Genomic DNA, 144,179 nt, shown 5'->3' with positions numbered 1-144,179 from the left:
GCTCAGACACTGCTCATGCAGGTTATCCTCTGCTAGCAGCAGTTTTGTCCCCTGCCATCCCCCCAGTCCAGTTCTATGGACAAATTCCTCCTGGAACAGGAAAGGATAGGTTTCATGGAGAGGCTTCATGCAGAATGATGGGTCACCAGATTTGCTATCTGGTAGCCAAGGTCACAAAATGTATTTCTGAGGTGGGCTTGCAATATTACTTTGTGCATCATCTTGCTAGCTCTGATCCTTGTCAGTCTTCTGTGGCCCTTTGCTATTTGCTTTACCAGAGTAAACATTCAGCTAAATACTTAGAAGCCAGTGGACACTGGTGGAGGAATAACTACCATAAGAACATAAGCAGTGCCTTGCTGGATTGGACCCCTGGCCCAAGTAGTCCAGCAGTCTTTTCACAGTGGCCAACAACTGCACAAGGAAGCCCACTAGTCTCCCAGCAGATGGCCTTTAGAAGCAGTCACACTGTGTAATAGTAAGTGGGAACAACCTTGGGAGATAGGGCAAAGAGACGCAGCCAACGGAACAGTCAGATAAAAGATACCTTAGCCTGCAGCAGGAATGTAGGCAGGGCAAGTGGCTCAGAAGAGACCCTCCCAAGTTTCATGGGCTGCGAAAGGGATGGGGGTAGAAATGTACTTTCAGACTTACAAGAGTCTGTTAATGTAATTTTACAATAAAGTAGAATTAGCTTATCTGGCCATGTTTCTTGTCTGGTCTACCTCACAAGGCTGACAGCAATCTTGCAAGTCTGAGATGAACTAATTCTACTTTAAGTTACATTAACAGATTCTTGTAAGTCTGAAAGTTACTAAACTCTAAGACTAGCATTTGCATTCAGATTATTAAACTGAATTAAGTGGAACTGGCAACAAAATGTTTCTACATAGTATACTCCTGTTCAGCATATTCCTTTCTCAGTTTTTAGTCATTTGCACTTCTCCAGTGTTCCACTGTCCGCCTGAGCATGCTGAATATAATTTTATCTGGGTCTTCTTATCCTCAGTCCCTTTCATGCTTTTTCTTTTTCTTTTACACTCCCTCCCTTTCCTACTTTCTTTGATCCTTGGGGTTCCCTGAACCTGCATAGAATGGATGGTTTAAAAACACTGGCTCCAAGAACAGTATGGGTTATTCATATATACATCTGGGATTTGCAATAAAATATTGCAGCACAAGTGTTTTTATTCACTGTCCCAAACATTTAGGCATGCCCTCATTCACAACAGTCTATTCCGATCCCCTTTAACTTGATTTTTAACTATGTCCAATTGTAGTCAGCATTTTAGGGCTCCTGAACACTCCATCTTCATTGGATAGTTTTGTTTTTATCTCCTCCTCTCCCCCACTTTCCGAATGATTGTTTTATGCTGTTCTTAACTATGGGCTGCACGGATTTGGATATGCCTCCCCTTGTGTGCTTGTTTTTCAAGCCTTTCCAAACACCTGACTTTAAAATTCAAAGGACTCAACTGATTTTTCAGGGCAAGAATAGGGCTCTTGCCCATCCCCAATTAAAATTCCTTAATCCTACTAATCTTTTGAAAATGTATGCATTTGTCTTTTGAATCTTGGATTTACTTTTGGTCTATAATGCCTCTGCATGTAAATAATGCTTTAATATGCTCAGCAGACAATGTGATGATAACCTCCACCAAGGTGAAGCCCTGGCTAGAAGCTATAATCTGCAAAACTGATTATTTGCACAACAGGAGACAAATAATTTTTTTTTTTCCACTTTGAATTTGAAATTTCAACTTTCCAGTTAGAGCTGTAATTTCAAGGAAGAAAAGAACCCCATAAAGCTTTTTAAAATTCACAGTCATAATATATTTAGGAGGAGATAAGGTTGTAATATCCCACTCCTCAAAAAACTAATCCTCACATAACTGGACTACTATTTCAAACACTCCTAGCAGGCTATACAGTCTTGTAAGATGTCCTTAGCTCTTTGGATCTAGGAAATTGATTTCTATTGATAAAACAAGTTCAAATGCTGTATGGAAATATGTCAGGAATATGTTTGTACATAATGCTCATTATACTGCCAGACAATTGTTTCCATATCCATCATCTTGTACCATGCTAGAATGAAGATATGAAATGCGGCTATGGGAGAAAGGGGGTATAGTCTTATTAGCTTAAGAAGTTCTGCAAGTTGATAGGTGAACCAACAGCATTCTTTACTAGTGTGGATATATTAAGTTGAGTCCTGGGAGGTTCCTTCAGCTGTCTCCCTTACATGTTTCTGTAGCTGACTGATCTATGTTACTTCTCACCTAGAAAAAAAGAAAGAAAGAAACTGATGTTTTTTTTCCAATCTGACAAGCTGTTCCAATCTGGTGTGATGATCCTATTAAGCACAAAGGTAGCTAGTTCCCCCTTGACATCTCTGGTTGAACCGTGAAAGCTTGCATAATTTATCCTTTCTACTCAAACTGGACCTACCAGCTTTGACCAAATAATGCTATTGCAGTCAGCGACATCAGCCAAATTCATGACTGAGTTCACACATATTAATAAACCAAGATTTTAAAATCAGGATTCATTAGTAGCCATAATGACTTGGACTATGCCATAATGGGTACCCCAAACAAATTATGGTTTGGCTTGATGTTTAAGCTTTCTTCCAAGTATACTAACAGCAAGAACTTATTAAGTGATTGTATGCCATCAAATCAATATTGACTCTTAGAAACCACATGGAGAGATTTTTCTTCAGGAGCAGCAAGAATTAGGTGTGGGAAAAAGATTATTTCTGATGCATATTGTGAAAAATCCCAAAATATTTCTACTTAATATTCAGGTGATGGAATAATCCTATGATGCACATTCTAGAGGTCGGAGATCAATAGGGCTCAGATAAACTGCATTGTAGAGCAGAAGCCACATGCTTTTTAAGGCTGCCCAATGCTATTTGTTCCATCCCTTCATTCAGCTGCAAACTATAAGATAATGGAGTGCTAATAAGGGGCACACATGTACAAGGTCTTTAGGAAATATAATGACAATTACAGGTATAAAAAAGTGATTCCCTTTGACAAACATGAATATTACTGGAAACAGCCTAATCCAGCTTTTCCCAACCTGACACTCTCCTGATAGTTTGGGACTGCAACAAATTGGATCTTCTGGAATCAAATTACCTGATTTTTTAGCAGTCAATCCTTTTTTGAGGAACAATAGTTGCCAGAACAGGTATACATACTTCTGCTATTATCAAGTTCCCATGAATTGCAGGCATAATTTCAAAAAGTATTGAAAGTCAACAAAGGAGGACAATACATAGAAAATCATCCCTTTTAATATATGGGGAATGTAACTCTCTTCCTATAATATGTGCCAGCTGAGATTTTCTCAGGTCTTTTAACCTTGTAGATGGCAGATGAACCAATATGTTGGCCTGCAGGACTATGAGTTTACTGGTAACTCAAGCTCTTAGCAGGTAGCTTATTCCAACTTGCTAGGATTAGCTAAATCATCCTACTTACTCTAGGCTACCTCCTGCCCCTGAACTGCCTCTCTCTCCATTGAAGTCCTGATTTCCATTCTCCAGCTTCTCTATCTCTTCTTCTCTCCTGCTTCTTCTTTTGGAGATATGGACAGCTAAAAGCTATTTCTGAGTCATGTTTGCAATTGACTGAGAGAATCACATGAGAGATCTTTAGTTTTAGATGAAACCTGATGAAATGGTTTTAGATTTGGTGTAATAACAAATTAAATTGGTACAATTACTATGTAGGTGCCCCAAGCTGAACCAGGAAGAAACAGAAAAGTTCATATACCCACTAAATATAATTGGAATATTTGTGTACATACAGTGCTGTCTTATTCTAGGGAATCTCCTAATTTACAATATTCTACGAGAAAATGTGGAACTCTGTTCAGTTTAGTCAATATTAATGTCAGCAGAAACCAATGTCCTCTTGTTATTTAAGTCAAAGACATATTATTTATGGCAAGAAAACATCTGGGAGAAAAGCTGTATTAAGCTTTGTGTTAAAAATACCATATAAAAGTAAGTAGGAAAATATATATCTCAAATATGGGACTTTTCTCCTGTATTTCAGACCTTTTAATACTTCTAATTGCTTCTACATTTACCAGTTAGCATCATATTGGATCTCTTTGAATACAGTTCTGTGATTATAGACTTTGATATAAATCCTATTGGGTTCAGTGGGGAGTACATCCAAGTAAGCAGTATTACACTATTAGAAGACAATCTTTTATACATTTACTTCAGAGTAGTACCCATCAAACTCATTTGTGTCACTTTAGATCACCATAATTTGCTTAAACATGGCTTATTGAATAAACCATTATGGTGGAGCTTACAACTTGCTGAGCCCAAACCAATCATATAATTTAGCAGGATGTCTGAACCATGTCAACAGGTTCTATTTCTGAGTAAACATATGTAGGATTGTAATGTTAGGAATGTTTATGAATTACAGGTGGTCCTTGCTTAACAACCACTCATTCAGTGACCATTCAAACTCGACAGTGCTGAATGAATGGTATTTACGACTGGTCCTGTAACTTATCATAGTTGCAATGTTCCTGTGGTCATTTGCAATCTTCACTGCTAGCTTCTGACAAACTATGCAGAAGCCAGCAGGAGGTCACAAATGGTGACCACATGATGTCAGGCTTAACAATGGCACAGGATTTGTTTAACAATGGCAACTGGAAGTGCTGGAACTGCCGTTGCTAAGCGGCAGAGTCATGTGACATCGTGCTTTACAACTGCATCACTTAGCAGCAGAAATTCTGGTCCTAATTACCATTGTTAAGTAAGGACTACTTGTATAGACCTTATTGACCAATAAGCCAATTAGTTGTCAGGAGGTGCACACTGAAGCAGATCTAGATATAGCCAATTATTATTTTTATTGATATGAACTGAAACCAATTGTAAATTATTTTTATTTGAAACACACAAAGGTATAAAATGCTCAGTACATAGAAATTTGTGGCTAATTTGAGCACTGAAAATTTGAATTCATAGAATTCACATATGTAATCTAGTGTGGAAAGGATAAACGTACACGGAAAGCCTAGTCCCAATCATATCAAGTTTTGTAGATCGCAACCAATACACTGAGCTGTACCCAGAAAGAGACTAACACAGTGGAGTTGTTTGGATAAAATAAGGAGATTGTTTGTTCCTTATAATCAAACAAATCCAGTAGCATGGTTGCACTATTCTGGACTAGCTGAAGTTTTCAAACACTTTTCAGAGGCTGCCTTAGTTATAGACTACAACAATAATCCAAACAAAATATAATTAATGTGTTATGTGGCCAGATTTAATATCTCCTCAAATGGATGCAGTGAGCACAACAGTTTTAATTTACTAGGTATAGAAGTTCACAGATGGATACACAAAAAATGTGAACATGAGTGTAACCTTACTCAGTGCAAATTGAGCCTCTGTTCTTCTCCATTCCCTTTTCAGAGGCTGTCAATACAATACCCCCAGGTCAAATCCATTTTTTTTCCCAAACAGGTAGGTTGTCTCAGGAGGGTTTGTTGCTTATCATATTTTTGTGGGGAGATGAATCCTTGGAAAGGGATCCATTAGCCATCTTTTTCCAACCTGGAATTAATCCAAAGGCTTTCCAGTTTTACTATTATATACTCCTGAATAGTAGTCATAAAAGAGGAATGAGGTGTTTGTAGTCACAATTCCTTTTGTTTGTTTGATTGGTTTTGCTGATGTTTGTTGATTTGTTGCAACCCCTGGAACTTTTCTTTTTTTAGTTAAGATGGAAGGTGGGATGAGGGACTAATACCAGTAGTAAAACTGCTACCTTGGTTATCAGGCCAATAACTGCCAAAAGTCTATTAACAAGATAAGATAGACAGAATATTTATAATAGCTTGTAAACTTAATGGCTCAAGAGCTGATCCAACCCATGTACTAAGTTCAAGTGGGGAGCCTCACTCGCGGTCTCATGCCCCAAGTGAATCTGACCTATAGTACATAGCCATGGCAGGGACTTTTAGGTGGTGGTCCTCAATCATCATCAAACTATCTCCTGGAAAAGTAGAGATGCTTTTCTTTAAATATCATCAGAAGATATGCGTCTTCACTTGAATATTTGCAGGTTAGCAACTGCCCAGGATCACGCTACCTTTCAGACTGCTTTTTAAATGAATTCTGCTTAAATACTTGTCCTTCCCATATTCTATTGTGTTGTTATCTTGGAGTTTACTGTTGATTGCTTTTATAGAAAGTGTTTTTTGTAGTATATTTAAATCACTCAGGCCTATTTCAGGATGAAAAACAATATCCACTCATAACATTCATCATGCATACCTGTGCCCATCCATCCATCATCTGTCAGCCCCACTAGGTAGACCAGACCAGGAAATTTACTCCATAGAAAGACTAGAACTACTTTTATTGAGATTGGCTATAATAACAAAAGCTTGCAAGTCTGATTGTGCTGGACCTCCTCACCCTTCTTATACTCCAGTGAATCAGGGCACACCTGCCTGAGTTGCTTCTGAATGTTATCTTGTTTCTCAGGACTTAAAAAAAGTTTCAGCCTTCTTTGTCTAGGTAACGGTTCTTACATATTTCTATCAAGGTAATCTTCCATACTCTCTATGTCACTGTTTCCCAAACTTGGTAACTTTAAGACGTGTGGACTTGTTGCAGCTATCATCTTGACTTTTTGACTCCCGTGACTGATAGCTATGCAGCTGTATTCATTTTTTGGAGGTGGAAAGACTTGGAAGAATAACCAAATATGGTAGAGTTTTCTGTAGCGTGATAGCTTTTAAGTTTATCTCAAGGGGATTATTTAGAGTTTTGGGCAAAATTATTTCTACTTTTAGGCGCAGATCACTGAAAAATGAAGCAGTAGCGTGTGCAGATATTATCACCTTATAAATAAATACACGAAGAGAGATTGAAGAAGGGTTTATGTGGTTTAACCAAGAGAGAGAGAGAGAAGAAGAGACACCATTTGATGTTTCCTCTTTTATAGCTGAATTAGAAAAAGCCCCTACATGTTCCGATTCCTACACTGTTATGTTTCAAACTACTTTAAAAAATACTTCGCAGAACTTTAAAAAAAGAGGAAAAACAGTCTTACTGGGTGGCAGGACACTCCCATAATAAAATATAACCATTGGGGAAAAGCAAACAAATGAAAGTCACTTTGTGGTAACTTTTCCTGCCAGCACTGAAATAGAATTGTGCCCAGTGTGCAAACAGGCTTTTATTTTCTCCCCTATGGTTCCTCAAATTTCTGCAAAGAGCCAAAGATAAGCCTACAGATATTTATGTGATATTTCTTTCACATGTGGGTTTTCTTTCCCAGGGATAGAGCTCAGGATGGCATTCAACAGAAGGATGCAAACTCAAACCCCCAAACTCAGTGACATCCAATGAAGTCAATACTTTGCTTCTCTCTTTGCCTCCAAGAATTTGGAGTCATTCCAGCAATCAGCAGCAAGCTCTAAAACTTCTTTGCAGCCACCTGCATTTGGGTGGGGCAAGAGGCTCAGAAGAGACCCTCCCTAATTTCTCCGGCTGTAAAGGAGATGGCAGGAGAATTGTACTTTCAGACTTGCAAGATTCTGTTAAGGTAGCCTTACAATAAAGTGGAATTAGCTCATCTGGTTGTGTTTCCTGTCTGGTCTACCTGGGAAGGCTGACAATAAGGGACATGGACAGTGATATGATAAAACAAGGATGTGGGGTCAAAACTTTCAGCTGTTTTGTAGGAGGTAGTATTTCAGGGGTTGAGGGCTAACAGGGCAACTTCGGTGCCTGAACTCTTCCATATGCAGGGCGTGCACAGAGGAGGGGTTCAAAAAAGTCAAGATGTTGGCTTCAATCATATGCCATTTTCACTTTTTGTTTTAACCTCTCCCTCCTTCCACTCTGACAGGAACCCCTGCACATACATTTAAGACACTCATTATATTAATTATTTTTGCAAAAGAAATTAAAAGCAGAAAAACATCATACCACTGAAATAAATTTGAGCAGTGTAACCTAGGGTAGACTCTGGACAAGTGATCTGTGGGTTGTCTCCTTCCACCCATCTTTTAATGTAGTGATCAAATAGCTCCATTCATAAGCATAACTGGGGGTACCTGCCATGTATCAAATTCTGGTTTTGCTCACATCAGCTTATGCAGAAGTCCGTTATGAAGTACTTGCCATCCTCAGCCTGGGGTTCCTACTTAATGCTTAAGCTGATGGCTTTCTTCCCTTCACTCGCTAGGGCAATGTTTCTCAACCTGAGCAACTTTAAGATGTGTGGACTTCAACTCCCAGAATTCCCCAGCCGCACTGGCTGGGCAATTCTGGGGGTTGAAGTCCACACATCTTAAACTTGCTGAGATTGAGAAACACTGGTCTAGGGACAGTTCTAGATGAGTCAGATATGATTACACCTTTAATTTCTTGAAAACACCACTGGAAACATTAAGAATCCTAATACAGCCCTGAACTTACTTGGTTCAGCATTTTATTTCCTACTGAGTCTGCATGCTTTTAATTATTATCATTTTCCCTTGAAATTATATAGGCAAAGTACTCTGTGATATTTGAAATATGAATTATTGGCCCACAACTCCATGCTACTAATTTCCTTTATTCCTGCCAGGACTGCAAATCAATTTTTTTTAACTGCATTTCATTTTTTTTTTTTTAATGTGGAAAATAGCTGTTGGCACATGGCATTTTTCCACCATGGTTAAGGGTTATTGAATTTTGCAGCAACGTGCTGCTGTGCAAATCCCATCCAGTTGAAAATACCAGCCTTAAAAGGGTCAGAACGCTCTCTGATTTCATCATTTTTCCAGAGGAACAAACAAAGCAACTCGCTCGCAGCTCACAGGATTATTGTTTTTAATTAATTTTTTGCCCTTATTTTCCTTCTCCTTTTACAATCCTCCCTGCATTTTTACATAAGTTCTTGCTACTGCTTCCTCTGACTGTGGCAGCTTTACAAGACATCTGATTTGTTCACTCAGCTCCTGCTCATTCCTTCCTTTCAAAGATCACCTTCCACACGAAAGCTTCCAAAATAATAAAAAGGGTATATGGAAGTGCTGTACTTGAAGATGCCAGTCTAGAGATTTTGTTTATGCCTCGGTCTGCCCCTCTTCATTGGCCAATTTTTATCTTAAGTAAGAATATGTGCATATTATGAGGAAAAGCCTTCTGTTGAACAGTTAAGATGACACAGAGACATATTTTATACTGAAAGTGTGGGGATGCCTCACAATTGAGAGGCCAAAGTAAAATCTTGAAGGCCCTGATCTCATGAAAATTCTCACCATTGGGAAATCCTTTGCAAGTGTTTACAAGGACTACAATAAGGGAAGTTGCTTCTTGTATTAATCCAGTGATTCTTTTATTTGTTTCATGTAAGCTGTTCTTCTATTTCAACTATATAAATCCTTTGAGTTTACAGTAGATTAAATTATAAGGCTGCCCTATCAGTGCACTTTACCATGTCTTTTTAGAGATTCTTATTCAATAAGTTATTAGTCATTACTGACATTATGATTGCTGTTGTTGCTGCTGTTTGCTGTTATATGCCACTCTTCTGGAATGGCAGCCATAATAATTTTAATAACAATAATATACGTTCCTTGGTGTGTGTGTATGTGTATAAACACACGTGTGTGGGTGTGTATTCCTTGCACTATCAGATTGAGCAGTCAGCACTGGGTATTCAGTCACTGCCTTCCACACAGGTTTTGACTACAACAGTTCTCTTTAAAGAGAACTAGCCCTGTAACATTGTCTAAGCTTCTCTAGATGTGAAAAGTATCAGAACTAGACACAAGAGACAAATTTATTGTAGTTTATTATGTAATAGACTTCTGTTTCAGCTTGTGGGATAAATTGGACAGGGTAATGCTCATGAGAGAGAATCTTGCTGAAACCCCTAATCCTGAGTATTGCTTTGACTTGGTCCATTGATCTCAATACAGGTGAAGCTACCTGCATGAAATATAGCTCCAGTCGTCGAGTTAGTCCAGAAACTCAATATTTATACCCCTTTTATTTAGGTCTTTCCCATTTCTCTTACCTAAAGAACTGAATTGGAGATGCCAGGGATTTCATATACAGATTACACAGTCACTAAGCTATGACTGTCCCCATGACAGACTGTGGGCTTCAGGTATGAAAACTATGCAACTCATCTGTTTATATTCACTCAGTGAGTAAAGTCTGATATGCATTTGTTAGTGAGATAGAAGGGATATGCAGAAATTTTATAAGTGAAGCCAAGCTTACCACATTGTTACATATTGCCTGGTGCTTGGGCACAATAAACCCTTATTTGTAATTAAATCCATGAAGTCTGAAATCTTCTCTTTAAGATATTAAAAAAATGTGATTAAACAGGAATGGCTTAATGTACCAAGCAAAGGGTTCAATTAAATGACCTATGATTCTGTAAATAAAAACAAAAACAATATACTATAAGGAGATAGGAAAATCTTTATTATTGGTTGTGCATTGTAAGTACTGCATTTCTTTTATCTTCCATGGGTTTCTTATTAGGTGGCATAAGTATGCATAAATATATAAAACCCCCAAAATAGAGATGACCCTATAATTCTTGCAGAGACTCTAGGCCAAAGTATATATGACCATCACAAGACTCTGACCCCATGCTTTTAACAGATATTTCTCCAATCTGGCATCCAGCAGCTCTGATGTCCACAATTTCCATAATTTTCCATGGCTGGGAATTGTGGAAAATGTAGCACAGAGGCTATCAGCTTAGCAAAGGCTCAGTTAAGCATTATGTCAGCAATTCCAAGATCTTTTTTCTTCTAAATAAAACATTAATGGCTTTAGCTGATCTTGAAGACCACCCTCAAAGACCACTTGAAAATTACAACTGGTTCAGAATGTGGGGATGTGTGGGTTTGGGCACCCTTCAGTTTTTCCATATTATACCACTGCTGTGTGGATTGCACTGGCTTTCGGGTTTTTTTCTGGATGAAATTCAAAGTGCTGGTTATCACCTTTAAAGGCAGGTGTGGCACAGGACAAGGTTATTTGTGAGATTGCTTCTCTCTGAGGGTGTCTGCCCATCCCACCAGGTCAGATACAGTAGACATGCTCCAGATCCCTTCCCTTAAATGGTGTCACCTAGTGGGACCTAGGAAGTGTGCCTTTTCATAGCAGCTCTTGCTCTGTGGAATGCCCTCCCCCCTGAGATCCGGCAGGCCCCTACTCTTCTAGTAAGACCCTCCAGAAGGCCTTAAAAACCTGGTTCTTTCCTCAAGTGCTTGGATGAGGTGAAGCTGGAGCCCAGTAATTATGCTTGTAACTGTTGATTGTTTAGGAAGTGTTGGTTAGAGCATGGGGATTTGTTTTTGGCTGGTTTGGGTGTTGGTTTTATTGTTTCCTGGCTGTGATGCATGAGATAGGCAGCCATACAAGTCAAGCAAACCAACCAACCAACCAACCAACCAACCAACCAACCAACCCAGTAACTCAACTGGTTATGGCAATTATATATCCAACAGTGATGAGACTGACTTCCTATTTCGAAGTGATCTTATGCCTAGCAGAAAATACTGTTTTGAACTAATTTAAATGAACAGGGAAAGGAAGGAGCCTTCAGCTCCTTAATTTATGCCTTATATGTATTATAATTGTTGAATTAACAACCAATATAAGCAACTGTAAATGTATTAAAAAAAACAGGTAGATTATGATTCAACTTTCATATGGCAACAAGTAGGATTTACCAGGTCATTCAATAGCCAAAGGTATCAGAATAGTTCAAGGTATTTTAGAGCCAATAGTCATGGAAAAGACCTGTGTTATGTAATAAACTTCTGAAATATATCCATTTGGTATCATCTGGGTGCACTCAAACATTTTGCTACCTGAGGCAAAGCATAAGATGGAATCACCTACTCATTACACTTACAGAAGGCAGAAAGCATCTTCTGCTTTACTTGAGGAAAGTAAGCTAACTTAAGGGCATAGGACAAACTGCCTGGTAAACACACACCCGTCTTCCAGCTGAAGGAAATTCCGAAATAAATTTTCCAGCATTGTCCTCTCCAGCATTTGATTCCCAAGGTGATCATTTTATTTCCCTAATAGTTTTCCTTTGTACTTCATCACTCAGATCTTCTTTAAAATATGGGAACCTGTGCCATTGAAGGTATGAGAAAGAATTCCTAGCAGTAGATGTTTTAATTACTAGTGTTAAAATTGATTGTTTATAAGTGGAATGTTGAATCCTTGGATATCTAGCAGTCTGTATCTTCTATCACTATACAGAGGAGATTAAGAGTGGTTTTCAGTTTCCTAAATGCTGCAGCTGAACTGCAATTTCATAAATCAGGATAAAACACCAAACATTCTTTGTGCCAGTACAATATATGTATATATTTTGGAGGAGAAGAATCTTCATTCTTTCTCAGATACCAGCAAGTTACATTCATATTGCTCAAAATAAATTTGTCACCTAATGCATTAGCTTTGCTTCCTTTTTTCCTTACTGCCACTGCTCTCCATAGATTCAGAACAAGTGTCCTAACATATCTCCAATTAACCTGCTATAACCCAAGTGCCTAATCTTAGAATATAGAAAAATGAAAAGAGATATTTATTGAGTTTGGCTCCTCTCTGATTTTGGAAAGGCACCTGGATTGCCTACTAACTGATTTTCTGACTGCCCGGTTTTCCTTTGCTCTTTATCCAAGTGGAATATCCACTTGGAAGTGTCTTTCTAAAGAGAAATCTTAAAGGGAAAGAGGTCCCCCCCCCAGGACTTTTGGAAAATGGTTAGATTAAAACGAAAATAATATTTCAAATGCAAAAAGGTTTATAATCACTCAAGTTCTGAAAGGTGGAGGTGGTTAAATACTTCTGTGCTTGAAGCTTGGGCAGGATGAGAGGTGTCTGATTTTTCCCAGGCTGAGGACTGTGCTTGATCTTTAAGTGGCATGCTGTGCCCCACTGCCAAAAATTGTGGGTGATGCCAGAGAAAAATTAAAATTGATTTTGTTATTGTACATTTAAATTTAATTAACATTAAATAGAATTGATTTGTTTACTTTTCAGTCATGCATGTAATAATATTTCTTTGCTTTTACATTAAAAAGTTACAGTTCAGTAACAACTTTGGGAAACCATGGTATTCCCTGTGACATTCTGTGGAAGCAAAAGTTGGACTTTAAAGAAGCAGGATAGGAAGCCTTTGAACTTTGAACGATGCCTGTGAACTTTGGTGTTGGAGAAGGCTCCTGAGTATACCGTGGGCAACCAAGAAAACCAATGGATCATTGAACAAATCAACTCAGAGTTCTCACTCGAGGCACAAATGACCGGGCTCAAATTATCCTACTTTGGACACATTATGTGAAGAACTAACTCTCTGGAAAAGGCTCGAAGGCTGGGAAAGGTAGAAGGAAAGAGAAGGGGACAGCCAGCAGCAAGGTGGATGGACTCAGTTACAGTTGTGATGAGTGCATCATTGGGAGACTTGAAAGATCAGCTTAGGGATAAATCATCATGGAGAAAATCTGTCTATGTGGTCACTAGGACTCAAAAACGACTTGATGGCGCATAATCAATCAATCAAAAAAACAAACAAACACTTTGGGAGATCTCTGAGGATTATATCCACAATTTTTCGTTCTTCCTCAGCTTAATCCAGGCAAGAAAGTCCATTATTCCCCCTTTTGGGCTGCAAAGGCAGTGGAGGTACTTGTGAGGGTACTAGAGCAATGGAGAGATAGATGAATCCCATTGTGCACTCTTTGCTCCTTCAGTAACCCCATTGCCCCTATGCCTCATAAGGCAGCATTTGCTTATCTTGCCTCTACTCTCACTCTGGAAAAAAAGTATTGAAATTAAAATGGGATATACCTGCACTCCCAGACCCAGCCAGTGCTGAGCTTTGCCTTGTAATGTATTATCTACTTTATCAGCCAACTTTTGAGAAAGAAAGGAAAAATGAGATCAATATTGATGCAGACCAGAAAATACATCTCTGAAAGTGAGATGGTGGCAAGTGAGGTGGTACTTACAAGCTCCATTATCTCCTAAGATCCAGGATTGTTGTTGGTTGGTTTGTCAGTGACTTTACACTGTTGTAAAAAACCAAGGCTTATCAATGCCCTCACATATAAAACGATTTTTTTAGGCTCATTAAGGACAAATGGATTGTGTTTACTCATGTTCTGTCTCATTTAGTCTATTCCTTTCTGTTAATACACATAAACATTTATGCTAGGCAAAGGGCCTAGAGGTGAACTTAGCTGTTTTGTTTTTTGTTTTTCAGAATACTATCACTACCATAATTTCATCCTCCTACCAAAAGGCAGTTTTCTGCTATTGAGAAAAAAGCGTATTTTAAAATAGTCATCTGTCACCCTATACCTTTCAAATGATATTCCAACTTTAAATCACCAGCCTCAGAAAACCCAAATATAAAATGAGACCGTTAATTTTCATAAGCTTCCCAGCATGTTTGATTCACATGTTTTATAGTGTAAAACATTACATCATTCTTGTAATGGAATGTATACTCAGAACCCCAGATGCAGATTTTCTCTGGACTTTTAGCAGAAGTATTTTTTTTCTAGACAGTAAAGATCTGAACATTGTTAGGTTATTGCATCATGCATTCTATATACAACAAAAGTCTGTATTTTATTAGAAGACAGGGCACAGGGCTGAAACAAGTTTCTAACAATCTAAGCATGGGAATCTGCTTGGTTCATTGTTGTACCTACTTTTTCCTAGCATGCATTCCTTCTGTACAGCAAATTCTGCATATTAAAATGAATTTTGTGAATACTGCTTTGTAGTCTGCACATTAATATGTTTTCCCTAATATAGATATTACTGTGTATATTTTTCTGTGAACTCTGTCACAAAATTCTGAAAAAATCTGATTTTAGTTTACACATTTGTTCTCAGTTCTTACTTGGAAGTTGTGCAATTGATTTGCATAGAAATTCTGATGGACTGAACTTCTCATTCATCCCTTCTCAGATGGTATGAACATACACAATTTTTTATTGAACATACAGAGGTCTGAATTTGGTATTAGTAAGGACAATCCGCCCCCCCCCCTCCTCTTGGCCTATCCATGCATATTGTCTATGTGAGTATTTTGTACATATATGTATAATGAATATGTTCTTCTGCAAGATAAAAATTTTAATTGGTCTGGTAAATATATAAATGACCCAAAGTCCTTTAATGCTTGTTAACATTCTTTCTTCCTGATGCTTTAGATCATAAGTCCCACCTTCCTTAATCATTGGCCATACTAGCTGAAGCTGGTAGGAGCTGTAGGCCAAAATGTCTTGATGTCACTACACTGGATAAAATTAGTGTGTGAGGGTTCTTTGCTTTCCAAGGACTGGACACACCACAGCATAGCAAATCTGTACAAAATGCTTTATTGCAGCACACACCTTCCCCAGCAACAGACTATTGTTCTCCACCCATCTAGCACTTGCAAGGTGATATTACTATGTAAGTCTGTAAAGTAGCATTTTTTCCAACTGTTCTTAATCTAGTTGAGATGAGATGCTTCAGTGTAGTTCTTCCTCTTCTAATTGCTACTGAACTCCCAGCAAAGCTCCAAGCAGGACTCCCACCAGGATATGCTGCTCACCATAGCTTGTGGTCCTGGCAGTTGAACGATAGTCCTCTTGCCTGCTTGTAATAGCTGCCAATCTTCAGATGTTGCCTCCGCTTCCCCATCTGTATGCCGTTTGGTTATCACCTTTCCTCCTACACACACACCTTCACTCTGTCTTGGCATTTGCTTTTCTAAGCTAAGAGCCTGGGTGGGGTGAGACTGCCTCTGGACGGCAGCACGTCCTTGAAAACACCAGGGTGTGGCTCAATTATCATAGGCAGCAGGAATTCCAGCTTGGATGCTTGTGAGTAAAGTTTGAGTTAGGAAAATTAATGAATGTATGAGGGAAATGGGTTGAGAAGCATTTCTGCCTGACTGCAGCTACTTTTCCCAAGCACAGACAACAATCCCAACTTCACTCCCTCACATAGTATACTGTGTTACTACTGCTACTAATCTTATGGAGAAAACTCATAGATGTGGAGTCCTTGGGGTTCTCTGAGCTTGGCTGTTTTCTTGCAAATGTTTCATTACCCAGCTAGGTAACATCTTCAGTGCACTGAAACATTTGCAAGAAAACAGCCAAGCTCAGAGAACCCCATGGACTCCACAGTTCAACCCTGAGCTACACATATTCGCTTCTATTGATATTTATAAATGAGCTTGGCTAGTTCACATTGTGAAGTTCCTAGCATTACCTTGTCTTCTTATGAAATTCTCTAGGGATTAAGAACAGCCCATTTATTTTTATGTCCATTTCAGCTACAGATGTGCCAGGTGCTTGGCAAGGTGAGTGACACCATTAGAATGTATACCAAAATTGCCCAATAAACTCATAACTGTGGTTGTTTACCTTATTCCAAACAAGCAAACATTTTCGAGAGTAATCCTTTAAAGTCACATCTTTATTTTTTCATTTTAAATCATGTTGCCATAACATGCCAGTGCTAGGGTATTTGGAGACAACAGGCTTAGAGCAACTAAGGTTCATCTGAGGTAAAGCTATGAGTTAAAGACCACATGTTGCTTTTACTGCAGTTTCTAGTCTGTGGAGTCCTTGGGGTTCGCTGAGCTTGGCTGTTTTCTTGCAAACGTTTCATTACCCGGCTAGGTAACATCTTCAGTGCTAGAATGGGATGGGGCTTGCTCTCTGTTTATATACTCTGGCATGCCCTGCCAGTGTTGGTGGAGGTGGGGGCTTTGTTTTGTTTTGTTTTTTTGTCTGGTAGTTCCTTGATTAGGGTATTGTTTACTGCTGATTGTATGTCTGGTGATAATCTTGGTGTTAATCTCTGCTTATGTGGATGATGATTGCTGGTGAGGAGATGTTCTGGTCTTTTGTTTTCCTTCTTATTGTCTCTTTTGAATAGTGTGTAGATGTTGTTTATCTCTATGTGCCTGTTGATGGCTGCCTTGTCTGAATACCAAGCTTCCAGGAATTCCCTTGCATTTTTGGATTTAGCTTGGTCTAAGATGCTGACAGTTTCCCAGTTGAAACTATGGTTAAGTCTGTCCTTGTGTTGTGAGTTTCTGGTCTCTTGCCTGCCATTCTGAGCCAAACATTCCCTTGGAATCCTCTATGCCTACATACACACAACAGCCAGGCCAGCTTTCTTGATAAATATTTGTTATGGACTATATGCACAAAGTTAGCACACCCTGGCTTCATTTCACTGAGAGTCATGCAATGATGTCCACAGCCAAGCAGTGCCCAAACTTTGGGAAACTGCACTTCCTTCTAAGGTCAATAGTTATTCTGAAAATACTGCTTCACTTAGAGGTTCATCATTGGGTATATCCAACTGGTTCCTCACTATTGCTCAAACTTCTGCATGAACATCCACTTTGAGATGACAAAAATCTAACCCCAGATATATCTAAGAAGTTATTAGAATATTGATAATATATTACAGGTTTCAGCTAGGCAGGCAAGAACGGGTAGTGAATGAGATTGATCTCAATCTCAAATTTCATCCAGTAGAGCTTGATGTTTCTAGAGCCACCCTGTTCTGATGTTGATTCTTCTGTAATTGAAAAGGGCTTTAATTTTTGAAGATTTCATTAGCATTGTATGGAATACAAGTAGGGTTCTAGCTATTATTCTACCAAAAAAAGAACAAAAAAAACCAGTTACTTAGTTAGATGAAGATGAGAAAATATATTGTTAGAAGATAAGAGTCAGAACACTACTTTGTGCTCTCTTGATTCCTGAAATATCTTAAAGCTAAGCTACTATTGGAGTGAAACCAAGCAATATGGATACTTTTGTGTATTTATTATTCATTCCTGTTGGTGTTCAATGCTGTATGAGGATGCACTATCGCACGTAGAACAAATTTCTCTCCTCAGTTAATTGACTCTTGGGTGAAAATTTTGGTAGAACTGTGTCAGAGGGGAAGAAATCCTGTCACATTGAACCTGGTCTCAATCCAAATCATTCCTCCTTTATTTGGAGCAGCGATGTCCATGGGTATTTCCCTCTGCTTCAAGAATGTCAAGATGGCAACCACAGTCATGCATTCAAAGCCCCTTCCATTTTCATGTGCTGCAACCACCATAAAAAAGGGGGCAGGGCTTTGATTGCATGGTTGTGGCTGTCACCTTGACATCCCCTTATGGACACCCCTGATTCGGAGGCTGCTGCTGTTTATACAAGGAAAACTGGCATATGAAGTGTAATCATGCATTAGGCTTGTCAAGTACATATTTAGTTCTGCAAGTCAAAGGTCCCATTCATTAGTAAGCAAAGTGCTAAAATGAAACACTACCCCAGAATGAATGCTGAAGCTCTTTATGCTGTACAGAAACAGACTGAAAAGCATCCCTGAATTTCACATGATTTTATCAGATCAAAGTACCAAACTTAAGAAAGGGTGTTGCCTGTCAATTGTGCAAACTGATGCTGTGACATGAATTTTAATTTTGTTCACTGTTTGAAGCACTCCCTCTCATCAAAAGGAGCCTTTCTGTCACTAGTTGATGTAGGAGAGATGATAGTGTTGCCATTTCAAAATGTGCAGCAGATATGAGAACAGGTGGTCTGGACGTCAACATCCCTCCTTTAATTCTCCTCCCTTCCTGAACCAAGGGCCATGGAAGAAGTTCCATTCAGATCTATTGGAAGAAAAGTTAAAAACCATCCAAGTTTTCATTGATCCAAAGAGGTTTATCATAACTCTAGATGTATCTCTTGCTATGCATGGGTTCCAGAAATCAAGTATTGGCTATGTGTTCTTTTTAATAGTGCTGGGATTTGATTTCAAAAGAGTTCTTTAAACACACAAAAAACAGGAAGCTCCAAAAATCAGTTACACTCCAGTATAATCATGATATGCCAACAATACAAGTTGTATTTTTTCCTACTCTGTTTCCCGTACTATGTATGTGATATGATCTCCATGCTGTGTGTGTGTGTGTGTGTATAAATCATAAAATGGGAAAGGCCTTTAGACCTCTGAGTTTAACTGCTTACTCTGTTCAGAAATCTAGATTAAAACATTCACAACAAATATTTTCCAGCCTCTGCTTATATGCACTCAGAAAGGGGGAGTCACCATCTTAGAAATACGTTCTGCTGTTGAACTATTGTTACTATTAAAGTGTTTTTCCTGACATTCAACCTGAATCTGCTTTCTTATAGCTTATTACCATTTTCCCACAGTCTGCACAGTAGAACTATAAATAAGATCATGAACGTTACAGTGCACACAGAGATCACAGCTTGCACATGTCTATATACAGACATAATGTCTTTGAGACATAGAATGAATATTTAGAAATCACCTTTAGCCCTGTTCAGGTGTTCATTGTGAGTACAGGACAGAAGGCATGTGCATGAATTCTGTCACAACATTCTTGAGTGTGTCAGTTCTATTACCAAACCTGTGTGTGAAATCTGAAGGGAGTATAAGATCTGAAATGAGATTCTATCAGTATTTGGCTGAGTGCTTTTAGAAGGCTGTCCATGATGGAAACATGATAGCACAGATTCAGCTTAATATGGTTAGAAAATCCCTTTAGGGCCTTCCGCTGAACACAAAAACATCAAAAGCAGAGAGGAACGGTGATGTGCATAAGGGTATTGGGGATAATAATTGGTGCCTGAGTAGAAAGCCCTAGCCCGCTTCAACAGTTCATACCGTTAGATAATGTAGGGATGTAGTTTTATATCATATGGGGGGGAAAAAAAGCCCTGGATGTTGATCAATTATTTTACATGGAACGTGAAGAACTAAAGTACAGTCAGCTTGTGCAACTCTAAACTCATCAATGCCAAATAACATTCAGAGGAAGTAAATAGGGAAGGTATAATTTCCTTCTAGTGAGTATCTGGATAACTTCATGATATTAAACACTTGGTTATTTATATCAGGGGTGTTACCTAAATTTAGCAAAAACTGATTATGATGATAATTTGTCATGATTGTTATAGGACAATGAGATTGCTTCCGCTGCCATTTCATATATTTCTTTTCTGTTTCCTCTGTGTTCAATTTTAGTGTTAAGTCATTGCACTGGAGATCGGTTATCACTGTATTTTTCTTCCTCCCTTACGTCTAACTACATCAATCAGTTGCATTTGCATTATACCCTAAACTTGGCTACCTTGGTTAGTTTTTTTTTTTTTCCTGACTTAATATGATGTTCAAACTAAATATCATTAGCTTATGATTCAATATATTGTACAAAACCCATAAAATGGGCTAATTTGGTAGTCAGGTTAAGGCTGTTGTCTGAACATAATGTCACTCTTCTGTATTGATATCTATCAACCATTTAAGACATGCACTTTTGATTGTAGAGATAATAAAAAGCTATCAAGACAATAGTCACCAATAAGGCTATTCTCCATGTATTTGATCTTTTTTTATAATTCTGTCCAAATAAGTAGCCATCCCTGCATCTGGTGAATTCCATTAATAAATGGCATATAGAATAAAGCATGACTTCTTTTTATTCATTCAGAATCCCTCCCCCACCTCTTTGTGCACAAGTACTGTGAATTACAGTTGGTCTTCCTGCAAAGTCTATTGCCCTTCAGCTTCATTTATTATGTACCATCCATGTTCCTATTTATAAAATGTGGCAAGGAATGGACTGCCTCTCTGAGAACTGTGGCCTGTGTTTTAGAACTGCATTGAATCTTTTCCCCTTCTTCTGTTCTGTTTTTGTGAGATTCATAGTACCTGCATTTTTTCCATAACCCTTAATCAAAACTCTCATTTCCCCATTCACTCTTTGTATAAATCATGTTGCCTTCCACCCCTTCTCAGGAGTTTGAATGAAAGTTCTTACTTAAATATTATTCTGCCTTATTACAGATCCTATACTTAGAACATGTTAAGTCCTTTTTTAAAGCCTTTAGGATAAGGCAGGTCAGCACATCTAAACAGAAATTAAAAGAAAACCGTGCATTTTTCTCCCTACAATCTTTCTCTCTCACCACCCAGCAATTTTCTTCCACTTGATTTGTACAGGGATGTCAGTCTTTCAGCTTTTGATTTACTATTCAAAATCTCTTTGAGGAGAGAATAAATTAGACAGCTGCCATCCAAACTAAAAGACTGAAAAGTCATCTGAATTTCCTGAGCAGGACACTCCCTTGTCTTCAAGCTTTCTGCAACTTATGAGCCATTGTCTTAGTTAACTGCAACTGCAGCAAGCAAATGCATCAGCCAGGCCTTGTCAATCTGGGTGTTACACAGCTTTGGGCCAAGGCGAGGTTTCTGCCATGTTTGTGCCAATATACACAATTGCCGTAGAGATTCAGGAGGAGTGCTAGTATCCCCCCACCCCCCAAGTTGCACCTTGGATACATCTACTCAACAGTGGATTACCCTGGAGGAGGGGACTTGAGAATGGGGTATCTAACATCTTAACACTAAAAAAGGGATTGGTCAGAAAACCATAAATAAATAAGAAATCACAAATTCTGGCCCTCTTCCTCTTTGCCTCTTCTCTCCCCACATTTGGCTCTTAGTCAAGATGACTGAACCTCCTGCAGATGCTCTGCTTTGACTTGATCTGGATAAGTTTTCATGTAAACTGAAAAGAGAAGCAAATGAATAAGCCACTGCTCATCATGGGCTCAGGTTTAGAAGGGTTTAAAGGCTCATGTGGATGAGGCAGCATAGGGGTTAAAGAGAATCTTGGGATCTGTACAATTGACACAAAGGAGATATTCTCAGTGTAATGACAAGCAGTCCATGCTGAAAAGTGGTGAAAAATAATTAGGCTGAAGGCAACAAGCAGCTATAGTCAACGTTGGAAGAATATCCCCAAAGTGACATGCTGCATGCTTGACCCATATCTTGAATAAGTAGAGAGGAGAAGTGAAGAAATTTGCTGAGCTCATTTAATACATTGATATCCTGCCTTTCCTCAAGATAGCATCCTTAGGGGTGGATAACTGTTTCTTCTCATTTTTATTGTACAATATCAACCCTATGAGGTAGATTGGACTTAAAGTTTGTACTTGAACCTGAATCTCCCTGGTCCCACTTTAATGACTACGTGATATTGCCTTATATGATTTGGGTAGTTTTAATTATCTGATTTAATGTTTGCATTTAAGATAATTTTGTATTCTTTATTAATATTCTTTTATTAGTATTACTATCTGTAAACTGCCTAGAGCCCATTTAAGGACTGAAGCAGGGATAAATCAACTTTTTTTTTAATGCAAATTAGCAAACACCCAATTTGCACATATAAACTAAGGTGTATTTAATTGCTCAAATCTGAACTTTTCAGAAATTTGTGATCTAGTTTGAAACTTTAAAAAAAAGTGTGTGTGTGTGCGGGGGGGGGGATAAGAGTAGAAAATGCCTTATATTAAAGAAATGTTTGCATGAAAATACATATTTTCAGAAAAAGTGTGCATGATATTAGCAGAAATAACCTGTAAAAATGGGTATGCAGGTCTCAAAAATGCATGTTAGGAAAAATACCAGTGAAAATGAGCATAACATTTCTACAGAGATTAAAAGAGCAAATTTGAAAGCTAAGGCAGGTAAGGCAAACTTCAGCCTGGAAAAACAACAGGGGCCATGCCTTGATATTTGCCCTGTTTTGCTGGTTTGTCACATCCAGGGTTGTGTTAAATTAACTGTCACCAAATAACAAAACTAGGAAGTGGTATGCCATTTAAATTTCCTGCAATGCCCTGGACTATGCTAGGCGTGTTGAGGCATTATAGGTAATTTTGCAAAGGGATAGCAAAGAAGCCAGGAGCTGAAAATCAGGGTTCTTCAAGTTTCAGATCTAGCTGGTTAAATCAGACAGACAAGAATAGTTTAGAGCATTTAGTATGGAACCCAATTTCAGTTGGTGATGATGATAACAATCATGAGTTTCACCACTCATGTTTGGGAGGACAGCTATCCAGATATCCAGATTCTTTATCACTTTAAAGAAAAGTATTTTGAAATATGCCCAGATGTGCACACAAGAACAAGTGCAGTTGTTTGAGTACTAATGAGTATTTTCCAGAGCTTTGTTCCAAGTAGCAACACAGTGGCTGTATTTACAATGAATTATAATTTCCAAATAGTTTTCAAAGATAGCCTTGCAAAGAGTATATTACCTTAAGCTAATCCAGAGGCCATCAGGTCCAGACTGTCCAAAGATCATACATCAGGGTAAACCACAATGTGGTTTGATTAGTTTTGGTTTAGAATGATGTACTGTATGAATCCAGCCAATTGTGGCTGATTCAACAAACTGTAATTTACAAACTATGGCTTAGCATGATGTATAGTCTCTATTTAAAAAAAATTTACAGCTGATCAGTCTCGAATAGTGGAGCATATTCCAGTCCCACAGCCTGGAAATGGAGTGCTAAATCTGGATCTCAGAGAAGCATCCCTAAACTGCTCCTTTAGGGAAGCATACTCTGTTCAAAACAGATTGAAACCATTTCCCCAGGCAGAAGATCTGTCATTTTCAGCTGTAGAAGCTCCATCAGGCTTAAAAAATGTTCTGCTTAAAGTCACTACCAGCAGCAAGTGTGAATTTTTGCTTATTCTTAAAAAGGTTCTACATTTTCTTGAAATACCTCCAAGGTTACCCATAAATTTTACTTCAGCCAAAATTGAAAAACACCTTGTTCCACTCTGGATAAATTTATATCTGGTAAATTTGAGTTTTTATTACAGGCATTTTTCCTGACTTCTGGTCATTCCATAATTAGATAATTCAATAATAATCCCAGTTTATTTATTTTGCCCTATTTATCAGTCTCAGTTGTATATTATAATCTGAGAGATGCCATTTTGAGGATTGTGTGATCAAAAGCCACAACAAAGATCTTCTAGGTACTCTCTCTGTGTGTAATGCAACAAATGGAAAATGCAGTAGCAAAGTTGTTACTGCAGTTCATTTAGTCACTGCTATATTCCACCACTGTTAAATGAGTTGCATTGTGATTTGCTACCTGGTCAGGTTTAAGATTGCAATCATAAACTATGAACCTTACCCACAGGGATTTCTGAGAAAATAACTCCTCCCGTTTAGGTTGGCTCAACTTTGCTGATCTTCATCCAAGGTGCCCTGGCTGTGTCATTTCTTGTTTATAGTTGTTTGGCACAAACAAGAAAAGGCCCTTTTTGATTGCAGCATTCTCTCTACAGAACAACTTCCCATGAAGAAGTGTTTTGCCAACTGGATTACAATCTAGGGACAGGATGAAAACATTTTTATTCACCTTGACATTTTGTGTTAATATTTCAATTTTATATATCATTGCATTTTTATATTGGATTTGTTGCATTTTTAACACTTTTTACAAGCTGGATATGTTTTGCATGACAAGCAGTATATAACTATTACAAAGAAACATAGTCCTTTATACTTATAATGCTTTTTTGTCTTGGATCCATCTGAACATTTCATCCTCACAGTCTTCTCTCTTCCCATCATAAATGAAAATACAAATGAATCATGCACAAATGTACCCTTGTGGGACTTTACTGGTTATTTGTTTTGTAAAATGCTTTTGTCTTCTTTCCATAAAATAGTATCTTGCCCATTTTATTCTAAATGCATTGACAGCCATCTAGAAATCAAAAAGCTTCAGATAGCATTGTTTTCAATGATTTACTGCCCCAATTTCAAGGAACAGCTCTGGAATCAAACCAGGAGGAAGTTTAACAGACTAGCTTAAATAATGCACTTCCTCAAGGCCACCCACTGAACTTAATGAGGTAACCCCCTTGAAGTATTTCTAAGTAGCTGTACAGGATGCAATGACCCATCTTGCCTAAGATTTGTGAATATTTCCAAGGATATGTGCTTAGCCCTGTTCTCTCTGATGTCACTGGCAAACGTCCAGTGTTTTAACTGGTCAGGTTCCAACAGTTTAGCAATGCATCAAGCCTATATCTATATTACTAAATTATCAGTGCAATCCATAGCAACCAGCCCAAGGAAAAAAGAGCATGAAGTTCCTAAACTGAGAGGGAAAAAGCATTCTCTGTCACCGGCACACCTTTAAACAAGTGTACCATCACCACCCCCTTCTTCCATATGTGGAAAGAAGTACTCTGTGCACATTAATGAATGCACATAATGCTCTACGATACAAGAGGATATCCTAGCTCATTAGAATCCCTTCTTGTAAGTCAGGGAAGTTGGTCCCTCAGTCATTCATACTAAATGCCCAGCCACTATAGAGCATCAGATACAATTCCTTCACATGCTCTTCTAATTGAAGACCCTTAAAGCTAATTTTATGCTTTAAAATTTCAAAATTCCAATGTAGAAGTTCTGGAAAGGGTTATCTATCCCTTCCCTATCTCTGTTTGAGACAGGAGGTTGATAGAAAAAAGAAGAAAAAGCACATTGAAGAAGAAATGGGTGTCTGCCAATTGTTGGCTCTGGCTTCTCCCATGGTTTGCTTTAACCCCACCCCAGGTCTAGCTCTCAAGAGAGTATCCCTGAGGGAATGTAGCCCTTGACAGGAAAAAGGTTGCCTATCCATTTTAATATAATTTTGATATATGTAAGGATTCAAAGATACTAAATGAGGACTAGTCAGCTAAACTATCTATCATCTATCTATCTATCTATCTATCTATCTATCTATCTATCTATCTATCTATTTATCTATCTATCATCATCATCATCATCATCTATCATCTATTAAACCAATTTATATAGCTGCCCATCTCACCACAGGCAACTCTGAGCAGTGTACATCAAAGCTAAAAACAGTCAATAAATACATTAAAAATATAAAAAGCAAAATAAAGCAGAGAATAAAAGGATGTTTAAAATAAGGAAGCCACCTCACTAATTCTTCCATCCCCTGGGGTCCCCAGGCCTTCTGGCATAACCAAGTCTTAAGGGACCTCTGGAAGCTCAACGACAAGGCCAATCTCACCTCAGGGAGGAGAAGATTCCACAGTGCAGGTGCCATAGCAGAAAAGGCCCACCAAATTTTTCCAAGTTTTATTAGCCCCACACTGCTTCTTCAATGCCTGCTTTTTTAAAAAAAAGCAAAACAAAACTTGGTGTGCCACCAAAGTGCATCTTAAGGAGCCAAATAGTTCTGTTTCAGTAAAATTGCTACTTCTACCAGGTTTCTTATTTCCAGTATAGAACCTTTATAATTTCTCACTGGCAGTGTGAATTAAGAGCAATACTTCCTATTCATTCATTCAGTCAGTCAGTCATGTAGATATGGACTGCCTACATTCTGAACAGCTTCTTGGATTCCTGTTTGTCTAACAAAACCTCATAACTTGTTTTATAGTTTTTTGGAAAAAGGAATCCAAAGCCGCCTTTGTCAGCCAGAGTCCTGGCACAGCTTGGGAAAAATGAAAAGTAACCTCTGTCTATCATTGTGGTTTATTTCTGTAGTGTGGGCCTCAGTCACAGGTCATGTTTAGGACTAGGATGTGCAACTATTGTTGGATATCTATCCCCTCCTTGTCATCTATTTGTCAGAAGTGGGGGAGTACAGGATCATGGTGTCAACTCACCATGATCCTGTAGTATCTAAGTTTAATTCAAAAACGGAATCAAAATAATGACACTGATGTTATATAACTTCAACTTACCACATTTATGTGTGTGTGTGTGTGGTGTGTGTGTGTGTGTAAGACAGAGAGAGAGAGATGATAGATTCTTTTGTACACTGGGTATGTTTCAGTACAGGGTGTTCAGCTGGCTATTTAGTTTATATACTATTATAAAATAAATTGCATTTTTCAAGAAATTCTAATCTCAATGTTTTAAATAAAAACATTTAAATAAAATAAATGATTAAATTAGTGTTATAAGAACAGAATTCAAGACAAAATTAAGGGGAGGTGGCAATGGGCCTTCTCTTTATATCACATCTTCTTTCTTTCTCCCACTGTGTCTCTTTCTGCTCTGCTTTGTTTCCCTGCTCAGTTTCCTAGTAACCCTCTTATCCCTTGTCCTTCCCTTTCACTTTTTAAATTTCTCTCTTCTTCCCCTTTTCAATCACTCTATCCACCTTTTTCTTTTCTACTTTATCTTACTACCACACAAATCTTTGTCTTTTTCCTGTCACCTCTCTTTCCTTTAATCTTTCTTTTCTTCTCACTTACTTTTTTAAAACTGCCTGCACCTAAAATTCACTAACATAACAATTAGTCTCCTCTCCCATAATAAAATCCAAGGAATAAGACTTTTTTCCAGCTATAATTTCTGCATGAGAGGAATTTTGGGGAACTGGCAGTGAAAAGGGTGGGGAGAGTTCTACCTCACATATATACAGTATACCTTTTGGAATGGGGAGGAAGGCATGCCGTAAGCCAGATCCAAAGGCTGGTCAATTTTGCAGGCAGCTCTGGCCTTCACTTTAAAAACAGCAAATGCCAGTTTTTCTTTCTTTTTCAATTGTCCCTGCCACAAATCATCCCCCCTTCCCCAAATATTGCACTATTGTTCAGCTAATTTTCAGCAGCACTATCTCAGGAGTTTGTGGGGGCCTCAAAACAAGGGCTTTTGGAATAGTCCACTTCATTCCTTTAAGGCATAGCTAATTTAACCAAATAAATCTTTATTACCCAAATATGATATCATTTCACATTAGAAGTCAAACTTCAGCTTAAGAGAAGATCTAAAACTGATTTTGACTGAGTTACCCCTTCAAGTTGAAACATTACATTGATTGCATGCATCAAACCAGTAAGGTGCCTTCCAATCAGTTAGGGAATTTGATAGACTTTGAGTGCATGGATCTAGTTTTTATCAAATTGACTCAGTTATTTGAATTGTATGTTGAGTGATTCTCATGTTGCTACTTTACAGGTCTATGTGGAGACCTGTAAGTATTAAGATAATCTAGTGTATATGGGGGGAAGGGGGGAGAAAGTGTAGGATCCCATGACTTAATAGCAAAACACATGTTATGTATACAGAGCAGCCTAGGTGAAGTTCCTACTTCTGAAGTTAAAAGGGTCTTTGGTATGAATGTTTGAAAGCAGCCTTGTTTTAGTTGCAAGCAATGGAAACTATTGAAAATTGTTTATTTATTTGTTTGTTTATTTATTGTATTTATATAGCTGCCCATCTCACATAAAAGTGACTCTAATTCAGTGAATGACAATTACATGCACTCATAAGCTGAATGGTAATTGTTACTTTAAGCCCAGGATGAGCAATCTTTGGTGACCGAGGGCTCCAGTTAATATTTTTTTTAAGACTAAGGGATAATAAGAAAGTAGAACCACATCACAAATTTAGATCAGTTTTTTTGGGGGAAAGGGTTTTATTTTGTAGGCATAATTTGCCTATAATGGGGTTTATGCTACAGCATTCGTCTCTTTTGGACTTTAAGATGGCAGGAACTGTGCCTTCAATTTTCAGCTGTGATGATCAGAAAGTGGTGTAAGTTCCATAAGAAGGATCTTCAAAGGACAAGATATTCATCTTACTAGCTATGATTGTTCCCTATTTGCTGTTCGTCACCGAAGACAAATTCCTTGTGTATATTTTATACTTGGTCATTAAAGTATTTGTATTTGTATTTATAAGAATAATAGTAATACAGTGAAGTAAAAACTATAACCTTCATTATTCCCATGTTCCAGATTGGGTATTAAAGATGAGAAATACTGACTTACATTCCAAGAATGACTAGCTCAAATCCACAGTACTTACCTTGAAGTTGATTCCTGCAAATTGTTAGCAAAGAAATTATCTCAACATTTTGCTGCTTAGTAGGCAATTCTGCTACCAGCTGCAAAAAGAAATTTAAAAGAATGAGATTCTCTCTGATTAATACAAGATACCTTATATCTTATCTTATACAAACTGAAGGTATCATAGAAATCAAACAGAGTTCATTCAGGAGGAGGCTGAATCTTGCTCCCCCCCCCCCACTTTAAAATGTGGTTTTATATTTGTTTAAAAGTAAACAAATTGTTGTTGACTTTAAATTAGTAATTTAGAGGTGGGCAAATCTCTCAGTTTTGGTTTTCTTTAGTTTCTTGTTTTCTGGCCCTAGGTTTGTTTAGCAATATTCCTGAAATTATTTGTGAATTCATCCAAAGAGAGTCTGCTCAGAACTTTGTATGTATTACTCCCAATACACACTTCCTGATAATAACCTGTCTTACTATGTAGACTTTTCGTATTTTCCCCTTAATATCATATAGTTTTATAAATATATTTGTTTCTCACTGGTCACTGACATCATACAGTTTGTTCTGTTCTGTTTTGTTCTGGGTTTGTCTCTAACATACAAACCCGCACATCTTTCTGCACAGACTTTAAGTGGCAAACCTTTCTGAAAAGCATGGATTGCATCAGGCAAGTGCACTCCACTTTGCTTAAAGGTTTGAAATGTGCAAATGGGCAAATGCTTGCAGAAATTCACATGGAATCATTTTTCTTCCCTTTCTGTTATTGTTTTCTAGCTTGCTGTTATCTGCATGTGTTTTTTTTTTCCTTTTTGAGATTACTGCAGAAGGATAATTCAAGAATGATTCTTCATATTCTCTACTAATTTCTTTTAACATGAGTTCTATGCCACCAAAGACAACACTAGATAGTTGTCTCAGTTATTGTCTGTTTTCTCAAAAATGGTCTTGCACTTTGAGATTTCCCAAGTATTGGAGAACCACCAGGCTTGGGATCATAATTCTGTTTAGATGGGCAATTAATTATTTTTATGTTTAAGTGATCTTTAAATATTTCCAGAATTTGGACAACATATTCCTTTCTGCTGGTCTTTTTTTTTTTTTTTTTACTGTTTTTATTTAATTAAAATAATGCCCAGCAACTTAGAGGAATAATGCAGATGAGGTTATAATTTGCATGTGCTCCCCTTCCTTTTTAAAAAATCAGTTATAATACTTACAGAATCTGCCATCAGACACAAACATGTTTAAATGATTTGCAGAGAGTTTAGCAAAGTTCTATAATTGCAAATTATAGTATCTGTCACAACCAACGGATTAACATTTGGTTGATGTGAAAAAAAGCAGTGGACCCTGCACACGCGGGAAAAACTCTAGGAAGGAAAAAAAAAGTACAATTTGTAGCTTGGTGGTAATATATACACTTTGTATGTGAAGAGCTCCAGATGCCAGTCAATCTTCATGTTAAGAAATAGAAGAACTGGTATATATCTGAGAAGCAGATGTCAGAGAAGACAACACCTTTTTGAAGTTGATTTGTGAAGCAAATGTGGGCCCTTTGCTTCTGGTAGCACTCATATTGAATCTTTTTGGTCTGCTACAGAGTTCCTTCTCCTGAATGTGCAGGTTTGTATATCAGAGACAAACCCAGAACAAAACAGAACAGAACAAACAAGGGAAGGAGACTTATTTAGTGAATTCTTTGAGTGTAGAATTACCGAGATTACCGAGGCTCCACAGCTGTGGCAATTGTGCCTGTCAGAACTGTCCACCCCAAGCCCTCATAGTCTACCTTCTCCTCAGCACTGTCCTAAAGTGATTCAAGGATCCTCAAATCATTTTGCTGGAGTGAATCAGATAGCCTCTTCACTTTGCAAAGCAAATCCATGGCCCAAATTGCTTTATCAAAGAGAGTATATCCATTGCTTTATCTGGAAAAGTATGAAAACATACAAATAAATGTATGTCTGAATGTAAAAGGCTCTAAAAGCATTATCCATCCATCTATCCATCCATTACCTTTTTAAAACTGTCTATGGTATTTTTGTCTGTCTGACTCTGCCTTTATCTATGCCACCTCAGAGGCTCACATGGTTCAGGCTTTGAAATGATTAGCTGGATCAATATTTTTCATCCAAATCAGGAATGTGAATTGGTTAAAAATATAACCGAAAGAGTTATAGTATCTAAGGTTTATCTACATACTTTCATTTACTGGGTTGCTGACTTCATTGGATGAAAAACAATAGAGAAAAAATAGTATTAGTGTAAGATGTAGCAAAAAGAAATGTCTGTGTGGGAGGAAGGAAGCTTAAGTGAATTTTCTAACTCTATCTAGTCTCTCTGTGTGTATCTCATCAAGTATGTAATACTGCCTTCCACATCTGTCTTTGTCTCTGTGTGTGTGTGTACATACACACATGATGCTCTTTTTGTTATAGAACTCTTAGGCCACAGTGACAGATTGAGCTATCTGCTATCAGTGGAAAAAGCCAGCCTTATTAAATATCAAATCAGCTTTAAACACACACATATAGAAGGCTGGATTCATTGCTGATATAAGCAAATGCTACTCTGTTAGTAAACAGGTTGCACATGCTAATTTTAGCATCTTATGGATCCATGGCATCATCCATGTTTGAACATGAAAGATGACCTTCCATTTGAAATGGTTTGTAAGGATAATTCTTTGGTTTTCCTGTGAAAATTAGCACTGCCGTTATAGAGGAGTTTTTGTGTATAATTCTGAATGAACTTTCAGCGTTGGAACCACAGAACTAGCTACAACTTTATTTTTTTAAAAGTGTCAGACTAATTAGAATAAAAAGTTACAAACATAAGCAGAATTAACAAAATAATACGAAGAAAAGAAAGAACAGAAAACAAAAGAAAAATGTCCACATTTTGACCAAATCATTTGAAACTCTTCCTTGCCTTTTTGTCTCAGGTAAAAAAAACCCAAATAATTGTTGACAAATTTCTCGGCATATTTCTACTGGTTGCATGACTTTGGTACATGGATTATATTTTGAATCCAGATGGTTCAGAAGACTAACAGAACTCTACAGGGTGCAGATCTTTTATGTAGCAGAAACTAAAAGTGCCCAGTTTGTTTGTTTATTTATTATATGGATTTATATGGCTGCATGAATGACATGTGACTCTGGGAGGCTAATTGATAAAATAACCTCAGTAATGTTTAAAAAGACACAATGAAAAATAGCACAATGAAAAATAGCAAACTGAATGGGATTACCCAGTCCCTGGGCTGCATGCTCAAGGGAAGAGCCAGATTTTTAGCCCGTTATGAAAGGCTGACAAAGTTGGGACCATCCAAATCTCAGGGGGTGTGCTGTTCCATGAGGCAGGGCACACCACAGAGGAGCCATGCTGCCTGGTCCCATTAGATGGGATCATTTTATAGAAGGGATCTGGTTGAGAGATGAGGCTATCTGGGCATATTCACATTGTGAGGGCTCATTATTTTCAAATAGGACTTTTCAACAGCAGCTAATAGTACCTGAATTTGAAGTGTTTCTCCCTAGCAAATTAAGATCTGATACTGTGTCCCCCCATCAGAAAAGTGGAATCTGTATCTCTGAGGTAGATTCAGACTCATTACAAAATATTTAAGCATGGGAAGATTAAGCAGGGATCTCCAGGGCAAGTTAAGGAATGCTGTCATTTGGGGAAAGATGAGGCAATAAATCATGGCTATTGGTTCATTAATGAAGAGGTGATTGAGCTAACAGTTATTCCAAGTGATGGGGCACCATGTGTTTTCCTTGGAAGAAGTAGTCAGTGAAGTTATTTGAGTAGGGATATAAAGGCCTTAGCAGCTGTTAGGGTCTCTCTCAAGCTGAATTCAACATGTCCATGTATGTATGTATATGATTTATATTGCCACCATTGTGGCAGTAACTTTGGGTGGTATACAAGATTTGTTTTGGTGTCTTCAAGTCAGTTTTTGATTCCTGGTGACTGCCTGGACAAGACCCCGCAGTTTTCTTGGCAACATTTTTTCAGAAGTGGTTTGCCATTGCCTCCTTCCTAGGGCTCAGAGAGAGTGACTGGCCCATCTGGTGGGATTAGAACTCATGGTCTCCCAGTTTCTAGCCTGATGCCTCAATCACTACACCAAACTGGCTCTATACAAGATTAAAAGCAACAGTTTAACAATGCAGTGGATATGGTCCATTGTTTTCCCTGGCAACAGTATAGAAGTGGTTAGCCACTGTCTTCTTCCAAGAAGTTTTTCAACTTCTCACTCTAGTTTATAACACTGAGTTTCCTGGTGGTCTCTCATCCATGTAATAACCAGCTTAACTAACATAAGATCAGCCAAAGGTGGCTAACTGCTGCCACCTATTGATATTTATTGTGCATGATTTTTACATACGTTCATTCATATACATGTGACTTCCTACGTCCAAACTAATCTTTCCCATGATTGTGTTTTGATGCATGCATTAATTTGGAAAATGAATCATATCATTTTGCATCAGAACTTGCAGAGAATTCATTCTCAAGCATCTCTATCTTGTAATAGAAGACTGAGTCCTTGGCACTAATTTCAAGTTTGAAACCTTCTTGAATAGAAACCCTATGCAAAAGATACAGTATAATTAAAGCTATGAAGGTCCATATAAGATATGGCACAAATGAAGTCAAGGTTTTCTGTGCCTACAGGTCTTGGTTTGGAAGAATCCAACTGTTTTCATTCAGAAAGATTTGTGAATAAAGGAGCTGAGCTGACTTGACCCAGAAATATTGTAGTTGGAGGCTTCTGATTTCTTAATTTAGGCCTCTGTAGCATATAGCACACACAGGCAGCTATAGGTTCTCAGAAGAACATGATGAACAATGCCTCAAGTGCAAAAGGAACATTGCATTTATTCTTTTGAGAAAAAAAATACCTGCAATTCCTAGACCAAGGTTTCAGCCAGATTCTAAATTTAGAATAGGTTTTGTTCAATAAATTTGGCTTCAGGCTGCTATTGGTTAAGGCCAGATCTATATGCAGTAAGATTACACCCATTCAGAGAAATCTACACTTGTCTGAGATTTGCTCACTTGAGTAACTCCTGGGTACTGTACTGCCATAGCTCTGAATAAACATGGTAATCATCTACCCTGCTCCATAGGTGGCCAAGTAATTACCTATTAACATTGATCAGTTTGACAGTAATCAGCTGCCTGCTCCATAGGAGACTGAATGTGACCACCTATGTATGAATTTGGGCCAGAGGGCCAAGCTGGGACTACTGCTGCTGTATCAAACACCCTACTCCTTAACAGCAGCCAGATTTCATAGCTTGGCTGGTGTTAGAGCCTCCCAGGCTACTAGTATTGGAGGATTTCAATCTCCATCCCCTGGGTATGGGATCAGGTGGGCTCAGACTTTGTGGCAACCATGGGATTTCCCAAATGATCTTGGGCCTGACTCATATAAATGGCTACTCATTAGATCTAATGAGCAGTTGATGAGTGACCTGAAGATAGAAGGATACCATTAGGATTTCTTTCCCATGGTCAGATCACTTACTGATCAATATGCATATTGTTAATTCACATGACTTTTGCAGAAGTGGTCGACTCATTAGGATGGTCTGTCCCAGGTGCCTGATGATCTGTTTGGATTTTCTGAGGATGCTTGCAAAGTGTGTGTGTTGGTGGCTAGATTTGGAAGGTGATTGATGCCTCTCTGGTGAAAGGGCTGGTACCATCCACCCTTAAGGAGTGTGAGTGGGGGAGGGGAGGGGAAAGATTTAGACTGTTGCCAAACTCCCCAATTTCAGTGGAGAAATAGAAATGAACCTTCTGAGACATGACTAAAATGATGCTCTGGAACATATTATCAGTAAGTATCGAACATTATAAGCTTTCAGAAAAGCTACTAAGATCTTTTAAATAGGACTTTAGGGAAGCCATAATTATCGGAGCTGGAATCTAGTGTACCCGGTAGTTTTAATATTTAAGGAGTTTATTGCATCTGTTTTTAATTTGATGTTTTAAAATAATAACATGATTGTGGCTTATATCAAATACTGTTATATGAGCTCTTACACATCATCAAAAATTCAAATCAGAACTTTTCTGTCATTCTCCATAGGTTTATATCTCCAGCATGAGAACATGCTTTGTACCTTCCTGTGGGAGAAGATGCATAATTACTTCTTTGTTATGAAGGAAAAAAAAGCAGAGAGTGTAAACATTTGAGTTTCCCTTTCTTAACTCCCAAATCACTCCAGAACCTGTGGCCCTCCAAATGTTATTGAACTATAGCTCCCAAAACTACCATGGCTAGTAGAGGAATGCTGGGAATTGTAGTTCAGCTGCACCTGGAGGGCCCTCAGCTGTAAACTTCTGTAAAGCTGCAGACCACCAGATTTCTCTGCCATAAGTGGTTGAATGAAATTCAGTTGAGTGGCTTAGAATACTTTACCAATACTCTTCTTGTCTGATAGTTAAATAAAGACCCATTCTGAAAGCCCCATTATTTGAAAAAGAAAGAGTTTCTGAAATCTATCAGCAGAACAATCATACGTGGTGTGACACCTTTGACAATAAGATCATCTCTCCTTGGTCACAACTGACTGACTATGCAACTTTGAAAATACAGTGGAGGAATTAACACCTCCTCTCAATATACAGCAACTTCAGACTTTTGTTAACCATGTAAATGACTTGGGTGCATCTGTTGTAATCTTTTGAACATGTAAGGCATGGGGTGACCTTAGCAGGTGAGCTGGGATAAGTCAGCAGGTTCTAGCTAGCAGAGGCCATATTAATTTAAGACAAATACAGCACTCCTGGAGGTGTCAAAGTGGGGGGTGTCATTAAAGAGTCCTTTGATATGATGATATAAATTCCCTCACAAGCATCAGGGAGTCCTCTTTTCCCAATATTATTCTTTCTGAGCTTTATTTTAATCAAGCCAAAAGTAGAACGGGTGGAGGAGGACTCCAGCTCTTTCTTTGCTTTCCCTTGCTTTCCTGCTGCTGAGATAAAAATGATAGGGAATGAGAACGATATTGAGGGGGGTGGGGGGTGGGGGAGAAGAGGTTGTTAGATCAGTTTCATGCATGGGACAAAGCAGACAAGAAATATTTTTCTTGTTAGTCTTTTTGTACAAAGACAGACAACCCTTTCAGCCCAAATAGAATATTGTAATTGCTCATATTCAGCTGACAGAGGTTCCCAAATGAGCTGCGCCGAGGCGTCATTTGCTAATCTGTCATGTTCTATAGCACCCAGCACTGCACTCTGTAAAAGTGTCTTCTTTTCTTTAAGTTATTTATATAGTTGGCTGAAAGCGCATTGCTTGTACAAACTAGAAACTATTAGATTAGACCAGCAGAGACAGCTGGAGGCAATCTTTTTTAAAAAAATGAGTGGGATTCAAAGTGGGGTTGGAAAGCAAATATTATTTCACTGGAAGTCTATTAGAAGTAGAGTTCCCTGGATAACAAGTAAGTGCTTTATTAGCTTTGCTGGGAGAAATGGACTGGCCAGATTGGCACCAGCTGGGTTCCGTGATAAACTACTTCATGGAAAATGATCATTTTTCTGATTGGTGAGATGGTTTGGAATCAGTGTGGCTGCTCCTCTCCTCCATTCCTCACTTAGGTTTACTTATCTAGAGTGCATGTCAGAACTTAGCAGCTGAGGATGAGTCAGTTTGTTTTAGAGTTCCCCATCATTAACACACACGCTCTAAAAACATGAGGTAGATCCAGCCAATTGGAAAGTAAATATTATCTTCACTGGGGGAAGCTAAAAGGTTGTCCATACAAGAATGTCTCAGTACGTGACAAGAAAAAAAGAAATATTAAAAGGAAGAATGATGATTTCTGTTCCAGGACTCAACAGGAGAAACAGACTATGGAAAGTTATCCTCTGCGGTGACCAATCTGGAGAGATGGGAAAGGAAATAATCCTAAAAGAAGAGGCTGACTTGATGGGGGTTTCCTGAAATAATTAGTCCTTGGATTATCTTTCTGTCATTATGAGATTATTAATATTTTCCTTTCATTCTCCACTTCATCAGTATCTAACATTGCCCTTGAAAATGATTGGAAAGATTCTATACAGCAATCCAGACTTCTAGAAAGATTTAACTTGCCATCCATATTCAAGCTTCCATGAAAATGTAGCCAACTTTACAAATGTATAGAAATGCTCACATGGCCAAGAGGTCTTTCATTTTCTTCTCTGGTAGATTCCCTATTTCACATCAATTAGTGAAGAACACAAAACTTGATCATCATCGTCATCATCGTTGTCATCATCATCGTCATCATCCCACTCATGCAAAAGTTAACAAGTAACTGAGGACTCTCTTATCTTTTTCTGTCTTTGGCAGAAATATGAATATTAGTTTTCTATAGGTCTGTATCCATTGATATCTGTGTGAATCTAATATTGGGCATCTTGTTTGATTTCACTACATTCACATAAAGCACAATTATATTACTTTTATTTGGTACCAATCTGGAAATTTATCTGTGAATTCAGTGACACAATCAGTGACTGTCCACACATAATGTTAAGCCAGGATGTATAAATCATTGTTCATTGAATAAAAAATTATAGTATTAACCCATATTGGATGGATTCACAAATCACATTAGGGCAAAAGAAAAAGAGAAATCACATTATGATTTGAAAAAACATTGAATCTACACACTAACTTAGCCTTTGCCATGCTAGTCATCTACAAGGCAAATTGTTAACATGGACCCTGCTTTTCACATATCCTCTTGAATGCCTAGAGGCTTCAAATATTTCTCCAAATGGTGATAGAATTGTCAGAATCAGATTCTTGGAAGCCATAGGTCCAGTCTATCTAGATGTAGTCCTTCTATGAAGCCTCCTGACCATTAGGCATTTTTAAGGAGCAGAATCATTTTTTCATCCTCTGTTACCCCAAATAGTGTTAACTTGATATCTGAAAATAATGTTAATGTGGCTTTTCTCCAAAGTGGCTGAAAATCTTTCCATTTTCATGGAGATATAAATGTAGGGGGATACAGCACCACTTTTGGGATGACCATGGTTCTATCTTGCTCCTGAGCAACTATGTTGCGAGTCCCAGAACACATCTCCAATGGATGTAAAACTCAAATTGATTTCCTTTCATCTGGCAGGCAATGAATGTTTAATTCAGATACATTCTAGAAAGGAAGGCAGTTTTGAAGCAATGGCTGAAAATTAAGCTCTTTTTGCATTTATTCCACACTTCTTTGTAGTTGCATGCTAACAGGACCAGATATAAAACAGGAAAAATACAAACAGGTGTTTGTGATCCTAGAATTGTTATTAGTGTCTGCTTTTATTGAACCTCATGATGTGGCTTCATTCAATAATCCTAGTCAGACAGGTGTATAATTCCACTGTAGAAATGTTACAGCTCTGGCACCCATGAAGAATTTGGAGAACTCATTGTAGAATACCGTGGGGTATATTCTTTGCCAGTGAAATATATTGTGAATGGAAATGAGTGTAATTAGTAATATCCAATATTAATAAGTTGTTGTCTACTGGCTAGTCATTTGGTCCTTGGGATCCCCTATTAGGCAAGCCTGCTGGAACCGAGTGAAGAGCACTTAGTAGGGGATGCAGGTCAATTAGTTTCCTACTTACCTTTAAATAAAACTAAGGCTCATTGAGCAACCTAGGACAGAATTTTCTCTAACTGTCATTGATGCAAGCATGGAAAGAAGCTTCTCTGAGAAGTGAGCCTGTAGTCCTATCCTTCCAGTTTCATCCATGCCTATTTAGGCATCTCTGTGTATCTATCTGTGCCCCATGTCTTCTTTATGGAAAGTGCATTACTACTCTTCTATATTCATTAATATAGTATTACTTGGTAACAGTAGTAACATAAAATAATATTAATGTATACTAAACAAAAAACAGCTCTGAGCATATATGATATGCTGGCTTATACCTGAGGCATCAAGTCATTGCAGCCAATGGTTGCACACATAAAATTAAGAACCAGAGTTCTTCCTGGAGCTGATGCACGGCTTCCATTCAGGCATCATAAGAACATCAAAGGTCAAGTTGATAATCAATCTAATCCTATTTCCTGATTTCCAATGAAATATTTCTACTGTAGGAAACTTATGATGGCAACAGCTTTCTGATGCTGTAGCTTTCAAGAAACAAATCCTGTATTCTGTAATAGTTTCCTTTTGCTAAATATAGAGCAGAGTGACCACCATCTCAGTATGCTAGTGAAGTTACCTGAGTGAGTGAGCAAGCACAGCATTTTTTGGCTCTCAGCTTTTAACAATTGGGGGTAGGGTGAGAGTTTAAAAGTATCTATTGTCCCACATCTATTAGTGTTCCTATTTTATTATTTTGTTGAAAAGTTAAAAAAAAAAGGTTCTGTTGTATTCTGACAATTTGTTCCTAATTTCAGTAGTGCTATCTTTGGGATTCTGGAGGCTGCAGAAGAGGTTTGGAACCACACACAGTCTGCTGTCTGCAGTTTGTCCATCCTGACACAGAGTTTTTAAATAACCACTGATAGATCCTTTATCCATTTATTTGTTTAGTACACAGGTAGCTAAACAATTTAATTTTTCATTAAATTAAAACACAGTATAAAACCATGGTTAAAAGGATGACTGAAGACAAGCGTTTTCACATGGCACTGGAGGACCATAAAGATGGCACCTAGCAAAGTTTTAAAGCATACTATTGCTTGTTTAAATAGCAATGTTTTGATCTTCCACGTGGCAACATGTAATCAGAGGAAGGAGCAACTATTCTTCCTAGGGCAAAACATTGCACAACCAGAGGAAGCCCTCTCTTTACTCTTTCAGGCTGTGGCAAGAAGGTGTTATTTTCTCTTCTTACGTAATAGAACAAAATCCAAATCCTCCTTTTAGTTAAAAGCTGGCACTCATCCTGCTGCAAGACTAGGATGGCCATGACTAGAGTATGTACTCTAACACAATTTTCTCAAAACCAGCACCCTGTAAATTCATTAGGACCACAACTCCCAGAATTTTTGGCCTTTAGCCATGTTAGCTCAGAGTTATTTATGGGGGGAGGGGTCATGGAGGGGAGTTGCAGACGTAACTCAGCTGCCTGGCAACCTTTTCCAAAAGAAAGATTACGAGATATAAAGCAATGCCAGATTGATCAAAGAATCCACTCCGGGATTTCGCACTGACTGTGAGAGGCAAAAGGTAAAATGATCAAACACACAAGTGTTTCCAAGATGATTATGAAACTGAAGAAGTCCCAGGGATGCACCTGGTGTCTAGCTTGCCCCAGGAGGAAAAGGAGCCACAGTCCCTCCCAACCTGACTCTCCCTTGTTGCAGCTCCACAGCTCCAGTCTGTGGGAGATCCCAACGTTTGGGCTGCCCTACACTTCCCACTCACAGTTCATATCAAACGGCACTTCTAACAGCAGTAATGATGGGTTTCCTGGGCTGGAGAGAAGCAGCAATCCTGCCGTTTCCTTTGATCTTCCCTTTTCTTTCCTTTTTTCTGCAGGGCCGTATTTCCCCAAGGGAAAAAGTATGAGGGAGGAAGCATGTCACCGGCTCTCCTTGCAAAGAGCTCGGCGCCTCTTTTTATCTGCAAGGGAGGTTTCACTCCCTTTAGGAGGATTAAGCCTTCTGACTGGAAACTTCTGCCTATGATTTAAAATTCATAATACTATACAATAATCCAACTCTGTAGGAGCTCAGCACTCCTGGCTGAACACGTGCTAACAAGCTTCCTTGAAATGAACAAGAGTGCTTAAGAACCTGAGTGGCAAGTGGAATCAGCCTGTCTCTTTCATGAGATGCCAGCAGCCAATCCTTAAAAAGGTTGCCAAGTGCAGAATGTTTTCCCGGCAACCTGTGTCCTTATTTGTCATTGATGATGGAGAGGGGACCACGCCAACGGCCTAAGGAAATAGACTGCAGACAGCAGGACAAGACCATTCAGAAAACAGGCCAATGTGATCCATATGCACAGGCCATTTTGGCTGGGAGGCCTCCCTGGCCTCTAAATGTCCTTAAAGGGGGCATTGGAAGTGCTTCCACCATGGGTGAAATTGCAGGCAGAAATGGGAACCCACCACCTTATATGAGTAAAGTACTGAAAGAGTGGAGTGTATGACTGAAAGACATACAGCACCACTGAAGATCATGCACGTTGCTACCTCAAATAGTGTCATTATTCAATTTCCACTGATAGCTTCTTAAATGCATGTTATCAAATGCCACTTTCCTAACTATCATTTCACAAATTTTGTTTATAATTACATCAATACATCTACCTTCCTATGCCACTTTCCACAATGTACACTTTATTTAAACATAACTAGTGAAAATACACTCAGTGGCAGTCTTAGCTGAAAAGCTAAGGCGGATTGGACCTCATAAGTACTTAAATGGGAAACCATGATGAAATTCCCAGGGCCATAAGTTAGCCTGAAAGGTTGGGGGGGGGGGGAAATCCTGGAAGAAGACAGTAGCAAATCACTTCTATAATATTGCCAAGAAAACTACGTTTCCATGTCTATGAATTCATGGTCAACTCAAATAATTTATGTATTTATTTATTCAGTTATTTGTGTGTCACTGCATCTAATAATTTAGCTGGTTTACATCACATGAAATCTAATCACAGAACTAAAACCATAAAGCAGTACTTACATTAATATGTAAAATCATATCACCCCAGACATCGATCCCAATCGAGACAATTGCCTCTGATCATTCTTTATTCCTAAAATGCTGTGGAAAAGCACAGTCTTAACAGGTTTTCTAAATGTTCATAAGGAAGGGCTCATTCAAAGCTTAGGCAGCAAGCTCTTCAGAATAAGGGGGGCAAGATCAAAAGGGCCTACTTCCTCATTCCCTCTCTTTACAGCTCAAAGGGAGCTATCTACAACAATCCAGCACATTTTTGATGGGCACTTTTTATCTGGAGTAGAAATGGTCCTGAAGGTAGCATGTACAGCCATAAAGAGCTTGCTTTTATTTAGTTAAAATACACTTCTTGGTATGCAATTTTCCTAAATGTATACACTGATTTAGTAAGCAGTAAACCACAAATAAATGCTGGTTTGTATGCAATTTTGCATGAACAATTACTGCAGTAATAACAGTGTTGTTGTTATTACTTCATTGCATTTATAACCCACTGTTTCACCAGGAATAGCACAAGATAGTTCTCCCTTCTCAAAAGGAGGCAAGATGGGTAGAGAGACAGAGTGATTGACCAAATTGATCCTGTCAGCTTCCATGACAAAAACAGAGTTTGACACAGAGTCTCCATAGTGCTAGTCCTCTACCATAACCATTACACGTCTGTCTTGTAATAAGGTGGCCAATGCTGCAACATCTCTTGGCCATGGAATCTGCAACTCCAATTCCTTTCATCAAAATGACAAAAGCGATGTTATGCTGTTGTGCAGGAAGCCATTTTGGACCTCTGTGTGGTGTCACAATGCACAAACAGAAGCAGTGATGTTGGGAGATCAGGGTATTTTGTGGTTAAAAAAAGGACAGAACACTCATTCAGATCTTCTGCTGAGCCTGAGAAGATAGGAGAGGTAAAAGCAGCAGGCACAACACTGCAAGGGTGTTGAGTATTTTCGTGGGGACATGGAGAGAAGGTTGAGTGTCTTGCTTTGTAAACAGGAAGAAAGAGAGGGAGGATGGCATAAGCAAGAGAGAAATGGACAGAAGAAGCTACAGTATAGTGAATTTAAATGCAAAATGGGACTCTTAAGGTTGCAGGTGATCAAGAAGCTTTTATTAAACCAAACAAACATTGCATCATGTAAACCACTGATTCCTCCTTGCAGGGAGCTTTTTAAAACATTCAAATATTTTATTTCCTGTCTCCATCTGAAAATGTGTACAGTTCAGAAAAGACTTTAACCTGTGATTATTTTCCTGTCTGTCTTCTCTTGTCTTTGTTTTTGTATTATTCTACCAGATATCCACCTTTAAGTCTTCATTTGTCACTAACCTTAAATATTCCAAGACTCTTCCATATTAGTTTTGTACATCCCTCTTGCTCAAAATGGTAAAGCAGGCCTATAGATGGAAAAGAGGTTTTGTGATGTCAGACGATCAGTTGTCCATAGTGTTGTGTTTCTCCTTGAGGTGCATATTTTCTGTCAACCATATGAAGACTACTATAAATTGTTTGCCATGGCATCCATTTCTATAAAGATTCACTGTGCCATAATCTCTACAAAAGAGGCTCCTGTTTTTCTAAATGACTTTCAGAGTGCTTTAGAATGTCTTTTAAAAAATACTTTGAGCTTGTCTTATTTTCTTGAGGTGTTGGGTTCACAAGTCTTTTCATCATACTGCCCTCTCCCTGGATACTATAGGATATTAAAGGATTTTGCCATGAATACCTGTGGAAAGAACATGAGATGGGGATTCTCCAGGAGAATCTGTGGTATAAGGAACTCTATCCACATGAAGTCTATCTAGAACCCATTCTGAACAGTACCATGAAGATTATGCTTATTTTTAAATTGTACATAAGAGTTTTAAAATGTAACCTTGTACATCTGCTACCTTGAACATTTTATTTCTGGTTGGGCAAAGTTGGCATTTGTAATATTCTTTAGAAAACCATGTTGGTCCCCAGACTTCCCTACTGGTAGAAGAGAACAGATTTTTGAAGTTTGGGACAGCTTTATTGGCTAAAAAAGACCTCAAGAAGATGCCATCTCTTGGGATTTAATTAGAGCCCAGGATATTAGGGAGGCTACCAACTGCTGGAGAGATTACTCTGTGGCTGAAGGAAAAGGATACTTGGGTATGCTGTTTGGCACCTCATAGCTAAGGTAAGTGCTAAAATCCTTTACCTATTAGAATTCCACTGAAATGTTATTCTGCTTTGGGTAAAGAAAAGGAAGCAGCCTTTCCCCATCAGACTGAATGAGAATGATGGGGAGGGGAAAGGGGGGTGATGCAGGAAAAATGTTTGGCATGGGCCTCTTTCACAATGTCCTTAATATGACCTCTATACAGTTCAGAGTGGGCCTTGTCATTGAATGAATATACTTTTAGTTCATTCTTTTACAGATATTTAGATAGTAGTAGTTCAGATTAGGCAGGTGCTTTAGATGAATTCAGCTGGAGATTAGCTTTTTATTATAAGATCCACCACCACCACCCCTTCTTTGACAGCTCATCCGTTAGCTTTTTCCATCCAAATCTGTCCCCAACAAATTCAGACTGGCTACATTGTACTAAATGCATCTCTGAACTCTACAGGCCAAGAGTCAAGCTGAAGATATATTGCAAGCTTTCTTACCCTGTTATCCCACTCTCTCAAGTGCTCCTCCAGATCAGTGATGAAATTCTGCTACTTTGCTTCTTCAAGCTACTTGCTCCCCAGCTGCTGGTGAGTAGAACTATCTCTAACAGGGCTTACTGATGCTCTTCCTGCAAAGCGCAGGTCACATAAATTGGGCAAGCAGACAGTTAGCAAATGGGACCAGAACAAAAGCACACAATCAATGTGCTGGAGGAGACTAAAAGAGTTTCTACTTTAACCACTGCCCAAAAGGAAAAGCAATATACAGTAATACCTGCCTTTGGGCAGACAGAATTATCATACATACATAGCACTCAGAGTGGTAATTCAGTAGTTAAAGCATTGAACAACATTGGAGGAGGGGACAGTTCAAATTCTGCCTTCTAGCATGAATTTTAGTGTTTGATTTCTCAATCTAACTTCTCTCACAATGTTATTTTGAGGAGGGGGAGGGGGAGGGGGAGGGGGAGGGGGAGGAGGAGAATCATCTCCTACACTGCTCTTCCAGCTACTGGAAGGAAGGAAGGAATCAATCAATGCACGTTGGAGAGATACCCACAGTTCTCACAAAAAATGCCTGCTGTACTGAATGCTGTAGTGCTGAGCAAATTTCACTAGATATGGAGCTGAGGAAACAATGCTCAGCTATGGAGTTCTTTAAGTTACCTTGAATTCAACAGGAAAGCATTGGCTATTGTCTTATTGAAATCAATCCAATTTTATGTTGGTTCTGTCATAGTTAAATATTGGAGTAAAGTTGAGGAGACCCAGGTTCAAGTCTACCATCATCTGTGGAAGCCTGGAGTTAATATTTTTCAGACAAATGTATCTCACCAGGCAGCTTTAAAAATTATATTAAAAAAAAAAAACCTGAAGGAGGAGGGAGCTCTGTACATACGGTATGAGCTAATGGACACAATTTTTTAATGAGCACAAACATTATTTGGACCAATTTACATATCTGATGAGAAAGCCAGTTCACACAGCTATTTTAGCTTTGTGGACAACATTTCTCCATCTGCATTTTTTTAATCTCCTTTTCATAGTGTGCATGTTTTGCAAAACAAAAGAAAAATTCACAGCCTGACAAAAAAAATCTGGAAAAAGGCTGCTTTAATGGAGAGCAGGAAATGTCCAAAACAGTTCTAAAGCCTTTTTGAAGCATGTGTAGCTCTACCTGACAGATCTAGTTTGCAATGCTATACTTTGTGGATCTTGAGATTTTAGTAGAGAGCAAAATATAAAACTCCTAACTCTATTCTTAATTCAGACCCTGAAGTCTGTCTATCTTCATGCTAGAGCATTTAAGTCTGTTGCAATGTGGAACACTCTTGTTCTGATTTACAGCCAACTATCCTGTTCTAGGCTATTTACAGGAATGCTATTTCCAAGCCCTTCCTTCAGACTCACTAGCATTCTGTGTCCAATGACCATCTCATTGGATAAATTCAGAGATTCCCTTCTCATCAAACGTCCTGTCTCCTACAAGCTTTTTTTGATCCCTATTAAGATTTATCTATTGTGCGTGCTTGGATAAGAATCCTTGCTTGCCAAATTACTTTGGTTTTAGATTTTAAAGTGTTTCTATTTGTGTCTGTGCAGGGTAGTTCTGTATATAGTCCTATGTACAGCAACCTTATGAGTATTTTATGCAATATACTTTTGACCCTCTTTGATGAACTCTTCCTCAATATCGTTTTCATTTATCCAGGCAGTATTTCTGAAACATTGGGCCTAAATCTCTCTCTCTCAGAAAAGGTGTAGTTAGAAGAGGTTCACATCTTAAGTTTTGAAAGCAATTGCCCAAGGGTCTGAGTTGCCAGCTGGATAATCTTGGGAGTTCAATTTTTTTTTTTTAATTAAGAAAATAATGAAAAAGAGCAATTTAGGAGAAAAAAAAAAGCTCTCTCATTTGGATTCATTACATTTTTCCCTGAAACATGGAATAAAAATAGAAGCAAACATGGCATTTAATAATCCCAGTGTGTGTCTGTGTGTGCACACACATGTGTGTATGTACACATACACACACAGTATATATACAATATGTGTATGCATGTATATATGTATGTATGTATGTATATATGTATATGTGTGTATGTGTGTGTGTGTGTATTGAGTCAATTTTTGACTCCTGGCAATTGCCTGGACAAGCCCCTACAGTTTTCTTAGCAAGGTTTTAGAAGTGATTTGCAGTTGCCTCCTTCCTAGGGCTGAGAGAGTGTGTCTGGCCCAAGATCCCCCACTGGCTAGACAAAGTAGTTGAAGATTTTTCAGTTTTTTTTTAATGTATAGACAGAAGGGGGGCATTTGAAACTCTGAATTGTAGTACAATATTGCCTTGAAAGTTGTGTAAATACTATAAGGATGGAATATGAATTTTCCCACAAATAAATGAATATTTGATATTATTTTAAAGTTAGTCATTCTGATAGCCTTGAATGTTAATAGTTAAAAATAAGAAAAAAAAATGAATCACAGAGAGATTCCAATTTGAATAAGCAACTGGTTTCTCATATGGATTCTCAAGGGATCAAACTGGAGCACATATTATTTATAGATACTGTAGAAAACCTTTTGTACTTGTAGACTTATTCCCGATTCCTGCCCTGCAAAATTTAGCTGAAGAAATTGTAAAGCTTGAGGTCTTGAGCTAAAATAGCTAACAAAAATGGAGATAGGATAGAAAGGTAAGTAGAATATCCTGACAACGTCCTGAGATTCCATCAAGGAGGTATAAACGTTGGTAAGCATTCACATATCATCCTAAGTCATAGATTCTTATATCCATGTTTCATGAACAACCAAGAAACCTGACAGTGATAAACACAATAAGCATGGCTTCTTCAAACTTTGAATTTTGATTTCTTTCCCTTTAAGTACCGTTACCTTGCACAGATGTGGACTGATTAGAGGTTAAGGAGATTTGCAACAGTATATCATCTTTGGTTACATATTAAACTAAGACATACTTGTACAATAATCCAAATTTCAAGTTGCAGTTTACTGCTTTAAGCAAAATATAGTTTATTCATTGCTTTTGTTAGTACAGAACGTAAGGAAGTTTGTACTAGATGTCCTGTTAGTACAGTTTGCATTGCAGCTAAACTCAACACTTCTACAAAGTGAAACACTTCAGTGAATTGGATGATGGCCAATTCACACATGTCTACAAAGCATATTTATGTTGTGCAGATTTCTGCCATGAATCTAAAGTGTATGTGAGTTTTTACTTATGCAGAATTTAGATTTTCAATGCAGCGAGCCCTACACCATCCATGTTGATCTATTAAAAACAAAAGTATTTTTTTCTTAATTTTCTGTTATTTTTATGATGGTGGCTGCTAAAAGAATGTGAAAATTGTGATCTGAATATAAACTGAATCTGGATCCTAATGCAAACTGAACCTACTGTAATCTACAGGCAGCCTATTGGAATTGGCTGCAGAGGTGTAAACTGCTTTTTTCATCTCAGTTGGGCTCCAACATAGACTTTGATCTTATGAACAAGCAAGGTGGAATTTTTTTCTGCTAAAACATAAGATATCTTGGTAAGTTAGCTGTATCCACAATGGCTATGGGTAGGTATCATGGGAATATCTGTTGGAAAGAAAGGGGAATCTTGCGTATAAGAAATTCATGAGAGTTTCCAGGTAGAAAAAAGCAAGGTAGAAAAAGGCAATACTAATTGTTTAATAATACTTTAATATCCCTTGTGTATATGGATTAAATTACCAGATTTTCCCATGCAGACAAGACCAGAGGGCAAACAGAAATACAGACATTCAGTCCCACCCCTTGCATATGATCACAATTTTTATGCAACAATTATTACTTGATATTCAGCACACTATATTTTGCAAGTCCTGCTTCTGAGATTGAGAAACAGAGATCACTCCCTGTCACCCTGAGGTTTAATTAAATGTTAAACATGCTCTCTATAAAGTTAACCTGTCTTCTAAATATTAGCCGGGTGATGTAACTGTGCAACTTATTTCATTCCTTGTGTATTATACTTTAGCATAGTCAGATCTGCAAAAGTAAGATACACTTTTCCACTGCCATCCAATTTCTAATTAGGTGGACCTACAATGATCTCACCCTTTTCAGGGAAAAATAATGCTGAATTTGTCTTGACTAGCCCTTTTCTCTTTTCATTTAACTTGGGCAATCAATTACTACAGGTAAATTCATACATCTGAAGTTAGGCTTAGACTTTTGAGAGGCCATCACTATCATACTATGTCTAGGTTCATGAAACATACTAAGCCACACTTTTTTTTAATCATGATTTGTTGAACAATCATAGCAGCCTCTTTCACATGTAATAGTGATCCATAAGTTATGGTTTATAACCCAAATGGTCTCACTCAGAGATGGAACATAATGTTCTTGTACTTAATGAGGCAACATGCTTCTTATCAAGGTGAAGTAGCAATTTTAATGGCCTCACTGATACATTTCACATGAAGCTGAAGAGCTCCTCAAATGGCAATTCCAATATGTGCTTTCAGTAGGTAATGGGAAGTGTTGTATTAGAATAGTGCCCTTGCATAGAAGCTTCTTTAAACTTTTGCAACCACCTAAGAATGAGGCCAAAATAGTTTGATTTCTCTTTGCTATCAGCAATTTTGAAGGAATGTCATGGTTGAAACATTAGGGGTTCTGTCAGGATCTTATGAGTAGCTAGAGGTTCCCAGGGAAAGAATGCAGAGAAGGTCAACTACTACTGACGGGCAAGTGTAAGAAAAGAAAGAACAGCCTATCATTGTACAGAGGGATATGAAGGAAGTGAAATTTGAACTCAAACAGAACAAGTTCTATACAGAGTCCTTGCTTAGTTGTGGTATGTTTCTGGATAAACTTCAGTCAAGCTTTGGGGGAGTCCACTTTGAGGTTTTCAATGCCCTACTGTCTTTCATCATGCTATCCTTTCTGTAGCAGTTTTCAGCTTCCCTGGCTGCCCATACTTTAGTTAAACCCCAAGAGAACACATTAAGAAAGAATTCCCATTGGGCTTTTTTAGTGGCAGTGCTACTGTCACTTGTAATGTGGCAGTCCTATGTTGGTAGTGACAAAGGGAAATGGTTTCTCTGTTTCTCTACCCACAAAGTTGGTAAAGAATTTTGAAAGGCCAATTGTATCCATTTCTGCCTTTTCAGAAGTTCTTTGTAAATGCAGTTGATTGGAGATGACATTTGATGATGGTTTGAGAAAGTTAAGGATCCAGTACGCATACCTGCTGCCATACACAGTATCTTTACCTGTTACAATCATGTTGCATCATTACCCTTTCACTACCGTGTTGGAGTTTTGCAACCATCAGCTTAAAACCTCATGAACATCCAAATGTACAGATTTAATTATTTTTTATATGAATCACAATTTCTTCTTTCTAACTGGCCAAGGGATGCTGAACCTTGGATGTCTTGGCTTATAGTACATGACCCAAGAAAGTATTTTTTTTCCAATGAGTTTTAGATTCTTCAGTTAAAAAATCCTTTAAAAGTTGGTTCTCAGAAGATGTGGAGTTTTTTAGCCTTTTTTTTTTTTTTTTTGTTTATCTACAAGAGAGCCACCTGTTCCCTTTATTCAGCTGTGTCAGTCTAACTCCAATGTCCACTGAACTGAACACCTAACAATATGGCAAATTTCTTGTGATATGTTGTACAGTAATCAATGCTATTGCAAGCTAGGGAAAGTCAATTCAGATGCCATAACCCAAGAAATAACAATTATTTCCCCATGAACACTCAAACAAATCCAAGCTAATTGAAAATATAAAATCTTCTGAAGATCATTTGTCCACATCTATTTATAGACTGGTTTTTTAAAAAAAAAGTTGGGAAGAGATGTGGTTGCTAAGGATATTATTCATAATCACCTCACCCCCTGAGCTCATAGAGTCAATTATTTTTGATGAAGCAACAGCCATGAAAACATTAGAGATGTACAACACCATAACATATTGTGATTCATTCGGTTTTTCATTGATGAATGTGGCCAGAATTAAAGACTTGAATGAAATTGGTCAAAATATTTGAGATCACATTAGTTAGGTGCATGAATCAATTACAAACTATCAATATTAGTGTCTTCTGCTTCTATGGCTTTCTCCTATTATGCATCATAGAATTCAGCTTCCTTGGCTTGATGGGATCCATCTTGGCACTAATCTGCAGAAAGGGAGAGAGCTTCAGAACCAATAACAAGTTGTGACTTTTTGTTCCTGGTTGTGAAGCAACTATTTTGCTAAAACACAAAGCCCATTGACAAAGTAAACAAAGAACAGAACGGACTTTACTTGAATAGAGAAGCTTGTTATTAAAAGGCATCAGAATATAAGAACTTTGTTTTGGGAAGGTTTTTCTCCTAAACTGTAACTGGCAAGATTTTCTTATTTGGGCAAATCTAGCAGTTTGCTGCTTAAAGTTACTATATTTCCAAGGACCATAACAACAGTTTTGTTTTTCAAGAGGGATTGTGAAGCACCAAGTTTTCAGCACCTATTTATACTAATAGCAAGGAAGTATTAGCCACAGATAGATAGATAATTGCCCAATTTATTATCTCTTTAATTTTAGCTGCTAAAATAATAATTGCCCAACTCTGGAAAACTCTAGATAATGTAACAACTGAGATGTGGGTTAACAAGGCCTCTTCAATTGCCATATTAGAAAAAAAAAATCACAGCAGAGTTAAAATCATGAGACATCAGAGGCAGGAACCATATTTCTATCAAATTTGTACGGATTTTATGGTGTACCTCAATAGCAATAGACCATAATACGGTAATACTTTATATATATGGTAGATTTGTACATGTACAGTACCTGTCTCTTTACTTACTTTTTAGTAGTCTTTTTTATTTTCTATATCTTTTTTTCTCTATGCATCTTGGATTTATGTTAATTTAGTTACTTGATAATGTTTGCAAATCATAGTTCAATAAAATAAAAAATAAATAGATAGTAGATAGAATATGTATCAAATACAGATTTTTTTTGTTTTTTGTAGTTGTTGAATGTATAAAAGGAAGGGTGCTCAGAATAATACGCATAGGTCTTCCATATTTTTTAGAAATAACAAAATTTATTTATTCACTCAGTCAAAATACCTTTCCCTATGGATTTGCCAAATGTTTCATGTCTAACTATCTATATGCATGTATGTATTTATGTATCTATGTAGCTTATTTGGGGTGATCCCAAATCAAAACACATCTTTGGGGGCAGGGAAGGTTTTGTACAGAATCAGACAGAATTGTTTTAATCCATATATGAAACAAAGTGGGGCTGTTTCATTCTGGAAAAAAGTACTGTAGTTTGAGTGGGGAAGAGAAAAAGACCAGGATGTTGGTGGCTGACTAGAGGTAATGAAGGTAGCCAAGGAGCTAGAAATCTTGGAAGGTGGCAGGGGATAGATAATGCTGCACCGGAATTTCAATCCAGTGAATTGGCAAGGTATGTCACATGGATTTTGGCAGTGGCAGCAGAGGATATAGAAGCAAGGAAGGCACTGGCAAGGTTGGGATGGGTAGGCTGGTGGAATCTGCCATGCTGTGACATCAGCAGCAGCTGAGAGAGGGAGGGAAGGCGCTAGATGGGATAAGCTAGGCTAATGGGATGCATCATGCAGGAAGCTGCAGAGAAGAAGAACAGAGAGAGGGAGTTAGATGCACCAAGCTTTCCCTCCTCACTGTATCTGGATCTTGTTTTTTCTGAAACCCAGAGCACCCAAAGCCTTCTGGATTTCAGTTCTCCTGAACTGTAGCTGACCTGAAACAATTCTGAAGGTTTTGTTCAAAACAAAATTATTTCCCAACTTGGTGCATAACCATATGTACCCCTTCTTTTTAGCTTTCAGGTTTTCCATTTGCAAGTTTCTGGGCAATTGGTAGAATATAGAAGATTGCTGTCTCTCCCAAGCAAATTAATAAGTGAGAAAGAAATGGCATATTTTCATTTAATTGTATGGTTTCAGGAGTTGAGACTCAAAGAGAGAATAAAGATCAGAGAAGAGTATGAACCAATCAAACCATTTTTTCAAGTTTCATTTAAAGGGTTGCTTGAGAATGAGAAATCAACTCCCGAGAAGGGTTGGCAGATTTGATATAAAGAGGGTGTCTCCTGATCTTTTAATATCAGCAGGTGCCATTTCTCCAGATAAAGTACTCTGTAGCTTGTTGGAATTCTCCCTCTTACTTTATTAAGGAAAGGAGTCTCCAATATGGCCTACCCATCCCTGGGGCAAAATATCTGTAGCCAGTTTGTAACTGGAGAGTGTAGAGACAAGAATAAGGATCTCTCTTTGTCACACAGAATATTATAGTGCGCTGATTATATGAGCTGTTTCTTCCCAAAGCGGGGAGATTCCTGTTTTTATGTAAAGCTCAAAGGCAAGGAAATGTTCCTCAGGTGTGGCTTTTCCCATCTTTGGTGGCTCAACTGTACAACAATATAATCTTTTTTTCTTTTCTTTGCTGTGCTGTGGTTTGCTTTGCTGTTTTTCACTTGCAATGCACTAAAGCTATGGAAAAGCTGCACCGTACTGGAATGTGTGGGCCTATGTCTGCAGGTAGACAGATGGCTAAACCAGGGGGTGGGGACATTTACACCTGTGGAGTATGTCCCTGTCCTTGTTTAGCTCTTCAGAGAACAAGAGCTTTCTTTATCTCAACAACAAACCAACAAACCGACAAAGGACCTAATCAGAGCTGTGTTAAAAACAAACAAACCTGCATTTATTTTTTCAACCATTCTCCTTTGAGTTGATAGAAAAGAAATTGGTTCTTTAAAAAAAAACAAACCAGAGAAAACAGGCCAAAAGAGAGAGAGAGAGGGAGGGAGGGAGGGAGAGAGAGAATATTTTCATGAGTGGCATGTCATGCACAGAAGGTATATCTCATTTATGATTGCAGAAGGATCTGGGAACCTATAACTGTTGTAGTGCCTGCCCTCTGGAATACCGTATCCCTCCCCTTCCACAAACACCCCCCCCGGCAAAGATCTGGCTGGCCCAACTCTGCTGATATTCTGTGAAGCCTTAAGAACATGGTTGTCCTCCCTGGCATGGGGGCCAGGAGGTTAGGTAGGCCTGTATTACTTGCTGTTGTCTTTGGTGGCCATTCTGGGTATACTTACTTAATGTTTTACTCACTAAACATTATACTTGGTATACTTACTAAACATTATACTTAATTTTTTTTTTTTGGCTATTGTTAGTGGTTTGCCTCTATTGATTTTTTAAAAATTCTGTTAGCCACCCAGGCACATACATACACACCCAGTTTTTTTTCCTAGGCATTTCTTCTAATGAATATTTTCTAGAATGCTTTTGTTTTTTTAACTGGAGAACTACATCACAGACTTTGGAGAAGTGCAAAAGTTAAAGAATCATGGTGTCCCAATTCTTCTGAGATGTGCAAATTAGATCGATGCATATTAAAATCAGAACCAAACGTTTATCCCAGTGCAACAGTTTCCTTTCCCTTATAATTAAAAAAAAAGGACAAATAAACTATATATTAAAAGGTACCATCAGAACTAGCTTTGAGAGGTCTGTCCTCACAGTAGGTAATAGACCTGACCCAGTGCTGTTCCTGCTGGTTTTTTGCTGCAGTATTTGTTGTAACATGCCAGATGCATCATGTGACATATATTCACATATATGTTGTCTGCTGGTGTGCATGACCCTATCAATAGAGGTCTCTCTCCATATGACCAGGCCTCTTTTTCCCCCTCACATTAAAAGAAGTGCCTTTTGCATATATATACAAATTGTATACGAAAGGGCACTTTTAGTTGTGATATAAATGCTTGGAAATCAACTGAATGCAGTTGACACATGTTTCACAGAAACAAAGAAGTAGGCAATGTGGCCGATGCCAGAAATTTTGGCTATCCTTTCACTATGAAATGGAACGTAGCAACTGTCCTTTTCATTGCACAGCACACAATATTTTGACATTACAGCCATTGTTTTTCTAGTCATGCTTGAATCCAGACTTGCCTGGGTTAAGTTTGCCACTTTATTTAGCATTCTTCCAGCAGCATTGTGGAACCTCGCCCGAATGATAATACACTGATAATAAGGTTTATTGTGCAACTCAGTGCATCTCTCAGTTCACGTTCTGTGGTTTGGGTGCTTGTTTCATCTTCCAAAGGAACACCGAGAGCTGAACAATGAAGTTTTTGTGAGCAGAGAGAGAAAGAGAAAGAGGCTTTATTTTTTTTTAATGCTTTAATAAACTAATGGCATAGAGGAACTCCAGGCACATTCCAGTGTCAGATTTGATGTGTATACTGTTAGAATTTGTATGCAGAAAAAAATGACTCTCTCTCCTGTGTGTGTATAAAATAAGAGAATGGGAACCCATTCTAAATGAATGTTGATACAATCTGAATACCACACTTGTGTATCTATTCCCTACAGGCCACAGAAATTACTGTAAGGCAATTTTAGAATTGTTTTAGAAAACTCACTCCCCCACCCCACCCCTGTATCTATTCAGTACAATGATTCTTGAGTACAATGATTCTGTCTTCATAAGTGGCTTGTTTTACAACATAACGTGTTAGGAGAAATAAAGAAAGCATGCTTTACATGTCTGATATATGATATGATGCAATGGCAGAGGTATTTTAGTGAGCTTCTAAAATGTAATACTTTAATTTCCCCATTAAATCCTGACCTAGTGGAATGCTCAAAGATTTCAAAGAATTACCTTGAAGTTATGTAGACTCTAGTGTATTCACTTTGTATCTGGGATGGAGTACATATGCTTGTGTTGATCATGTTAAAACCATTGGAGCTTTCCCAATTAATTTGAACCCATGCAGAAGTAAAACATTTGGCAATCAGACTATCAGCAAGAGGTGAGTGGGTGGGGAGAACTATGATTTTTTGTTTCTCTATAGCTATCTCATATAGAAGCCTAGCCACCAAGAAGTGGAGAATGACTCTTCTAATAAGATCACCAGCTGCCTGGAATGACCAGCTTTGCAGATACCATGTTTTGCATTAATAAAGAAATTAGCTGGAAGTAAGAGCCAGTGTGGTGTAGTGGTTAAAGCACTAGGCTAGAAACCAGGAGACTTTGAGTTCTAGTCCCACCTTAGACACAAAGCCAGCTGGGTGACCTTGGGCCAGTCACTCTCTCTCAGCTGAGGAAGGAGGCAATGGCAAACCTCTTCTGAAAAAAACTTGCAAAGAAAACTGCAGGGACTTGTCCAGGCAGTCACCAAGAGTCAACACTGACTTGAAGGCACCAAAAAAAAAAAAAAAAAAAATGCTGGAAGTAAGTCCAGAACTGAACAGAGCCAATGAAGTGCCATAGGAATTGGGAGTAGGAAGACAAGATCAGAATAGCAGGCACAAAAAGTCACGACCAAAACTGCATGTTGACTATATGTCTTAAATCAAGATTTAAAAAGGAGACTTGTCAGCATCTCAGTCGTTTGGGGTTTTGGCAGGCTTCAAATAAATGATTACATAAATGGTGTGTTTCCTATTAAAATATACATTTTGTTTTCATATCTTACCCTAAACGGTGTGTTTCTGTATGCATGAGTGACATTTCAAAATTCAGAGGGGTGCGCAGTCCAGAAGAAATTAAGTTCTGGTCCACTTATAAATCCAGGAAGTGCAAATCAGGTAATTTTTCTAAAAGGCATAAACTGGTCAAAATTCCCCAGCATTTTGAAAATTAGCAACTGCTTATATGCAAGCCCCTAATGGTAATTTGTCAGAGACTTGAAGACTGAAAAGCAAGAGGGTCATAGTTTGTAACCAAATCTTAATCCAGCAAATCTCTCTCCAAAACTAGGAAACTGCCTCATATCAAATGAACATTTATGTCAGGACTAGACCTGCTTTTTCAAACTTGATGACCCTGAGACTGGTTGTATTACAGTTCTCAGACAGCAGGGCTATTATTTTATTAATTTTTTTTTAAGCAAACTTGATTTTTCACTATTAAAAATAATCTCAAACTAAGCTGTCCACACAGCTGGGAGATGCAAGATTGGGAAGGTTGATTTAGGCTGTTTTGATTGTGCAGTATTTTCTAGGCTGATTGCCAGTGGCAGATTCCCCTCCCCCACCTCCCAAAGATGGCAGGCATTCAACCTGAAAATATCTGCATGTAAAACATGATCTACCGCTCTGCTGCTGTTCATCATGAAAGGAATGAGTCTAGACAATTCTCAGATTCATGGGCTTATCCTTCTCTGCTTTGGGTGTGGCTATGAGAACTTAATTGAAAATGTGCCTGGTGGTTTGATTCTAATGGCACCATTGAATGCATCAAACCTTAAAATATGGTTAATCTGAATTACTGTTTGTTGAAACTAGCCAGTTTCAGAACTCATGCTCTGAAATGTTCCCAGGCAAACCATAGATATGATCATCATAATGTGAAATATAACCAAAGGGTACCTTTCTCTAATGCCTCTGGCAAAGAAGCTTCGGAAATGGGCATGTGGCTGAATGTGACCCTCACCATCAACCTATTTGTGCCAATCATATTTCATGATTGGTGAATTATAATGGTATAATGACATTGGGGCAGTGCAGGTTTTCTGTCTTTTTTTTTTTAAATAAGGTAGGAATCAAAGTGGGAAGGCTTTGAATATCAAATCATTCCTATGCTTAAACAATGCCCCCCTCTCCCCCCCAAAACATCCCTCAAACAGTCTACGGTTCTGTTGTCAAAATCTGATAATTTTATATCCAAAGTTGGATGGCATGATTTGGGTGGGGTGGGGGCTTAAGGTGGTTTAGGTATAAAAAGCAGAGTATATTACCTCACAAAGGTCTCCCACCCTTAAGCAACATAAAACAGCACCACCCCTCCGCCAATGTGTCCTTCCAGATGGAGGAACAAGTTGAGGTTCCAGACCTAGTTGGAATTGACCAGCCCAGCTTCATTTCATTGAGGAAGTCTTGAGCCATTATCTCATGAAGTAGATTCTAATCTGAACTACCCCAAGAAAACACAATCTGAGTTGTACCCCTTAATCCCTTTGCAATTTCACTGGCAGTGGTAAAATAGGAAAACAAGCATAAATAAAATGTGGAAGAGCAAATCCCATCATTTTTATTTCAGATGAAAAATTTTCTCCTTGTAGAGTTTGCTCTTCATTAATCTCTGGATATGACAGTTGGTGTTATTACTACTGGGTGCTACTAATTTGAGATACAAATTAGAAATAATCTGCCTGTACCTTTAAAAATACCATAAGCGGCATTTTTTGGCACTAGAATATTTGTAGCTAAGGGAGGGATATGCACAGTTCAATTCAGATGGTTAGCAGGGTGCTGACAGCAACATGTTGGTACAAGAATTCTCTCTTCGGTTTTGTTTTTAATTAAAGCAGCATTGAGGTTTGCAGATAGGTCATGAAGTTAATGTTCTCTAACAATTCAGCAATACATAGAAAACCATTTTTTTGCATTGCATTTATGAAACTCTGTTAAAAGAGGAAATTTCAGCCCACCATTGGGCAGATAAATAAACATATTTGAAATGGTATTTTAAAACTATATCGGGTAGAAAATCAGACTACTTGTGCAAAGCATCTAAAATTGAACCAAGATAATAGGATAGTTGATTACTGCAATTTTATTTTTATTTCTTTTTAAACATGCAGTGATCAAGAAAACATCAAAACCCAACCCATTTGGCAACATAAAGCCAAATCAATAATGGATGGTAAACAAAAATGGCAAAGCGAAACAAACACATAGTTTGAATGGACAGATAAGGAGGTTTGCAGTGTTAAGGACAAATGCAAAATTTTATATTTGGTTCTATTCACAAAAAAAATGTCAATAGATACCCTCTAGGTATTTTGAATTACTTTGTTGATAATCGCTAAAAAAAAAAAAATAGAGACCAGATGTAAGGAAACCTATATTTAATAAAAGGAATCTTTCTTCTTTACAGAAGAGCCTTGCTTAAACAGCCAGTGTGGTGTAGCGGTTAAGGAATCAGCCTGGAACCTGGGAGACCAGGAGTTCTAGTCCCGCCTTCGGCACAAAGCCAATTGGATGGCCCTGGCAGGTCATTCTCTCTCAGCCCTGGGAAGGAGGCAATGGCAAACCACTTTGGAAAATCTTGCCACAAAAATTGCAGGGACTTGTCCAAGTGGTTTCCAGGAATCAACACTGACTCGAAGGCATAAAAACAATCAAGATTCTTTTGCTGCTGCACTAGTTTTACAGCCAGTTTTATTTCTTATACTTTTAAATGCCATTCACCCAAAGAAAGATTTATTTAATTTTCCAGTATTTGCTATAGCAAGTTTCACAGTTAATGATAAAAATAGAATTAATTTCTTGTGTTGCTTCATTTTACGTGTCCTGATGGAAAGCAGACCATAAAGCTATGCTTGCGTTAATTAAATAATATTGTGCATTTTTCCCATTTCCTAACAAAACTTCAACTAAATAAGTAACTAAATCAAGACTTTTGCCATTTGTACTAATAGATATTAATTTGATTATAACCCCTCCAATTAATCTAGAAAGATATTCTTTAATATAATGCAATTTTGAAAGGCAGTAATACCATTTACAAATCATTTTTTATAATCACAATTTGTCTTCTTATGACTTTTGATCTTGGAATGGTAGTTGACCATAAAGTGAATATAAGTCAGCAGTGTGACATGGTTATTAAAAGTGTAACTGTGATTTCAATAGGATTATACTTTCTAATTCATGTGAAGTAATAGCTCTACAAATTCTGCATTGATAAGATCTGTTCTCAAGTACTGTGTTGATTGTGGACATCACATTTTAAGAAAGATTCAGAGAACAGGAACAGGTGCAAAGAAGGCAACATGGATGATCCAAGGACTGGAAACTAAGGTGCAAGGAGTGACTGAGGGAACTAAGAAAAGACAAGTGAGGAGGGATACGACTGTACTTTCAAATACATAAAGAATTATTAACATAGAAAAAGATCTCACAGGGCAGCACACAGAATAATGTTCTTAAATTTCCAAAGGGCAGATGCTAGTTGATAGATAGAGAAAAAAGTTAAATAGTGTTAGCAATTTGACTGTGGAATCAATTACCAGTGGATGTGGTGAGCTCCAGGGTTATCCATGTGGAGGGAAGATGTGTGTATCAAAAAAGTCAAGATGGCAGTTAAAGCCCTGCCCCCTTTTTTATATGTGTTACACATGAGACACATATAAAAAGGGGTGAGGCTTCGATCATACAGCCACCATCCTGATGTTTTTGACCCTCCCCACAACGGATGCTCTTGGTGAGTTCCCCTTCCATGGATGAATTCAAACAGAGGCTATACAACAATCAAGGGATCCTTTAATTTGGCTTCCAGCTCTAATCAGGATTTTGGACTCAATGGTTTAAAGAGAGTTTTAACAGTGATTAGTGACTATATTCTCCTATAGAAGGATCTGTCCAAGCTTTCAGATCTTTGGGGAACTAACATAAACAGTTTAGTGAACCTCTGTTCTTTGCAGGAAGAGGTCTTTCCTAACAGCTTGATACACATCTGCCTCAATCTATTGGGTGCCCTTTTTGTTCTGATATAGCTGTTAGCCAACTTGATGGAGGAAAAGGTAGGATAAAACTATTTTAAATAATTTAACAAAATGAGAGATATTTATGCTTTCCTTGCTCACTCTGGTTATCTGGGAAAGCCAGTAGTGGTTCACTGAAATTCTTTTGGCCAGCTGTCTTATTTATTCAGGCTTTTCCTGTAAACATTGCTGTGGGAGTTGAGCTACAGACAGGGGAAGCTGATTTATCTGTTCCTTACATCTCTTAAAATGTGCAATGTTCTTTAAACATCTGCAGCTCCCCTGGGTGCATAGGAGAAAATGGAGAAGAAATATGATAATATCAAGCCAATATTATTAAGGTCATTCAGACACAGTAGTTCCCCTTGGTACTCATATCATTCCATTCTGTGAATGTGTGATTTGTCTATGATCTGGGAAAGAAAATGTCCACAAATTCTATACAGGACAATTGTGTTTACACCCATTATTATCATCTTTTAAACTTCTAATTCTTTAAAACCTCTTTAGCTTCCTACCTAAGTGTGCAGGAGAGAAAATATTTTTTTTCAAAAAGTTCTGATGATATGCCAAAATCCTCCCCCAAAACTATTTATTTGGCATTTTATAAGCATCTTAGTTAGTCTGCCTACCAACCTAACCAGTCTAGTTAATGCTATGCACAATATTTCTGCAAGACAGTACTTTATTTGAATGCAATGACCTGACTGAAAACATTTATAAGTGGCTATTATTTCTCAAATTATGGATTAAAGTGGGTGTAGAATTGATCTATTGTTGTTAATGTATTCTTATGATGCTATGATTCATGGAATACAGTTGCTCACATCATTACATCCGGTTGATTGTTTACATTACTGTAAACTGCAAAGCCAACATTTTATGAACTGATGGATCACTAATTTGCTAGTTACTATTCAATTAAAAAAAGAACAAGGTCAAATGGTATTGGCTGGATGGGATTTTGTGATACTCAGTGGTTCTGCAAAGGGAAAACATGCCTTCTCTTGAGGTCCAAAACAAGAAGCTAACTCAAAACAACATGACATTTCTTAAAAATGCAGTTTCAGAATTCAAATTCAGGAATTTGAATAAGTTTAAAATTGCTTGTATATGATGTAAACTGAAAGTGTCTTTAGATGTAAGCTATAAGTATCTTTAGAAACATCTTATGGTATCTATTAATTTAATTTGATACCTGCATAATCAGTTGATTTCTGGCAGCTTAAAAAAGATATAGAATATATTGAAATGTCCATAGTATAATATTAATATAAAAATAAAACTTGAAAAATTCACATACAAGAAAATATATTTTGAACAATTGCAAAATAATAATAACAATTAAAAATGAGTGCATAATACACTGATGGCAGCAATAAAGACTCCAGTGCTCCATTTGCAGCAATTTACAGTATACTAATAAAGTGGGGGCTGATTGTATCTCAGAGGAAGGGTATCCCACAAGACAGGCACTGCAACAGAGAACCAGCATTTGCAAGCTTACATGCCTTTTACCTCATGAAAGTAGGGGACCACTACTGGTATATCCACATTATCTTCTCTACAATCACTGCACAAAAATCTGTTCTTCTTATACAAACTATTAAGAAGAACCATGGTTCTGTGGGATATATGCTATGCATAGCCCAGATCTAATCTTTGGTGTCTTCCAAGAAAAAGAAGAGCAGATTCCTGTCTGAATCCCTGAAGAATGTATCACATGGAATCTTAAAGACTAACAAAATGTTTATTCTCAAAAGGGATTACAATCCACTTCATCTGATGCATGATGAAGGGACCTTAAGACTCTTTGTTGATTTAGTAATAAAAGACAAAAATAGCTTTCCCACTGAGATAAACAATATTGCATTCAATGGACTAATAGACCAATGGACCCTGACTTCACACAACGCTTTATCCCTCTTACTTGTTTTCATACCTAGGAATGAATTATGTCAATAAATCCCCTTCCCTTGGCTTCATTCTAAATACCAAGCTAAATAGCCATCTGAGTAGTAACAAAAATATTTTGACAGAGCATTAAAGCATCCTCAGACGGAGATAATTTATTCCACTTTAAAAGCCGTGGTGGATGATGATTTTCATTATGCTTTCAGGGTTTCAACAAAAAAAGGTCTCTTCTAATAAAACTGGGCAACAAGAATCAGCATGCCTGGCTTGACAATGATGTTAACCACAGCTGGAGAGACTTTAACTGCAGCTATGAGAGTTGCCTTCCAGATGCCTGAAAGTTCAGAAGCTGGGTATTTGCTTTTTGCAGACATCTGACAAGCATGATTCCATGCCTTCTCTTTCTCTCTTCCCTCCCCCCTTATTTTTTAAACCTCCCTCAGATAAACCTCTGATTCAGCATCTGAAGGAAAATCTGAGAGAACCCTGCCTGTTAGACTGGGAGTCTTGTTGTCTCTTTCTTCTGATTGTCACAAGACTCAACATGCAAAACTTAGATGGCCCCAGAGGCTTCAACAGCGAAAAGAACGACACAGTGAGTGCTTGGGTTAAGGATGAACCTGCCTGCTGGAGCTGATGAAACTGTTTTGACTTGCAGTGTTTCAGGGAGGGTGTCAGAGTAGTATCTGTCACCCAGGGAAAGCTCCTCTGTCAAGGTTCTGAGACAACTGATTTAGATTAATTTCAAGCTTTGCAATCGTATTGAGAGATTTCCATTTAAGGAAAAGGAAGGGTTGGTTGTCCACTATTTGCTATGCTTTAAACTCCAGATGATTTTTCTTCAAAAGCACCATCCCTTGGCCCTCATTGGTAATTTCTACACACTGGATTGGAGCCAGAGTCTCTTACTTAGGACACTTTCATTTCAGGCAGTCTGTTCTAACGACGATTAGCTTGGAACGAAGGAGACTAAGGAGAGATATGACAGAGGTATATAATAGAATGCATGGCATAGATAATGCACAGAGAAAGGACTTTTTCTCCCTCTGTCAGTGTAAAAACTTAAAATCATCCACTGAAACTGAATACAAAAAGATTCAGAACACATAGAAGAAAATATTTTTCACACAATGCAAAATTAAACTCTGGGATTTGCTGCCAGCTGTTGTACTAATGGCAACAAGTGGACAGTTTGGGGAGGATCAGGCTATTAATGGTTACTAATATTGATTGCTGTTTACTATCTCCTGTTTCATAGAGACCTTTCCTTACATGTCAATTGTTGGGAAGCAACAATGGAAGAAGCTATCACTCTCCAGTCCAAATTTATGAACTTCTCAAATGTGTTTTATGTTATTATGACACACAATACTGGACTAGATGGGCCAATGGCAGGGTTCCTGGGATGAGTATTACTGAAATTAATACCCCTCAATTTAGAGCATAGAGATAGGAAACAAACATTTACCTCATGTTCTCCTTATGAACTTTCTGGATACATGGGAGCTGGTGCTGGATAATGTGTATAAAAGCCATCGCTGGCTGATCCAACAGTGTTCTTCTAATGCTCTTATGTTTTTATGCAGTAAAAACAGTGAAATAGACTTTTGACTTCAATATGTACATGCATTGCACAAATCTCTTTGCCTGATAAGAGTTCTATAATTATCAAAGTATATACAATGTGTATATTTGTGCATGCATATATATGCATTTATTTACTTACATTGAGAGACTACCTGACTCCAGATACTCTGAGCAGCTTACACCTTAAAAAGTAAAGAACAATAAAATATAGAGAGAAGTCATGTACATCTGGGGAAAAAAATGAAACCATGCATAAGAAACAACTGACAGGAGCAAAACACCCACCCTACCTTAAGGCCTGGGAAAACAGCCAGGTTTTCAAGGACTTTTGGAATATCATCAGGGTGGGAGCCATAAGGATACTATTCTAGAGTCAGGCACCCTGACAGAGGAGACATGATTATACAGGATATTACAGATATAAAATATGGTTTTGTGCATAATCTTCTCTTGTCTTCTACGACTGAATTTTGAATCTACTCAAAAGCAAGGTCCCTTTACCCAGCTAGATTTGCTTCTTCCCTAACTGAAACCTAAACTGAAATCAACCAATCAGCCAAATAAATATGCAGGTTTGTATAAATTCAAGGAGTTCATGATTCAGTCCAAAGTTGTATTTCAAATGCAACTCAGTTTGATTTGAGCCATTTCGAGATTTGGGGAAAAAAGGTTACTCCGTAGGTTATAATAAGATTTTTTTTTCTGAATTGCTCCTATTTTTCACAGGATGAAAATAGCAGTAAAGGTAGCCCATTTAGTGGACTTTAACCTGTTATGTTAAATTGGATTAACTTACATAGTTCTACTGCAATAAAAGTTCAAAATAGCTACTTTTATCTCTTTTAGGGCAGGGACAGGAGGGATGAGGCTAGAACAACACAAGAGTCTCCAAATTGGGTACAGGGAATCCCCAGTTTAAGAACGAGTTCTGTTCCAAAGGTCTGTCCTTAAATTGAATTTGTATGTAAGGTGGAATGGTATTATTGTATAACACTGTATAAGTACTATTGTGTAATTAACTCGAGCCATTGTGTATTCAACTCAAATTATTGTGTACTTAACTCAAATCTTGCTACAATAGCCTCTGTTCTTAGCTATGCATCGTCTGTAAACCAGGTGTGCTTAATCCAGGGGCTAGGTGTAGAGAATTTGACTGAACCGATGCAGACAGTGTCCTACTCCAATCTAAATTTACAGATTTTCAAAAACTAATTTAAAAAATAAACTCATTTTTTTTTCCATTAGCTTTTCTAGGGCACCAGCTTGTTCCCATTATTTTGTGGTATGTTTTGCTGCCCCTTGGTTTTGTAGGGTACCAGAAAGGTTGACATATCTTCCTGGTAAGAACTTCTTTATAACCAGCCTTGGTTGAGAAGTAAAAAAGTAAACGAAGCCCCAAATTATGCTTGTTTCACCACTCCAAAAGCGTTCTGATACGCAGAGACATGGGCATCGATGGCAGAAGTACAAGGGGGACAAGTGATGAAACGTGAGTCACGATACCATCATGATGCAAGCCTTGTGACTGACTTGTGAAAAGCTGGAGTTGTGTTTCATGGTATTGCAAGGCACAATTCATTATTTTTTCATTCATCATGGTTCATCTCTATGGTCAGAGACAAATGCGCACATGAAGCATTCTCTATATATGAAAACAAAGCTGCAAAGCTTCCTGATTTGATTTTGCTGTTTTGAAGCAAGTCCTCACTTATTTTCACAAATCTGCTTTGCTGGGGAGATTTGATGAAAGCTTCATCAAATCAGAACATTCCTTCAAAAGTTGACATAGCCCTGATAAGCAAGCAAGCTGCCTTACTTTAAAGTAGTCCCTTGAAATCCACATAAAACTTGAGGCAGTAGTAAGTAACAGCAAAATATATACCACTTGGCAATAGATGTGATGATCACTAAAAGTGCAGGTCAAGGGATATCTATGCATGTAACTCTCAACATATGAAGAGTGATTAACAATCCCTTCCCTCTTTAAGTCACACTAGTGACTTCAGTGAAGAACTATGGACAATTCCCTGTTCATGGCTGCCACCACTCTGTTTAGGGAGGGGAGGGGCTGCTTAAATGTTAGATATGTTCCATATTTCTTCTAGGAGATCAAGGCAGTGGACATAGCAGTCTTCCCTCCATTTTCTTTTCCTCACAAAGCATCCCTGTGGGATAGGTTGGGCTGAGAAATAGTGACATCCCAGTCACTGAGTGAGATTTCCAAATCACTCACATCATAGTCCAATACCTTAAGCAGTGTTCCACACTGGCTCTTTTTGAAGACATTATCTGATGTGAGTTAGGAATGTAAAAACATCCAACATTGTATGGTCATATGATAATTCATAGCTAGCACTGCTATGAATGCGTGAGACAATTTTGCTTTGAAAGAGAAGAAAAAGCTGAGACCTGCCATCTCATACATTTTCAAAAGTAACTACAACTCCTTTCTTCCCCCAAAATAACCAAATTTATCTCTCAAATTTTAATTTTAAAAAGATCCAGAATATAAACTGTCAGAATATAAATCAGATTAGATTTACGCCAGTCTGTACCTTTTCAGTGATCACTGCAGCAACTTTATTCAAACTCAAGACACTTTTTTTTTTTTTCAATTCAAAGCCTGGGGTTCAACAATACTGAGAAAAATAATTAAACTCAAGACTTATCTAGCAATATCTGAAGTTTAAACAAAGAAATCCACTAATTCATATCAACCAGTTTTACAACATAAAAAAAAAAAAATCAAAGTAACTTCAATTTATCTCTAGCTATTCTAGTGGAAAACTAAGAAATTATAGTTCCCAAAGAATGTTCTAAAATTATTTCTCCAGTCTCCAAATCTAGCTAGAAGTACAACAGTATAACGTATTCTGTGATTTTTAAAAACAAATCCAGCCTGTCAACCAAATCACTGTACTTGGCAAAGGAATAATGGATTCCTCCTTGGAGACATTACAAATCACCCAGGTCCTTTGAGAGTAAACATCAATGTCAATGGAATTTCTATTAAAAGGCAAATATGAGGATGAAGGCACTTTCACAGGCAATAAGAGATACTTATGCCTTATCCTGGAAATCCCAGGCATTTTAAATCTTCCCTTCTCTTGCTCCTCCACACCCTGTGTCGTGGAACTATAAATAAGTTTAGGTGAAAATGTGCAATTGGCAGAGGAGAATCAGTGGTTATGGGAGTGATTCCTGTCTATCCAACTTGCCAATCTTCCTGGGTATATACTCCCCAGACTTACATTCACATCATTTTACAAACGCAGGTTGGGGACATGCATTTGTCAAAATACTTTGTCACTCTCAGCAGCAACACTGATTTGTTCAAGAATGTTTGGCATCAGAAACTGTCTGCTCCCATAAATTATAATTTGCCTACATTTTGTGGCTAAGCTCAGACCTCCGTGAGATCTGGTATTCAGGGATATGAAGCAGGGCCTTTTCATTGGTGGCACCTTGACTAGGGATGAGGGATTCTTTCAATAAATAAATTTTTCATCTTACCTGTTCCATTGGTTCCAGCTGTTAGCAAATTTAGAGAAAAAAGAAACATTTTGCATGAATATGCCTATGCATTTAGGTGCCACATCTCTTCATAGCTGTGTTTTTGCATAATTTTCCTAGTTTTGTGTAATTCTGGACAAACCATTTTTCAACAAGGAAAAAAACACATCTGTTTTCAGTTTTATGTAATATATGCATTTTGTGTTTATTTTTCTTATTCATACTGTACACATTTTTATACACATATACAAAATTGACTAAAATTTTCTGAATTGTAGTATACTCAATGCTTCTGAAACCATAATCTGTCTACCCATTCTAATGGAATTCCCAGTGGGAACTGAGCCTCTCTTCTCATCTTTCAAAGGATGATAGGAATGGTCTCTACATAGACTAGCTTTTAATCAGTAAGCTATGTAGAGGGTATTGTTTTTAAAATGCTTTATTATTTCACTGTTTTTAGTAGCATATCTTTTTAGTCATTTTCATTCATTTAAACAACCAAACCATTATTTATAGTGCAAACCTAAATAAATGAAACTTAATCTGTATTGTAGTTGGCAGACTTCTTTAGGTGAGCATTAAGAATCCATTCTGGTAACTTGTAGGTTAACCTAGCCTTTCCCTAGATAAGCCTTGTATGAGGCTGGGCCAAGACATTTTTTTCCCTGACACAAAGAAATTACATCTCCCCCTTCTCCAACCCCCACCCCCCCTTAGTCTGTTTATTGGTCAGGATAGTTCTGAACAAACATATAATTGAATAGTTTATTACCATAAAATCTATAACGTAGTACAGTAGAATATATGTAGAAAATAATATGAAAAAAACAGGACCTGTCTTGAAGAGATTTTGATCAATGCAAATATAATATCTGGAGGAAGTACACAACAGGAACTAAGTGTGAGAATATGTTAATTCAGAGACTGGATGTCTAGGTATTATCAAATTTATGGTAGTTCCTTGCAAAAGGAACTTTTTCTTTTCTTTTTCTATAATTCTGGAGAGAGACGTAACAGTGTTACGTTGAATCATTTAACACCACCTTTTAAGAATACAGCCACAGCTACAATGGACATTCCAAAATTTAATGATTTGTCTGCTTTAGGATTAGGAATAGAGAATTTAGCCATGCATTCTGACATCATTATTGGGGCAATAGTTCAGCAATGCCCCTAGAGCCAAAGGGAGAGACATGTAAAATGATTTATGGTAGTCTAATTATGAAGTGACAAGAGCATAAGTGATCATTGTTAGCACCTCCCATTCCAAGAAAGTCCACAACTTTTTCACAATCTGAGTACATTGAACTAATATTTTTCTTGCGCTATTCACTAGAACAGAAGTGAGATATGCACGTCCAGATTATCCAGAACTGTGCATTCTACATTCCTTTAACACTATGTGCTTTCATTGTAAACATCATTTGCTTTACGAATAAATGACCAAAAACATTCTGGATTCTTGCAGCTTCATTTGGAATCAGCCACTACAGACTGATCAATAGTTTCTTAAAGGTGCCATTGGGCTTTCTATTAACACTGTATCAGGACTATCTCTTCAAGCCTATCATTTTATATAATTTCCATATGTATGAATGTAGTATTCAAGCTCACAAAATCAGTATTCCAGACAATATACTTTCTTACTTCACCCTTATTCCCTCCCCTTCTTTCTTTTGTTATACATTTCAATGCATCTTGTTCCAGCACGCTCACTTCATGCTTTAACTGTCTGATTCCTTGCTCTGTAGCCTATCCAACTAATTATTTTCAATTTATTGGCTAACTTTCTACAGGGAGATTAATGGGTTAGTCAATTCTGGCAGACGGTATGTAGTGTGAACAGCTGTAGAGCTACAGCAGAACTATACGTGTGCGAGAGTGTTGCTAGTATCGCATTTCAGATGCTACCTGTGCACTAAACCAAATGTTTCTCTTCTTTGGTATGGCTCTGAACAGATTGGGTCTGTAAAGTGAGAGACTCAACTCCTATTCCAATATTGGAACAGAACAGAACCCAATCTATCATAAGGACTCTATAACTGTACAAAAGTAATGGATAAAGAGGTCATGGGTGATAATCCTATTTTTAATTTCTGCCATCTCTTCAGTCCATAGAAATTTTATACAACTTCAATAGAAGTCAATAGAGTAATAAAATTCTTTGTGATTTAAAATGCGCTAGAGTAGAACTAGACTGGCTGAGATAGACAGATAGATAGATAAAGCAGGCTGTATGAATATATATACATGTACAACTTTTGTATACTGAGAGCATCCCATTTAAAAATTTTCTAGATAATAAAAAATAGGAATACTTATTATCAAATAAGTTGATCAAATAGGAAATAATTAAAGTCATAATACTGGTTTACACATCAATTTCAATGCTGCTGCATAAGCTTCTGATAGCACTCATGCATAAATGCATATACAAAATATGTGTACCATGAATACTTTCTCCAAATCTTGGAAAAAACTATTTCTCCAATGCGTATTTAAAAATCAATTGGGTGTCAAATTCTGCCAACACATAATCACATTTCACAGTAGGAACCAAATCCAGATAACTTTCATTACCATGTGCCTCTGGACTTTAAACAAGATATGTAATTACTGTTGCTAATTGGTTTGGTACACTTCTAGGAATACAGACATTTTGCTGGTTGACTTAGATTCAAATATTCTTCAGTTCTATTACTTACATCTTTGGCTAGCCAAATAGTCATGATCACTCAGAAATTGGGCATAAGGTGTGCAGCCTTTTCTATTTTGATCCTGGCACCTAGTAATTACTTCTGCTTTTTTTAAAAAAAAAATAAAACAAAATAATGGATCAGATTTGAAATATGCTACAGGTATCTGGTTGCAAATGCAGTTAAAACTCTGCTTTCCTTCTCATTGTCCTTTGTTTAAAATGGTTCATGGTAATTAAACAGAAACATCCTGTTAGGATGTGAATGGGTAAGTGTAGGCTAAGACAGCGTGGGCAGGAAAGCATGCAAGCATCTGGTTTGAATTGTGGAATTTTATGCAATAACAGCTGATTTGGGGGCACTCACTCTCCCCCTTCCTTTACTTTTGCTTGCTGAATGCCTTTAACACTTTATGGATCACACCCTAGGTGAGTTTCCCAGGAAGACTGGACTGGAGACCATTCACAGACTATGGCCTTCTCTAGTTACAGTAGCCACTGTTTCAAGCTTAAGTGGCTCTGAATTGCAAAAGACATCTTTTTAAAGGTCAGATATCTCCTGGGACATTTGGGAGGCAAGAGATCTGGGGCCCTGCTATGCTTCAAATGTGAAAGCAACATGAGAAAAGACATTCAGCTGAGTGCCTTGAAGGATGTACATTCCTGAACGCCATTTAGCCATACAACCTGCGAGGGAGTAGAAATGGGCAGATGAAGAAATAATATTTTTACTGAAAATTCCCTGCCTCTAAGCTATTTCCTGATGGCTTTCTAATGAGAAGGGGCAGATGAGATTGTGGTACTGGATGCAGGATGCAAGTATGTGTTTCCTTGGAATGTTCCTCTGTGAGACCCTAGATGTTTGCCCCTCTTCTCCCCCTCTTCAGATGAGGATCATTTTAAGTGTTACTTGAACTGAAGACAGCTTTTGGAGTGAAATAAACACCTGACTGTTCAGTGTTAAAGGTTTACTGAACCAAAAATAGAAATCATTCTGGTTTCTCCTGTGAAGCTGTAGAATTACTTGAGGCAGCACACATTAGGTGGAGACTTTCTTGAAAGGTTAAAAAAACCCTTGAAGTGAAACCTGAAGTAGCTCAACATACAACCCACACAAGACCACACTATAATCAAGCCACAGTGAAACTAGCAGGATTGCCTAGGATAACTTTTTAATATAATACTTGGCAGAAGGTAACAAATACATTTTTCCCCTCTAGGAAAGGCAGTAACTCCATGTTTTGTCCTTTATAGTTGGAGGTGGGGTATGAGTGCGTGTATGTATGTAACCAAAGAGCATGAAATTCAATATAAACCATATTTAACTATGCAATCCTGTGGGTGTATACACTCAGAAGTCCCTCTAAGTACATTATGAATTTTCCCAGCCAATGTTTGATAGGATTGTAATAAACTAAAGACAACTAACTACTAGTAGTAATCATAGTTATAACAATAGGAATAGGAATAATTAAATCAACACCGTAAAAACCAATATTCAGGGGAAAAAAACCCTTAAATTCAGAAATCCTTTTAGACAGTGTATAATCTTAGTTCCATAAACATTCTTGCACACTTTGGATTGTTTAAAATCTGCTGCTCTTATGTAGAGAACTGCCTCTATTACATCTAGGCATAAGGGAAAGATTTTGAGACAAAAAGAGAGATTGGGACAGAAAAAGGGTCACAGGAATTATGCTTTCATTTTTATAAAATTGCAGAGAATAAAGCTACTAGAGAAAAGAGAATAAAAAGTGCCATATGAATGAAAGAAAGAAGAACTAAGAAATAGGAAGGCAGATCCCAGGAGGGCTTTGAAAGCTGGAAGCTCAGAGTGGGCAAGGGTTGAAACGATATGGTCTCTAGAATAAGGTAATCACTGAACTTCTGTCATTTTGTTAGGTAAATGTAAGTATTGCACCAAAATTGGGAGTATACCTAACTTCCTAGAGGTCCTTCTTTAAAGACATAGAGGCAAATGACAGCCTTTCTCCCATCTGGTGCCTTCCAGATGTGTATGCTGGCTGGGGATGTTGGGAATTACAATCCAATTTATCTAGAGGGCATCAAGAGATGCTAGGTTACTGCTGGGCTAACCTGGCAATCTCAGATTCAGCAGAAGTAAATGCACATAATATATAATATGTAAATGAATGCACCACCACCTTTTTCTTCCCAGTTTCCTCTCCTTCTGTTACCAGCTCTCTATCCAACTTCAGATTTTGAATAAGGGCATGTCCCCTTAAACATTCCAAAGTACTAGGCCCATGAAATAGCATAAAGATAAATATATCAATAATATTTGTAAGAAAATATAGGGCTGGGACAATACCATAAACAAAGTATGGAGTCTGATGAAGTAAGTGGAGTTTGCTACCATGAATGTGTGTGTGTGTGTATGAGAGAGAATGTAGCCACTGTTCATATTTAATGCTTAATAGAAGCCACAGTAGCTTGGCAAAGATCCTTAGCTTGTCTGATAACACACCACAGCTAGCTATGGCATTCAGCTACTGGGAATAAACCCGGCAATCAATGTTAAGAGCCTAGTTCTGCAATTCACAGTAAGAACCTCGCAATGCTGATATTTGCTGCTCCTGTCAGTAGGCCATTTACTCAAGTAACCTTTATAATGTAGTCTGCAGACTGGAAAAGGTGGAACTAATGGATGCCCGAGCCATCTGTCTCTGCTCAGGTCAGTTACGTGTTCCGATTGCTTAGCATCTCATGGCAAAGTCTGCACACACATTTTATCAGCTCAGGCACACTCAAGAGGCAGAAAGCCAGGCACCCTTATCATTATGACATTATTTTAGATGAATTAGCACCTTATGGTTAAGCCTGAAAAATTCCCACTTGCCAGGGGGTTATTTGCTCCAACAAAGAACCCTGACTGCTGATGAACATAGGTGATAAGTGGGGCACCAGTTGATCTCCTAGACTTAGCTAGATTAGCACAACACTGGTTTTGTTAGAATTATAGATGACCTGTTTTTAACGAGGCAGGGGCTTTGTGGGGGTAACAAACTCTGGACCTATTTAGTAAAATCAAATGAAGGCCACCTGAGTTCAATCTATTCCCATCTCTCCCCACCAAATGTTCCCACTGTCTCTGTTTTCCATAGAAGCTAATCTTCCCTAGGGAAAGCCAATTCTGTAGGCAATTTTCCAAGACTATTTGGTATAATTGGCGGCAAAGATGAAAGATAGTTATCTGGATAATTCAAACATAGTTTGGAAGAGACATTAGCAAACTTGTTTTAGAAATATATTTGACTACATCAGTTTTATTGCTCCTTTTATAAATGTCATATGCAATTTGCCTCTAAGCAAACACACATGCACTCACACACCAATATGTAATTTACTCATGCACATATTTGGTTACAAGTCTGAACATTAGAGGAGTCTGAATTATGTATTTGGCATCGGGTGGGGAGAGACTCAATCCATTTTACAAAATCCAACAGTATTATTATAACTTTGCAATCTGCTAATGAGAATTGCAAGATACTAGACATTATGAATAAAATGTTGCATGCACTTCTTCGTTCACAACTTAAGACTGCCAGCATCTCAAAAGATGATTTTTGCTATGCATTCAAGATCCAATAGTTATCTTCCCCAAATGACAAACATTGGCTCTGTCAAACAGCCATGCTCATAATTTGTGGCGCAAATTGTGGTACTGCAGAACAGATAAAAAGTAGCTGTGTGTTGGACACTGATGATGATCAATCTTATTAATGAAATATTTTGGCTGAAGTTACTGTCAGACCTTGGAATACAGCTTTCCAATTGAACCCAGTAATATAGATCCTGAAAAATAATATCAAAACTTAATAAAGAATGCCATAGTTTCCTTTAAAAAAGAAACCTTTAAAAAGTTTGTTAAATAGCTGCAGTTGCTAGAGTAAGCTTAGCAAAAAGGTTCATAACCTTTCCTAGGTGGAAAAGGCCATATTTGGCACTTGATAATGCAGAGGCTGCAGATGGATAGATAGATAGATAGATAGATAGATAGATAGATAGATAGATAGATAGATAGATAGATAGATAGATAGATAGATAGGCTGGAGTCAGCTCAAAAACTAGAACTGAATTGGATTTACATTTAATTAAAGTTAAAAGTATTTAATATATTATCCAGTCATGTATTTAATCATTTTTCCTTCTGTTACTTTAATAGCTTTGGAGGTCACTGGGAGCCACACCCAAGTCTTCCAGGGACTGCATGTGACTCAGGGGTTCAGGTTATACACTTCTGGCTCAGCGTAATATGTCAGTCCAGATAATTATATCTGGAAGACAATTAACTTTATTCCGATTAACATATTTTCAACCTTCCAAAACAGCTTTCCCCAATCTGTTACAACAGCCAGAATGCCCAACTAGGGATAACTTTTTAACTTAGCATACCATCTAATGTACTAAAGGAAGAGTGGGTTTCTCTATGTTTAATTATTGTTTTGCATAACATATTTCAAATGCAGTTTGAAGTGGTTTTTTTTTTTTTGGTAGGCATAAGAAAAACATATATAAGAGATTAGATCTTTAGTCATGTATGTAAAACTGAGCCAATCCTGTAAAGTTTTGAGTGCTATCTAGGTGGTTAGCTCCCACCAACTGTATTCCACCCCCCCCCCCAAAAAAGCAGGCTGCCGTTCCTGTATCAGTTATGTTAGTGAAGGAATGTATTAAAGGTGCAAGAGTTCTGCTCTGTTCTGTATCTGGCCTTCTACTTCTTCCTTCTTGTTGCATGTTGTGATTAGGGTTGTGTAGTTTGCTCTGTGGGAGACTGGGCAATTGAAAGGGCCAACCATTAAAGGGAAGTGACTGGATGATGACCTTTTGCTGAACAGGATAACCAAAGGAAGACAGGGACAAGAAATACTGTATTTGTTGTTTCTCTCTCTCTTACATAACATTAAAAAAGGAACAGCCACTATTCACATTTACTTCTGGCCACCCCTTTACATCTTGTTACCTTCTACATTTTATGACTTCAGCAGCTTTTCCAAGAAAGCTTTTAACATTTAAATTTTGAATTAGCACAGTAGATATTTCTGCCAAAGTTTTTAGTTTTTGTTTTTGGCCCCTTCAGTTTCTGCAATGGTAAATGAGGTTTTGTCATAGATTGCATATTCAAAAGGAGATACCTGCATATTCTTGCTTAAAAGCATATGTATGCTTAAAATATGTGTGCGTCAGTAAAAAAAAAAAAAAAAAGTGAAATGATCCCAATTCCTTGAAATATACAGACTAAGACCTCTTATGAATCTTGACTTGTGTTCATAGATAGGGCTTGACCTGATCCATTAGTCCAATATTCCATTCCAGCATTGGACAACCACATGCTTCTGGGAAATTCACAAGCAGGACATGAATATGAAAGAACTCTCCCTCTTATATTTAACATCAGATTGTATTCAGAGACATATTGGGGCTTTTATACAGTACCTAACTGGATTGTAATCATTATCTTCTTCAGTTAATCTAACCCAGGGTGAGGTAACTGGATTTTGGGATGTCACTGAACTACCACAACAGCAGGCCACCCAGCCTACTCAATGGGAGGGAAGCTGGAAACGATAGTTTCTAGTCCTACTCCTTTCAACCATTCTGTATACAATAGTGTTCACCACTACATCTTGTGAAAGGAAATTCCAAAGTTTAACTAAATTTTGAGTGAAAAAGTGTGATAGGTTTCAGAAAAGACTCAGAGTATTTCGTACTAATTTATTAGAGTGTGTCCGGTGTGTCAAGTGTCAAGCTTCAACTTCATGAAGCATTGTGACAAGTTTGAGTCCCCTCAGTTGGCAGCCTTGCCTTGAAGGAAGTGCACAAGATGCTATTTTCTATGAGTAAAATGAAGCAGTCACTCCTCTTTGTTTTTTAGGAGAGAGGTGTGGGGATTGCTTCACTTTGCATTTTGCTTCAAAGGGGAGTATTGCTTGAAGCTTCATTAAAGCAAAGCACCACTTTGAAGCTCCACATATCCCTTAAATTTATATGAGAGATTGCAGATTTGCAGATCAGTTTGTAGTTTCACCTTGCCCTGGATTAATGAAGTTGTCCATTTTTCAATGGCAATGTGAAGAAGAGAATTTCATTCCTTTCCCCAATCAAACCTGGTATCTATTGACAGCTGGATCCTGGGGATTCATTCCTCAACAGCTACCTTTGAACTGAGGGCTTCGGAGTGAAGCTAGGGTTTTCCTGGGGTTTTATTTATTTATTTATCTTGTATTGATTATGGAATTTTTAAACAAGTTTGGTGCCTCTGATCTTTTTTTTTTTTTTTCCCAGCAGCCACAAAATCATTTTCTAACTCTGTATCTTCTACAGAGACTACCTCTTCTAAAACTGAAAGAAAAAGACAATCTAGAAGCCCCCCCCCTCAAAAAAAACAGAGGGAAGAACAGTGTGACAAAGTACAATTGTCATAATTGCAATTAACTCCCCTTGACAAATAGGGGCAAGGGAAAAAAGGGGGAAAGAAAAGCAAAGAGGTGATTGGAAAAAAGTTAAAGGTGCGGTTGGAATCTAAGCCCTATTTTCCACAGATAAATAAATAACTTGGCTTAGGGTGTTTTATTGGCTATTGTGCTATTTCTGGAGAAGAATAATCTGGCCATGGCAACTCATATCCATAAATTCAAGCTGAATTACTTGATATGTTATACACAGGACAACCCTTAATGGTAATTGAGACAGATTACTACTGCTACTATTACTACTACTACTACTACTACTGTTGTTATTATTATCATTATTTGTGGATGGCATGCAAATTAAAAGAAAACAATGCATATCAAAACAGCAGAACAAATTGGCAACTGAAGATACTAACATACTACCACGCTTCCTAGAGATGGTCAGATATCATGGCACTTGGGTGCTGGAATTTTATTCTTTCTGAAATAATTGCACTTGGCTTCCTTTTTGCTTTTAGACCTAGTTAAAGGCACTGGTGCCTACCTTTAAAGGCTTTGGAAAAAAATATCGAAATGACTACATCTTCTGATACTAGCCTGTCTAACTCCTTCTCCTTCTCCTTCTCCTTCTCCTTCTCCTTCTCCTTCTCCTTCTCCTTCTCCTTCTCCTTCTCCTTCTCCTTCTCCTTCTCCTTCTCCTTCTCCCCTTTGAGTCAGTGTTGACTCCTGGTGACTGCCTGGACAAGTCCCTGCAGTTTTCTTGGCAAGATTTCTGAAGTGGTTTGCCCTTGCTTGCTTCCGAGGGCTAAGAGAGAGAGAGGGACTGACCCAGGGTCACCAAGCTGGCTTTGTGCCTCAGGTGGGACTAGAACTCACAGTATCCCTGTTTCTAGCCTGGTGCCTTAATCACTATATCAGACTGACTCTCTAACTTCTTTAGAAGTCCTTTTTATTGCTCTTACAAGCAGGGGTGTGCTTTACACCCAGCAGTTATATATTAACTAATTATTTTTATCCATAGGCATCTGGTAGAAGCCTATGGATGATATCCAGCATGATGTCCTTGTAAAAATGACACAAATTGTGTAATTTGAATGACTTGCTCCTTTTGCCCCACTGCAGACATTCATGATTTTATCCTACCTTTCAGGATAACAATCTGCCCAAAATAACTTTCTAGCTTTGTATAAATAAAAGCACAAAAACTATTTTAAAGCAAAGACATGTCTAGGATCTAGTGTAGTATAGATTCCTCTCCAGGTATCTTGCCCAAATTGCTGTTGATGGAAATAGGCCTGTTATATTAGGCTTGGAGAAGAATCCAGTTGTACAGGTTTCTATGCTGGTCCTCATTTGCCTTCCTCCCTTTCCTTTTAGGGATACTCTTCACTATTCTCTTCTCCATATAGATACTCTTCCCCATATAGTTCTCAGTAGCACTCTTTGCTTCTTGGTTGGCTGAAGCCTGACTTTGTTCGGAAGAGTGCACAACAGCTAGAAAAAAAAAAATCAAGCTAGTAAAGAGCATCCTGAAAGTCAAGGTCTGGAGCAACCTCACACATTTGCCTGCTGGTAAATGGGTGTTTTGTCATTGGCCAAATCTACCATTCCCTCAGAAGTGACATCTCACCAGAAATTCATAGGACTCTCACCCGGACTTTGGCTGTGAGAGAGACTGGACACATAATTTGTACTCCCTATTTCTACTTGGGGGTTGGAGAAGGGAACGCAATTTGATATTCCCATGTTCCAACAAGAACATATGGTATTTGAGTGGACAGATTGGTATGCAGAAGAAAATCACACTGGGAGCAGGAGTGACTTCACATGCACAAGTCTCTGCCACTATTTGTCAGCTAAGTTTTTCCTGTGCATTTTGAGGCTGAGATGTGCAGATACCAGCAAATTCAAAAGAAGCACAGATTTTTTAAAAAGGCAGAAGTTCCAGAACCAGCATGGTGACTGAAAGGACACAGGTTATAGGGAGAAATTCTGCTGGTCTTTGCAGAGAGAAATATTAGATCCCAGTAGATCTTAATCTTCGTACTTGGTTGGGCAGATCCATGACTACAGCAACATGAAATGGTGTGTCTGAAATCCAATGAATCTTAATTTGAGGTCCCATCCATGATATAAATGGCATTTCCACAGCTGTGTTAAAAATATGTCAGAGTAGTTTTCACAAAGTGCATTTCTGGGGCTAATTTCCCATTAAGTGCCAGAATTTCATGTAAGCAACTTTATCTCTAAGATCCCAGATATACCTGAGGAAACCTGTTCAGTGCTGTAGCAGCTGGGCCTGAAAGACAAGTCAGTAGGATTTTTACAAGCCCTTGGGCTGAATTTCCTTCTTGGTTAGGCTGTAAACTAGCTCTTGCTAACAGGCTTGCAGGCAAAGCTCAAGTGGGACACTGAGATCATTTTTCCAATAAGTGTCTTCCTGCTTTTAAGTGGCAATTGAAAGCTGCACCATTTACCAGGTCTCATTAATTTTGGTTTGACTGTTTTTAATTCTCCCATATAGATAGAATTCAGGTTTCTGTCTACCCAGAGTTCTAGGAAGCAACATAAACAAAAGTTCAGTGTCTTGGAAATACTGGCAATTTTTTCCATGGGAATATTGTTGTCTTGATCTTCCATAGCTTTATAGGACTTACTTCATTTTATGACCGTTTGAAATTACAACAGCACTGAAAAAAGTGACTTACGACCTGTTCTCACACTTACAACCATTGTAGCGTCCCTGCAGTCACACTATCAGAATTCAGGCACTTGACAACTGGCATGTATTCATGACAGTTGCAGCATCCTGGGGTCACATGATCACCATTTGTGACCTTCCCAGGGGGCTTCTAACAAGCAAAGTCAATGGGGGAAGATGGATTTGCTTAATGTCCACATGATTCACTTAACAACTGTGGTGAGTTGCTTAACAACTATGGCAAAAACTGTTATAAAATCAGGCATGACTCACTTAATGACCGCATCACTTAGCAATGGAAATTCCGATCCCAATTGTGGTTGTAAGTTGAGGATTACCTGTATTCCCAAAGCAACAAATAAAGCACATTGACTTTAAGCAGTAAAAAAAAAAAAAGTCCCTAAAAATCTTCTGGCAGGCTGGCTGATGGAACATAAAAGGGCCATGGGATGAAGATGCAGAGAGCACCTAGAATGGCCCAAACCACAGGTTCAGATGACACTGGGTGAGAGGGGAAAGAGTGGCAGGGAATCCACTAATTATTGGCCTGAGACTATCTTGTAACAAAAATGGTTAGGAAAGCAACATTCCCCAGATTCATGGCTGAGGTGCAATAAAACTCAGCTGTGTGGGCAGTGAACACTAGGTCAACATACTTTTCTGCCAATTTAAGGACTGTAGGAAAGAATGTTAAAGGAGCTGTCTGGATTAAGCCTGTATCCGAACAGACTCACTTCTAGTTATTTATTCTTTATCATTCTTTGTATATGGAAATATGGAACTTGCATAAATATTGCAGTATATCCCCCCTCTTGAAATAAAAGCTTATTCCAAAACTCTATCTGATCATCTCTTCCAAGCAAATCATTCAACTTTCCATTTCCAATAACCCATTTGCTGTTCTGTTCTGTTTTACTTTGATATTTGAACTGCTCTGTATTCCATTGTAGGTACATAGTTATACTTTTGTAAACCCTGAGGTTTCTCTAAGCATGCTGATATCTCTTTTGTTTTCAGTGTCCAACTCTGATGATAATTTATTGGCATTCATAATCTTAGTTTGCTCTTAACTTTATGGGCACACACAAAGGAATTAAATGGAACTGCTGACAAGAACTCAAAGGAATGGGTGCCTACATCAGAACTCACATTAAATAAGTGTATTTAGATCTATTTATTTAGGCATTTCACATCTGCTTATAAAATGTATTTGTGTGTGTGTGTATATAATTGTCCCAAACTAACTTCATGTTTCTTTTTTTTTTTTTAGCACACTCCTGATTACTTTATCGCCTGCCTTTAAGTCATGTTGGAAGGAAGCAAAATGTTATTTATATGATCTGTCTAATTGAAAGAGCATTTGTTGTCAGTAATCAAATAAACTGTTATTGATCTTCAATGTTCTAGACAGTTTACAAGGACTATTCACAGACACACATGCACGTATACACACAGACAGGGGAAAAAATGAAAATATTCTAAAGCATAGAGTTCTTCAGGTTTTGCTGTTGGAAGAGTTGTGGCTACATCATTTCTACCACCTTCTCCTATCTTAAACCAGTGCAAAATAATCTATTTCCTAGCATAAGCAGCTTCAGCAAGTACACTGAACAGATTGTCAGATTACTGATTGATTGATCTTACCTCTCATAGTTGTCTCTGTTGCTTTTTTCTGGGCATTCTATGAGAAGGAAGATCTGCTAAGGGAGCAAAAATAGGAGCTGTACTCTAGCACTGGAGTACTACATTTTCTGATGGTAATAGAGTTGGGTAAAGCTTCTACGTGGCATCCTAAATAAATATCCCTTACCAGAGAAGATATTGGAGACCAAAATGAATTAACAGTCCAAGTCATAATTTACTTTAATTGCCTCGGTTCACACATTACACTAAACAATCCTTTGTTTTAACCAAGAGTTATTAAATAACCAGAATGGAACATATTAAGCAATAAACAGTGTTACAAATTGTTAGAAAGCATATGACAGATCAAGTATGCAGCTACTCTCAGATCGCATCCTAACATACATGTGATCTACCAAAGGAATATTTTGATTTTGGCTAAAACGTGCCTTCTTGTATTTTGTTGGAAGGTACATAAAAAAATGTATGAAAAACAAAAGAAACAGAGATTCAGCAAAGGAGTCAGCAAGTTTGTTCTTGACTCCATTTTTTCCTTCCTTATCTGAATGTATTTTGACTATCAATTTCTCATGAACATGTTGCCTGCCAGAACCTGATACTTAGAATTGACATTTTTATTGAATCTAGCCTAGTATTCAGTTGCAACATCAACATTTTCAGGTTTTCTTTTCTTTTTTCTTTTTTCTTTATTTACTTAATGAAGTAGAGTGAAAAAATACCCCCCCCCCCACCAAAAGGAAAGGGAGATAGGGAAAAACCAATGAGATATACACACATACATGCACACACACACATATGCATGCATACACACAGACACACATCTCATGGGTATATAGACATGTACAAAGACATATTTACCAACAATTTCACTGGAAATTAACCATATGTCATTGCAATTGTCTATTCATAATCTATGTCTATAGGTAATTCATTCATAGGATCCAAATAATGACAGGTCTTAAATCCACTAGGTAATTGGGGCCATAAATTTATCTTTCCAGTATTGAAGAGCTAAGTTCTTGACAATAATAAGGGCACAGAGAATCCATCCCATTCTCAAATTGGTAACAGATATTTATAAAAACTGATTGTGGGCTTTTTGGTCTTACAAGACTTAATTACACCGATTAAACCATGGTGTCTCTGAGGCTGAAAATGCAGTGGTTCAATCAAGATGTCAGTAAATATTGTAAATGTAAATACTGCTAGTACTGACAAATGGTATTTGCTTTTTAAGATAGAAAAAACTCATTCTTATCAACCACTAGCTGATCTAATGTAAAGATCCCAGCATTCAGATTTTCCACAAAACTTTTTAAAAATCAATTTTGAATCCAGATTTAGCATCAACTTAGCATGAGAAAAAAGATCAAAACCCATTTTTCTAGAAACAATATACCACAGTTTTCAAATTAATATGATAGTAATAGAGTGCAAATCAATTATATTTTGAACCCTCAGCAGCCCACTTAACTAAAGTTATTATATATAAATATTCCAAAAGGACCCAGGAAGAAGAATTTGCACTAAGTGAAGACACCCCAGATTTGGTACTAGTCAAAAGGTATGCACGGTGATATAATTCAAAATTTGAAAAAGCAAAAATCCCACCTTTAACTGGCAACTGCATTTTTCAAACATATTTTCAGACCTGAAGAATCCTATTGGCTATCCACATATATTGACTGTAAATTTTATCAAAGGGTTTTTTTGCATCAAGCAATAAAACTATGGCTTTATTTTCTTTATTTTTATTCAAATTAATCAAGTCTGCTACCAGCCAAATATCTGATCCACGTCTAGTTTTGATAAAGGTGGGAAGAGTTTGCAAAACAGGGGCCTAGATCTAGACTTTTCACCCCCACCTACACCATCTAGAATCAACCCTGGGGAAAGAGGAAAACCACCAGAACCCTATTGGTCTCACTCATAGACAATTGTGGGGAGGGGGCTAACACTGCATCATGACATCATCATGCACATGATGCAACTTACACACTTGTACCAGACTTCAGGATGCAAGTACATAATTGCATCATTTTGATGTCATGGATGCCTATGTTCCCACCTACCCTGGAGACATAATGACATTACCAGCCATACCTACTGAAGCCCTTGGAGGCCTTTTTTAAAAAGTGTTCCGCTTAACCATACGAAAACCAAAACCATGCTTATGACTTAGCATGTTATGTGAACCCAGCAAAGTTATAGTTAGACAACCCGTTAACATGTAAAATTAATCCTGAAAGCCCTTCCTACATTCTTTTGCTGCCCCAGAACACTTGCACAGCTACAGATCCATGAACAGCTACAGATCTTTGCTAAATGAAATCTTGTAATGGAAACATTAACACAACCTTGAGTAAATTGGCTCTATGCTAATATCTCTGAACTTCATTTGAGGGGGTGAAGACTTGCCTCAGGTATCTTAATTATCTGATGTGGTCAATTACTTCAAGATAATGATAACTTTATCAGGTATTACCACTTGTTTTTTTAATGATAGGCAAGCTATTTAATTGCATTCCTGACCTACTAAAATGCTTACAGACGACTCAGTTAAACATGGAAAGGTGAAGAGAGTTGTCTGGCAGTTTGGGGAAATGTTCTGCCAGCATTTTACCTTTTCATGACAATAATGCCAATAAAGCAAGCAGATGAAGATGCCTTGAGGGTAAGAGAGATGGTGGATTTCATTTCACAGTAAGCAGTAAAATCATTTAATGTTTTATTACAGGAATTCCTGCCCACGTTATAGAATTCCTACCCAAGTTATAGGATATAATTTGAAAAAATATTACAAATAGCCATACCCTTACTTTTGTCAGAAGGTACAATTCCCACTGAAAGCTAGTTAGCCAATCAGGGGGCTGGTTAGGATTAGGGAATCTGCAAAAATCTCCAAGAATATATAGGCAGACCAAGGTTAGTACTTAACAATACTAGATTACAGGTATGTTTAATCAGTCATCGTCGTAATCATCATCATCATCATCATCATCATCATCATCATCATCATCTAATACACTATAAGGATAGTCCTCTATTTAAAGCCAAAGGGGGCAAGTAAAGTTTCTTTTTAATGTTAAAAAATAAAATCTATCTAACATTCTATCTCTCTCAAGCTGAGCTCAATTATTGGCGACTACGTGATTGAGTTTGATAATGTAGCATCTAGTTGGTGTACACTCCGAGTGACACTTGGATAGATTTTTATCAGGACAATCTCTCCCCAACCTGGTCCTTCAGTTCTTCCAATGGTGTACTCATTGCTGCTATAATTGAGTCCATCCACCCTTCCTCTTTTTCCTTTTTCCTTCCCTTTTTCCCAGCATTATAGACCAGAGAGGTAGGTGTTTGCATAATATACCTAAATTATGATCATTTGAACCTGGCTATTTATGCCTCAAGTGAGAATTCTGAATTGATTTGTTCTGTGATCCTTTTGTTTGTTTTTGTGGCTATCCATGGTATCCAAGGTGCTGGTTTTGACTTTTAAAGCCCTATATGACATAGGGCCAGGTTATTTGAGGGGCTACCTCTCCCCAGTTACATCTACCCATTCCATTAGGTCTGGCAGGAGGGGCATATTACAGGTCCCATCTGTTAAAGAGTTCCATCTGATGGGACCATTTTCTGACATGGCACCCACTCTTAGGAACATCATTCCTCCCAAGTTGAGATTAGCCCCGACCCTATTGTCTTTCTGGATATTTCATAAAATGTGTTTTTTTCAGCAGGCTTGGGGATCCCATGGTAATAGGGAGCCCACAAGATGTTTGTACTATGTGTGAGATTTTGGTGCATTTTCCTGTGATCTTGTTTATATTTTATGTTAATTGCTTTCAATGGTTAAGTGCTGTTTTAATTGTTTGTTTTATTGTACACTGCCCAGAGTTATGTCAGTGAGATAGGTGGCTATATAGGTAACTATAGAAACCAACCAACCAACCAACAAATAAATCAGAAGGAAAAATGGAGGCCATCCTCATTTCAGGGGGCAAGCTGTTCCATTATAGGTGAGCTGCCACAAAGCATACCCACTCTTGGGGCCTTTCCGTCCACATCTCCTGATTGGTAGGAACCTCAGGCATTTCCTGGTTGCCTGGTTAAGATGGATGGAAACTGTCTGGGAGGGTGGATTTGAATTTGAATTGGTTATGGCCGCCCACTCCAACAGACTCTTGGCCACAAAGCATATAGGCCTTCATAGGCTATAAAATCAGAACCTTGAATTGTGCTCAGGAACCTACTAGCAATCAGTGCAGCTGCTGTTGCTGTGCTGAGACTGAAGAAGCAAACATGGACTGCTACATTCTGGACCAGCTGAAATTTATAATCAAGATTCTCTACCGTATAGATCCTAAGGGACAGATAAGATGGAGTTGCTGTATGTATGTATGTATGTATGTATGTATGTATGTATGTATGTTTGTACTTATTTATTTTAGCCTTCAGCTAAAGCAGTTGTGGCAAACATTTTAACTGTTGCCAGATGAATTTAACAGTTTTAGGGAACTTCAGGGACTTAATGGGACAAGGAAGCAAACTGGATGCAACTGTCTTTTTTCTTTTTGGGTGAATTCAGGAGGAGTTCTTGATTTAAAAAAAAAAGGTAAACATAATGTTAAGACTTACACTACAATTCTTATGTGCTTCCTGTCTCAAAATGCTGACAAAATGGGCCTCCAATTCTCAGTAGGGTCACAGGTGACTTTGGGATCATAAGCAGGGTTTGGAAGATTCCTATAGTTCTGGGGCCATTGGTTGTCCACAGCTGAGCTCCATAAAGATGAATAGATGATAATACAAATAATCTTAGCAAACACCTATCCAGGAAAAATAGTTTATAAGGTAGCACTGTGGCTAAGAGATGAAACTACTCATGAGGGACATCCCAGGTTCAGATTTCATTGTCTCATCTTCATAGTGGGTTAACTAATAACATTTACCCAGTCGGACCCCAATTCTAAAACATTAATATGGGCCAACAGGGTCAGAATAATAAGGGAAATGCCATTCTACACTACATCAACAGAAGTTTACTTTCCAATTCACCAGAAGAAATCATTCAACTTTATTCTATATGGGTCAACTATGTACTGTATTACTCAACTATGTACTGTATTACTCAAGTTTTGAGTTTTGCTTGTGATCATCACTTCAGCAGATAGTTGCATTTTATTTCATCCAGGATTGACAGTTTGGTTCTTCTTGGAGTCCATGGTCTTCTTAATACCTGTTTCCAGAAGTCTAATTTGAAGATAGGTATTTTCTCCATCTTTCTTAATGAATAGCATTGGTCTATGTATTGTCAGTAGAAAGACGATTACGTTGTTATTGTTGGTGTCCATATCATTATCTTTCATGATCTTAAGTTAGTTGCTACTTCCCTTCCTAGGACAGCATTATGCAAAGTCCTGAAAAGATGTCACAGAGAAATAGATCAACCCCCATTCATCATCAATCCAAAGTGCAGGACATATAATAAAGATTCAAGTTAGAGGAAGAAAGGTTTTGACTGAATATTAGAATATTAGAAAATGCTTGTAATAGCAACAGGAGTTCAACAGGGAGACTACTTATCCAAAGAACTGGTGGGCTGCTCGTTGTAGGATGTGTTCAAGTCTAGATAGCCAACTATAAGGGGATAATTTAACTTGAATTCCTGCACTGAAAAGGTCTCACTGGCCTAAATGGTCCTTTTCAGCTCTGTAAATCTATAAGTTCATATATCTCTGACCTCTTGTATTTGTGATAGATTGAAAGTACTCATCAGTTAGTAGTCTATTTTAGTTGAAAAACAAAATATATTATTTGTTTGCTTGCTTATTTCATTTGTATTTTTCCTTTCTGTCCTGAGGACAGAAAAGTGTGTTTGTGTCTGTGTGTGTGTGTGTGTGTGTGTGTGTGTGTGAGAGAGAGAGAGAGAGAGAGAGAGAGAGAGAGAGAGAGAGAGAAATAAAGGAGCAGTCCATTAATCTTCTTGATTTTTATATCAATTTCTATATATTTGCCAAAATTTCAAGAGCAGCGATGGTAGGGAACTCACTCTGGGAGCACTGTACAGATATAGATTCAAGATTATTTCTTTCAGTGACATTAAGAAAGCATTTCTTCCTTCCTTCTGCAGTAGAAGATACATATTTCAGAGTTCCTTCTTAATACAATTATAGTTCATTTAGCCAGCAATTACAGTAATAGGAAGACTGGCAACCATTGTCATTCAGACAAGGAAAATCAATGATAGCAGTTTCATTTTCCATCATGCAAAAGACTATCTCAGTAAAATAAGAGACTAATGCTAAAGATTTAAGCCATTTATTTTAAAAGAATTACAGTGTACAGGAAATTATTCTTTCTCTCTGACTTCTGTATTGTTAACAATTTGGGGACCTGATTTATTCTTCTGATTTTTTTTCATTAAGTTTAAATATTGATAATAAAAGTTAGAACTTCCAGATAAAGTGGGGCAATATAGAGTCTGGTACTTTGCTGGTAGTGCCAGATTTTGGAACTCTGTACGAGGAGTTTTGTTCTCACAAGTGGCATTAAGCCTGCATCACTTCACAATGGTTGATGCAGCATTGCGCTCAAAACCTACTCCTCTTGTACTGTATGTGCATTTACAAAAGGACAGAGCTTTGATCATGATGCTACATCTAACACCTTGCAGATTTTTACCCTTTCCCTGTGGATACCACTGCCTGTACCATTTTGGCATGAGTAATACCACCTCCCTTTTCATAGGTTATGCTATTATTTTGTGTTATTACATTATTTGCTGTTATCTCTCTCTCTCTCTCTCTCTCTCTCTCTCTCCCTCTCTCTCTTTCTAATTATTTTTATCGTTAGTTTAGTCTGATATGGAACAGAAGGATAGACTAAATATGATAGGCATTCAATGGGCCCTAGAAGGCTGCCCCAGAAACCACAAGATAAAAGAAGAGAGGACAACCTGCAACCCCAGGGCAGCATGTGGCCCTGAGCTCAGTTTTTTGTGGTTCTTGAACCCATTCTGGCCAGTATTGCTGAAAATGAATGATCTAATCCATCACACAAAAATGATGATGCATGTCTGAAAATGGACACGGGACAGATAAGAAACAAAGAACCCATCATCCCTCCTGATTCCAGAAAAAAATGGAAAATCCTGGGCTTACTCAACATATATGCTATGATCCTGATGGCTTTCCAACATGGCTCTGCCCTGCCGTGTTCTCGTTTTGTCCAAAATTTAAATGCTCCCTTTAGTCGTTAAAAGGGAGGCTCTCTGGGAGTGGAAAGGTGGTGCAGTCCTCATATGCTTTTCTACTAGAGGCCTGGAGACCTCTTTCACCCTTTCTGCTCATTCTACTGATGATCTTTCTGATTGGGGTGATTTACAAATATTGAAAAATAAAGCAGTAAGTCAATTATCTTTTGTTGAATAGTGGAAAAACAGGATTGGGGAAGTAGGAATGATAGCATGCTAGCCACTTCTTGTTGCTGTGGTTGTATGAAATTGACTCCATTTAAATAAGCTACTCAAGGAGCCATTGTCTTTGTATTTCTTCCTTTTTTGCAAATATTTTTTTTAAAGGAAAATCTTCTTAATGCATTCCTCTCTTCTGCTAGGAAGTGGGAGATTTTCTTACATGTTCAAAGGAAATCTTTAAAATATTCCCAGTGCCGCAAAGATTCACATCAATCTAGAGATAAATTATATTACCGGTAGCTGCCAAAATCTCTGCTGCAGAGCAACTTCTTGGCATGGAATATCTGCTCAGAGAATATTACTGAATTGTCTCTTTGAAAGACTGGTTTCTTGATGGTGCCATCTTTGGACTGTACTACAATAGGCTGCCTTGTTCTTTTGATGAAATATTTGAATCCATCATCCTGGACTATGCTTTGGGATGGATGAAAATTATGCATCTTCGAGAAAAGAAGAATTGATAATGGATCTTTGGACTCTCTGCAGCTAATGGAAAAGCCCGTCAAAAGAATTCACTTTCTTTCCATTGACTAATCAAAAACTTACCAAAATCACAATTGGGGCATATTTCAGCAGAGAGAGAGAAAAAAAAAAAAGGATTTAAATTATCATGAGGTAGAAATGCTTCATAAGGAAGTTATTTTATAAGTTCATTCATTAAATCTGCCCACTAGTCCAAAGACTAGGAACTCCTAAATGGGAATTGTAGCCCAACATAGCTGATGGCATGAGATTTGTGCAAGATGACCTAGATAATTTGTTTATGTATTTGATTTACACCCTGCTTTTCTGCTCTAGTGGACATTCAAGGTGGCTAACAGAATTTAAAATATGATCTGGTAATGTAATCAGGTGCATTTAAAAAAAAAAATTGTAGGTTTATACCTAAGATTGAAATTTATATCTAATGCAAACATGATAGATATTTGAATGCGTATGTCAAGGTCTGGGATAAATTGCATCATGATGTTACAAGTGCACTCCGTGGCAAACCTTCTGCATAATGGGTGAAAATGGATCTTTCCATATCATTGATCAAGTAGAAAATATGATCAAGAAACTAATCTGACTAGACCCTACTAGAGATCAATTTTATAGTGCAGTCAACTATTAAGTTGATTTATTAATAATAGTCTGGATCTACTCAGTTTATCATATCATAACACTTTATCCTAAATTTAGAGAAAGTTGGCAAATATAGTATACATGCCTCAGTGATAGAAAAATTCCCATCAGCTTAGAGCATTTCCGTACCTCTGCATTTCCACTGCCTGATCCCTTACAAAAGTTTAAACTGTCAATCGTTTTCTCCATGGATCAAAATGCTGAGAATATTGTGGGCCAATCAGGGGTTCCCTTCTCTCCCTAAGACTGACTAATAGGGAAACCATCCAAGAATTTCTATGCCCCACCTTGAATTATCAATAGTCATGAAGTAACAAGAGTCATTGGGAGTCAGCCAGCATATAAATTCTATTATTGTTGGTTGCACAGTCAGCCTTTTGTTTAGACTGGATTTGGCATTTTTATCCATTTATTTTGTTCCCAAGGACTGAGATAGGCAGATGTTGTTGTTTGATGGTGTTAAAGGTATCGTTACAGCATATAAGCCATTCCAAGTAAAGCTGCCTTTTGCAGTTGACTGATGGTGACTTTGTCAATGCTGATAGTCTTCAAGTGGTACTCCAGATGTTTTGGGATTGCACCCAAGGCACCTATTAGTACTATCTTTGCTTTCTTTTGCCACAGTTGTTCTATTTCTATTTGCAGGTCTTTGATTTTGTGATTTTCTCCAGTTCTTTCTCTTCTCTTCTGCTGTCTCCAGGTATTGCAATGTCCATTATCCAGACTTTTTTGTCTTTCTTATTAATAATTGTTAAGTTTGGGGTGGTATGTGGCAGGTGCTTGTCTGTTTGAATTCTAAAGTCCCAGAGCAATTTAGCTTCTTCATTTTCTATTACTTTGTCTGTTTTGTGGTCCCACCAGTTCTTGCTTGCAGGCAAATGGCATTTCTTGCAGATATTCCAATACACAATTGTTGCTACTTTGTCAGTAGTTTGTAGTTAGTCTGTGTGATCTTCTTGCAGCAGCTGACTAGGTGGTCCACTGTTTCTTCAGCTTCTTTGCAGAGGCGGCATTTACTGTCTGTTGCTGTCTTTTCGCTTCTGGCTTTGTATGCATTTGTTCTTAGGGCTTGGTCTTGTATAGCCATAATTAGCCCCTCTATTTCTTTCTTAAACTTTCCTGCTCTTAGCCATTGCCAGCTCTTCTTGTTATCTGCTTTGCCTGCTAGTTTTTTTGTGTAATGGCCATGTAGTACTTTGCCTTGCCATGTCTCTTTTCTATTCTTCATTTGGTCTTTCTTATAGGCCAGTTTGGTCTCTTCACTATGCTTTCATGGTATACTACCTTCAGTGCATCTTCTTCACTATCCTTCAAATATTCTTCCAATTCCCTTTTCTTTTCTTCAACTATCTATGTACTTGCAACATGCCCACCAATGCTCCTTGGTAAATAGGGTCCGTTAACACTGCTGTGTGGATAAAGGGCATGATTCATTGTCATTATTTTTCTGGTCTTCCTATCCAGGGCTTCTAGTTCTGCTTGAGTCCAGTCCAGATACATTAGCTGTGTATCTAATGACTGGAATTGCCCAGATGTTAATTGCCTTGATGGTATTTCTGCAACTGAGTTTGGATTTTAAGATCTTCATTCTCATGATGTATTCACTACTAACCTTCTTCTTGACTTCAGTGTGCTTGATGTTGTCAGCTTGAAGGATGTCCAGGTATTTGTAGTGATCTTTTTCATCCAGACTCTTGATGTTATTTCTATAGGGCATCTTGATTCCTTCAGTTTTCACTATTTTTCCCCTGTTGATGGTAAGAGTGGCACATTTGTCCAGTCCAAACTCCATTGCAATATCTTGGCTGTATATTTGGACAGTGTTGAGCAGCAGCTTTATTTATTTATTTATTTATTTATTTATTTATTTATTTATATTATTACCCCCATTCTCATTCCACAAAAATGACATCAAACTCAAATGCTATCCAGACACACCACCATGTTTTTCAGTACCTTCTGTGTTGAAGCACCTGCCTTTTGGAACATTATTGCACCCAAGTTTAAGATGGCCCCAACACTGCAGACCTTTGGCAAAACCCTAAGATGTGGCAATTGTCTCAAGCATGGAGCCTGGGAGATAGTTGAGTTTGTGATATATATGAATTTGCTGATGATTGGTTTATCATGCCCCCAAAATGTTTTTATTATATTGTGTTATTTGTTATTATACTGATGTTTTTATCATGTTGGTAACCCAGAGTGGGATGGGTGGCCATGCAAATATAATAAAACAAACCAGCAAACAAAACAATAAATAATACATAAGTGTAATGAAAAAAATAAGCGGGGAAAAGTGACTGGTCACCATGCCATTTTTTATCTATTACATCAAAAAGTCCCCATGAGCATAAAATGATAGCATGTTGGCAATTGTGCCGGCAGGACTTTGACCATGGCTATGCATTGCTAAAGTGTTTGGCTTGTGAGTTGGGGGGAGGGAGAGGATGATAAGTCCTAAATAATGCATATTTGAAGAGACATTGGATACTCAACTCAGGAGCTCAACTCCAGGATGTTCAATGTCCATACAAGCAAATTAGGGATCTGCCTAGGGTGCCAAGTTATATGGGGCACCAAATCTGAGAGGGAGAAAAATCAAATCAGCCTGGGAGTGTATGGTTTGCTCAGGGCATCAGTTGCCACCACTGTGAACATCTATCATTTATTAGTGTACCTGGTTATTGTTTTCATTTTCTGTTCTGTTGTAGGATTAAAAGCAATATATATATTTATATATACAGTGGTACCTCAGGTCACGAACGCTTCTGTTCACGACCAATTTGGGTCACGAACAGCACCGTTCGCAAAATTTTGCTTCCATTCGCAAACTCCGCATCAGGTGACGAACAGGATCTGCGGCCATTTTCCCTGCCGTGACACGTGGTCGTGGCTTTCTGTAGGGAGGGGGACTCTCCCTCCAAGCAATAACCGCCTCCCCACCCGCCTTCCTGTCCTCCACGCCAGAAGTCGCGTCGAGCAAGGTTAGCGTTCTCTCTCTTCGTACTGTACTTTGTGTCATATTTTTGTGGTTTTTTTAAAAAAATACATATGGTTCAGAATGGATTAACCATAATTACATTGAACCTTATGGGAAAATTTGATTCGGGACGCGACCAAAATCGGGTCACGACCAAATTCGGAAGGGTCAGAACGGATTAACCGTATTTACATTGAACCTTATGGGAAAATTTGATTTGGGTCGCGACCAATTCGGGTCGCAACCAGAGTCGCGTAACGAATTAAGTTCGTGAACCGAGGTACCACTGTATATAAAAGCAAAGAGAAAGGATGAGCTTCAACCTGCAAAGGAAAATAATGTCTGGTCAGGAAGCAGGATTAGGCAAGAATTTTTATAAATGGGAAAAGAGATTGTCCACAAGGGCTACACAACTACAGTGACTTCTGGCTTTGCTGTGGAGTCAGAAATACCACACTTAGTTCCTTAGCATTATGAAAGCAGATCCAGAGCTAATTCTGAAGAGGTGCATACAGTGGTGTAGAAGTATCTTTAATTTGGAGACAGTGTAATAACTAACAGCTTCCTTCATCAACAATTTTTGGAAGGTAAACTGTTTATTTTGCAGGAGTTCTGTTGGTTCATGCTAATGATGGGAGGACAGGATTCCTATGACGCACATGTTTAATTTGAATAAACTCAGTGTCCTCTTCCCAGACTAATACGCAGGCTAGAACACAACTATTCCTATTCTTTGGCATTTTTTTTTGGAATTATAGAGCCCTCTGATTAAAGAGGGATAACAGAAAGAACCAAAATGTGTATATCAGGGAAAATTAATAGCAGAAGGATATAGTTGTCAATGGTTTTCCCATTTACAGTTACCTGAAAGATTTAAAATGGATAAAAAGACTTAAAGTATGGAGCAAAGTAAGTCAGAATTTGAAATACAATTGTGTACTGATTATGAACATGTAATTGCTAAAATGAATAAACTTTTGTTGAAATTTGAAACAGAGGAAGAACAGGTTAAAGAATGTGTGATAAAATGGCCTAAAAACTTTGGTTATAATTTACAAATGGATCAGTGGGAAAATATGTGATTAAAAGGGTTGAAATTTACATTGTATTATGATCTTAAAGATAATTTTTATAAAATGATGTATCGTTGGTACATGGCACCTGAAAAATTATCTAGAATGTATAAAGATACTTCAAATGTATGTTGGAAATATGAACAGCATGAAGGGACATTTTATCATGCTTGGTGGACATGTAAAAAAGCTAAAAACAATTGGATTCAAATACATACTTTGATACAGAAGATTTTAAAGATCAGCATTCAGTTGAAGCTGGAACTTTTCCTTTCAGGATTAATGGGCAAACAGAAAAAAACCCGATGGCTGGTGTGGGTCTTCCGGGCTGTGTGGCCGTGTTCTGGAAGTTTTGTTTCCTAACGTTTCACCAGCACCTGTGACCGGCATCTTCAGACCAGCCTGCAAAAGGTCAACAAACTCAGCTCAACCACCAGGCGTGTGAACAGTTCACACAATGAACTTGCTAATCACCCCCAGCAGCCCCTTGTTAACAATTCAACAGAAGAAAAAACCCTGCCTAATCCCCAGGAAGATACACACAGATGTGACACCAAAACAAGCAACCACTCAGTAACCAACCCCCCCACCCCCCAATCCCCCCTTTCCCCCCCCCTCAGATCTCTATAAATACCCACAAAAGGGTCACATCCCCCTGGGCACAGAGAGAACTGCTCCTGTCTGTGCTCCTGCCCTCTGAAGATGCCGGTCACAGGTGCTGGCAAAACGTTAGGAAACAAAACTTCCAGAACACGGCCACACAGCCCGGAAGACCCACACCAGCCATTGTATGCCGGCCGTGAAAGCCTTTGACAATACACAGAAAAAAAAAACATGGAAGATTATTTCAATATATGATTACTGCAGTGATATTCCTATATGCACAGAGATAGAAAGATTTGACATTACCCGCTGTGGAGGAATGGTTGGTGAAGTTGATAGATTTTGCTGAAATGGATAAATTGACTTCTTTGATGAGAGAAAATACACTATCTACTGGAAGCCTCTTATGGACTTTTGTGTAAAAATGAAAAAAATGAACTTGTGATTTATGATTTTGATGACTAGAGAGGATAGATTATAGAAAGAAGAGTAATATGATGTACCATTAGACAGAGAGGCTAAAATATATTTGTACTTATAAGCACTGTGAAGAATATTGGAAGCCACTTCTTTGTTTTTCTTTCTTTTCTATTTTTTCCTAACTTTTTTCTTTTCTTTCTTTCTTTCTTTCTTTCTTTCTTTCTTTCTTTCTTTCTTTCTCTTTCTTTCTTTCTTTCTTTCTTTCTTTCTTTCTTTCTTTCTTTCTTTCTTTCTTTTTTCTTTTTTCTTTTTTCTTTTTTCTTTTTTCTTTTTTCTTTTTCTTTTTCTTCCTTACTTTATATTAGTTTGTGTTAGTTTTTACCTTCTCTTTAAAAGCTTTAATAAAAATTAAAATTTTTTAAAAAGGAAAATTACATATAGTGGGTATATTAGGAAGTACATCCTACAAAAGAAGGAATCACTTATTTGGGGGAAAAAACAGAGGGGAATATTATCATTACTTCTACATTGTGCTTTCATGTTGGCCTAAAAAAAGGGAAGCACCTATATGGAATAGTTGCTTGGTGAGGAACACATTATGTTGCTATGTTAATCAGTCAGGTTAACTGTTGGTTATCTGGTTCAGTACTGTCTATACTGACTGTTTCTAGGGCTCCAGAACTGCAGACCGGAGATCTTTTATTGTAAAAAGATGCTGTGAATCTGCATTCCCTTCCTTTCCATATTAATTGCCTAACTAGAATTTTTAAAAAGTCTATAATAATGTTTTGCACAGATTTACATGGACTAGAAAGTGCAGCTGGGTAAATATGCTTTTCATGAAAACTTCATTAAAACAAAGGAGTTGCTGTTCACTTCGGAAAAGCAGTTGTTTTGCTGAAGACACAGAGCTTCTAAAGGAAAGGAATCAATCAAATAAATAAAAAAAGATTTATTCTATTGTAAAGGAGATCCATGTCATGGATTTTAATTTGATGAGACAGTTAAATCATACATATTGCAGTGATACCTACACAGTGGACATTACATAATAAAATGAATGCACAAAGAATTTAAAATAAAAGCATAGACAAAAGTAATACTATGTATTGTCATAGTTATGAGACTTTTTTTGGAACCTGGGAATGGAACATATTGGCTTTCATAATGGATAAAAAAAAAGGGAATGTAAAAAACCATCATTTTAGTATAATTAAATTATACTACAAAAAGGGCAAATGCTGTGTGATGCATGACATAGTAATATTAGAGTTCAAAATGCTTATTTAAGCATCTTAAATAAAAAATCTCTCTCTCTCTCTCTTTCTCCCTCCCACCCCATTTCCCTTTCACCCTTTTCTGCAGTTGCATCTCATGAATTATTTTGAAGAGAATATAAGACATCACAAGTCTCTTTTATAATGGACTGTTTCCGAATTTTGGGGAGCAGTGAGAACATTTGAAATTGTGATGACTGAATAGTCACAAAACGTCAATTTACTAAAAAGAAAACTTGTAAACTAAAATAAAAGTAATTTACTCAAGAGAAGATGTACAAGGAAATGAAGTATACATTCCAAAACAAAAAGCTACGGTTTTGAATCTATAATTTTCTGCTTCAATATCTATTGCTTGAAAAACAAAGAGCCAGATCGGGCCTGGCAGAGACATCCACAGTGGGTATCAAAAAGGTATAATGGAAACCACATCATGTGATCAAAGCCTCACTCTTTTTTAAAGTATGTTGCACATGCAATATATATAAATAAGGGGGTGGGGTTTTGTTCACATAGGTTATAGCTACCAACGTGACATTTTTTAATCTCCCCCCAATGGAAGGAAATTAAATGGCCCTGCCATTACTCAGAACACTTTATTACTATAAATTGTAATGTATATAAGAATGGCTATGAAGGGGGAAAAAAGAATCCAGTCAAACATTAGATACTTGATGCTAAATAATAAAATTTATTTATAGTAAATAAATAATAAAAAATTGAAACAAATAAATAAATAAATGAAAATTAAAATAAATAAGTAATAGCCTTGAATGCTACAGGCTGATTCATACATGCTCTAACTCTGGAGATTCTAGTGTGGATCTTGTGAAACACATCTGAGGCCACAAGTGAGAAGGGCCAAAAGATAAAATGAGGTGTTCAGAGTATAAAGTCTTAAAACCGTTCACTTTCATTTTAACTTACTTAGCAAAATTATTTTTTTAATGTTTGCTAATATGTAATAAATAAACACTGATATATATGTGTGTGTGTGTAGCTGAACTGAGTGATGTGTATGCTTGCTCTGATCTGATATAGGGACTGACTGGGTGTTTACTACATGCAAACTAAACTGGAAATTACCTACAGTGATTTCCAACACAGAAAGCCAGTTTGGTGTAGTGGTTAAGGCATCAGGCTAGAAACTGGGAGACCATGAGTTCTAGTCCTGCCTTAGGTACAAAGCCAGATGGGTGACTTTGGGCCAGTCTCTCTCTCTCAGCCCTAGGAAGAAGGCAATGGCAAACCACTTCCAAGAAACCTTGCCAAGAAAACTGCAGGGACTAGTCCAGGCAGTCACCAGGAGTCAAAAGAGACTCAAAGGAACAACAATAGCAACAACAAATCCAATACAATCTGTGTTGTGGCATAAATTATGTGTCTTTAACTATATAAAGTATTTTTACAGGGAATATTAGGACTATACCAAGCTTCAAAAACATACGTAGTTTGATTAGAAGAGATTTCATCAGATTTTTCCTTTGAATTGTGTCTTCAGAACAGATCTTCAAATCAGTTCAAGATATTGATTCAGTTTAAGGGCCTTTGAATTGCTTTGGGGAGATTTGGAAGATGATTTAAGCAGCGTCATGGGGGGAAACCCCACAAAGTCGTTTGGCTTTCTGGATTTGCAGAATCTCCAGCATTGTTGTAGCTTTCTGTATGTAGATGGAGAAAGGTGAGGGTGGGGATTTAGTGGTGGAAAAGGGAATCTGTCCAACAAGTTTTTATCACTTTTGCAAATGTTTTACATTGTTAGCAACAATCAGAATTAGAAAAGAACAACCAAGAAACAAGTCTCTCTGAGCTCTGATTAGTAACATTTATTAGGAAAAATGACAGCACGAGAATCTTGCCATCTTCAAATGCTGAATTGGGTTCTGGCTGATTCACATATTCTACTGGCTTTGCTACCCATACATGTTCTATCTATCAGTGGCAGTTCAATCACACATTCATGCCACCCTTCACAAGAAACTGAATCCAAGAAAAGCCCTTGGGGATTATGTAACAGAACAATACATATTGGGGAAAGAATGGACTTTTTAACCCAAATACTGCAAATGGCAGGATTATAAGATGGTTTGACGTCCTGCTAGTGCTCCACAGTGACCTCAAGACTGACATTAGATCACAGAATAGAATTTGTAAAAACAATCTATTTTAGACTAACACTTGAAACTTGAAACCTGAGGCATTGTACCTCCCACAAACATATATAGCTCACATACTAGAAATGGATGAAATCTGAAAGGAATAAGACAAAGAAATGCAAGAATTTTTGTTTGATTGATTGATTTGGTTTGGTTTTCTTAATCTCTGCAATACATTGATGTTTGTTTTTTCTTTAAAATATACCTATTTTTTTTCCCTTCATATATTCAGATAACATTTGCAGGTCTTCTTGCCCTTTCTACAGAGATAAAGTCTGCCAGACTACATACTGGTAGTTGCAAGTTATAATTTTGGGGTGGGTAAAAAATAGCTACTCTTTTTCTCCCACTGCTCAATGAGCAGACATTGTAGAGATTCCCCATAATGAGACAAATTTCTCCCCATAACCATTTATTTAAAGGTTAATAAGTCACAAAAATTAATATGGGGGACAAAGGAAACTGTAAAGGATTTGCATTCACCAATCCCATTCTATAATTGGCTGATTAGGGAATAAATTTTATGGCATATATATGTTCAAGTTGCTGAGCAATATTGTAGGTGGAAAGAAATTAACAAATATTATGAAAAGAACTGTAGAGGATGGATCATAGGGTTAACAAATGGAAAAGAAAGCAAGAGAAAGAATGAAGAAAAAGAATAAAGAAAAACTGGCTGAAGTAGGAATGTGCATTTCAATTTTAAACTGTTCTCATATTTTACTCCTATTCTGTAAAATTAATCTAGCATAAGACTAGATTAAATCATCCTCATCACAATTCTGGTATAGATTTGTGGCATATGTTTCTTCAATACTATAGTTTGCAAAACTATTTGCAAATTAGTATTTTTTTAATCCAACTACCCCAATATCTGTTCTTTTCAATATAAATTTCTCTAATATAAATGTTATTTAAACCCAACTAGCTTTTTAAAAAATTAACTTTTCTAGGGGTGGGGGGAAACAGTAGAAGCTAGCAGACTCAATTTGCTGTTGCTCTCTGTGTGACTGATAGCTGGGACTGCTTAAAGGCAAATATTTTATATAAAAAGAATTCAGCACCAGATTAATTTTCCCTGTAACTGAAGGCTGCTGGTTCCCCACCACCGGTTTAAAACCAATACTGTAGCTGTTGATATTCACACATACTCAGTGAGTCTACTTTGTGTCAACCATTATAAGGATAAAATCCTTGAACAAAAAATATTTTGCATAATTACTACAGAGCAATTCCAAAGGGCATTGTTCATTCAGTCTGGATCTCCCTAGATTGCAGCAATAAGATTGGGAAATACATTCCTTCAATGGAGACAGAAAACAAGAAACAGAGAAGACAAAGGTTCAGATGTGAATGAGAGTGTAACATGGTGCTTACTTACAGGTTTGATCTTGACTTCTGACTGAAACCCCTTTGCCATCTGTCCAGGGAATATACAGTAAAGGCTGTGATTTATTGCTGTGTTATCATGCCTGTCTGCCTCATTACAGACTCTGAATTTTATCAGGCAGCTTGTCCTGTAGTGTCTGGTGAGCAATTACTAGGGCCTGGAAGGAAGCTTGAAATACTTTGCTCAACATCCCATTAGCACACCTGTTTTCACACTGCTGGTATTGTTAAAACAGTTCTTTCTTACGGTCAAAGGAACTTGCAGAGGACCATTTTAGGGCAAATCTTCATGCCATGTGTCTTTTGTGAGCATTCAACAAGCACAGGGTAACTAATGTGCTAAGTGGTGTGGGCAACCACTTTTCTGGAATTTCTCGGAAAGGTTCATGACTCTGTCAAAGTTTGATTTCTATTCTGTCAGTGGATTATGCTGCAGGTGACAATAATAGACATATATGATTTGAAATGAGGTCAAAACTAGTTTGATTCTCTGTAAAATAGAAAGCTAAGAGGCTTACCAATAATAAAGGTGGTCCCCTTTCCAATGGTTGGGAACTTTTTTCCCCCTCAAAATTTCCACATGGAAATTTTCCACACTATTTCTTTAAAAAAAAAAACCCCTCAACACAACAGACATTTGTCTCCACCCTAATTTTATCGTGTACATTTCTGAACCTGTTCACTGGGGAAATCCCTCTCAAGCACAGTAGGAAGAGAGACATGACTTCATTTTTATCAGGTGAAAGAATCTCCTCAGGGAGGCTTATTCCAGACTGGACCTTTATGGTATTGGCAGGATGACAATAAACTGTACTTTCTCCACTCTGTCCTGGGAGTCTGCAGAGTGCCAGTTGTGGTTGTAAACACTTGACCCCAGGATTCTCCCCTAAAGAATAGGACCCAGCTGAATCAAGGCTGTTTTGTTTTGTTTTGTTTTAAGGAGACCAATTTAGGCTTCTGTGACATTTATGGAGTCCAGGTTGCAAAGATAGCAATTAGCAGCAATCTGAGATTGCTTTTTTATTGCAATCCCAAGAAGCTTTTAAGATTTGGACCATCATGAATTACACTTTCCCCCCTCAATCTAACTTTCCTTTAAAAAAAAAAAACTTTATTCACTTATTTGACCACTTTTTTTCACAGTCAATGGAAATGAATACCAAAGGTTAAAGAAGTGATATACAGTCATTCACCCAGCCAGAGAAACCTATGAAAAAGAACAGTATGAAGCCCTACAGGAATGTTCAATACTTTCAGTTGTTTGCCTTTTAGTAAAATGATTTCATCCTTCACTTCCCATGTAATCCTCTAGCATTAATGTACAAAGTTAGATATTGGTTGCCATTCAATTAATAAATGTGAAGAATATTCATATGTACATTAGCTTGCCTTTTACCTAAGCATCATGAAACTTCAGTGGATTATTTCCAGATAGATCAATGGCTGGTGAGGGTTTCAGAAAACATGCCGGAGACAATCTGTGGTCCAATTTATTACCCCACTGAAAATACTATCGATGAAGCAGTGATGAGCTTTTGGGATGAACACACAACACCTTACTCCCTTCTACCCCCACCCCCCACCCCAATGGAAATAGAGTAAACCCAATGCTGCTTGCAGGGGGAAAAATTAGGGAAAATGATGGATTCCTTCATACACAGTGGGCCAGACTGGCATAATCTTGTAACTTCGGTAAATACATTAATTAGTTCTCAAATTTCATTTTACCCCAGTTGCAGTTTCCAGATGCCTTCTACATAACTCCAAGTGCAGGTAGAATACTCTGCTTGTCATAGTCCAAATGCAGGGCTGCACAGAATGAACCAAGGTAGTCTCACCTTTGTTTTGAGGAAGAACACTATACAGTAGCAGGCAAGGCTAAGAAAAAGTATTCCTGGCTAAACATCAGCATTACAGCTGGATCTGCAACTCCAGCATCCCAGATGATGTTACTGTCTCTGAGTGATGGAGACACCACCATCCTGTAAAGCAATCTGATTCACTATATTCAGTATAATATCGTGTAATTTCCTCTCATGTATTCAAAAATTGCTCTCTGGAGCAGCTGAAATTAAATGTTGTCCATTTTCTTTGTGAAAGAATGATGCAGCTCTATAGCGCTATTCAGATGTGAATAGAGCTTGAATAGTGTACACTAATATAACCAAGCAAAATTATAGCAATGCATGTCAGCCCTATCCTTGACTTTCCAATATTGAGATAAGCTGTTCTTGCTTCCACTATATCCATCCAGTGTTTTATATGCTGCCTTTTGTTCTTTAAACTTCTCACTTATCTCATCAACTCCATCCAATCACAAGTTTCTCACTCTTCTTAAGTGCCACATTTCCACTGTATTCAACGTTTATGCCTTTCCTAACATATACAATTCTCACTCCAATGTAACAAAATAGGCAGAAAAAAATCCCAGTTTGCTCTTTTGACAAACAAACATTCATTCCTGTTAATGGAGAGATAGCCAGATTCTAACCAGCTGGACATTCCTCCATTATCAGTTAAGATAGCCTCCTCATGAGTTTACACAGGAGCCATTGGTAAAACACTGAGAAAGTCTCCATTTTAGGAACCTGGGAGATCAACTGAATTCTAAAGAGGAAAGTGAATCAAGTTGCGGAGATTTTTGTAACTATTTATTAAAAAAATGTATATGGCTACCCAGCTCACACACAGTGACTCTGGGCGGCTTACAGACTTAAATTTAGAATTTATCCTATCCCCTTTCAATAAATCTTGGTAAAAAAAACTCTGGGAGTACTTGCTTTCTATGGAGGTGGGGCAAACAACATACTATCTTTGTATATCAGCACTGGAATGCCTTAAATTTTCTCCACCCATCTGCCCATATTTAGTAAACATTCCACCAAAGTGAACATATTCATTAGCTTGCTCTCATTTTGCACCACATATATAAATTATTCCTTCTATTTTTCCTGTCAAACACAACTTCCTTGGTCTTTGATGTATTAATTTTCAGATCCATACTCCTCATTCTATCATACAATCTATCTTATATTTACTGCAAATCATTCAAGTTTTCTGCCAAAAGTCTTGCACCATCTGTATACAAAAGTATATTCATGTCCCCAATCTAACAGCAATACTGACATTCCTTATACATTTAACTATAAATATATTAAACCAGCAAGAAGACATTACACATTCTTGCCTTATTCCTTGATTAATGCTGAGTTATTTACAAAGCTTTCTATTTATTCTCACACATGCTTTATTCCCATTTTATACTACTGTTATTATATTCAACAACCAACTTTCAATTCCATATTCACACACAACATTGCATAATTCAAGTCTATTCATTATCAATATGCTTTGTCCAAATCAAGAAAGAATAATAAACCTTCTTTCTCACATCTGTACAGTTCTCCATGACCTGTTGAAGAGCAAAACATCTGTTCTGCACTCTCCATTCCTGGCACAAAGTTATATTGCACTTCACAAATTTTACTTATTTTTACCTCTTTTACTCTTTCAGTCACAATTCTGCCAAACGCTTTCTCAAGAATACTAAATAAATTAAGCCTCCTGTAGTTTTTGCATTCAGTCTTGCAACCTTTTCCTTTTTATAGCAATACAGTAATGACATTCTTCTAATCTTCAGACACAATCTTCAGGCACAGATTCAAGTTCATGGTAAACGAGTCATAAAGCCACCCCATAAACAAACCACATACATATGTTAATATTTCTCCAATTAACATCTACACTATTTACAACATTTTCACACCATTTATATATTCCTCTTCATCATTTTGTCTTGAACATTAATACTTGTATCATTAATTTCAATTCTAGTTTTCAGTCTAATGCTATACTTCCCATATAAAACTCTAAAATCTTCAACACTCAGATAGTGGGAACCTCAGGACTGAAATGAACTGGAATGTTCATATCAGAGGGCCATCAGATCTTCTACTGTGGAAAAAAACAACATGGAATAGAGTAGATAGTATTGGTAACAGAAGAGTTCTAAAGTCTGTACTTGGATATAACCCAAGAAATAACACAACAATCTCAATCTGAGTCCAAGGCAAACCTTTCAATATTATGATGGTCCACGTCCAAGTCTATGCTCCAACCACAAATACAGAAGAAGCTCTTATTTAATAGTTGCATCTCAACTTGCAAAGCTTTGTCCTTGCAACCCCCACCCCCAAATATTATACTCATCACAGGTGACTAAAATGCTAAAGTTGGAATAACATCTGAAATAACAGGAAAATGTGGCCTATACATAGACAGCTTCGATATCACTATACAGACAACACTGGAATCAAATTGACTTTTTTTTACAAGAAAAAATGGATAAACTCTATTCAGCCAACAATACTAAGATTTGGTGCTGATTGCAGCTCATGAACTTCCTACACAATTTCAGTCTAAACTAAAGAAGAAACGAAATCATTAAGCCATAAAGATACAACCTCAGCAATATTCCATGAAGATGTGGTAAAGGACAGATGTAATGAACTAGATTTGACAGAGTGCCTGAAGAATTCTGGACTGAAATTCATCAAAGTAATTAAAGGTATTCTGCATTGCTAAAAGCAAAAGAAGGTGGCAGGCTATCTATTGATAGAGTGAAAACAAATGAGGGATGGCAAAAAACCCAAAAAGCAACAACAGAGGAAAATTTACCCAAATATTGTCTTCAAAGAGGAACGACTCAAAGAGATGTATTTAAGAAATCCAAAGAATTAACTACAGAACAAGAAGGACATTCATTTAAGACAATTAAAGAAATCAAGAGAACCTTTACACAGAGAAAAAAGTTCTAAAAAAGTGATCGCATGAAATACAAAACTATACAAAGAACCCTCCAAAATTACAGACACTGTATGTATGAAGTTATGATCATTGAGCCTGAGCCAGTTGTTCTGCAAAGTGCATTTAAATGGGCCCTAGAAAATATTGTTAACAACAAAGCTGCAGGAATTGAAATGAAATACCTGAAAAAATGGATATTTATTTATTTATATAAATATACTATAAATTTGATTTATATATCCAACAGATGATATAGATGATATTCCTTTGGTGGCTGGAAGTGAGAAAGATTTGTGAAGGTCAAAACAAGAGTCCAACAAGCCAGTCCAATGTGCTCTCTCTCCATCTCTCTCTCTCTCTCTCTCTCTCTCTCTCTCTCTCTCTCACACACACACACACACACACCACTAAGATTGTGTCAAGTGTTAGTGTCAACCCAATGTAAATAGATTAAAAAATAGGCAAAAATAGTAGAAGTAGTAACAGACCTGATCTTCATGGGCTGAAAAATCCAGAGACGGCCAGAACCATGAAATAGAGATGTCTGCTTATTGGGAGAAAAACTGACAAATGGAGACAAAATACTACCATGCAGAGACATATGTCCAGCTAATGCATCTATTTTTATGGTCTTTCCACTTGTAACATATGGCTGTGAAAGTGGATTCTCAGAAAGGTTGAACCTTTCAAGGTTTTGAAACTTTGAAAATCAAGGCTTTGAACTGTGGTGCTAGAAAAGATTTGAGACTACCTTGGATGGCAAGAAGAACAAATAATTCAATACAACAAAAAGTTAAACCAGACAGATTACTGGTTTAGAACTAATAACAAAGCTAAAGTTTAAATATTTTGGACAATTGTGACTTTGGAGATTAACCTGATGCTTGGAAAATTGAAGCCAATGGTTAGATACTATCAATGAGCACAAGTTTAAGAGAACTCAAAGAAGCCGTTAATGACAATTATTGTCAGTAAACTATTGAAATATGAAGAGTCAGAAGTGGCTGAATGACTGAATAACAATAACCAGCTGTTTTAGTGTTGTAAGTCATGACAATACATAGCCTATTATTAGAGTTGTCTGTGCACAGAAGCCGTATTACTTCCTATTGGATTGTAAAGCTGAAGCCCTTGTCTCTTCTGTCTAGTGGGCTGACAAGAGTGAAGTATATCACTCTAATCAGAAATCTGAACTTAATTCTTGCAAAAAGCTTTTAAAAATAAGTAAAGAGTTAGTAGTTGTCTATTTCTACTTTTACATATACCATATAAACACAGATTCATTCCTGGGACACTGATTAACCAAAAGGCCTCATTTAGGCTTAATCTGCACCAATAAAAATTAATGCAGTTTATGATGATGATGGTGATTACCATTATCATATTTGAAAGGAGTAAATTTCCATATATTTGTGATATAAAAAAGTCTACAGTCAAGGATAATGAAAGAAAATGCAGAAATGAATAATGTCCACATAGTTGATTGTGGGAATCTAGCACTAGCACCACATGTTCTCTTTTCTCTTTTCAAGGCCTTCTGCCCTCCCTCTGCCCTTTGGGGGCTTCTACTATGTAACAGACTTCTTTTATAAAGGTAATATAAATATTAAATAACATAGTGAAGGGTCCTCACCTATTCATCTTGGCGGGGGGTGGGATTGTGAAAAAATGTTGGGCTTTTTATTTGTTTTAATTGAGACCTAGAGCTGCTGGGAATTCCAAAATCCTTCCTGGAAGAAGGCAGATCACTTCCTCAATTGTTCCAAGAAAACTGCGCGAAAATAGCTACCAGGAGTCAGGCTTAATCTGACCTTTTTACATTTAGATGAGCTACAAACTGCTGTCTTCTACCTTATCATACTGTATGAGATTTACATTAAAACAAGCTACTGTATTTATAAATCACATTTCCCAGTGTAAATGGAACATATCAAGACAGACTTTTTTTTCCTGTTCAGTAGGGTCTGTATATCCCATTTCCAAAAAGAAAGATAGATATATTATTATGCAAAGGAAGAAACAACCCATAATCATAATTCACATTACCCAGTGGCACCAAGAATCTCATTTTAATTTTTTTTAAAAAAATTATGAGTCTAGGAAGGAATGTTTAGCAGCCACTTCTTTGTCCAGATTGGTGTGTTTCTAAGTACTTTTTAATGGGCACTTATAAATAAAAATGCTTTAAATAATCAATTGGTATTTAAAACAACCATCTTATTAAATCTAATCCTTTATCTGAAATAAGCTGTTTGACATTAAAAAGAGGAAAATAGTAGTATGCTATATTATACCTTACCAGATTAGGAAGCAGTCTACAGCAATTTTTCCAAAACCCAGTTTTTCTGGTTGCTCATGTATCATTTGTTTTGTATTTAGGTTTAAAAGGATTTAAAAAAAATAGTTATGGATTGTTTTCTTTGGGTTCTGTCATATATTAGGAGCAGTTTTCTGAACCATAACCCTAAAAGTTAATCTCATCTGAAGTGAATGACAAATTTTAAGTTAAGGTATCATAGCTCGACCTGAACTATATTTTCAGTGGTTCAGTACCTGTTGTCTGGAGAAATACATCATGGAAACCAATGCATACATAAGCAGGAATGAATGAATTACTCATTCCTAGTGTTTTCACTCTAGAAATAATTCACAAAGAATGTTTATCAGTCATCTTCTATTGTTCTGGCAGATGTTTGCCTGAGAAGGCACCTTGAGTCAATGTTCCCTCCAATAATGTTGGTTTCTTTTCCATTCTTCCCATTGGACAAACATAATTTCAATAACCAGTATGGCAATAAATTGTATTCCATAGGGTGTGTCTGTCAGCAATCAAATCTTTAACTAGCATTTTGGTATTTCTCAAATTTCATCTGACTTTTTGACATCTTTCTGCCTTACCGTAAAGGCTTAAATCTGAGATCCTGGTATCAGCTGAGGTTCTTTTTTCCAACTGAGGAACAGGTGAGTATATGTGGAAGGGGAAGATGCTATAACACAAACGGATATTGTGACAAGCTAAAATGGGAAAAGTTCCAAATGAAGAATGCCAGAAATTGTTGGTCTTTCCAATGAGCTGAGAGAGTGGCCTGCCCATATCACATTGATACAAGGCCTGGCAATGCAAGCTCAGATGATATAATTTGGATCTAGATTTACTCTCCATTAACAGAAGGGGTCTTTCCATTTGTGGTGGAAAATGGGTTTCAGTGGGGTATCCCGACTGATGATGAAACTGATGAAGCAATAATGTTTACAGTTCCTCTTTCCTTCTCCATCTTTTTCTACTGTTATAAAGGATCTGGTAACCCAAAGCAGATGTTTAAAGACAACAGTGAAAAGCTACAAGTGGGTGAGGTGCGTGGAATAAGGGAGAATCTTGAAAAATCCCTTTCCCTCTTTCACTAATGGGATCATCCAATTTGCTGCTCCATGAAACTCAGGAATCAAGCTAATCATTACTTTTCAAGTTAAAGCAGGTCACAGGGTCTCAGGTAAGACCCATGCAGAAATAGATGAATGTACGCCATGATGTAATCAACATTTCAGATTAATTTTTCTGGGTGGCTGGCAATTAACAAATATTTGAAGGGTAGGAATGCACTGGCAAGTAAAACATGATCCTCATCATGATGAATTATATCATTTTTCCATAACCTATTGGTCTACAGATGTGTTGGCATACAGTTCCTATCACCCCCTTGCTTTTTGTTGAACATGTACACTGGAGATGATAGATGTTAATGGTCCAATACATGGAATGGACACCAGGCTGAGCTAGTGTGTGATTTTTGTTATTTTCCACAGTCTAATGGCTAAAAGGACCATTAAAGGAGGCCATAATCCACAGTTTGCTCTATCTCAGTTTATTACTATAATAGAATTTAAGGCTTTTATTTAAAAAAAAACAGACTTGGGAAAGTGTAAAGGAATGATAGCAGAAATAATAAAGTTTAGAAAAATACACTTTGACAGCATGGAATAGAGTGGAATTATACTACTAACTGAAAATGATGGCTTATCCTCAGATTTACACTGCATAGGAGAAGTCATTTTGCTGGATTAAGATTCATTATCATTTTGTAATAAATTATTTTTTCTGTAAAAGGAATTAGCTGTAGATCATGCACTACAGGAATGCAATAGATAGAATGCTGAAGGAAAGACTCCAAACCAAAATAAATGCCCTCTTCAATTTATATAAATTACAGAAGGCAACATGACTGCTGCAGATCCGGATAATGTATTATTTATTGATATTTATTTATATTAAAATGTCTATTCCATCAAGTCAACTATCATAAGTTCCCTGGCAAAGAACAGAACAGCAATAATGCAATCATTAACAGAAGAGGTAAGCAGACCTCTCTCGTTCTGCTTCATACCTACTACAGATATTGTTTCATTCAGGAGTTCCATGTTGCTGTTTTCAGATGATAGGCTACCTATTTCAGCCTCTCCAAATGTGTACTTCTATACACATAGGCCACAATCAGTGCGAGTTTGAATAGTGTGATATTTGATTGAATGCAAATTATAAATTGATACCAGGTTGCAGTTAATGCAAGCCAAAATTCAGTTAATGAATTTTAACTCTTTAATTTTTAACTGTATATTTATTTATTGCTTTAATATGTTATAAGCCGCCCAGAGTCCCCCATTGGGGGGAGATGGGCAGGGACAAGTTCAATCAATCAAGCAAGCAAGCAAGGCTAGTGCCCATGCAGTTGAGGCTAGCACACGCTCAGTTGCCATTGGGTTTTTAGATCTTAATCGCTGTGCATGCAAAATGGAGAAAAGGAAGATTCCATTTGAGGAAAGTTCAAAAACGAAGAGGCTCATTTTGAAGAACTGCAGTGGAATACAGGAGATAGCAGGTACACTTTCGATATGGGTTGATCCTCCAGCTTGTCCTTTGTTCACTTGATTGATTGATTTTAAATATTTATGAGATCTATCAATCTAGAAGATAGTTAGCAATCTTATTTAGATTTTTTTTGAGTTTTTATTTTGCTTTCTATAACTACTCTGTGACTTTGTTAAAAATACATTTAAGTTGCATATTCGTTTAATCTTTTACTGTTCAGTAATGGGTTTAAAGTATATTCTTTTAACGCTTTACTGTTATATTTCATTACTAAACAAATAAAAATTATGTTTAAAAATTTTCATTGAGTATTTCTGTTGAGCTGGAACCAGCTACCCTATTGTCCATAGAAATATCACTTTGAATAGTGTGAATCCAAATAATGGGACCATTTCATGAGATTCATTAACCACACTAATTGAGACCTACCTGTATATTTAAACAAATCAGTAAATCTATACGTGTGCAGATATAAATTATACATGCAGAAATGTCTGAGGGTTGGTTTGCTTTCAATTTGGAGTGGTCTTCAAACAGATACACGGTGAGGAGACATTTAACTGGAATCTGATTTACCTACACCGTTGCTGTACTATTGCCTAGGATGGTAGGAATGTAATAGCACTGAACTTTTGGAATTTAGTGTCCCATCAGTCTTGCTCTTTTGTTGATGAATCACCATTGTCTAAAGCTTAGTCTCACCATACTGCAGGAACAGACAACCTTTTGGTTTAGGAGGATAGTTGGAATTTAGGCAGCATGTTATGGATGCACTGACAAAAAGGAAACTTGTTGGTTCACCAAATGGCACGGTCAGTCATAACATATTCATTTACCAGAAGTTGAAGTCATTTTTTAGGATGTTTTCCACTGTATAGTATGATCTTGGGAGGGAGGGGAGAGGGGTTCTTAAGGCATTCTCGTAATTACAAAAGGTGCAAAAATCTGGGACTTTGCTTTCAAGTATGCCAGCTTCTTTTTTAAATAAAAGAATTTTTTTTTAAGAGGTCATGAGGGAGCTTGGTAGACCCAAGGGAGGTGTTTGGAGCACAACTTGTCTATTCCTGCCCTATTGTTATGGAAAGAAATATCAACATAAAAAAATAAAATGAAATAATCTGATAAGAATGCAAGACACAGGATTACTTTTTAGTAACACTACTAATCCCAACACAATAAAGATGCTGAAGGAGAACTGTTTGCACCAGTTGCCTAAACATTTTAAAGATGATGAGCTTTCCTGGGCAGTGATCATCACAAGAGAAAAACCACAATAACCTATTTTGCATGCAAAATATCAGTTCAGTCTAGTCTCTCGCATTTCCAGGTTGAACCTGGGAATTAAAGCTATCTATATAAACATTTTTAGCTACCTGGTCAAGTGATATAATAAGGTTGAAGGCAGCTTTTATGTTACAATTTGTCTGAAAGGACTGGCAAATAGAGCGGGCAACTTCTACTGTATAGTCACAGTGGACCCAACCCAAGATCCAGCAGGTGCATCAGGCCCTAATGTGGCACAGCAAGCCCTAGGGCCCCCTGGAGCAGCGCTGTGAGCTCTAATGACCTTGGGGCCACATGTTGTGTTTTAGTGAGCCCTGGAGCCATGCAGCAAACTCCAGGGATGTGGGAACCCATAGGTGGCTGGAGTCCTGGGAACTTGGTGGTCTGGCACAAGGATGCTGGGCGGGTTGGGGGGGCCGAGGCCATAGTGGACTTGGAGTGCAGTTGTGGAGGAGATTGTTTGGCATCAGAGGAACAGCTGGACTGGGGAGCAACCGGACAGCAAAAGAAACCAATGGCCCTTGGTTTTAAGACCAGTGAATCGGAGATTAAGAAGCTATCCACCCCCACCTACCCCACCCCCAGGGCCAGTGGAGAACTGCAGGGTCCCTCCAGTGTGAGTCTGGGACTTCCTTCTGGGAGTGAGAGCCTGGGTGGGAGTCTGGGGAGTGCATGAGGATATTAGGATCAGGATCCACCTTCTGTGTGGGAGACAGGAGGTGTGAGGGAGTGAATGGGAGGTCCACCCTGCTGACTAGTGAGAGAGGTCCTGTAGGGTGGCAGAGGGTGTGTGGGAGTATAAGGTTTGGTGGGGGGTGGGTCCTGGCGGTGCTGAGAACGCGAGTTTGTGTGCCGGGGCGGCCCTCCCTCACCTGTGAGTGTTTGGGTGTGAATGAAGATAAGTGGCTGGAAGGAGGGACCCTTGCCCCAGGTTAGGGACCCCGGAGGTTCAGGAGTGGAGGCATTTGGGCCTACAGCCCCCAGGGATTATGCAGTGGGCTACTCTATCGAGGTGGTGATGGGTAGGGGACGATATGGCGGGAGCTGGAGGGTGGGCCAACTTCGGGGAAGACGCCCCCGGTGTGTGTTACTGGTGGCGTGTTCCGGCCCTCCTGGCTCATTCCCAGAGCCTGGTCAGCAGGTTCATAGGGGCCCTGGCCTTCGGCTGCTGCTGCTTAATACCAGGTCAGTTAACAACAAGGTCCCCCTCATATGTGACTTGATCACTGAGGAAGGGGCAGACCTGGCATGCATTACTGAGACCTGGCTGGGGCCCAAGGGGGGGTGCCCCTCTCAGAAATGTGCCCAGCTGGGTTCTCGGTGTGACACCAGCCGAGATGCCAGGGCAGGGGAGGAGGGGTGGCTGTTGTGATCCGGGAATCTCTAGTGGCCTTCAGGGGCATTGCTCCACAAGTTTCTGGCTGTGAGACACTGTTTATTAGGTTGGGCGCTCATGAACAGTTGGGAGTTCTACTATTGTACCAGCCTCCCTGCTGCGTGGCAGCCTCCCTGCCTGAGCTGCTGGAAGCCATCTCGGGGCTGGTGGTGGAGTTCCCCAGGCTTATGGTTCTGGAGCGTTCCTCGGAGGCGCCTTGGGAGTTCATGGCTACCATGGCAGCCATGGGCCTGTCTCAAATTGTGCAGGACCCAACCCAAGACAGTGGGCACATGCCGGATTTGGTTTTCTTGTCGGAACAATGGCAAAGTGATCTGAGGGGAGATCTACAGCTTTCCCCATTGTCATGATCAGATCACGTCCTGGTGACCCTGAGTTTCTCCTATACCACCCCCCTCTGCAGGGAGGCCGGACCCATGTGATTGGTCTGCCCGTGGTGCCTGATGGACCTCTCAGGGTTTCAGAAGGAGCTGGGGGATATTCCCACGGAGCTGCTGCACAGTCCAGCAGAGGCCTTGGCTGCTGCCTGGAATAGGGAGGCAGCCGGGGCCTTGGACAGGATTGCGCCTATGCGGCCTCTCTTGCCACATCGGCCCCGACACTCCCCGTGGTTCACGGAGGAGTTGAGGGTGCTGAAGAGGGTTAAGAGACGTCTAGAGTGCTGCTGGAGGAAAACAAAGACCGAATCCGACTGAACACAGGTTAGAGCTGCTATCAAGGCCTACCCTGTGGCAATAAGAGCGGCGAAGTGCCATTACTTCTCCGCCCTTATCGCATCCACAGAATGCCACCTGGCAGCCTTGTTTAGGATCACTAGGTCCCTCCTTGGTAAGGGGGATGTGGGGGTTCATTTGCAGGGCCGTGCAGAGGATTTTTCAGAGCATCTGCAGGACAAAGTCGCTTGGATTCGTTCCAAGTTAGACTCCGAGTGTAGGGCAAGGTCTGGGAAGGGGGACTCTTCTTACACAGTTATCTGGGAACAGTTTGATCCTGTTGCTCCTGAGGAAGTGGACAGGATTCTGGGGACTGTGAAGGCCACCACTTGCCATCTTGACCCATGCCCCTCCTGGCTGGTGAAAGCAGCTCGGGAGGTGACGTGGTTGGATCCAGGCAATGGTTACTACATCCTTGCAGGAGGGAGTGTTTCCAGCTGCTTTTAAGGAGGCATTGGTGTACCCCCTCCTCAAGAAACCCTCCTTGGATCCTACTGTGCTGGACAATTTTCGTCCAGTCTCCCACCTCCCCTTTTTGGGGAAGGTGGTTGAGAAAGTGGTGGCATCACAGCTCCAAAAGGTTCTGGAGGAAAGGGATTATCTGGATCCCTTCCAGTCAGGTTTCAGGCCTGGATATGGAATGGAAATGGCATTGGTCGCACTTATGGATGACCTCTGGCGGGAGCGGGATGGTGGAAGTGCGACCATCCTTGCTCTCCTTGATCTCTCAGTGGCTTTCAATACCGTTGACCACAGTGTCCTGTTGGGACGGCTCAGGGAACTGGGGGTGGGCGGCACGGTTGTATGCTGGTTCGCCTCCTTTCTCCAGGGCCGATCTCAGCTGGTGGTGATAGGGAGCGAGAGGTTCCATCCTCAGCCCCTCCTTTGTGGGGTGCCGCAGGGCTTGGTCCTTTCTCCACTCCTTTTCAACATCTACATGAAACCGCTGGGCGAGATCATCCGTCATCATGGGATGAGGTATCATCAGTATGCTGATGATACGCAGCTATACATCTCCATCCCTGGTGAAGTAAGTGATGCCATGGCCACCCTTTCGCGGTACCTGGAGGCTGTAGGGATCTGGATGGAGAACAACAGTCTTCGGCTGAACCCTGGTAAGACGGAGTGGCTGTCGGTTAATGGCCCCTCTGTATCTGGGAGTTTGTCACCTTTGGTGCTGGATGGGGTGGCACTGCCCCAGACAGACCCAGTGCGTAATCTGGGGGTCCTCCTAGACTCACGGCTCCTGCTTGAAGAGCAGGTGGCAGCCGTGGCAAGGAAGGCCTTTGCACAACTTCGGGTTGTGCATCAGTTACACCCTTTCCTGGATCGGGATGCCCTTCAAACAGTCACTCACGCCCTTGTTATCTTCCAGATAGACTACTGCAATGCGCTCTACATGGGGCTACCCTTGAAGAGTATCTGGAAGCTACAGCTGGGCCAGAATGCAGCCGCACGGGCTATTGTTGGAGCCCCAAGGAGGCCCCATGTAACGCTTCTGCTCTGTGAGTTGCATTGGGTGCCAGTTTGCTTCCGGGTCCAATTCAAGGTGTTGGTTATCACCTTTAAAGCCCTACATGGCATGGGACAAGGTTATCTAAGGGACTGCCTCTCCCCTATGACTTCAACCCATCCCACCCGATCACACAGAGAGGGCATGCTTTGGACCCCCTCAGTGAAAGAACTTCGACTGGTGGGGTCCAGAAGGCGGGCCTTCTCTGCGGTAGCCCCTGCTCTTTGGAACATTCTGCCCCCGGAGGTGCGATTGGCCCCCACACTCCTGGCCTTCCGTAAGGCTTTGAAGACCTGGTTCTGCCACTTGGCCTGGGGAGGGGAGGGAATACCTCAAGCATGGGCTAGCCCCATAGAGGCCTTCTGTCTTCAGCCTCAGATTTTTCATCCGGTTGGACTCTCCTTCTCCTTTTTAGTAATGTTTTTAATTAATGTTTTATGTATTTATAGATATTTATGTTTTTAATGTTTGTTGTGAATCGCCCAGAGTTCCCCCATTGGGGGGAGATGGGCGGTTGAAAAATTTGGTAAATAAATAAAAAAATAAACTAAAATATAGTTGACAATGTGAAGTCCTCAAGAACCTTTTTAAAAATAGAATTACTCTTTTTTGTTCTTTTGACTTTCCCAGTTTAGGCTTTTTAAACATAAATTTCTCCAATGTATGTGCTTTTTAAAACAGATTTTTAAAAAATCCATAAAGACAATTCATTGTAGGAGGACAGCTGTATTAGTCTATGGTGGCAAAAGGATCAGAAGGAATGTGGTAGCGCCTTTTTCGACTAACAAATTTTATTAAAAGCCAAAAGCTTTTTGTTAGTCGGAAAAGGTGCTACCAGACTCCTCCTGATATAGAGACAACTCAGTAACCCAGTATGCTGTCTTATTAATGAGAACTGTAACATAGGCAAGCATTAAACTGATCTGCAAACTTCTAATGGGAATAGGATTATGGCCTAAGACTGAGTCTTAGGCACTCTACTCACTTATAAAAAATAGAACTCAGCAATCTGTGGAATGAAAGTCCTTTAAAGAACTATATACAATTATGCCCATCATCGACTGTGGCTTTTAGGCTTGCCTGAATCATGCATGGCATGGCCCATAGAAAGCCATTTATTGGTTCCTGCTCTGGGTAAAGGTTAATCCATTGCTCTCTGCTTGCAGCACGAAGACCTGCCTTCGCTCTTAACTCTCTATCAACACATCAGAGATTTACACCCTGATGGAAAGGCACCTAGAATTTATTGCCATTTGCCTTGGGAAATAAATCTGCATGTCAGCACACAGGAGTGCTGGGGCTCGCTTGCCACACAATTTATGCTGTGTGATGATCCTTGCCTTGGTGTCTACAGCATCAAAGGGCACTAAGCAGCTTAGCACAAACCAGCCAACCAACCAGTATTCAGCTTCACAAAGCCAATTCCTCAGCTCCCCATTAGGGAAAAAAACAGCACGGTGAGTAACAGATAAAGTTTACTATCCCACTTGCCCCTATAAATATTCACGCTGCACTCTTGCTCAGTAGTGTTCAGTAGTTATTGTTCCCCGCCCCCCTTTGATGCTTTTTATGTATATATTTCCCTCTCCATTCCTTATTTTATTTTAAGCGCCTTGGAGAGTTCAACTGTCGCCCAAGGCTTCAAACTAATTTTCTCTTCAGAAATGATTGCGGAAAGCGCATGCATAATAAATCCCGTTATTGCTCTTGTTATTAAAATGGGTTGTTAGGAAGTGGACTTGGAGGCCTTTTTATCTGATGACAGCAGTTCTTCTTAGCTTGGCACTTATGGCTTATTGACAGATGCTGCCAGGTTTTAAAGGGAATCAAAAAGAGAGTGAGAATGTTGGAAATAGTTGGTTCAGATTATGCTCGTGTTTGGGGAAATAACCTGATATGGGTCCAATGCTAGACCTGTGCAATTTTAGTGGTAGAAGCAATGGGTTAACTCACCCATTGGAGGATGAGTCATCAAATCAATATTTCTTCTGTTTAAAGCTAAACTCTAGGGGATCAAGTAGAGACTAGGGCTACATTGTTTATTAATTACCAAATTTGTTATCCTAATTTAGCTTTTCCTAACCTACTATATTCTGGAACTCCCAGACCTGGGCCATGCAGATTAGGAATTTGAAAAGTTGTAGGCACAACATATCTGAAAGATGTAAAGTTCAAGAAGTCTACCTTAATTCTTAATTCTTTCAATTATGAAAACATATTCAAACAATATAAAATTATATCAAGTTTTTTTTTAAATGTCCATTAAAAAATCTTTAGATGTATGCAAAAACATGATTCAGAGATTCAGTTTGAAGGCATTTTGACTGAATATTCTAATCAAATCTCTGAATTACAATCAGTTTGGACTGAATCAGTGAATCGAGTTAGATGCTTCCAACTCAGTCTGGTGATTTGATGAACACATAAATCAGATCAACTTTCTGAAGTGGATCAAGTCCATTCAACAATCCAATACAGAAATTCAAATCAAAGGAATATCATTTTTTGCTGAAGATTGTGTGGTTTGTCCAAGGAAAGAAATCAGACATACAAATTTATGATACCCAACCTAGTGATGTAAAATAAACCATAATGAGTTTTTCCAACAAAATGGTTTAATCTCCCAAACTAGAATCCATTGAAATGCCATGATAGCACAACATATGCCTGTAATTCCCAATAATTATTAGTATCTATACAGAAATATTTCTCATCTCAAAAACTGTTTAAATTTAGAAAAGTTTAATATTAAAAAGCCAATGTATAGGATAGTTGCATACAAAAATGTGGATGTTAGAGAAAAATACATATATAATATGTATGATAACACATACAACAATTACAGGATGGCTTGTTCTTTACAAAATAATTGGAACAAAATTGGTGAAAGGAAACCCTACAATGCCATATTTCTGTGGACTGGGCTGATTTGCATAATAGTAGTTCTTCCTCCCCCCCCCCCTTTCAGATTTTTAGGTGTTAGATGTGGTACTTTCTCTCCCACTTCTACTGATGACCAAGGTTTGGTGATTGCTACATGAGGCTGAGTTAGAGTTTTTCATAGGCAGGATGAGACCACAAGGTCTTTTCTTCTTACTTGGCATTGGAAAGAAAAAGAAAAAGTAGTAATAGATACTTCACACTGATTCAGCTATGATAGCTCTACATAACAGGATGTTCTCAATCTTTCTGGAGAACTTGTATGCCTATAATTCAGGCTTTTAATCTATCCTCACCTTTGATCATGTCTTAGTGATAACTTTGTGCAAGGGACCCATGTAATCATTTGTCATATGACTCTAAGACAGGATTGCACAAATGTCATTGGCCTGAGTGACCCAAGACTGAGGGCTGCATTGTAAAATGAATGAGGCCACACATCAAAGAAATAAAAAAGAGGGGGAAGGACAAAAATTAACCTACATACACACTCATTACACTATTCCATTTTGGGATAAGCATTATTATGCAAGGCACAGAAAAATAGTAACCCAAAGAAATTAAAAGCATGGCATTTTTTTCAAAAAGGGAAGGTGCCCCTCCTACTCCAATTAGACCTCTTTGCAACTTTTGGTACCTTTGACCATGTTATTCTTCTGGACTGCCTGCCAGCTCATAGCCTCCTCACCATACAGACTGCTGTAACACAGTAGATATGGAGCTATTTCTGAAGATAACTCATAAACTCCAATGAGTCAAAAATGCAGTGGCCCATTTGCTAACCAGTCATTGCAGATTTAACAATGTTATACCTAATCTACAGTCACTGCCCTGTTAGCATCTTGTTCCCAGGTCCAGATAAAAAGGGCTGCATTGTTTTGGATTGGATTGGATTCCTTTTTTGTTTTTAGCTGTTTGTTTACTTTAAAAGATGGTAAACCTCATCGGGTCCTTTGAAGTGAACAGTCTATAATTATATAGATAAATAAGCAAAATAATATTTTGTTTCACAATTCAATCTTTGTTCATTCTTGACCCTATCTCCTTTTCTTCTTGAGTACCCCCTTGCCCCTACATGCAACTTACTTTTATGTTTCTCCTAACATACCCAACTCTCACTTCCATACAACAAAGTGGGCAGAAGCACCCTCTTCTACACAGCTATTTCCACTCCTTTTATCAAACTCTGTGGAGTACTTGTGAGTGAATGATGTCTCGGCCGCAGGACTAAAATTACTGAAAGCATGTTTTAGTCTCTACTGCATCCAACACTCGCAATCAGTATGGTTTAATAGCTAAGCATTGAAATGATTTTGTAGTGAAGTACTATGCATATACAACTTAGTTGTGATCATCAGGAGTCTGGGCTGATCATGAGTTAGAACTTTCATTTGAATATATATAAAGAGCTAAGTGAACTAGGGGAGCAAACAGGGCAAAGGGGACAAATTACTAAATGCGTGTTGCAATTGAAAACTATGTCTGACATCAAGACAAAAGTATGAAAGGCTGGGGCTTGCATCAACATGGATGCCTGTGATGAAAAGTGCCTAGTCTCCTAAATGGTCTTTGTTGTACATTTTCTCTACATACACTTTTTAATTGCTCCCATGCAGGTTTCTAACCTCAGTAGTGTTGACACCTGAAAACTGGGATCTTCTCTGTAAAGACACAGTAGGAACAGGATCTACCAGCAGACTCTTCTGTTACCACTTCAGGAAGAGGTAGAGGCTTTGATTTTTTTGTTTTGATTTAGATGTTTATCTGAATACTAATTGCTGAAACAGAAGCTTCAATTGTTGGTCTTTCCTGAACTGTTCTATGGACAAAATGTACTTTTGTTCCTCATTGTTGTAGGAGTGCTAATTCTTTTACAAGGAAAGAGCAGCCTTGCTTTCACGTATATCTGACTGTATCAATACAGATGTGAGATGGCCGTTTCTAAACTGAATGTTTGTTCATACATAACAACAGCAACCACTGCAGACAAAGAAAGAAGCTTTTGTAATGTGTCATTAGGCCTTGGTGATAAACATCTCTGAAACTTTTACACTTCTCTACTTCCCTGAACCTTTTGCCCTTGAGATTTCTCTATGCCACCATTTGCATGGTAATGATCTAGGGAGGAAAGAATTCCTCCATAAAAAATGAATGTTACATCACTCATTATTCTATGTGTTGCTATTTAAAAAATTCCATCCAATGATGTCCAATTTCAAATATTTTATTTAAAAGGATCATTATAAGGATGCAAATAATAAAAATCCAAGAGCCCTATCACTTGTCGTTCTTTGGGGAATGTCATAGTTATTTCTACTCAAAATATCATACAAGGACATGTAGATCTGGGAAGATGTGTCTCCCTCAAAAAGTATATATTTATGGGAAGTTTAAATATTAAGCATCTATTAAAGCATACGTGAAATGAGATTGTGTTCCCAGTGATCTGGGAAGTATGCTTGATTAGGGTCCTAGATCACGAAGAGATCACACAGAGAGCTGAACACACATTCAAGCAAATGGAAATACAATCTCTTTTCTGATTTCCTGGCTCAAAACATGGCTGGTAGAAAAAGAATGGAGGGAAGCTGACCTCTGCTTACTTACATATTTAGATGAATGCCTGAAAAAGGTTTATAAAATGCAAGAATCAAATCTTATAGAAGGCTAGTGACTTATAGGACCCAGCCAGAAAGCTGTCCTTTGAGGCTAATACAGGGGTGGGGTGTTTTCACTTTTGGAAATTTTTCCCAGTCTTCTTAAGCTTTTTATATTACAAGAACCTCAGAGTGCAGGAGAATAAATAAAGGGGGGGGGGAACAGATCATCATTATTAGAAGCATAAAAAGCCACAAATTTGTCACCCTACAGAAATGCTCCTTTCATTGTTAGCATGATTTATTGGGGGAGCTAATTTTTTTAGTTTTTTTTTTTAATTATTATTCCTGTTCCTTTCTTCAAACCACAATAGAAAACTGCAAATGAAATGAGCTAGAGGACAGAAGCTGATGGCAATGGGACAATTTAAGCAATAATCTCACTTGCTTTGTAGTATTAAAAAAAGCCAATAAGAGGCTTTTTACTGAATGAAAACATGCAGAATGAATCACAAAGAGCTCTTTATTGCACATATACTACAAGGATAAGGAGTTGGTTGGTTTTTGCAAGAAGCAGTGAGAAAATCTTTCTTGACATGCCTGATCTGAAGACTGTGAATGCTTGGATGCATTTATTAATCCTTGGCTATGTTCAATATATGCATAATATTAGCATAGGCCCAGCCAGATTGTGAATGCCAATTAGGAAGTAACATGCAAATATCCATAATTTAATGCAGTCAGTTTTCAGAAGCAATCACTGCTAGACACTTGTTTCAGGATGTTCGTTTCATATAGAAAAATGAAATCTCAGCTAAAGTTTAATGTATTTTTTTAATATAATGTTATTGAAAATTATAAAAACAAGAGTAAAAATTAATACAAACTAAAATAGAGGAAGAAAAAGGAAGAAAAAAGAGAAAGCTAAATTGCAAAAAGAACAAGAAAAAAGGTAGAAGAAAAATAGAAAAAAGGTAGAAGAAAAATAGAAAAGAAAGAAAAAAGATATAAAGAAGTGGCTTCCTATCTTCTTTACAGCAGCTGCAGATACTGCAACCTCTTTGTCTGAAGTTACATTGTGACTCTCTTCTTTCTATAATCGATCCTATCTAATCGTCAAAACCATAGATCATAAGTTCATTTTTTTCTTTTTTACACAAAAAGTCTAATAAGGGGTTTCCAGTCAGCAATAAAGGTATTGTCTTTTCTCTAACAAACAGGTCAATTTGGCCATCTCAGCAAGTTCTATTATCTTCACCAACAATTTCTCCATTGTAGGTATTGTCAAATCTTTCCATCTTTGTCCATACAATAATTTCGCTATGGTTATCATATATAAAAAACAAAGTTCCACGACTTTTTTTCCAACTGTTTATCCATCAGTCCAGGAGGAATAGTTCTGGTTTTAGTTGTATATTTAAAATCTTCTGAATCAGTGTATGCACTTGACCCTGAAATCTTCTAGCTTTTTTGCATGTCCACCAAGCATGATAAAATGGCCCTTCTTGTTCTTCACATGTCAACATAGATTTTTTTTTTACATTCTTTATACATTCTAGATAATTTTTCTAGTGTCATATACCAATGGTACATCATTTTATAAAAGGTCTCTCTAAGATTATAACATAGTATAAATTTCAATCCTTTCAACCACGTATTTTCCCATTGTTTCATCCTTATATTATAACCAAAAATGTTAGCCCACTTTTTCATAAATTCTTTCATTTCTGTTTCAAATTTCAATAAAAGATTATACATTTTAGCAATCACATGTTCATCATTTGTACACAATTCCATTTCAAAGTCAGTCTTAAAATATTCAATACCATAAATTTGTTTGTCTACTTTGAATCTTTCTGATAACTGTACATAGGAAAACCATTGACAATTATCTCCCTCTGCCATCAGATGTTCTGTTGATTTTATTTTGTATTCCCCTTGGCAGAATTCTAATATCTCATGTATGGTAACCATTTGTTTTTGCCTATTATTTTTCTTCTATAAAATGCTTCTTGTGCTGAGACCTACAAAGGTGTTTTCAGGCACAACCTGGATTTGTATCTATTCCATATTCTCAATATGGCACATCTAGCATAGTGATTCTTAAAATCTTCATTAACCTTGAGTTTATCATATCACAAATGTCCATGCCACCCAAATCTCAGGTCATGTCCTTCTAACTTTAAAAATCTTCTACGTCTCAGCAATGTGCACTTTTTCATCCAAACCAAACAACAAGCTGCAAAATACAGTTTCAAATCAGGTAGACCCAATCCTCCTCTTTTGTTTGCAACTTGTAACACCTTGTATTTAACTCATGTTTTTTTTTTTCCTTTCCATACAAACTTAGATATATCCTTTTCCCACTGTTTAAATGGTGCATCAGTTGTCAAAACCAGTATTGTCTGAAACAAAAACATAATTTTAGGTAAAACTTATGTTTTTTATCACAGAAATTCTCCCCAGCAGTGACAGTTGTAATTTCTCCCACCTTAACATGCCTTTTTAAACTTCATTCCATGTCTTACATAATCATTTTGAAATAACATGTAATTCATATTTGTCATGTGATATCCAGATATTTTACATTTTTCTCAATCTTAAAACCCATTTTCTTCATCAATTCTGTTTGAACCTCTATTTTCATGTTTCTGTTAACATCTTTGTCTTCTGATTATTAATCTGAAAACCTGCTAGTATACCAAATTCTTTTAATTTTCCCATTAATGTTTCTATTCCCTTTACTGGATCCTCCAAAACCAACACCAAATCATCAGCAAATGCCCTTAATTTATACCTTTCTTTTCAAATCCTTACTCCCACAATTGTCTCATCTTGTCTTATATCTCTATTCAATATTTCAAGAAATAAAATAAACAGGAGAGGAGACAACAGGCATTACTGTCTTGTCCCTTTTTGTATCTCACAGGGTTTTATTAGATCTCCATTGACAATTATTTGTGCTTTCTGTGAAGTGTATAGAGTGTCCTATAGGGAGTGGTAGCATCTCTGGTGGAGGGGCCTGCCATGCCCTTTCTAGAGATGCTTGTTCACCTTTGGTCCCCACCTGGTGCTCAGTTCTCACCTGTGTCTCCAAGTACCTGTAACATGCACAGCAGCCACACCCCAGTAAACCATCTCAGCAGATGGGCCAAACCAGGTGAAGGTAACTGACAAGTCTTCAACTCTCGGTGAGATAGGGGATTTGTATATCCCAGTGTGTGAAGTCTGGCCCTGGCAGATTAAGTGGAGGAGACTGATCAATAGTCCAACAGTCAAGAAGGCAGGCCCAGCAGGCATTGTGTACTGTTAAGAGCATGACAAGACACTTAGATGTCCTGGTCATCCACAAGAGCAGGAGAGGTCTCCAGCCGTAATGGTTGTCTGTGCCACTGTATTAAGGTATCTTATGCTGAGAGAGTGGGATTGCCCCTGTGCAATGGTTGTTCTACTTAAAACTCCATCACTCACAGGGTTCTGTTGTGCAATTCATCTTCATCTACAACTCATCTCCAAATCAACTCAGTCCAAACCTAATTCATTGAGCCCTGCAGCAATGGGGGAGTGGCAAAGCAATAGGTGGAGATGACCACTCACAGTTGTAGTCACAAACCTGCATGTGGGTGGCCCTTGGACAGTGGTCATTCATCTCAGTACCTATGGCATCAGAGATGTCCAGCAGCAAGCTGGGTAACTGGGCAGCCCTTCCAGGATAGCACTGCCCACCCTCGCATGAGGGAGGGAGTTAGAAAAGGTACCCTAAACATTGCCTGCCCCACAATAGCTGGCTAGCTAACCATGGCTGGCAGCTCATCTTAGCAGTTGAGCATTAAGAAAAATGAATAAAAGAAAACTCATTTTCAGAGTATGAAACATCCACACCTTGCTGGATAGAGACAAACACCACTTATAGCAGCTGAACTTCATTATTATAGCATTGACATTGCTGAACTCAGTGAGACCAGGCTGGCAGACGAGGGTTCATTACAGGAAGCAGCAAGTGGATATACATTCTTTTGGAAAGGGAAACCACAGATTGACAACAGCACTCACAGGAGTAGGTTTTGAATAAAAACTGCTCTGCTGAAGAACATCTCTACTCTACCCACAGAAATAAATGAGCACATTATGAAGTTCTGCTTTCCTCTCAGCAAGTCCCAGTATATCACCATTGTCAGTGCCCATGCACCAACTCTCATGAGTTCAGATGAAGACAAGGAAGGTTCCTATGAGGACCTGGACCAGATTATTCAAACAACCCCCACCAATGACAAACTTGTCATTCTGGGCAACTTAAGTGCTAGGATGGGGACAGATAGTGACAGCTGGGATGGAGACCTCAGGAGACATGGGGTGGGAAACTAAAAAGCAGTGGCCTGCTGCTTCTGAGCAAATATGCCAAGCACAACCTGTGGTTCACTAACACAATGTTCAGACTTGCAAACAAATACAAAACTACCTGGATGCATCTCAGGTCCAAACACTGGCACCTACTTGACCATGTCATAGTATGTCAGCGTGACCTTAAAGATGTCACCATCACCCAAGCCATGTGAGATGCTCAGTGCTGGACAGATCACAGGCTGGTCTGGTTGGTCCTCAACCTGCACACAGCCCCTTTACATCATAAGTAACCATGGACTGTCAGAAAGTTATTCAACATCAGCAGACTGCAAGACCCAGGCAAAGTCCAATGTTTCCAAGATGTACTTAATGAAAAACTCTCTGGCAATTTACCACTTGTAGGACCCTGTTCTGAAAAGTGGACACAGTTTAAAGATGTCATCACACAGACTGCAACAACTATACTTGGACTGAAAACCCAGGCGCATCAAGACTGGTTTGATGAAAACCACAAGATCATTTCAGCAGCCCTCCAGGCCAAGAACAAGGCCTGTGCAGACTGGCAGAATGATCCATCATCTGTCTCAAAGAAAGACAAGTTTAAGCACCTGCAGTTCAAAGAATAGATGGAACTGTGAGAAATGCAGGATGAGTGGTGGCAGAGAAAGTTTGAACAGGTGGAACACTATGTAGACACGCATGTCACCAGAGAGTTCTTCAGTGCCATAAAGTCAGTTTACGGTCCTTCTAAATCATAAAACAACACAACAGGGTGGCATTCCTGCTGAGATCTACAAAGCACTAGACCCAAATGCCTTACAGGTGTTCCAAGACATCATGGAAGACATTTGGTCCATAGAGGAGATGCCTGATTACTTCTGCAATGCCCTCATTGTGGCTCTCTACAAAAAAAAGGGAAGCAAATCAGACTGCAGAAGCTACAAGGGTGTCTCACTGCTGTCCATTCCAGGCAAAATCTTTGCCCACATTCTCCTGAGTAGACTTGTCATTGTCTTGGAAAGGAACCTCCAGAAGCACAGTGTGGCTTTCAGCCAGAATGGAGTAGAGCAGACATGATATTTGCCATGAGGCAAATCCAGGAGAAGTGCATTGAACAGAACAAGCCTCTACACACAAGCACTACAAAAATGCTGTGAAAGTAACCCTACTGTGACATCCAGCCAAGGGGACTAGGAACTGAGGCTCCTGACAGAACCCACTGGCAAGCCCTGTGCTATGAAGCCTCTACCAGCTTGAAGACAGGTGCTACCAAAAACTGATAGAAAACCATGAGAGGCATCACAGACTAACACCCACAGCTACTGCAACAATGGACTTCCAGTGCCCCCATTGTGCTAGACTCTGCACTTCCAGACTGGGACTGCAGAGCCGCCTCCATGTCCACAGATGAATTGCACAACAGCGTGTCTTCTCCGAACCCCAAGTGTAAATTGATCTTACCCATTTAATAAAATTCTGTCCAAAATTCATATCTTCCAAAACTTTAAACAGGAAGGCCCAGTTCAAATTGTCAAAGGCCTTCTCTACATCTAAGAAAACCAATACAGCTTGTTTTTCATTATGTTGCTCCAAGTATTCCAATATGTCCAACACATTTCTTATATTATCCTTTAACTGTCTTTTTGCTAAAAATCCACATTGCTCCTTATGCATAAATTCTTGCAAAATGATTTTCAACCTCTCAGCCAAAATTGTTGTAAACAACTTACAGTCATTATTCAATAATAACATCAGCTGATAATTTCTTGTTAAAGTCAAATCTTGTCCCTCCTTAGCTATTAACACTATATTAGCCTCTTTCCAGCTCTCTGGCATCTTTCCCCTCTATAAAATAGAATTCATCGTATTTTGTAAAGGTTGTAAAAGTTCATCCTCAAAGCATTTATAGTAAGAAGCTGGTAACCCAGCTTCTGGTACAGGCACCTTTCCTGTTTTAGTTTTTTTTATAGCTTTGCAATCTTCCCTTATTTTTATGGGTCCGTTCATTATCCGTTTGTTTCTCTGTAATCTTTAGTAAATTTTGTTTCCTTAAATATTAATCTAATTTCTCCAGGAAAATTTTTTGTCCTTTATATAAATTGGAATAATATTGATGAAATACTTTTCACATAGCCACATTATCTATTATTACAGTATCTCCCTCTTGTAATTTCAATATCATTTTCTTTTCTTTTTCTTTTCATAATTTGTATGCCAACCACTTCCCTGGTTTATTTGCAAACTCATTTTTTTTGTTTTGCATAATTCATTTTTATTTCCATTTCTCTTAGTGTTAACATAGATAAATGACACTGTAGAAGCTTAATTTGTTGGGAAATATTTATCTTCTCTGGAAATTTCTTTAATTCCTTTTCTTTTCTTCTTATTTAAAGCCAAAATAGCTTTCTCTTGCCTGTTCTTTTTGAGTTCACTAATGTTGTATAAAGTAACCTCTTATGAAAGCTTTGCTTGCATCACAAACCATTCTTAATGGTTTTATTAAGATTATTTTCAAAAAACTCTTTTAATTTCTTTTTACAGTCATCCACTATTGCTTCTTTCTGTAACAGCATTTCATTTAACCTCCATCTGAAAGAATTGAGTTTCCATTTAAAAACCAAACTCACTGGATTATGATCTGAAAAGGTCTTTGGTAATATCTCTACTTTATGAACCTTATTAGTTAAATTCTTAAAAATCCAAATCATGTCTAATCTTGAAAAAGATCTATGTCTTTCAGAAAAATAAGTATAATCTCTCAATTTGCCATTTTTATGTCTCCATATATCAACAAGCTCTAAATTGTCCATCAAATAATAATAATAATAATAATAATAATAATAATAATAATAATAAGTAGTTTACCTTGTGTAATTTTAATATTTTCCTCAGAAGTTCTGTCTACTTGTTGGGAGATCACTCCATTCTAATTTCCAGTTAAACACTAATTTTCATAAGAAAAGCCCACTAGTCTGTCCATAAATCTTTTATACAACATTGTTTTATCTTCATTTGGGGCATAACTTCCCAATCTCAGAGTCTTAACCCCATGCAAATTAACTTCCACCCCAACATATCTACCATGCTCATCAGTCAGTATAAGTTCTGGTTTGAGTTGGGGGTTTATATACAAAACAATTCCATTTCTTTTTTTATTCCTGCTAAGATAGAATTTTCACTCACATTTTTGTAAGTCAAATATTTTATATCCTTTTTTTCTAATGTGTTTCTTGTAAGAAAATTATATCTTGTTTTAATTGTTTCAAATAAGGAGATTTTTTTTCTCCTTTGAAGAGCATTTGCTTCATTTATATTCCACATTAACCATTTATAATCCATAATCAGGCCAAAAATTTAGAAAAGTCAATAGCTGTAACACCTAATTCAGTATCATCCCTTTCACTTTCCTGTTGCACCTATGGAGGCTTTTGTGTGGCCTCATCTGTCACATCCATTTGTATTGTCACCAGTTCTTTGAATTTTTCTAGAAATTCTCTTGATTTCTGCACAGAATTTAGTCGAAGCCTCTGCTGTTTGAAAGTAAAAATTACTCCTTCCAGTTTGTCCCATCAAAATGGAATCTTCTTCTGTTTAAGTCTATCAGTCAGAAAGAAGTACTTTTTTCTCTTATGAAGTATTCTAACTGGAATTTCTTTAAGCACAATTACATCTCTATTATTAGTCTTCAATCTTGTATTAAAATGCTGCTGCAGAACTTGGTTTCTGGTCATCTTCCTGACAAAATACACCAGGACATCCCTTGGAACATTTCTTAATTTTGCAAATCTTGTATTTATTTTATTAACTTTATCAGTTTCTGGCTCTGTAGCCTCTTCATCCCATTCCATGTCTTCATTAGAATCCTCTGGAATCACTCTGAATCTCAAGCAAAATTCCTTCTCTCTCAACTCCAATAACACCAGATTATCTAAATCTCTTTCCATCTCTCTATTTGTAACTTCTGTCTTACTTTCCAAAAGTTCCGCTTTATCATTAATTTGTTTTACATTTCCAGTCACTTGTTTTACAGAGTTTTCCATCTTCTTAACTTCTTCTTTCATCTCCTCTTTCATCTCTACAAGTATTTCATCCATTTTCTCTTCAAAAGCTGTCAATTTAGTATTAAGTGGTTCAGACAACTTTTGATTTCAATTGTTTTTGTTCCCTCAAACATTTTCTGAAGCAACTCTGGTATAATTCCTCTTTCTGAAGGTTGCTCTAACGATCCTCTCCTCCACTCTGTTTTTACCACTTTTCTGGTAGTTGCCATTCTACTACTATAATCCAAAAATGAAAATATCTCAATTACAAGAGGGAAAGTAAAGGGTAGGCTCCTCCCTCCCTTTTTTTTTAAATATGTTTTGTCTTTCTGTGTCCTTAGTACTTTTGTCTCAAATGGCACTCTGTAGATACAATCACTGTCACAATCTGGCTCGTATTACCTTTATCTTTATTTTGAAAATCCACCAATTGTCTACACTCTTTAATGCTAAACAAATAACATTCCCACAAAGGTCAGGTCCATTTGTCTAATTCCAATATTTTCAAAAGCACTTTCACCAAAATTTAGCCTTTCAAAATTACTGTCCCCTTTATCTATTTTAAACTTTCTTACATCCAATTCTTGTTAAGCTTTTTGCTGAAAATTTAAATCCTTTAAATTCTTTTTTTCCCTTCCTTTAATCCAGAAAGAATGTTGATTCACCAAGTGGATTTCTATTATCCTGCCACTCAGAAAATCTCTCTTTAACTATAAACTGGTTACATCTGATAGTGATTAAGAAAGTGAGGCTTTTGCAAACCTTATGTCCATATAGGCTGGATGATGGCTCTGAGTGTGATGGAGGACTTGGATGAGGAGGTTCAAGGTCATGGGGAGAAGCAACTCCTCAGCCCACAGACTGAGCATGTGAAAGCAAAGAGGATGACTGGCACTACCCTAAGGAATTCATAGTGTTTAGTTGCAGACTTTGAGAGTTAGAGTTAGTCTGGCGAGAGTCTGTCTAGCAGGTGCAAGCTAATAAAGAACAGAGCAATTCCAGAACCATCTCATGGAGTTTCTTGGGCTGAACCTGACATCAATCTTGCCAGACTCACTACTCCCATCAGGAGGGAGGAATTTTTAAGTATGGCAGTGGATCCACAGCCAATCTAACCCCCCAACTTTTGGTGGCGGTGTTATTACAATATCAACAACAGGTCGATGTGCAAATTAATAATCTACAAGAAGCCATGGGGCAATTAGCATAGCAGCTTGGACAGGTTGGCCAGCAACTTCCCCCTCCACCACCAATGCTGTTGCTTTCTCCTGGAAGCATGCCTGAGAAGTATGGAGGTGAGTTGGAACAAATGAGAAACTTCCTGGCACAGTGTGAGTTGTTCATGGAGGGCAGACCGGTTGAGTTTCCTATGGACCGCATGAGGGTGTCCTTTGTGCTGAGTTTATTGAAGGGAGCTGCTGCCAAGTGGGCAACCCCCTTAATAGAGGCAGGCAATCTGGTGCTCAACAACTATCAGAATTTCATCAGTGCCTTTAGGGGGCATTTCGGGGATCCAATAAGGAGACTAATTGGCTGTCAGGACATTCGCAAGCTCAAGCAAGGTGGCAGACTGGTAAGGTTGTACATTGTGGATTTCAAGTTGTTGGTGGGGGATGTCGAGTGGAATGACACGGCTCTCATTGACCAATTTCAGGTGGGGTTGGACCCCGAACTTTGGTGCGAACTGATAAAGCAGGGCATTCCAAATACTCTGGATGATCTCTAACAGCTCTGTATAGTAATTGATGCCAGACTGGAGGACTTAAAGCAATATTTGCCTTCCAATCCTCTAGCTGCCTTGCAGTGTTCTCTGGCAGTTCTCTCTCTGCCTCATGTCGCAACAGTAGAATTGGCAGAGGGGGAGCCAATGCAAATAGGAGCTGCTAGAAAGACAGTTTTGGGAGAGGAGAGGCATAGGAGGAGAGATTTGAACCTCTGTTTTTACTGTGGAGCCCCAGGGCATATGGTAACAGCATGTCTGGCAAGGAGTGTGCTGACGGGGGCCAAGCGCACACAGCAAACCTCCACCAAGTGCACAGGTTCAGCTCAAGAAACTCCACAAGACGGTTCTGGAATTGCTCTGTTCTTTATTAGCTTGCACCTGCTAGACAGAATCTCACCAGACTAACTCTACCTCCCAAAGTCTGCAACTAAACACTATGAATTCCTTAAGGTGGTGCCAGTCTCATCCTCTTTGCTTTCACACACTCAGTCTGTGGGCTGAGGAGATGCTTCTCCCCATGACCTTGAACATCCCCATCCAAGTCCTCCATCACAGTGAGCTTGGTTGAAATACCTTGACCCCCAGCCACTCAACTCACAAGCTGACCACAAAAACCTCAGTTCCTGCAGTCCACTCATGAGGAACAGCTGTCTGGAGTGCAAATGGGTGATCTCATGATCTTTCCTTGTCTGGAAAGACTGCACTGGCCAGAATTCACTGTCTGGCTGACGATCTCCACTGCAATGCCTTTCCCACTCCTTCAGGGATACCTAGTCCACTGCAGAGCCTCATGTGGAAGCCTAAAGTTTAATATATTTGGTGCATATTAAGTGCTAGAGAAAAATACCTGATCATAGCTTGAATGATAGGTGGTTTCGGTTCTTTGCATGCAATTGCATGGGAGCTATCAACTTGGAGGAAAAAATTAGCAGCACATCTCAGGTTTCCACAGATGTAAATTTCATGTCACTGCGTTTTTGGTCATAATATTTCAACCTGCTATAGTCTTTATTACTTAAGTTGGGTTCTATCTCCATTAAGGAAAAGAATGTTCATCTTCTTCAAGGAAAATAATGTTGAAACTGTTTGCAGAGTCATCTGAGTTTGGATAAATACAATTTATCCAATTTACAAGCTGCCAAAACCTGTAAAGCACGCACTGTTTTTAGTCTAGGGATAATAATGTTCCCTATCTCTGAAACGTTTGAGTTTTGATAGAAATGAAAACATCAGTTCCTGGACCTCTTGTTCCCAACTTCTTTCTTCAGATCACATACAGGGATTGTTCTGCAGATCCTTCCTCCCATCAAAAAGTAGGCAAGTCATGACCAGGAGATAGCCTTTTCTATGTGCCCACCCCCTTTCATACTCTCCCTTTTCTGTTTGTTTGGTGTTGTGGAGGATGAGGCATTTCTTGTTGATCCAGAATTAATTTTTCATTAACTAATGTTCTATCTTTTAAAAAAAGAGTACTATTGCTTTATTAGGTCTTTTTTTTTTTATCAATTGAACACTATTTTTAAAACTGAAAAGTTTTACAATTATGAGATAGGTATGTATCTAAGTAGACAGCCAGTTCAGTGTAGCAGCTAAGGAATCAGGCTAGAAACCAGGAGATTGTGAGTTCTAGTCCTGCTTACGCACAAAGCCAGCTGGATGACCTTGGGCCAGTCACTCTCTCTCAGCCCTAGGAAGCAGGCAATGGCAACCACTTCCGAAAAATCTTGCTGCAGGGACTAGTCCAGACAATCACCAGGAGTCAACAATGACTTGAAGGCACACACACACACACACACACACAAACAGTATCTAAGTATGCATTCCTTGTTTTCTAAAGTGGATCTATAAGAAATGGGTGTTCTTGGTGACTGTTCACTCTCTGTTCATTCAGTCTCTCTCTCCCTTATTTCTCTTATACATACTTCTTTCTTGTTCTAACAGAAGTAGGGTCCTATGGTGTTTCACTGTCTTATTCAAATGGATAAGACACCCGCATCTTTATTGCAAAAATCCAGATGAGTAGTGGATGGCAGCAAGGAGATACAGAAAACTCCAACTCTTTTCTGCCAGTTAATAGACATCTGGATTTTTGCAGCCCAATATATGAAAGGCATCTTGCAGACTCCAATTGCTATTGGAAATATTTGTTATGTTTACTTTATTTTAGCAAAACTGAGCACTCCAGATGCTTCTCAACAAATATGGGGTCAGTTGTCCTGTGGTGTTTGAAAAATATACATTTAACTTACTAAGCATTATCAGAAGCGCACAACCTATGGCATGAACCCCATAGGGAGTCTCTTTGCAAGCAACCAAAGCAGAGAAAACTCCCCAGCAGCCTACAGTGGACAATAGAAAATAGGGGGGAAAAGTGGGTATTGGAGAAGAACATTAGAAGGTTTATTCTTTTCCAATGTATTGGAATGCATAGCACCACAAGAAAATTGGCAAAATAACAACTGGAACATCCTCTCAATGTTCATTTTCTCCTGTACCCTATAAGAATTAAAATCCAATGCCTGGTGCCCAATGTCTGCAGAAAAGCTCTGAAATCATGAACATCTACAACAGAGAAGGGGTGGGAATAACAACATATGCATCATGAGGTCATCATGCAATTTTTTGTGTGTGATGACCTCATGACATATATGACATCATCATAGCTTGTTTTATTTATTTATTTATTTATTTATTTATTTATTTATTTATTTATTATTAAATTTTTATGCCAACCATCTCCCCTGGAGGGTGACTGTGGGAGGCTTACAAAAACCAAGAAAATAAAACAATAAAAATATAAATACCCCCCTGATTAAAACATAAATAACAAATCTATAAAAGCAATATACAAATCAAGAAGATGGGGGAAGCAGTATCAATCATCCCACAAGCCAGCTCCAGCAATGCGAGCCCCCTTCAGGCCCCCAGCCCATCCAGCACAACCATTTTTTACACCTTTTCAGAAGGCCAGGAGAGTGGGGGCAGCCCACACCTCAGCTGGCAAACTGTTCCACAGGGCGGGGGCCACGGCAGAAAAGGTCCTCTTCCTAGACCCCACCAGCCAAAATTCCTTGACTGGTGGGGTCTGCAACATGCCCTTTCTGCCAGACCAAGTAGCATAAAGCCAGCTGGATGACCTTGGGCCAGATATAACGGGGGCAAGATGGCTCCTCAGATAACCTGGTCCTATGCCATGAAGGGCTTTAAAGTTAATAACCAACACCTTGAATTGAGCCCAGAAGCAAACCAGCAACCAATGCAGCTTGCATAACAGAGGTGTTATATGTGCCACCCTAGGCATTCAAAAATTGTTCGTGCCACTGCATTTTGTGCCAGCTGTAGCTTCCGAATACCCTTCTAGGGTAGCCCCATGTAGAGCGCATTGCAGTAATCCAAACAGGAGGTGATCAGGGCATGAGTGACCACACGGAGGGCCTCCTATTCCAGATGCCTATGCTTGAATTCAAAATATGTATACATAATCCAAAAAATCCCTGTTGAAGAAAGGATCTTGGTGGCCTCTGTTACATTTAGATAACTCAGGCAAGTTGAACGTTTATTATATGCCCACGTCTGACTTCTGCAGATCCACAACATACAGTTTTGCTCTCTGGCTTTCTCTCTTTTCAGCCAACCAGATATCCAGCCAGCTAGCCTGTAGTACCTCTCCCTCCCACTAACCTTAACTAAGAATAACTCAGACTTAAGGGTAATACCCTAATAGTACAAACTTTAAAGAATTAGTCCCTATTACTGATATTTAAACAGGGACATTGATCTCATGGAAAGTTCTGTTCATGTTGAACTTCCCCTTTCAGCTTTAGAGATCTGGAAAGGGTAGGGCCAGGTATACCTTATAGGAGGTGGAGTCAGCCTCCTGAATCTCCTCCCATTAGCTCTCTCACATTTGAATGAATGCCAGAACAGAAGTAGCATCATCAGCAGACTATTATGGATTAAGCCTCATGGTGTCTTTTTTTTTTTCCATTGAATTGGTTGTATTTCTAGTGATACTATTGTACTAATATTAAATATGCTGCAAACTGGGATGGGAGTTAGATTTGAGCTTTCTAAATGAATAAATATAGGTCAGCAAAACTACTACTTGAAGAAAGTTGATGTAACAATTGTGAGAAAGGGAACTGGAGAGGCAAAATATTATGGGAAACAGACCTTTCTTCTCTTTTTTTTAACACAATAATAACAAATCAATCACCTGAGTTCAAAGCATTATTGTCTTTATTTAAAAATAGCTAAGCAAATATGAAGTATTTGGAAGAGTGGCTGCTCTGGTTAGATGATAGATTCTGTCACTTAATATTTTGAATCTGCCTTTCAAGGTTTAATTTGCAAAAGAGTGGCTTTCAGGGTTTGAATTCAGCATGTCTGGGCTGCTAGCCTTTGTAAACATTCTCAGAAACAACCTGGGAATGGTTAAGAGTTCGGTCTAACAGGGACAGAGCCTTTAAGACAGTTTCTCTCAGTAAGATGTGGTTTTGACTCAACCATCCAAACCGCTTACACCTGGTTTACTTCAGTACTGGTAGGCAGGATATGGTTTAAAATCTAGAAAGCAAGAATCTGAAAATAGCAGATGTTTTATAACACAACACAAAACTTTTGCTCTCTTTCATATTCAAATAGCCAACGTAATCCAAATAATAATTTTGAGAAATGAACCTATATAAATCTTTTATATAGAAAAAAGAGTCCCTGACTCAAGTTTCTGCATTGGCTAAAGTTCAGGTAAAAACCAAAACTAAGCAATTTGGATTCCATCCCTTTCCCTTAACATGCGTATCAACAAAAAAACTGATATTTAACTTGCTTCTTTTCCAAAATTACACAATCACTGAGTAGGACAGAGTAAGCTCTAGTCTTCTGTCCTTCCTTTCCCTACAGAAGTTGAAGCAAGATTCAGGCTTCTTCAGCACACAAAGGGTGTGCTGATCCACCTTCGGATGGCTTACAGCAGACTTGGAAAGCTGAGTGGATTCACTCTGTAAGGCAGTGCTTCTCAACCTTGGTAACTTGAAGATGTGTGGACTTCAACTCCCAGAATTCCCCAGCCAGCATGGCTGGTTGGGGAATTCTGGGAGTTGAAGTCCATGTGTCTTCAAGTTGCCAAGGTTGAGAAACACTGCTGTAAGGTAATCAGCTCAATTCCTGCTCCAGAGTATAAGCTCCTCTAAGAGCTGCTGGATGAGCAACTTCCCAATGGAAGGAAATCCCAACTTATTTATTTTATTATTGGATTTCTAACCTGCCTTTATTCTGTACAACTCAAGGCCGCATACATAATGCTACTGCCTCCTATTTTTCCCACAATAACAACCTGTGAGCTGGGTCAGGCTCTGACAGAATGATTGGCCCCAAATCACCCAGCCAGCTTTTATGCTTAAGGGAGGACCAGAACTCACAATCTCCTGGTTTCTAGTCCAGCCAGCAAACTGGCTGTTATCCCACCTCCCAACTCCTGGGATTTCTCTTCATCCAGCCTTGCTCCCCATCATAGTCCTGCTGGGGATGCTTTGAAGGGTTGGATGGGGATGCTTTCAAGATGACTGCCATTCTCCCCAAGGGGATGACTTTCACTGCAAAGAGAACATGTGCTGCAAACCAGAGTAAGGAAGTGAGGAAGTGACTGCCTGCCACTTTTTCTCTTCCCCCACTGACTACCTGGAGGCAACACCTCAGTAGGATACAACTGTGGATATATGGTGGTAGTTGATGATGGTATGAAACAGTGAGGTGACTTGGGCAATGGAGAAAATTCCATATCTAGAATGGTTGGTCTATTAAGCTGATCAGTAATTTACAAATTTACTTTAGAAGATGCAGGATAGACATCAGTTACCAATCCTAGAAGTCAGAGTAAAGGAGTCATTCCTTAGATACCATTTATTGCTTCTGAATAAGGAGATCTTTATCCATAGCACCATAGAAAAGTACTGCTGGATAGCTCCTGAATACAGCAGAAGTATTTTGGAGACAACCTATAAGCTTCCCATGGCTTTTAATGGTTTATCTAGTTATATTCTGGTCTTTGTAACTTAAATATTTTCCATCCCAATTGCATTCAATCTGTAGCCTGGAGCATCATGTGTAGTTAATTCTGGCAGAATGAACAAAAGGTCGCTATCGCAGAGGCAAATAAAAATGAGAGAAGATAGAATCTTATAAGCTTCCCTTAGTTTTCAATGGAAAACCCCATCTGCTCTTTTTCTGCTTCTATTCTGGCATTTTTCATTCAAAGGATGTCAGAAGTTTAGGCCCTGGCATAGACATCATTGCACAAATGATATGAAATATGTCATTTATCTCACATGTGCAATGACATGATGATACATGTGGCATCATCTTCCCTCCTCCCGAAACCAGGATTCCCAGCTTAAAAAACAAACTTGAAAAGAATGAAAGCAAATTCATTAGATTTGTTTTTCATGTTTCTTTTTATTGAATTAGTTATACTTTGTTTTAATGCAAATCAAATGTGGGTGCATTTTTTAAATGAATCCACAATCAAATTTATTATTTAACTTATTTCTGCAACCACAAATTCTAGTGGCAATTATATTTCACTGGATTAGAGTTCATGAGATGAGTCTCTTTGATTTCACTGAATTGTTTGCACTTTATTTATGCTGTTTGATTGCAACTGATTAGACTTCATACTGTTTGGGGCTGTATCCAGGTATTTGCCAGCAAATGAATGCAGCAGTCTTGGAGGATGTAGGTATAAATATAAGCTTTGTCTTCCTCTCCAATGTCTCTGTGTATCCATGAACTGAAAACCAATATCTGCAAGTGTTGTGTAAGTATCTTCTGCAGACTGAATTTACCCAGCTCCTATTATCTGGAACTTAGTGTGCTTAAAAATTCTCTACAGATCTTGGCGTTGACTTTTGAAAGCCCACATAAAAAGCCAGAAAGAAAGAAACACAACTACATCGCTGTGTGAACTTTGATAGATTTCTGCAGAATAAAGGAACGCATGTTTTGAAATGATGTCTTACAATGTTATACTGAATTTTCTTTTCTTTTTCTTTTGGTCTGTAAAAAAATCTGCCATTATTGTAAAATGCAGTTATTCATTTTAGTGACCAGTCACAGAAACAGCTATCAGTATTTATGAATATAGTTTTGCATTTCCCATCTATTTTTCCACTTCCCAGCTACATTCCAACTCTATTGTTGATGGTAGTTCATTGTTACAGGTTGTTTTTGCTTATACAAACAATAATCTGTGAAAGCAAGAAAAACTCTCATGGAACCCTGAAGACTAAGAAAGCAATTATGGCAAGGTTTTGTAGATTTGTGCCTTCCTAACAGTTGTATGAAGTATATCTTCAGAAGAATGGCTGTAGAAAGAAATGTATGTGTGTTTGTGTTTATAAACAATGTGAAAATCAATGCAAAAAAAAAAAAAAATCCATTCCATGAGATACAATGTGCAACTGTTCATCAGGGAACAGTACACAATTTAAGCAGTCTTCTGCACCTTGGGGCCTGAATTCCAGAGAACAGAGAAATTATTTTACCTTCCTTGTGGGTTTTTCTCACTGATATAGGCCTCAGACAAACAAAGCTCCAAATCAGTAATCAGAAAGTAATCTATACCACCTTTATTATAATGATTTCATATGCTTCTCTGTTGCAAATATTTCAAAAATTCTTGGCAAGGCACTAGACCACATGAAAGTGACTTGTTTATTACCACTCTTCAGAAAAAGACATTCAATGATTTTCCTTCTTCCTATTTTTTTTTCTTCATCAAATGTTGGAAGATCTGTGTATCATGCACATAAGCATGACTTCTCCAAGTCTTCTAAGTCCTGCAAACCTAATAAACTTGAAAACATTCCATAACAAACTGGGGAAAACATACCACCCAATCTGTATTACACAATTGGTTAGATGTTTACCGCCTGCAGCTACTTAGTTCTGGCCTCCTCTTTTCATATGGCCCAGGGTGAAAGGTTGCACATGGGTTGTTGTTGTTGTTTGGGAGACTCTATGATCTCTAAACAATTCTTAGAGCTTGGTGTGAGGCTGTAGAGTTAACATTTGTGTGATGCTGTTTGTTATTATTCCATTATACAGATATTTAGAAAAGCCAAAATCCTTGTGAGGTTTCTTCTGATTGTTCCAAAAAGAAAACATTTGCATTCTGTGAGCCATGATTGGGAACACATGTATTTTCTGCACCCCATTTATTGCTGCTCTCTATTGCTAATATCTCAGAAAACCAGCCAGAGCTTCCTTCACTGTTGTTCTTTAGTCTGAGAAACTCAACTGCAGCAATGAGACTTCTTGTATTCCCCATACATAGAACCCATCACAGAGTTTTGAGCCTAAATGAGGGCAGGAGGAGATATGGATGATTGACTTGGACAACATTATGCATATGGTTCAATAGGTGTGGGTGACAAATGTGGCTTAATTAAAGGCATGAAGAGTGAGTCAAGCAAATACTTTTGAAAAATAATAGTATCTTTCCTTTAAACAGGGTATATAAGATTAGGGCTTTTTGTGTAAGGTATGGTGATATGGCATATGTTTAGAGGAGTCCTAGAGGAGAAAAGAGTAAGAGGTGATATGTTAGGCTATCAAGTATTTGAACATGGCTATTGCTAACATGAGGGAGAAGACTTGGCTTCTTTCGCTCCACAGTGAGGGAGTCTCCTGATACCCTTTACATATATAGGATCACAAACCACATTTGCCTGAACATCATGGAAGGGACAAGATTGCCTATATTTGTTTAGTAGAAGGTACGTGAATCAAAGGATTCAGATTAAAATTTCTTCTAATTATTAGGAATAATTTATGTTAATATCAACTGTCTGCTGGAGAAATAGTCTGCCTCAGAAAGTGGTAGATTTTTTTTTTTTTTTTAAGAAACTTGATGTCAGCCTCTCAGCAGTGCTTTAACACTAGGACAGCTGTGCAAACCTTCAAAATGGAACTTCACTTCGATGATGCACCAAACGAAGCACCCCTTCAAATCTATTTCACAACACTGCATGCACCCATCGCTTTTAAAAATGAAGCAAATGTTTTGCCTCATGTCACTCCAAGTCCTCATTTGGCAGTTCCAGTAGCTGGAAGAGGCATTTCTGCATGTGCATACAGAAATAGCTTCCAATGCTTCCAGTCAGTTATTTCCTTGCTGCTAATCAGCTACTGCCTCAGTAAGCTGAAACAGGGCCTCCTGGCATAGGCCTAAACAGTAGACAACCTTTAAGGTTTTTATAACTCTTAATGGGTTGTGGTCCATTTTCTCAATGGAATCGTGACTTGATGTTATAGACGTAGAGTCATGGACATAGAGGTCCAGACTGACCACTGGATCCACAGAACAGTTTCTACTTGTCTAAGAAATAAATATATGTTTTCTTTGGTTTTTTAAAAAGTTATTTGGTATGATTCTGCAAAATGAATGGCCAGGCAAATAGCAGAAAATAAGATCATAAGAGAGAAAAATCTGACCTATATGTTTCATATTGTTTCAGGATTTTTTTCTTATTTGTTTTTTTACATTTTTCTGGTCTGCAAATGTTTCATGTGTTCTACTTCAGCCCAAATGAACAAGTATATCAAATTGATAGTGTTAGTTTTTATTGTAAATCATTTGTCTCATCACTGAACCCATAACCAGAACCACTGAAATCATAATCAGGAAGCCTGATTACCCTTTTCCTTTTGAGGAACATAAAAAGTAGTGCAATGATCACCAAAGTTCTACTCGAGGGATGAGGGAAATTTATAGTCACCAGGTACTACTGGACTACATTTCCATCATTCTTGACTACTAAGCTGGCTGGGGTTGGGAATCCACAACATCTGGGCCACAAGTTCCTCATCCGACCTATAAAGGTTTCTTTCTATAATAAACAAGAGAAGGGTTGTGCTTGATTTGTTGAGATATTCTTTAAAGAAATGAGTGGTTAGCAGTAATTAAAAGGTAATTACTCTTATGGGCTTCAAGGTAGATAGGGAGGGATGGATGGATGGATGGATGGATGGATGGATGACTTTTAATTCCTTCACTCTTCCAAGATTCAGGATTTAGGACAAAATTCAGGAAAGGAAGACAATAAAGCTTGTTTTCAATCTTTTTTTACAGAAGTTCACTACAAAGATTAAGAGAAATGTGAAATAATTGATGATCTGGCATGCTTAAACAATGTTTAAAATGTTTATATAATTTTATCTGAAGTACTATGACTAGAAAGCTATCCTGACAATCTCAAGGGCAGTGGTGTGATTGGTTCCAGGGATAAATACGCATAAGCAGTAAAGGTCATACCCAGAATGGAAGATCCTTTGATCTGGAAATTTGATCCTGGTCTATCTCCAAAAAAGCAAGGTAATGTGACCATCTTCATCATGAAGCACTAATTGCTTAGACCCCTGAGTGCTTTCCATTCTATGTAGATTTTCTCCTAGATTTAGATTAGGACTGAGAAGATTTTGGTATGATAGTGGTTGAATTTTATTGCCATTATTTGCCATTAGTAAGTAAGTGGAAAATAATCAGCCACAGGCTTCATCAAAAATTTGTTAAGGTCATAATGGAAAGTAATATCTGGCTGATCAAGAATTCTTGCAAACTCAAAAGCTTACAATTATTTTGTAGTTCTTAAGTTGACTTAACAAAGATATTGCTCTAGTAAATAATGGCTATTGAAGGCATACAACATTTGCAATACAGGCTTTTCCCAACAGAATGGGAATGAAAAAATGAATGTTGTAGCAGGTGAAACTCAGGGTCTTTAATTTGACAATGTTGTTAGAAATTATATGATTGGGATGGAAAACACTGACATTACATTATCAGAGTATGATCTGCAAATGAATACAAAATAAAAGCAATGTAAAATTAATAAAAATGAATGTATTGTTTATCAGTTTGCTTTGAAAATGAATGGAAAACAAATGAAACAAATACAATTTTTAATCCCAAAAACAAATAAAAAAATAAAACTAATAAAATGTCATCTAGAAGCTTAATAACTACTAACTAGAAAACAAAATACCAAACAGACTCTTTAACTGTTACAAGTTATGGAGAGAACTGTCGATTAATCTCAAAAGGATGGCAACCTTCTCATCACACAGACTACAAGGTAGAAGGTATCTTCAAATATAGGTGAAAAATGAAGTTTTCTGGATTTAAACTGGCAAAAAATATGTTGAGAATCCCATGACTTGCTCGGTATTTTGGAACAAATGATTCACCATGAAAGAATAACTGAAGCTCCTAGTTGCAGATCATATTTTTCCTTTATTGATTTATTTTTGTAATTTATATATACCAACTCAATCTCAGGGGGTACACAAAAGGCATGCTGACATCATTAATACAACAATTTAATAAATATAATAAAAACCAAACCACAGCCTTATATAATAATCATTATAACATTTGCACCTGACACCAATAAATATGAAATAGGTAAGTCCCAAAGGCCTTCCAGCCAAGTTTTTACAAGTTTCTGACCTTACTCTAGAAGAGTGGGGCTGTTGCAGAAAATGCCTTTTTTGGGGGGGAGGGGGGTAACCTGTTCTTCTCTTCATAAGTAGGACCTTCAATGGACCTTTCTGCTTTCTTGTATTGGGTGTGCAGAATGAGCCTGATAGAGGCTGTCTTGTTGAGCTATATACGTTTTTATAGGTGATAAACAGCATCATCAATTCCACTCAGAAAGTTAATAGCAGCCAATGCAATTTTAGCTGTTAATTCTTTGAAAAATCTGAAAATACAGTCAGGGTGCAAGTAGGTTTTGACTTAAAAGGTTTGAGATGTGCAAATGGATTTCCCTTCCATCTTTCCACCAGTCTATATAACTTTAGTGGCTATTCATAGATTTTCCCAATCTAACACACTTCATATTGGCTGGGAATTCCAGGAGGTGTATTTTAAACACATCTGGAGGGTACCAGATTGGGGAAGGCTGATTTGGTGTTTCAGATGTTTTCTTTGCATCCCTACTTTGCTGAAAACGGCTCCTTATTGTGCATTTTCTAGCTACAGTGCTGCATAAAAAAAAATAAAAAATCATGCATTGAATCATAGAATCATAGGGTTGGAAGGGACCTTGGCAATTATTGCTTTGCAATTCAGAATATGAAAATTTAGATAGTATTGATGAACAGATTTCTGAAATAACATAAAAATGCAGTTTTATGAGCATATAATATGTATCTGCTAAGAATGATCATTAAATAGATTAAATCAGTAGTTTCACTGATTTAGAGCAACTGCTCAAATTTTCATATCACGTTACTTGTAGAACAGGCCATCTGTTCAACCTGAATTTGAGCCTATTGCAAAATATATTGATGGTCATCAGGTTAAAGAACTTGAAAGGAAAATTTAAAAAAATCATGGAGGACAAGGTCAGCATAGCTACTTGATACCAGTTTTTAGGGAACATGAGTGGGAAATGTGTTGTATGTGCTTCCTGTTTGTAGGCTTCTCAAAGGCATGCAACTGGTCACTGTGGAGCAGAATGGATAAAACGGATCTTTTGGTCTGATCCAGCCAGACTGTTTTATGTTCTTAAAAAGGGATCCAAGAGTTTTAATAAGACTGAACAAGTGCTGATTAGATTCGCTGTTATTTTTTTCCATGTCTGCCTTCCCATTTTAAAAATAAATGATCAGATTATCAGACAACTGTTCAGATAAATATTGCTTGTTAATATATTGCAACCTATAGAAAAACATTATTGCTGGAACTATATAATCTGTATGCATTTAAAACAGCTTCAGTAGGACAAGGACAACCCATAAGAGTTATTATATGGGGTAACACCACCTTCATAGATCTCAAAAGAAATGAAGCATTGCTGAAAAATATGTTTGGCAGTGCTGTATGTGTTTGACAACCATCTCCTTGCTGAAACTAGAAAGAATAACAACAAAAAAACCATACAGACAGTACAACAGTATCTTTTGAGAGAGAACAGAGCCTAGCTTCAACCATTATATATATATATATATTTATATATATATATATATATATATATATATATATATAAACAATTTAGTGTGTCCAATAAAAGCCCAGTTAATTTCTAAATCAGCATGTAGCCAAGTCAGCCACCCAGTAGCTCAATCCTTCGGCAATATTACCAGTGTGCAAACAATCTATACTAAAGCGATCAGCTTCCCTCTGGCCTGCCAAGGGGATGCGTTAACTGAGCCCAAAATATGACAGGAGGAAATTTATGTGCAACTTTTACACATAATATCTCATTATGACTCTCCCCAATCTTTCAATTTTAAAAATAAACGGCCTTTGTAATGATTTTACCAGGAGCGTGTTGGAAGGAAGATTGAAAACAAAAGAGAGAAACCAGTTTTGGCTCTCATTTCCCCCCTTTTTCTCCTACTTCCCCCTCCCCTTGGCTCCCCTTCTGCTCTTCTCGGCTTTTGCTTTAATTTTCCTGAAGATGTTTCCACTCAATTTAAGAAGAAATGGAATTTTTCCTCTCCTCATTTCTTTCGTTTCTCCTTCTTTCTGTTTTGGTCAGGGGTTTCAGTTGACAGAGTGCTGACTTAATGAAACCCCTGTCAATAGCAAAATCATTTTGACTCAGAGGTAAATAATGAAACTTTCCAGTTAAAGCGCTGCTCAGTTAATTCAGGGGACCAGCAGTTGGTTACATGCCAGGCCAACAAATTGTCACCCATCCCATCCAGTTCCACACACCCACACACCCACACCCACACACATACAGACACACATAGGTGATCTGGGAGAGTGTTATCTTTTTGCAATACATACACAATGGAAAAAGAGTTTATTATTGCTTTGAATGAAAGGAAATTAACATGGCTAGATGAATGTAAAGAAAGGATGGCAAGTCAGCAGGCCAAAGGCTAGTTTGAGCTAGCCCCTGCTGATGACCTAAATTTTAATAAAACAGTATTAAGATATTTGCTCACCACTTCATTCATTGGCAAATAACAGACATTTTTTCCAAGTTGTGAGAAAGAGATGATTTTAAGCCTCACTGCGACACTTCTGTTCTGGATTTTGTTATGTAATATGGTGGCTATGGTTGACTCCACGTGTTTCACAATCATCAAAATATTACTAGTAAATGTTGCTCATTTGAATAGGGAGCCCTCCTCAAACACTCATAAGGCAGTCAGCTAATTTGGCAAAATATATTTCTAGCTCAGAGACTACTGTTTTTGAGTTGGAAGGAGCTCTTTAAACCAATGTTTCTCAACCTCAGCAACTTTAAGATGCATGGACTTCAACTCACAGTATTCCCCAGCCAGCAGCTGTAGTCCACACATCTTAAAGTTGTTGAGGTTGAGAAACACTGCTTTGGACACCAAGACCATCCCTCTGCTCAGTGCAGGAGCCCAAATCAAAGTATCCCAGATGGGTGGATGTCTCGCTTCTCCTTAAATACATCCAGTAAGGGAAGGTCATTGGGTAATTGGTTCCATTGCCAAACTGTTCATAGTTTTAAGAACAGAATGGTTCTTACATAGAGCTAGGCCATCCCTTGCCTAGAAGGTAGAACCTGACATAATGTATGATATAGTGTGATTAAATACCCTACAACTAAATGTGGAAGGCAGATTTGCAACACAGTGCCATGTTCAGTTGTAATCTTGATTCTCCTACACAGTCCCTATTAATATCCACAAGACTTGTTTCTGCCAAATTGGTAGAAGAATTGGAATACAATAGCAGCAAGTAACTAGCTGATCCTACTGTACAAATATAGAATGGGAGAGCAGGCTAAGAGAGATGAACAGGAATGGAGGTGGCAAAAGCTAAAAGGTATCTAAACCACACTGTGGCCTGATGCAAAGTTTCTCAATGTTTTGGATGCTGAGAGGCACATTAAGAATGTTGCATATTATGAAGAGTCTTACAAAATGGCTGCTATGGTAGGTATAGCCAAGAACAAAATACCCATTTAAGAGAAGGCCAACTGATAAGATTGCTCCCCTCTCTTTCCAGCACACTTTCAACAAAGCCTAAGACTGCAGCCAACCAATATTTTATTTTCTAATCCTATGGGGAACCAAGGGAGTTATGGGGAACCAAAGCATATCTTTCAGAACAAACATTATCCTTGAGGTTAATGCATTTTTCTGCAGAATGCTAATTTTCTATGTATTTTTTATTAAAAGAAACTTAAAAAAAAATCAAGGGGAATGGGGAGCCCAATTTTCTCCAAGGAAGGCATTGCCTGACATACTTGCATTCATGAGCACTATGTTTGTGATCCAGCATTAGCCTATAAAGGTAAAGTCTTCTTCAAATTGAACTCAACTCCTAGTGGCTTGATAGGCATGTCCAAGTAGGGTTTTTTGGCAACGATATGGAA

The sequence above is a fragment of the Python bivittatus genome, unplaced genomic scaffold (assembly GCF_059951505.1).
Source record: "Python bivittatus isolate LINGU-HERP-01145 unplaced genomic scaffold, Pbiv_v1 ctg000700_np1212, whole genome shotgun sequence".
Classification (NCBI taxonomy): Eukaryota; Metazoa; Chordata; class Lepidosauria; order Squamata; family Pythonidae; genus Python; species Python bivittatus.
This window is presented reverse-complemented; position numbering follows the sequence as displayed.